Source organism: Camarhynchus parvulus, chromosome 1, assembly GCF_901933205.1.
Source record: "Camarhynchus parvulus chromosome 1, STF_HiC, whole genome shotgun sequence".
Taxonomy (NCBI): domain Eukaryota; kingdom Metazoa; phylum Chordata; class Aves; order Passeriformes; family Thraupidae; genus Camarhynchus; species Camarhynchus parvulus.
In genome coordinates, this window is record NC_044571.1 from 112,288,989 (window position 1) to 112,433,167 (window position 144,179).

The following is a 144,179-nucleotide window of genomic DNA, read 5'->3' on the forward strand; positions in this document are numbered from 1 at the left end:
ACAGGAGAGCAGTTTTGTAGGTTTTTATAGAAATATATTTTGCAATAAGCACTGCTTCAGGCAATGCTTTTTTCTGATAAAAATCAATTTATTTTGGCAATCAGCAGACCCCACCACTGTGCCTACTCAAAACAGAGACAATAGTTATTTAAGTGTATGAATACAAACCCTCAGTGTTAAATTCAGCTCTCCTTCTGTTGTTCACCATGGAAGTAAATTAATCTGAATGTCTGAAATATCCCATTGGTCTGTTATGAAGTCATTTATGGCTTTTAAAAATGGGAAGCAGGACTTAAGTATTGTGTTCCATTTTGTAGCATTTAATTTTACTCTGTTTCTCTGACTTCCACAAAGCCAAGAATACTGGAGGACTTAATCCATAGTGCTTATTAAATAGAATGCACTAAACGGTACAAAAATAGGTATTAGCCAAGAAATTTCTGTCTCCATTTCCAGCTGTCCTGTCAAGATATGTACTATTCTGTTACTGCTACACAAAAATCTGACCTCAGCTTCATCCCTGACTGCAGCACAGCTTCAGGAGATGCATGGACACACACAGGCACTGTCCTAAATTCTGCCTCAGGATCTCCTAATCTTGTGCTGAGCTCTGAGCCTGCCTGCTGACTGACACAGGTGAGTTCTCTGAAACAGCAAGGAGCAAGGCTGCTTGTGAGGCTGGGAAACCAGGCATATGATACTTCCAGAGAAGTGTCTTAATAATGGAAAATAGTGCACTTTATTTTTTTCATAGGATTTCATGTCATCATTAAATTAATTTTATCAAAATAGGATGCAGCTTTTCTATAAACTTGTGGCAGGGGAGGATATTTTATTTAGAAGTCAGAACTTGTGGGTCAATCTGCATAGCAGAGGGATATGAGAAAATATATTTAAAAACATGCTCAGTTTTTATATCTAAAAACATCCTCAGTGTGGATCCATTTTTAGGTTAATTCCACTCAGCAGATGCCCTTCCTAAACTACTTTCAAATGACTGCATTGCTTAAGTTCAATTTCAATAACTACTAAATAGGGCTTTTTGCAGTGACATGCATGAACTAAACTCCCCATTACCGTCATCTGGAACAGTTTTCTATGGATTCACTCTTTTGCATGGTCTTGAAAGGTCTCCATGAAAAGAGGCTGCTTGATTTCTGTGTGGAAATCTGACATTTAGAGTCTGAGGCAAATGAGCTGTAAAGAGCACGGGTCAAGTAACATCAGTGGGTTTTAAGTACCCTCCTGTTTATTGGAAGCATGACACTGATTAGAAGCATGAAGCAGTGATGCTAATTTATATTTCTGCTTGCACACAACTGGTTTGGGAGTGGCAATCTTCAAAAATTTATAAAGAACCAGAGAAAGTGGCCAGTTAGAGCATTTACCTTAGCGTCACACCATTATTGAAAGCATTGGCAACACTCCCTACCAGATTCTCCCCCTCACCCCTGTAAAACAAGGCACAATAAAGAGTTTGAAAGGCAGGGACAAGTTTTAGGCACCCCACCTGTAACCCAGCTTGGTCCTTCCCCACTCTGTAACTTGTGTCAGTGGCTGCCAATCCCAGCTGCCTGCCAGGAGCTGAGGATGCCTGTGTCTGTACAGCTCCAGGGGGTGTCAGTCATTATTGGCACCATCTGCTCACTTCAGTGACAGCATTTCCAATCTCCTCTCCTGCAAGGTAAATGGCTCCAGAGGAATCCCAGCAGCTCTGCTGCAGGAAAGAAATTTTGCCCACATGAAATGAGATTTTTTTTTTCTCTTTGCTTCCTTCCTTACACTTTGTGCAAATATGCCAAGTTCCCATGCACTTGAAGGTAAAATAACTTCCTGAGAAAACAAAACAGAAGGGTCCATTAATTTTTGGTACAAAGTCTGTGTGTCTCACTTCCCATAATAAAACATGTCATGCTTGCTGGAATAAAAATACATATTGCATATGCAACTTTCCACTATGAGGACAATTATGCTTTCTTCATGATAAATAACAAGTCAAATTTCATGGAAATGAAACTTGAACACAATATGTGGCCAATATTTTGTGTGTTACTTATCAGCTGATAGAGCTTATAAGGAAATACGTCAGCAGTTTCTAAGGAGGAAAGGGGAAAGCATAAGGGATTATCCACTTATGATACATGGTAATAAACTAATGTTGGGTGTTACTAATTATTGTATGATACAAGAGCAATAATTGCCTTCACTGCTTTGAATAATTTACCAGCTCTCTATAATTTATAGCTCAAACTTTATGAAACTCTTAATGTTAGAAAAAAGACTGAAACTGTAAGCGCAGAAAACTTCTCCAGTGGTTCCTCTGTTACACTAAAAACATTCATATGAGCATGCAGAAATATGTTTGCCAAAATAAGATGAAGTTCTTCATTTACTCTGCAGTCTTGAGTTTTATTTCTTCACATAACTCTAAAAGGCAGAAATTTCATCTGTAAGCTGACTATTGGTTAATGAGTGCACATCCTTTATTCCCTTTTTTCTTTATAGTAGTGTCACTGAAATGTCTCCAAAAAACAACTGGAACTTGCAAAGTTCTGGATAATAAACATGCCCTGTTTGGGTGAGCCAGAAGGATGATCTATCTTTTAAATTGCAGTGCAAAACAAAGATGTACAAGATTAGATAGACATTGAAAGCATTTTGAATATGGTAGCACACAGGTTCAGACACGATCATTTTGTTCATACCAAAGTATTGTTCCAAATGATGTTGGGAAAGCAAATTACTTCAACCACTTACCATGGATCAGAAAAAATCAGAAAAAAAGTTACAGTGACATTTGTGTCTCACATATGCATTTCATTTTCATTTCAGTTTGCTTTTGAAAGAAGTTAGAAAGATAAGTAGAAAAGGCACCTTTCGGAAAATGTTTCCTGCCGTAAAAACCAGTGCCCGCTATTAAATATTAATGTATAGAACACACTAAAAGAACAATTAGGTATCTATAGTGCTTTAAAAATGTTCCCCCATACTTTCAGAAATGAGGTAATATTGAAAAATTAACAGAACACAAAGTAATATTGAAACAAAATAAAGACAAATAGATTTCCAGATTAATTCCATGAATGGTACTGGCATTCTGTCACAGTGAGAAACATGGTGAGAACTCTATAAAAAAGCTGGAAATATTGCAAGTGGATGTAAACTGACTTTTTCAGCTACAAGAGTAAAATAAATAGTTCAGAATAATTACTGTTCTTTGTTCCTCCAAAGAGTGCATGAGAAATCATAATTTACAGGAGTCTAAGTAAATTTGGAGTGAACAAAAGTAATGCTACAAATTATGAGGTGAAATTTCCACTTTCCTACTGTGGCTCTGTCCCTGACACAGGCAATAGTTTTTGTCAAGTCATTTATGTTTCCTTGGGCTAGACACTTGTTTTTGATGCCAATGGAAATGACATTTGTTTATTCCATAGAAGTTGCCTAGTAAAGGGATCTGTACATCCAGGAAAATTTTAAAATGCTGCAACAAGGAATGGTTAAGATATTGAGCTGTGACTCTGGGAAACTCATTTTTAAACCTATCTTTATCTCTTTAGGCCACTTTGGTCATTTCACCTCTTTGGTCTTTATTTTTTCCTACAATTTAGCTCCAAAATAAGGGGGATGGGGTTTGCCACCTTCAAAAGCTTTCCAGCCATTGCTAAAACCATAAGAGAAGGAAAGAGTTCAAGAAAACCTTGTGATGACTGCTGCATGCAGGCAGTACTTTAATATTGGTAATTTAGAACGATTTTCATGTAAAATGGGGCTCTAGGAGTGCCTCTTGCTGGGCTGTTCTGCAACAGAAAGGGGGAATTTCTTTCCTCCCTTTCTTCCCCTTCCCCTCTAGGCTGAACGGTGAAAATTAGCCAATATTAGCCAGTTAGCCAAAATTAGCCCATATTAGCAAGACTTTTTCAGTCCAGCATTTAAACCAATGCAGGTCACATTAAGAGAGCACTCCCACGATCTGCTGGATCAGCTAGGGTGGAACCAAAAGGAAAGAAATTGGGCAAAATTCCTCATTAAGAGAGGGCTGGTGCTGCTTTGTCAGCAGACACTGGGGCAGGATGCATGACCATGACCTCAGCTAGATGGAATTGGGACAAAAAGCCTGCACTGATCCTTAAAATTCTTCAATCCAGGGCACCATCATTTTTCAGGGCAGCCTGATAGAAGTAGATTTAATACTGTAAAGCTGTGAGTTCATTTTATATTTCTTTATTGTCTCCTATTAAAGGCATCTGGCCTGTGCTTGACACAGGGATGGAATTAAATGTATGCATTCAGAGCAGGATATGCCACTTCCCTAATCAAGGTTGGGAAAGGATTACCTCAGAAAGAACATCTTCCAGTGGCTGGCTTGTCAAACACAAGTTTTTGCAGCAAATAGAGAGAAAATTCCTTTTTTTTTCTGTTATAGGTCTCAATTTATCTCTTTCTCTTGCAGTATTAGTGCTGTTTTTCATTCTTGCTAAAGTATTTTATGTCACTAAGACAAAATTTGCCACCTTTCTCCAAACAACTCCTCAAATTGGATGCCATCCTCACCTTACAAGCATTGTAAAAATTATTAGGTAGTTTGTAACATCCAAATAACTTACACTCCCAACAGAGATGTATCCTTTAATATTTTGAATTCTTGTGTCAGGTTAAATGTGATAGGAATGCAAGGGTGAACTTTCATGTTTTTAACAACTTGAAAAAATTGAAAGCACATTTCAGTCATTATCCTGATTTAAAAATGGGCAAACAACATAAAATGCTCTGTTTCATAAGAAAAAGAGTAGCAAAGTTGGTAATCTGAGGAAAGCTTCCTTGTTGTTAATGAAGTATTGGATATTATTATATATACATGTATTCTTATTGGATATAACTTTATATATTCATGTATTATTCATGCAAATATTAATGTATTATTATTGGATATCATTATATATACTGGATTATTTTTCTAAGTATTTTTTAAAAACACAAATGAAATTAATGTTTCCTAAGGGAAAGAATAGCAAAATTGATAATCTGTGGAAAGAGTTCTTTCTTGCTTTTCGTGTTGTTTACTGGGTTATTTATCCCCATCACTTTTTTCAACACAAGCATCAATAAACAAGTTATATGGCACAGTAAGAATTTATGACCTGCAATTCACTCAGTCAATACCATTAGGTCTAAGTGATGTGAGTAAGCCTGATAGTCATCACTGTAGCAGAGTGATATGATTTTTTTTTTTAATGCAAGCATTTTTGGAGTTTTTCAAGCAAAAATCCCAGAAACTCCCTGCAGCAGCCACTAAACTCACTTGTACAGAAGACCCAGCACAGTCTGAACAGGAGTTCCATGGGGAAAAAAAAAAAAACAAGAAACCAGCTCTCAGTCAAAACCAGAGACAAAACTGATTTTTTTTTTATCTTTTCTTTCTGTGGAAATAGCAAAATGCAGCTGTTCTGTCAACACTCATAAAGAACATATCTATTGTATATGCAATGAAAAAAGGTAGCCAAGAATATTGAGGAAATCTCCAAATCCAAAGGATTAAACAGTGCATTTCTTAAAGAAAATACCAGTATATTTTTTCCCAGTAAAGTTCTCCACTGCAAGTTAAAACAGGGACTGAACAGAGCCATTGTACATTACATTATTGTACTACAATTGCCATACTAATAACCTCGTTCAACCACTACATATTAATTTTTATATATGTAAATTAGAAACATTAAATAGCAGTTTATTCTGCATTAAAATCGCAGTTGTTTATACACTTGCCTAATTTTCCTTCCTGAAAACGGGTGGTCAGCAATTAATTTCCTGTTTACCACATCCATTTTTGCAACTGTAATTTCTCTCCAAAGAGTAATGCCAGGACTGAGACACTGGACACCAGAGCTGCAAGGTTTTATGTTCTCCAGTATTAGCCTGCTGGACAGCATATAATTTGCTAATTTTACAAAATTTAGCAGTTTTTCCTGTTTTAATTTTATTTTTTAAATGATAATTTTATATTGCGGGTGGATCCCTCCTGCACACTGTGTGCTGTGCAGTACAGCCACATCTGTTGATTTTATTTTTCACCAAAACTGCCACATCATAACAACTCAGCTGAAATGAATGGAACTGATTAAGCAAGAGGGACCTGTGAGTCAGGCAATCAGAGATTTGTGAAGTTGTGAAGGTCCATCAGCCCATCCTCTTGATCTTCCTGCCAGAGCCAGGCTTTTCCATGCAACGCATCTGCTTTTGGTCGCTGGGCTTCAAATGGTGCTAAAATGGAACAGTTTTGTATTAGCCCAGTTACTACAGGCACATTTCAGCATGGACATCACCAAGTTCCATTAGGAGGTTACAGAGCTGCTTCTTGTCTTACTTCCAGCCTCCCAGAGCATTGAGTTTGATGCTTTCTGGGACATACAAACCAGCATCTCATTGCTACAAAATCCAAAAAAATTAAAGAATCACAACTCTATACCTTCAGTCAAAAATTAGGGATGGAAAAAGAAATGAGCTTTGGATAGCAAAAATAGGGATAGGAATTGCTAACAATAGAAAAGTCCCTGAGAGGAGAAAAGGATAGCTTGATTCTTCAGAAGAGACTTGCAGAGAGGAAGGAGCTGAAGCCTTCAAGCCATCAAATTTCTTTAGAAATTAAGTGAGTTTATGGATTTCTCAGTTTCAGCTCTGCTGAGTTCTGCCCAGCAGATTGAAAATTTTCTTTAGTTTTGAATTTATAACAGAACCTAAGCAGATTTCACTGATCCTGATTCCCCAAATTTTTTGTGGATTTCTGATTATGTTGCAGAATGAGTGCAGCTCTGAGGAGTGACATGAAGTGACACCACCTGAGTAGAAAAGGGACTGTACTTCAGACTTCAGCAACTCCAAAAGGAGAATTGCAGATTTAAGTAATTCTCATATCCTGAGTGTACTATCTTTACAATTTTGGGTCATTTTAAGTCTCACAGATTCTTAAAAAAAAAAGCTCAATTTCTGATATACTTGAAAATATTACTAACAAAGTATACCAAGTAAGAGCCTGATAAAATATTGTGTGCAATGTTCATTGTAGGAGAAGGAATGTTTTTTACAGAAAATCAGATTGTTATTTTCCTGGTTCTTCCTGAACATTTTTTCTGGTTTGTGGGATTTCTTTGCAAGGATATAATACTCTACCTATTGCCTGCTTGCTGCTGGGGCTGGGGGAAACCTAAGAGATGAGGGAGAAATACAAATTTGTGCTGAACAACTTTACTATGCTACTTAACCTTGTCATAAATCCTTTAATAACTACCAGCTGCTCTGTTGTTACACCCTTCTGAGGTTAGCTGGTTAAATCTCCCTCCTGCCTTAAAACTTCTTGGTAAAAGCAGCTTTTTTTTTCTTGCAAAATCCATCCTAAGGCTGAACAGGAAATAGCCAAGGGATTGTGCCCCAAAATCCTGCTCATCTCCAGGCATGGATGCCCCTCCCTGTTCCCATGAATGGGGAAAGGCACGTGGAATTCAGCATAAAAATCATTTAACCTGATGTTTACAGGTTCAAAGGGAAAATAAAAGCCAGGCAAATCCTTTGGTGTATTTCAGAATGTTGTGGAGCATATATAGAAGTCATTCCAGGAATGATGTGGCAACAACTCATAGTTCAGATTATTCTGTCTTCTAAAATTCTCAGATCCTTGTGAGGACCTCTGCTGGCATTTTTTAATTTTAAAAAAAATGTTTCCAGTTCAACGAGCTGAGAACATTTTTTGAAACACATTTCTGTGAAAGCAAATGGAGGGCTTCACATATTTAGCTGGGAAAAAAATATCCCCATGTTTAAAAAAAAAATAAACTTAATTCATGCTATGCAGAGAGCATAGGGAGAGGGAGGCAAGTCCTGATCTTTGAATGTTTAAGGTTGAGGGTATTGAATTATTCTATTTATTTTGAGCTTACTCATGGTCCTATGTCCTGCAGACCTCAGGAATGATGAGGCTAAAATGCCAAGAGGGGTGTCACTGCATAAAAGCTGCTGAATTTATGCAAGTGAGCTTCCTCAGCTTACATGTGACCTCTTCTGACTTCACCTTAGCTGCAAAAGAAGCTGCTAAATTAAGCTTGCAGAAAAACTCAGAAAGGTCATAAACTGTTCTTGCAAACAGCCAAAGTTGTGTGGTCAGTGCTGGCAAAGAAAGTTGGTGCTTTTTTTGTAAACTTTTCTTCTCTGACTGTCATTTTCACTTTGAATATTTTTCCCCTTCGAGGAATTCCTCCAGGATTTTTCCTTCTGTCTTGTCTCACCACAGTGACTCAGCTGGGAAAATAATGCAGCCTGCAGTTTAGCCAGTGTGCTTTTATCAAGAGGCTTTTTTGGGAAGAAAAGAAGATTTAAAGTGAAATTCCTTAGTTTAGCAAAGATTAGGGCCTTCTGGTACTTCACATGCGCCGAGATGGATTATTAACCTTTGGGGAAAGGTAGCACAGTGTTCGCATTAACTTCCCACAGCGTTTGAGGTTTTTTTCCCAAGTGCACATTTGGGAGCCATTGGAATGATAATAATGAAGAGCTCACTTATTCCTTCAACTCCTTGTTTTATTGCCTTAATCTCTGCAGAGTGAATCCAGCACAAACCATTCCCAGCAACTACTATTATTATTATTACTATTATTATTATTATCATCATCATCATTATCATATTTATTGCTGTGTTAATGTTCACCTGAATTTTTAATAAAAGCTTCAGCACCTCTCAGATGGTGTTTATGTACTTTGATCTCCATGTGGACTAAATTTAAGCAGAGGAACAGAGTAGTAGGCTGTTGTTTGGGGTGTTCTGTTTGTTTTTCTGTTTGTTTATTTGTCTTTGTTTTCAATGAACTGATTTCTTCTCTTGGGGAAGATCAAGCATTCTTCAGAACCAAAATTCTCCCAAAGTGGAAGCCTCTGGGCTGAAAATAATGAAGTTTCTGGGAGACACTGCACATGCAAAGGTGTAATATTGATGTGGAAATTGCAATGTGGGATCTATTTCTGAGGAAAGCTTTGCTAAGGAAACATTTAACATTAATATAATAATGTTTGTTTAATATGTCAATTATATTTAAACAAAATAATTTCTTTGACATCAGAGAAATGTATCAGCATAATTTTAAAACTAATAAATCCTTCGTTTCTCTATCTGTTACTCATTACCTTTTCTAGAATTTAAATAAAATCATTGAGGTAGTATTGGCTGGCCAGATTTTTGAACCAGTAAAGCAGAGGTTTCTAATGTGAGTAGGTTAAACTGTTTGAAGAGTTAAAACCAGCTTTTTCCAGTCATATCCTCTTGGCACACAGATTTGCTTTGAAGGTAAATTTTTTTCCCCTATGTCAGTTCATTAAAGTAAACCAGTTCAGAGAGTAATTTAAAGCGGAGAATTTTCTGAGGTATTGAGAAATTGGCAGAACTGTTTTCCTCAAAAGGTATGGCTCTAAATGAGGAGTGAGAGCTAGCAGTCCCATAATCCAGGATAATTTGGACCCTGGAAATATAACTCATTAATTAAAAATAGCACTTTTAGAATAAGCTGCTGGTTTTTTCCTTTTTATTTTTTTCCAGCAATATCTTGTCTGCAAAAAAAATGTCAGACACTTGTTAAACTGTAAGCTTTAATTGCAAATTTAGATTTCTATTTTTAGGCCTTCCTGATTAAAGTCAAAGTCTCAGATAAAGTTTGATGCAAATCACAAGTGGAAAGGAATAATTTAGTAAATAAATGGAAGTTAGAATTTACTAATATACGGCTACTCTGAATAAATTGTATATTATTATATATTATCTGAAAAAATGACATACTTTATCACATATAATAATAGGGCAGTCACCTATAAAAAAAAGAGAGGGGTTTTTTGTGTGTGTTTGCTGATCCTCTTTTGTACAGTTTAATCTTGTTTCAAGTCAATTTAAGGTTAAAATTTGCATCCAAACTATTTCCATTTTTGACAGCAGTGTAAACAAAACCAAATTGCATCTTGCTAGTCACTCAGGGGGAACAAAAAAAACCAAAAAGGAAATATATAACAGGCTTTGGTACACTAAACAGCATTTTTGAGGGAGAAAAATAAAGGTAGCAGAGATCCTCCAAGGTGACTCTGCCTGTGAAGAGGTGGCAAGCTGTTATTTCCTCGGTGTCACGGCTGGGCTGCCTGCTGAGGGACTCCTGGTGATGAGCAGGGGCTCTCTGACAGGAGCCTGACCAGCCCTCACTTGAAAAAGGTGCTGGGAGGAAGATTATCAAAGCATGATGCCTTTATGAAGTATGGCATTTAAAGCACGTCCCCGAAACCCCTTCCCTCGTGTCCTTTCAAGAGGAAATCAGAGCTCAGGGGAACAAAGAGGGATGTCACAGTGCCTTTCCTGGCAGGTAATGGAGCACAGATGAAAAGTCTTTCACAGGGTGTGTTCAGGAGGATAAAGTCAGAGACTGTGCTGGGTTCTAAACACAGAGCTGTCAATGCCCCCATTAGTCAGAGCTATCAGGACGTGTTTATACCCACACTGGGGAAACTCCAGCCAGGGGCTGAGTGTGAAAATCCTTGAACAATTTCAGGCACTGAGTACCCCACCCTGAGCCAGGTGTGTGGTATTTGGTCAAAGGACAAAGGAGGAATTGAGAATCTGACTCCATGTTCTTAGAAGGCTAATTTATTATTATTATATTATATTATATTATATTATATTATATTATATTATATTATATTATATTATATTATATTATATTATATTATATTATATTATATTATATTATATTATATTATATTATATTATGCCATACCAAAACTATACTAAAGAATAGAAAAAGGATACTTACAGAAGGCTTAACAAGATACTCATGAAAACTTGAGACTCCTTCCAGAATCTGACACAGTTGGACAGTGATTGGTCATTAAGTGTAAAACAATTCACATGTTGGATAAACAATCTCCAAACCACATTCCAAAGCAGCAAAACACAGGAGAAACAAATTCTATAATTACAGTTTTCATTTTTCTCTGAGGCTTCTCAGTTTCCCAAGAGAGGAAATCCTGGCGAAGAGATTTTTCCAGAAAATGTGATGGTGACATAGGCGCTCTCCAGGCACAGAGGGCTGGCTGTGTGCAGGTTCTGACTCATCCCCTGGAACACCTCACACCTTGGCAGATTTCCAGGGGGTTTTTCTCTTCAGGACCCTGGCAAATGCTGAGCTGCTGCCACACAGACTGTCCCGTTCCTCATCAGCAGCCTCGTTTGCCCCATTGGCAAATGTCTTAGGTTGCAAGATGTGGCTGGGGTGTGTATTCTACCACCATCTGTTAGAGGTGGGGCAGTTATCTGCTGGGCAGTTTTTATCTCTTCCACAGCCAATCCTTCCTCCAGGAGATCTCTTCTGTTCATGGGCCATTAATTATTGATTATCTTCTGTTCATGGCCACTGAGTGTCCCTGCAGGGCTGATCCAATTCCATCATCCCATGGGGAGATGCTGCGCCCAGGGGAGGAGCCAAGCATTCCTACCTGGATCCAATCTGAGCCTGGAACAGCACAGCAGCCTTTGCCCACTGCATTGCCAGAGGAGCAGCTTTCTGCTGCCCTGCATTGCCAGAGGGAGCCCAGGCCCATCTGCAGCAGCCCTGGAGCTGCAGAGGAAAACTCCCCCCTTGTGCAGGATCCCTGCTCCAGCAGCAGCACAGCTGGCACTGCAGGAGGGCTGAGCCCCCATGGGATGGGGCTGTGCCACCCCCTGACACACAGGGGGCAGGGCCTGCTCTCACTCTGGCAGTGGTTTGTTTTCTTTTTTGTACTATTGCTTTTGTGTTTTTAATTTTCCTTGTAGAGAACTGTTATTGCTATTCCCATATCTTTGCCTGAGAGCCCCTTAATTTAAAAAATTAATTTAAAATTGTAATAATTTGGAGGGAGGGGGTTGACATTTTCCATTTCAGGGCAGGTTCCTGCTTTTCTTAGCAGACACATGGCTTTTCAAACCAAGGCAGCAAGAAAGTGGCACCAAGTGTCTGCTTTTTGAAATAGGACTGTTCTATAATGACTTTTACAGACCTAAATTCAGCAGTAAACTGAGAAGGAGAAATCCAGTTAGTGGATTTCCTTTCAAAGACTGAGAGAAAATTGCCTTTTTTTTTCTTTTCCTCTTTTGGCATTGTGTCTAAAATAAACATTCATTAAAACTTACTCTGTCCAAAACCCAGCTACAGTGATTTAGCAGCATGCCTCAGGAACAGTGCAGCAATGAAGTGCAAAGAATCATATCACTATGGCAGAATAAAAACTGAAAATTATTAAGCCTTTTCAAAGACCCCAGGTTATCAGTTGTTAAAAAAGAAAATGAAAAATCTGATGCCACATGTAATGCTGGGAAAAAATGGCATTTTTTTCACTAGCAACCAGGATACTTGATAAGAGCATGATCCAATTCCTGGCACTGTCGTGCACAGTCACAGTTCTAGTTTAAGCGCTTCATATAAAACTACATTCTGGGTTTTACCTGAATGTAGTTCGGGTAAAAGGAACCACTTTTTCCTCATCTATAAAAGTAATGATTTAGGTTTCCTGACCCATGCTAAAGAAATTACTGTTAATTATTAATTATTTAGGATATAATTATGCTAGAATGTCAATATAACATTAAAACACCTAGCTAATAAGATAATTTAATACACAACAGAAGGAAATTTGAAAGTTTAAACCTGACTAGAAATTACTTCTCTGTTGTTACGTACAAAAACTACACTTTTCACAACAGTAAAAGGATCTGAGACTTTCCCTTTCTAGAATAGTCAAAGGCAAGGAGCTCCAGAGCCTTCATAAACATTGGTGAAGAATTCATGACTTAGTCATTACCTGGCCGTATTTCTGAGCCATGGAAAGCTTTAATCTTTCCAGTCTTCCACTCTCCTAACTTTGAATCCTGCTTTGAATCCTTGAAAGTTTGGGGCACTGTTTAAAATATGAGTATCAGTGTTTAATGATAACAATCCATCATCTGCTAGTCAGCTTCAGCTGGAATGCTGTTGAGATCTGCCTGGCAATAATGGATTTTTGAGACAATCAATAGCTTAGATACAAACACTTCAGGATGCAAGAACAAAGTGCCTGTGAGAAAGGGCAGCTAAACAAAATTCAAGAGGAAAATTTTAAATTTTCTGTGAAAACGAATAGAACTTTAAGAGAAAGCCAGCAGAGATGTTAATTCAGCAGCAGCAGAGGAGCAGCCTGTTCTGAGAAGCAGAGGGGACTGACACATCCCCATTTGATTGGCACCTGCCTGGCTGGCAAAGCCCCATCAGGCATTTCATCAGGAGGTGAGGAGCATATTAATGTTCACCCTGGCAAATCATTATTCATAGTTAGCTGCTGGGTGCATTAGCAAGTTTAAAAGAGCTTTGCACTCCTCATTTGTGCACACACTGCCTGCAGAAACTGTTTTACTGTATAAACTGCTGGACTTACTGTGGCACAGTAAGGGGAGTTGTTTCCCTGCACACACACACTTATGATGCCACCTGCCTGGCAGCAGACATGAAACCAGTTAATAATTTCACATCCATCCTTAAATTAAGGTTGAGTGAAAACCACTAATGACCTTTCTCACGTCTGCTGAAGGTTCAGTTTCGCTGAGTTTGTGACCTTAGGAAAGAGTAAAAGAAAATCTGCTGACTTGTGCAAAAAGCATAGTTTGAAATATATACTGATTGTTTAATAAATAAGGAGTCTACAGCATGGGTCCTGGGGCAAAGATATTTATGGGTAGCTTAACTTCAAGCCCCTTTATAATTCCTTCATTGGTAAGTTATACATCCTTCTTTACCACAGCAATATTCAATTTTAACCTTGGATACTTACCTTGGATATATGCTATGTAAGAAACTTTTTCCATATGTGCTAATAATCAGAGTGGATATTAACTTAAAGACTCTGAAGAAAAGCCTTTGCTGAGGAGAAACAGAGTCTACATGATAAATAAAGAATTTATTTAAGGCATGGGACCTCTGCAGTTCCAATGGCACAGGATGTAACCAAGCCCAAATATTCCAAAATACACAAGAAGCAAGGCTGCAGAACATGAGTGGCAGGCTGACATTAACAGCATCCTGCAGTGATGACAGCAGAAAATCCATGGATTTAAATCCTGGCTGTCTCAGAGCCTGGTCAGTCCTTTCTCTGTCAGCCATAAATTTCAGGCCAGTGCTCATATATCAGCTAAATCATTTGAATGGTCCTTCACTGTATCATTCCCCAGCTGTTGACTGGATGCATCCATCAATGAGGTGAGCAGCTTTTGCTGCAGCTGGAGTAAAATCTATTTTTCAGTTTGAAAAGGAAGTCAGTGGCAAGGTTACCTAATGTAGTAACAATCTTTCTATTTAACCTTTCATGCCAAAACACCTTGATGTAAGTGATAGTCACCCATTTAGGACACAGAAACAACATTTAGGCTGCTTGCCACTTCAGGAATTGTGAATATCAGTGTTGAATAGTCTTGAACTGTACCTGCTTTGGAAAACTCAGTATCTGACCTCCTTGTATTGCAAGTTATTAATTTAAATCAACAGCAATGAACATATTTATTCAAGTGTATTGCAATTTGCTACAGCCAGTTTGTAAACAGAGGTTAAAAATTAACAACTTCAGCCTTGTGTTTGTAATCCTGGGAAATGTATGGACTGGAAAAGATAACCTTAGGCTTGAACTTCCTGAACAGACATGCAAATACCATCGTATAACTGAATTCCTCCTGGTTTCTATGCATCATTTTTGCTTCTCCCATTTTTTAAAAGCTCCTTTAAATCATTAGCCAACACCAAAATTGCACAGAAAGAAAACTGCAGCTATCTCCATCTGCATGTGGATTAGCAGGTAGAAAAGAAAACAAATCCATTTTCCATACAGGAGCTGTAAATCCTGGCACCTGATGGAACTGCACTAATTAACAAAGAACTAAAGCTAGGTATTTTTTGGCATTCCTACTTCACTGATAATTTTATGGCAAGCAAGTTAGGAAAGCACCAGATGAGAGAGAGAGATGAAAGTCATTTACATCAACTAGCTTGGCTAGAGCTGAGCCCAAATGGCATTAAATGACATATATTTTCATTCTGAAATAATATTGGTTTGATATGGGGAAGAAAAAAAAAACACCTTTGGTAAAATCTTAAATTTACAGTATTTTTATGAAGAAAAAAAATCTTAATCCCTGATCAGCTGTTTGCAAACCCACTGAAACTTGTCAAGGGACTTATGTTTTGAAATAATGCTTTTGGCTACAAATACATAACAATATTTTGTGTGTTCTGTACTTACAAAGAGACTTCATTTCCCCTATGCCTTGATAAGATCAAAAGCAGAATTTTCAAACCTGTGAATGCATCTGGTATCCATTAGTAGTCCAAACATTGCTTTTCCAGTTTCACACTGATGAGAATTTGTTAAGTTATGGAAGAAAAAGTTGCAGTTGTGTTTAAATAAGCCCTTGGGCAACTGATTGTGCTCTTGAAGTTATCTCATTCTCCAAGAAAATTCATCAGCTTTGGACAGTGTTATCATTTAACCTCTTCTGCAATGTGCATGCATTCAAAAACAACAGTTTTGCCATACAGTCTCCACTATTTGCACACTGATAGACAATTTGCTGGCAATCTGCTGCTCCTGACTGGATCTTGATAAATTGGAACTTTTTTGGTCAGTGAAAGATGGTTTTAATTTCCCAAGTCCAGGACAAAACAAATAATCTGCCAATAAGTTATTCTTAAAACCCACAAGAGTCACTCTGAAGGTTAAACAGACCACTCCACATAATGGGTGGCTTTTCTTTTTGCATCACATTCACTTTACTGAGCATCAAAACCTTTACATCAATTAACATGCTCCACTTCCTATTAGATGCCATTCTATCAAACTGAAATTGTCCTTGGCAATTTTCCTGTTTAATTTAACAGATCCTGCTCTAAAAATCTGTCTCCTAAATCCTACATCTCACTTGTAGAGCCTGCAGCCCACACCACCCTGTGCAGCCTTGTCAAGATGCTGACAGGTGAACCAGGTTTCAAAGAGTAAAAGAAATGCTGCCTACATTTCAGCTGGAAATCTCCAGGAAGACTTGTTGCCCTTTGTTGTGCACATTTACAGAATTGATTCTGGCAGTTCCCCATCATTTCCTCAGCTCCAAGGGGAGAACCAAGCCTTGCACTGCCTGCCCAGTGTGAGCAGCAGCACCTGACACAGGAGTGTGTTCGCACTGTATAGAGGAAAGCAAATTATTACAAACTCATTACCAAACCCACCCACACCATGGGCAAAAAGTGTTTTATTTCTTCTTCAGGGACTCTATCAGATATATGGTGAATCTGAAGGCTGATGGACTTTCTTAATATGCTTCAACTCATTCTCTTTAATGATCCCATTTCCTCCAAGTTTTTAGAAAAGTTGACCATGGGAAAAAAACCTAATTCAAAACAACTTTGCCATGAATTAGATCTCTGAATTGAGCTGGGGTTAAATGGTAAACTGATTTTCAGCTAACTGCTTCTCATGTAGTTCATTTTTTTGAATGCATGCTGCAAATCTGCTTGCTCACACTGCTGTTTCCAAGGCTGGAGTGACTATTAAGTTTTGTAATTAGTGGAATGTAATTATTTCCCGTAATGGGCTGTAAATTCACATTATGCCATAAATCATTCTTATGTACACTTAAGGATTCATTACTCTTCTTAGCAACTGAATATTTACTAAGCACAGAAACGTTCAGCTGGAGTGCCTTGTAGGTTATTGGGAAAGCATTAGTTGTTCCCAAATGAACCCTCTTTGGTGAGGGAAAGTGGTTGGCAGCAGGAAAATTGTGGTTCTACCACCGAGGTTAGAAATAAGACCTGCAAACCTGATTCATCAGGGCACTAAAAAAATATTTGCATATCAGTTCCACTGGGATCATTTACTGTCCTCATTAAGGCTATTAAGTGCTTTCTTAAATCATCTTCTGAAATAATAGTCAAGGAGAAGGAGAGAGAGCTGCTGTTACCACTAAAGATTTGCCAGCCAGGATAGGAGTAAGAGAGCAGCAGAATCAATGGAACTGCTAAACCCAAGCCAGAACAGCCCTAAGCCTTGCCTGTGCCTTATCAATTTTGTACTTTGGGAGGGTGAAAAAAAAAACTTGAAGAGGTTGGTGGGTATTCTCAATAGAGACAAGGAGTAAAGTTTATTATAATACTGTACTGAGCTGAAGACTCTGCACTAATGTGGCCTTTAATATTGGATCTTCCTTGGAGATATGCTGTTTGTCACCTTTTAGTCAGTTAAAGAAAGCAGAAGCTCAGAGCATCTTTGAGCACTGCCATCAAGAGCTGAGAATGCAGGAAAAGGGAATTTGTTCAACAGAGAAAAAAAATAAAGATTCAGCACAAAGTTTGTAATCTGTGTTGTCAGAATTCAGATTCTTTCATATATTAACCTAATATTCATATAGCATGCATGTACATATGTGCCTCCACCATCCTAATATGGTTCATGGGAGGTAAACCAGTCCAGAGATACTTGACTCTTCAGCAAAATGAAGTTTTATGTATAAAAAGGCAAGCATCACCATTTGCAAGATGGATGACTTCAGTAAAAAAGCCTTCCTTGCATTTTTCCTGTACTACTTTTGTTGTAACCTTTCCCCTCTCCAAATTTGATCTTTTCCCACTTCTCTCCTCTTCTTATTCACCCTCGGTAATGAAAGTAAAACTTTCAGAAGGGTCAGAATCCCTTTCCTTGTTGCTGGCACCATTAAACCCTCCTTTACTCTGGTCCTGTTGCATCAGGACTGGCACAGACAGGACATATTCACAAGACATACATAAGATACATGACCCTAATTTAAAAAAAAAAAGGATAAATAAGCTGAAACAGGAAAAAAGAAATCCCCATCTGCACCTGAACCATTCACAATCAGTGTTGTCCAGATGTCTAAGATGTGCAGGCTGCAAAAATACCCTAATGCCCTTCAAACCCAACACAGGGTGTTAATGATTGATTTAACGGCAAAAAAAACCCAAAAAGAAAAAAAAGGCTAATCCAACAGACATCAGCAATGAACTACATGCCAATAAAGGGAATCTGAGAATGAGCTTAACAGATTTTCTGCTGAAGCTACTGCAGTGTAAACCTTGAAGGCATCAGTTTGTGGCCAGCAAAGATCAGCTCTGTGCTCTCTGTGCTCGTCTCAGCCCGATCCTTTGCATGTGATTAACAAAGGTGAAGGGAAGCAGCTCCAGGCAAGTGTCACAATGGTAGATGGATGGTTTTAGACACTCTTTGCCTATGCTGTGACCAAACTCCAGATCCTACTGCTGTCCATGGATTTAGTGTGTCCCCACTGGGCGCTGTCAGATCCCATCAGCTTTGTTCCTGTGACTCACAGAAATTTCTGTCCAAACACACAAATGGGTTTTGCTCCCCAGAGGCTCCCCTGGTGCAGCTGAATAACCCAACACATTTATTCCAGCTCAAGAAAGGGCAAATATGGCTGTGCTAGAGCAGGGCAAAACCCAAAATTAAACAGTCAGAATGCTCTCCCAACTCGGGGTACACAGCACAAAAAGCACCAAAAGCACACACTTGTCAGGTTTCAGAGAAGACTGCCTCGAAGTTCTGAGCTCTAAAAAGGAATTAGTCAGTGAAAGGCCACTTTTTGGGTTTTTTTCCATATTCTTCAGCAGTGGTGGGACAACAGTGCATGGTTTCTGAATACAGGAGCAGAGAGCTTCAAGCTTTCCAAGAGCAGACCTTGGCATCACTCTGATGATGAGCAAGCATGTTAAAGGACATGCACAGCTCTGTCCTGGCAAGGCTGCTCCAGAACTTTCTCCCTGTGGTTTTAAGGACAAGCTGCTGTGAGTTGCTGAAAGTTCCTCTTTCTATCACTGCTTTGAGTCTGGTTTTAGCCTTGCTACCTCTTCCAGCCAAGGCTGTAACTATTAAAAACTCCCCGTCAGCCCTATTAGGACACAAGAATTCACCAAGAAGCCCTTACAACCTTCACAATGTCTTTTTGACCAGTAGCAGGACCATCTTCTTGTTGTCTTCATACACAGAAGGAAGAACCTGGAACAGAGCCAGGAAGTTGAAAATAAATACCTTTTTAATTTTTTTTTTCTATATTTGCTGGCTTTCAAAAGGGGCAAAGAAGAAATTAAATGCAGCAAAAAAATTGCTTTTCAGAAGCTGAATATGTATTTTTTTCTACTAAATATGAAAAGCAGGTTTATTTATCCCTTCCTCTGTCTACTTTATAACTCTCTAAAATACCATTAAAATATAAGGTACTTCTGAGATTCTGATGTTCAATAAAAGGGTCAATAAGAAGTTGTTATGGTAACAAACTCTTTTTCCTTAATTGCTTATCTGCTTACAATGCAGACCTTTCTCAAGGACTTCCATTTCTATAAAATGTTTTGCAGCAGAGTACAAAGTTTTACAATATTGGTAATTATATCTAATTTTTAGATGAATGAAACAATATTTCTTCCCTATGCAGAGTCCATTCAGAAAGATTTGTATACAGGGTCATGAAATTGCCCACATACCAGATTCCAACAAGAAAATTAACACTGTCCCACATAAAACCAGGAGAGTGTCCTAATAAAAAAAGCTCTTTCAATTTCAATATCTTTCTGTTACATGCAATTTTTTATCCCACAAAAGCTTTCAAAGATATAATGACTAATTTTCATTCTTTTAATCTTTTTTCCTCTTGCATTCTGTCCTGGAAAATTTCTCACTTTGGACTTCACTTCATATCATTCTCTCCCTGCTTTTACTTTTCATTGCTCATCTATTTCTTGGCATTCCTCCACTCTCCAAGGTATATCTAATGATAATTTAGGTCCACAAGCCAAATTGTAAAACAGCTTCTGAAGGCAACACCTGAGCAAACATCTTTTGTGGGACAAGGTAAGGGCATATCAATGAGCCTTTTATAAAAATATCATTATTTCTTGAATGATAAAACCTACATAGCTCCAAAACCATTTCTGCAAAACCTCACAAAATTAAATATATTGGAGGTAAGATGAACCTCTGAGTTGGTCTGTCTTACAGTTCAAATCTCTTGTGTGCCTAAGACTTAACTTCATATCTAACTATTAGCCAAGTAAAAAGCCTCACAGAAAACCCATCCAAATAAGTAATTAATGAGTCAATCATGCCAAAAATTTGCTCAAGACTGCTGAAGGCAGAGGTTAACTCAATGGAATACACCCTTGAAAGAAATTCAGTTTAGAAAGAGAAATTACTCTACAGCCCATCACAAGGATATAAAGAGTCTTTTGCATCACAGCCTAGAGACTCAGATTTCTTTTTAATGGAATTAATTACCAATCACCTCCTTTTGACTACATTTATATTCCCATATAATAAGCAGGGCTATGCCAAAGAGGTGGCTTTGTATTCATTATTTTTTAGCAATTGATTTTCCCAATTATCACAGATTATCACAGAGTATTCCCTTCCGAGCTGGAAGGGACCCAAAATGTTCATCAAGTCCAACTCCTAAGCATATGGCAGGAAAAAGCCTTAGGGTGGCCAAATTTTAGCTTTTCAAAGAGTCTAAGTAAATTTTAAATATTAAATATTAAGAGGAAATCAACAGTCAGTTGTTAGTCAGTCTTAGCCTAAGCTGTACATTTCACAATGAATGAAAAGCGGGAAGCACAGAGGAGAAAACTTTATGTAGCAAAAGATGACAAATTAGTACAGCTCTGTCTCAAATTCACATTTAGTACAAGATAAAATGAACAGGTTCAAAGGCAAGCCATAAATCAAGCTTATGAAAGGAGAGTGAGGAATTCACACACAGATGAAATCTGCTGACATCAAAGTCAGTGGGGATCACTCAACAAGCTCAAAATAAATAAGAGTAAATGAGAAACAAACAAAAGTTACTGTTAGGAACAAATACCCAAGAAAACAGTGGGTGGGAACACAGCCTCTAACTTGATATAAAAACAATTCTGTCTGAGATGAAAACCAGAGAAATATTTACAAAAGTGTGACAGGACTGTGGAACATATTCAGAAATCTCACAAAGCTCCTAATTCAGGGCAATGATTTTAACCATTTATATTTGGTATATAAATATTTGATATTTGGAATATATGTTTTACATTTATATTTGGTAAGATTGTGGCTAATGCTCTCACATGCTTTGAGGTGTCCTTAATTAGCCAAATAGAGATAAAGGTTGTGACTCTCCTCTATAAAACATATTTAAAACATTTTAATGAAAACAGAGCAGAAGGAACATGCTCCTGACTTTCTCTTGGAATGGGGGAAAAAAATCTTTTGCAAAATTCAAGTATAATACTGGTTTAAGCCATTAGAAGTTGAAACAATTTTGATAAAATATATGATGGACTTTGTCTTATTTAAAAGTGTTCACAGAGTGCTCCAGTCTCTCCTCCTTGGGCTTTCAGATAAGGAATTGCTGGGAATGCAAACACTGTGATCACTGGGGTATTCTGCAAATCTGTCTTGAATTTAATCCCAGAAAAGTCTAGGGAGTCTCACTAGAACAGGTAGCACTTTTAAATAAACCAAAAGCATGTCTTGCCTAAATTTTTGTTCTAGAGCTGTTCATTAAAGGGTTGAAATAAAGGTGAAGTTCCTTTCCTACTAAAGAAATCTGCAAGTGTTTTATTATTAAGTATAAACATTAGAGACAATATTTTTAGCTCCCACAGCAAATAGGGATGTGGCTTCAATCCCACTATTTCTACCTGATTTCTGTATTTCCAATTCCAGTGAAGTGAAAAGTTTTGTAAGAGTAGGTGAAATATTAGCAGAAGGGACCATTTACCGGAAGGATTTCGACACTTATTTCAAGAGAGGACTCTGGCCCCTTGGAGTCTTATTTAGCACATTGTAATTATTTTGATGAAGATTATGGATTTTCAGTATTTAATTATTGTAGATTAGAATAAAAATTACAGGTTTCCTCCATGGGTATGTTTTCTTGAGGGTTGTAGGAGAACATTTCAGTTGCTATCAAAAGGTAGCAAGAATGAGGTAGCGAAACCAAGATTACATAGCAACTCAGAGAGAAAATATTACTGAGTTTAATAGCTGAAATAGCTAAAAAAAGCCAGTCTGATCTAGGTACAATTGTTAAAATGCCTTTATTCAGATTCTCATGAACTGACTGATTTAAAACAACTGTGGGAAGCTCTGAGTGAAATTAGAGAAAAAAATGTCTGTCAGACCAAAAATATCTTATATCTGAGGTGTTGTCACAGAGAAATCAAATTCTGTAGCTCATAATGTAAATGCATCTAGACAAGACTATTATCTCTAAAATTACAAATCTGGCATCACAATTCTTTTAATGAGTAAATAAAAAAAAACCTCCAGAAAACAATATTAATGAATGTTCAAATGACTTTCAGTATTAGTTTACTAGTGCCATATAAATAAATTTGATGGAAAGCATTTCTGATGGGACAGATATACGTATGTCCTTAATCTTCAATAGAAATTGGACAAGTCTGTCAAAGCAGAAAGAAAAGTGTAAATACTGTGTGCTGGTTTTTTAATAACCAACCTCATTTTAATAATAATTGAGCCTGTGCCTGAAGATCAAAACAGAGTTTGATGGGTTCTGGGGTTTGTTTCTTTTGTTTCCCTTTATGAAATGCAGACAACCTGAAGAGAGAGTCTGGACTAAATTTGTAACACAAAATGCCTTTTTGATCTGTAATGCTGCAGAAAATTCTCAAGAACAAGAAGAAAAGCAGATACAGATGTCAAAGGTGAGGAATGAGCAATCTCAAGCTGTCATTGACTTTCAAATCCAGGCCACAATCATCTTGATATTCCCACCTCTCTGTATTGGTTTGGCTATGAGATTCTTCACAGCTTTATTCATTCTGTGCTCCTTGATTTTATTCTGGTGGTTGATGCTTCAGTTAAAAAAGGGCCAATATATAAAACCTCTCTTAAGAGTGGAGCACATTCACAGAGGGATGTGAAGGAGCACTTGGATAGAATTTTTCCAGTATGGCTTTTCCATGAAGAAAAGAGGCAAAATTCTTGAGTAATAAAACCAGTTAAATTGTAAAGCCTTTCTAAAGTGATTTTGAACAAGAGGAAATCATAGGTTTTTACAGAGATGGAGGAAAAAGTAAAGTATCACCAGAGAACAACTGGTGATGAATTACTGATTTCAATGGAGTAAAAATGATCAATTGAGGACGAGACTGAAACCCTCCCAAAGTCCTGAAAATTGAAACAGTGAACCTTGGCTGAACCTGCCCATCCAAATTAAAACAAGGATGGTTTCTGGTTGAACCCAGCCAAGACATCCACTCTCATCTCAGTGATCCCCTCACGGTGCAGAGCAAACCCAGCACTTCACAAGCAGCTGCTCCTGTTCAAGTTGTTCTTTGCAAAGGCACATTTCTCTCAGATGTGTCACATGCAGCAGCTCAATTAAGTTTTCTGGTGGGCTCAGCAGCTGCAGAGAGGGACAGGTTTCCAGGAGCATGTCATTCCCATTCAGACTATAAAATAAGTGACTTGACACTCAAATTGAGCTTTTGCTCGTGCTAAAAGATTTGCAAGCCTTGCAGCACTAGTGGATTTATAAAAATTTGCAATTATGGCTACAGGAATAAAAATATTATTTTTTTCCAAGTTTTGCAGCATGTGGGAATAGGATCCTATTTAGCTCTACATGGTCCACATGAAAACATCTGTATTTGAATACTTCATCCTTATTTTGCTATATAGAGAACATAAATACCCCTTTCTCATTGGGGAGAAATCAGTGCTTATAACACATGATTCATCTTACCTTGAAGCAGAAAATGATCAGGAAAATCATGTTCTTAAAATGTTTGTTTCTGCCCATTCATTATAGAGGAAGTCTACAGGAAAAAGACCATGGTATTATATATGTATATATATATGCATATGTATATGTATGTATGTATATATATATATGTGTGTATATATATATAAACTCATACACTGTAGCTGAACTCATCTTCAGTGGTTTAATAAAGTGATTTAAAAAGTGATTTAATGATTTCTTCCCTCTATTTGACACACCTCATTTTAAAGTGATTCTGTTACATTCAAAGGCATAAATAAGACATTAATCCAGAAACATTTTTTCTCTAAATTTCAGTACTTGGAATATGGGCTTAGGGTTAGGGCTTTTTTATCTTGTTGAAGAAAACAAAAACCAGAATCATAGTTGTCCTGTACATTCAATGACAACATAATTATATTTTCTGAAAAATATTTTCCAGAAAATATTTTCCATTATTATTGTTCCTAAATTGGGAACCATAGTTAGAAGAAACCTAAACATGGACACACAAGAGGACATAAATAAGGACCAGGATCTGGGGGAAAAATTGATTTCTCTGATGGTCCCACAGGACTAACAGGAGCAAAGAGACAACTTCAATGCACCAAGGGGGAGACAGTTACAGCCTGACATCAGCTGCACAGGAAAAAGACCTTTTAAAAAACTGCATAGAAGACTAAATCTGATTTTATTTAAAGCCTGTTCACAATGGGCCTGAGGTGCCTGGTACTGGACTCACAGCCCCTTATGCTTGCCCATATTCTAATGAGTAGGGCAGATAAAAAACCCTGTGAGCAGGTGTGGTTGTTTCAGGGGTGTATTGATATTTTTTGCTCAGTTTGTGTCTGCCAGTTGCTGAAATATTGCACAACCAGTAAATACTGCATCATCAGACATATCTCATGTATTTAGAGTGTGTAGGGTACAAAAAATGCCAGCGCTTGGAGCACAGTGATGTTTTCAGAGGTGCCCTTGGTCTCCAAGCTGGCATCCCTCTTAAACTCACTTTTCTCTGTGTTTTATTCACACGTTGCTTTTTCTGTACTCTTGAGAACAAACAAATTCCAACGAGTGTTTTAGGCAGGTGAGTGCTTATCAGCCTTTACAATACCTGATTTGTAAAACATTAAACCAGAGCTGCCTTTTTACCCGCAGCTGGCTCAGATGGATGAGATAAATCCCATCCCTGGTGTTTTTTAATGCCCATGATGGGCCTCATCTGCCTTTCCCCACACAAACCAGCTCTGAAAGGTGAGAGGCACCTGGAGACAGCACTCAGAACAGCAATACACCCATGGGGAAAAGCTGAGATTGATTTTTTTTCATCTGGACCAGGGGTTTAGCATTTACACTGTTTTGCTTGTATTGCAACCCTATACATGCACAGGATATTTACAGTGATTATAATGGACATTTCTCATCTCTGTTTGCAGGACATGCTGATGGCTGTTTATTTTTCTGGAGACTCAGCTGTTATTTTCCCCTCCTATGGAATGACAATGATGCTATTTTAAGGAAAAGCTGATCCTGGTAGTGAAAAGATTCATTTCACTGAGGCCCACAATACATTCCTGCTCTCAGCACACTGACTTGCTAACTCCAGGCTTTTGGAAGACAGAACATTTCTTGCAAAGGATTTGGGGCAAGGTTGATGGGAAAATTCTGCCAGCAAGACAAAACCTTGTCCTATCATCTGCTCCCCCCTTGAGCACCACCTCTCCCCAAACCTGAAAGCCTGATAAATTCTGAAATTTAGGGTAGCACAGCTCGCAACTATTTTACCTCTTAACTCCTCAGCTCACTCCCAGTATTTTCCAAATATTTGTATTTCCCTTCCAGAGGACACATTTAAAGACATGAATATGTTTTACAGCTGCACAAATTAAATGCTGCTACTGAAGTCTGGGACAGCTGGATCTAGTCTTTTGCTTTCTAGGTTAGGGAACCATATTTTATTTATTCAGCTGAACATACCAGCAGGTACCACAGGGGTAGAGACATCAATTTCAGTCCTTCTTATTGAACCTCCAAGGAAAACTTGTACTCTATCAATCAAGCAGGAGGCCAGGCTGTGTGTAAGCGCTGAAGGTGCTGATCTCAGCCTGATACTCTTTTCAATCCATTGCTGGCTGTAAATAGGATTCTGCTACAGGTAGAGCAGAGCTATGGAGCACAGAAGATCTGCCCTGCTGAGCTTTTGTGCGACTTCATTTTCAAAGAGAAAACCAATTGATTGTAGGAGGCAGAGGAGTGTAACTCTCAGTCTCTCCCACTGAACTGCCTCAGATTGAGAAAACTTCCTTTCCTTTTTTTCATGTGGATGAGGGAATGCAAAAATATTGTGTGTATGTGCACCTGACCACAGACACAAATCTCAGTGCACCAGAACCTTTTTGGGTGGAAGAACAGGGGCTGCACCTTTAAAAGAAGATGCTGTCTGAGCTGAGAATCCACTGGCAGTGACATATCCGCAGAAGACAGTAAATCTATAATGTGTTTAACAAGTTGTATGTTTTCCCACAGGTCCTGAGCACAGCTCCTGGTTCCACCAGAGCAATCACTCTGCCAAACATCCCCCTACCTCCCAAGTCATGCTTAAATCAATGGCTTTTGGAGAAAATGCAGCAGAATGATGTATAGCTGAGGATAATAATATCTGGGGGAAAGATACAAACCAGTAAACTGTTTCATCTCCTGCCGCTGAAAGAGTGGCCTTGATTGAAAGCTTTTTTTTTCTTATAATAATTTAACACAGCTTCAGCTGCAGCCTTCTGGACTTTGCTGTTTTGACTCTGACTGGACACCAGGTGCCCACAAAAGCTGCACCATCACTCCCATCCTCTGCTGGACAGGTGACAGAAGATATAGTAAAAGGCTCATCTGTCCAGGTAAGGACAGGGAGAGATCACTCACCAGTTACTGTCACTGGCAAAACTCAGCTTGGGGAGATAAATTTAATTTGTTAAAAATCACATCAGAATAAGCTAATGAGAAATAAAACTCATTAACTCATTAATAAAACTTTTTCGTAGGCTGTGCAAATGCACAGCTGTTCTTCTTTCCTGAGGTTTCGTAGAGACGGTGGGTCTTTACCTACAGCAGAATTTTGAATTGTCAAATTTTTAGGAGATTATCTTCTCCCATGAAATGCTAAACTTTTCTCTTTTTAGCACTAGGATAAAGCTTTAGTTTGTTCTGATATCCTGTCAGCTGTTTTACACTGTTTCATTTACATGTCTACTCATGGAGCCGCAGAGACAATTTGCGGTGTACAGTTCAAACTTTTCTATCCCCAGTGAACAATCAAATCCTCATTGGTGCTAGTGGCATTTAGGGAATTCAGGTCATGTTGGGAAAATGCCTGGCTTGAGCCAAAATAAAGCAAGAATTTGAACATGAAATTTCTATACCTTTTCACCTCTGTGAGTGTTAGAGGTGGACTGAGGAGCTTTCAGCTTCTAAGAGCTGTTTTAGTTATTGTACTTTGTAGAAATTAACTCATATCAAAAATTGCTGCACCAAAACCTCATGGACCTACTTAAAAATTTGGTGATACTTACCCCATAAATATACAAGCTTTAATATTTTTTGGAGCAGGTTGCTTTCTTTACAGTAGGTAAAAAAACCCCACCAATATTCACATAGATTGGTAGATTTTCTCATGCTTAACAATTGCATCAAATTCCGAGCTCACCATTATCTTCTCCCTTCTCCCTTGCCCCTTATTTGACAATTTTTTTTTTATCAAAGCTTTGAGATTTCTCATCCTTTGTCAAATTTGGCTTAAAATCACTGGCAAGGTCAAAAGTTTATTGCAACAGGAGACAAACAATATGACCATAACATAAAACATAAATCTTACCTTTAAAGAACAGAAGGGAAATCATAAAATTTAAAAATAAAAAGAAAATTCTTTTCTGTTCTTATGTGAACTGTTCTTGTGGGGAAAAAAGCTCTACCTTGATCTATTCATTCTGTATTGTTTTCCTTACTGGTGACAGTTCTGCTAAACTTTGATTTTCCACCTTTTTTAAAAGTACTTGAATTATTATAGAAAGAGTAGAAATTAGAAAATTCATTTAATTGGTATCTAGTCTGTTCTATTTTGGATGGACTACCTTGAAAAAAAATCTTTTCCTTGTCTGAGTAACAGGAAAAGTCAGTTTTTCCATATTTTTCTAGACAATAATAAAATCACCACTCAGTCAAATTTACCACTAGGCTGCTGTTATTTCTTTTAAATATCTGAAAATCTCTTTTGCTCAGACTAAGGCTTTGCTTCATGTCCCCAGTAGCAAGAGGAACACATGATAGATATTTTTGGGGAGGGAATGGAAGGAGGGAGGAACAGAAGGCAAGAAGGGAGGGAGTGTGTTGCTTTGTTGGGTTTTTGTCTCCTTTTTTCCAGTTGAACTATTTTCATCTATCCTTCACTTTCTAACTGGGATGGATCCAGCAACATTCGTTCTGTGCCAGTATTCTAAGACAACTTTTCTTATCTGGCACTATTTTTTTTTTTAATTTCTTTACATAGATTATTTCCTTGTTTATTTATTTATTTACAGCTGACCTATACCAGCATTCACCTGAACACGCTGATCAACGTAAGCTGCTCTCTGTAATTAGGCTTTTTTTTTTTAATTAAAACAAATTAAGAGCAGTTATTTACATGAAATCAGCTTTGCAACTAAGAAACCTTTACGGGTATTTACATGATTGCCTGCTGCACATTTGCTTTGGTAATTATACACATGTTAGCCCTTAATGGAATGAAAAGGGCACAGAGACCCAATGTTTTTAATCTACTGTCATTTACACCCCAAAGTTGCCAAATTGGTTCTCAGCTAAAGACAGTTTTTCAGTGGAATAGTGAGCACTGCTTTTGTTGATCTAATCTTGAAGCTACACTTGTACTCCTGTTTATTTTCAAGATAGGAACAGAAAACAAAATGGAAGAACAAAAAAAAAAAAAAAGGAAGGGGTGAATAAAATAGAAATGGAACAAAAATATTATACTAACTCAATAGTAACTGAACCTCCTTTGCTAAGAGAATGCATCTATATCATGACAAACAAAAAAAGAAGAGGACACCTGCAGTTCAGCATAAGCCTTTTTGAAGTGAGTGAATTCTCTGACAGAACAATAGACTCTGCCACAGAATAAAGGAGCTTTTTGAGGAATCAGTTCTACTCATAGGCCAGCTTGAACCTTCTTTTTTTTTTTTTTTTTTCAGTAAAATCACTTTAAAAGGGCCCTGCACAGCAAAACTAGAACGCCTGAAAAGGAATGATTGCTGGGTTTATGTGTTGAAGAAATGTAGGAAAGTAATTAGGGGGAAAAAAATGTCAGCTTGTTACACTTCAGCTGAGAGGAGAATGTGGTGTTGATACCCAACTACTGCATTATTTGTATCCACTCTGCCATCCTAAAAACCTCTCCTTAGTTACCCTGAGGGGAGTGAATTCAGCATTTCCTCCCTCTCTGTTGAAATACATGAATCCATGTATCAAGAGTCACTTGAGCAGCAGGACAGCAATTTATTTACATGAGAGGCACATAACCAGTGCCTGGAGGCACCTTCACCAATGTTTAAAAAATAGACTGACTGCACAAAACAAACTGCATTTGACACTAAATAGTTCTACATATCAATACAACACTATAAAATATATATTACATATGTATACACATTAAATACAATACAATACAAATAGTTCTACAAAGTTTAAAAAAATAAAAGCCCCAGATAAAAAAAAACCTAAAACCACACACCCACCCACCCAGCCAAATGTCATAGAGATTTGCAACAGGATTTAATCATTGACATTCTTGCATTTCAGTGATGCAAGGCATGGCACAGCCTCAGAAAGCCTGCTTGGGAATTTGTGACATTTTTGAAGCAACCATTAGCCCTGGTGGACTTGGATTGGGCTTGGTTGTCAGTTTCCACAATGAAGAAATATGCCTGTCTTTGGAAATTAAAAAAAGAAATATGGTGCTTGGTTGGGAGGGACTTTGAAGCCCGTCCAGTGCCACCCCTGCCATGGGCAGGGACACCTCCCATTATCCCAGGCTGCCCCAAGACCCATCCAGCCTGGCCTTGGACACTGCAAGGGCAGCCACAGCCAGTGCCTCCCCACCCTCACAGTAAAAACATCCTCCTAATATTTAATCTAAACCTTCTTTCAATTTGAAAGCATTGCCCCTTGTCCTGTCACTCCAGGCCCTTGCCAGTAATTCTTGTCCATATTTTTGGAAGGTTCCCTTCAGGTACTGGAAGGGCTCAATAAGGAGAGAGAGAGGTGGGGAGAAGAGAGGGCAGAGAGGAGGGAGGGAGATGAGGAAAGGGAGAAAGGAGGGTGCTGTGTGCATGTGTTTTGCTCAACAGCAGATAAAAATACACTGTTTACACCCTCTTCCATCTATATGTGCCAAAACTGATCATAATGTAAAAGCAGTTAGTGATTTTTTTTTACTATGCTTTTTCAAAGATAAAATAAATAGAATTTTCAAGTATTTCCAACTAGCTCTCATTCTAGGCAGCCATGAAATTGTCTATATGACCACCCTCAATTAACAGATTTTTTAGATACACAGCCTGCGAATTATCTGTATAAAAAGTGAAGTTCCATCCTATGCTTTAAAGATAGTTCAGGTCACTGCAGAGGGTAGCCTGCATCTGAGCCTTTGTGGAATTCTGGGTTTTGGGACTGAATTTTTAGCAAAGGTATGGAAAAAGGTTTTAGAACACTTGTAGACTTTCTTAGACAGGTTATGTCTATGGCAGTCAGCCAAAATTTGGCCGCTATCTGAAGAAAACCACAGAGAAAAATATTCATGTGGTAAAAATGTGGTAGAGGGGTCTGAAAACTTGCTCGGTTTGACACCTGTCCTAGGCCTCCTTTGGAAGCTGAGTCTGTTATGTTCACTTGGAACTTAGGGCTTATTGAGGAGCAGACCTGATTTAATTTCAGAAATCCCTTTGGAGACACCAAACATCTTGCACAGATACCAAATATCTCAAAGCAGCCACCCATTCCTGCCAAATCCGAGTCTTCCAACCCTCCCTGCTCAAGTGGTGAAGGCCATCAATCAATAACATCATAAAAGTCATGATTACATTTCATAGATACATAAAATATGAGTTGTTTACAGCAGCCTGCTTGTCAAGGAATTAAAAGTCAGAGGAGGTTCATAAAACTGAAGGTAGAAGAAGCAGTGCAGATCTGAAACATTCCATAAACATCCATCTGGCTCCCTGAGAACAAATCTTGGCCAGGAAGGATGCAGAGGAAGAGATGCAGAGGAATAAATGGCTCAGTTTATCTGGGATTGTCAGTTTATTTCAGAACTGTCCCTGCAGCAGCACTGTGGGTCAGAGCACAAGTCACACGTCCATGGGCAGAACAGCACGTGCACCAATCTCTCCACCTTAAAGATTTGTCTGTTTAATATCATGGAAAGAATCACTGCCAGGCCTCTTCCAGAACAAGGAAATTCTCACAGGAAATAGCAGTAAATGGTATCTGTGGCATAGGAAAGCAGAAGAAATATTAAATCTGTGAGAAAGCCCAGTGGAGGATAAATGAACTGTGGAACCACTGGGTCTCTGCCAGAGCCAGGTGCTATCTTACAGGCTGTGGAAAGATCTCTCAGTTTTATGCTTGCCTGGGAATTAACCCACCATATTCATGAAAAGCTTGTTTGCTAATCAATCAACTGAATAAATAGGTTTGATTGCCAGGGTTTTCCCACCTTGGCCCTCCTACCCCATCAAAAATCTGGAATCAAGAAACTCTTTTCAGGGGTTTCAATTTCTAACTATAATCTAAAGTGCATTGCTGTTATTTCATGCAGTATAAGATTTTGTCACACTTCTGTATGAACCTGGCATGGCAGAGAAGACATAAAAATAACAGAGGAAAACTCAGAAGGACATATTTTAAATAAAGCTTCCACATATTATTTTGCTTTTCCTTTCTAATAACCTGCATAAAAATAAGGTTGCCTAGAGACTGCACTCAATGTGCAATCATTGTACAGTATTAGACTCTGACAATTAACTTTGAGGATTATTAATGTTACAAAATATACAGGTTTAAGTGCTGACTGTACAGAAAAACAGGGTAAGCCACTATGATAGTGCCATATCCTCTTTTGCATATTATAATTTTTAAAGAAAAAGCATTGCAGGAAAGAGGGAGAGAAAAGCCAGCTGAATGAACAGAGCTTGATTTGGGCAATGATATAAAATCCACTCACTCATTCCAGGTGTTCAGTGCACAGTTGGCAAGGCCTAAATCACCACATCTTGTGATTCAGCAGGTCTCAGAACAAAACATTCTGATTACACTGTGCTGCTGTTTAGAACTCTCCAGAGAATTTTGGGAATGGGCCTTCTCTGTGCATATTAAGGCAAAATGTGTTTAAAAGACTCATTCAACAGGAGGACTCCTCCATGGATGAGGGGAAGGCATCTCTGAGAGATACTTATTTTTTTGAATATTTCAAAATGAACCCTGGTGCCATCAAGAAAAAGAAAAAATGCTCTTAGTACTTGCTCCTTGGTAATGTTCTGGCTTTACTTTTAGGGTGTCAGAGAAGCTCTAAAATTCACAAATTTGGATACTGTCAAGTGTCAAAGATCTCCTCCTCCTCCATCTAAAAGTGTCATCCCATCAACTTTGGCTTAAATGCAGTCCTGCACTGCAGCACTTCACTCCCTGAAGTTTGTCAGCCACTGAAAGAGCTGCAGCTCCTAGGCAGGGACACCTGAGGATGTTGATAAAATAGGAGGATAAACAATTTAATGAACAAATAATTAACATGTAATTAAAGCTTTATTAAGCCAGACTTGCATTAGATGTGTATGCTGTGACTCTTAGTGCTTTTCTGAGATCTTACAGGCCTGACTCTCTCATTTTTTTGCATTCTGTGTGTAAATCTTTGCCATGAAAAAGTTAAAAATTAATTGCTACTACTAGAGTAGCGTCTTTTGAACTATTGTAAATTAATGCACATATCAAACCCCTAACCCATTCTTTTTCAAATTATCATGAAATATTACTATTGTTAACTACATTTATTCCTATTTGCAAAATCTCCTTTCCTGCAGAACAAATTGTTTCAGAGCTCAGCCACGTATAAATTAGTTATAACAGTATTGCAGAGAACTAGCTACATCTGCTGCAAAAATTAGGTTCCACAAGACCTAAATTGCTGTTTCTGCATATCCGCAAGTAATTAAAAATGATTCATAGAGGCTGTGAAAACACAAGAACCTCCCATAAATATTGTGGACATCAGAAAGGGGAGAGGCAGGTTTGGTGAAGTGCAGGAGATCTGATGCTGATCTTTCACAATGAAATGATGGAGAGAAGGTCCTGACAAGTCACAGCTTCTCTGCCTCCATGGGAAAGAGAGAAAACTCTTCTGCTCCTCACTGTAATTCTTCTCCTTGTTCATTGTCACCAGCCTGGTTTTCTAATAGAGCCAGTGTGTTACTACATTTATTCCAGAGACTCCATTATTTAATAAATGCCCTCCAGAATGCGACAAGTACTGGCAGTGGGTGAACTCATATTTCAAGTGCAGAGAAAAGTTTTACAAATTAGTCCTGACTGGTTTACAAAACACAGCTTGGTGAATTAAAGTCACTGAAAAAATATTACATTTTGAAGAGGTGAGACATCTATGGCAAAATTCATAAATTAATTTCCTCCAGACTACAAAACTTACAAAAAGATCATCTCAAGATCCCTATTTAACCCCCTCCTTTTAGAGAGAATCCAAAATATCCTGTGCCATACATGTAATTTTTGATCAGATAGGGAAAAGACTATGTGGGGTTTAGTAGGCACTGCTGCTAATTTCTGAAATTAAAAGCACAGGGTAAGGAAATAAGTGCAACTGAACATTTTAACATCTACATCCTTTTTGTCATTTACTGGGGATCTTGACTAGTCTTGCTACAGGCCATGCTGTAAAAAACCCTATTTAAAATGGGGAGGGGGAGGAGAATAACAGAATAAAATAATAAGAATGATTTTTTTTAAGAAAAGGGGGGGAAGGAAGTAAGCTTTATGGTATTTTTCAAGTTTTAATTGTGTGAAAAGCTTTAATATTTTGCCATTTTTAGAACTGTTGGTTAAAAGTAGGCAGCCCCTGGCATCACTTTTTCAGAGAGCCATTAACCCCACCCCATACAAAGAAATACATCTTTAATTTGCACTTTTAAAATTTCAAAATATAAAGTTGTTGTAGTTCACCTGGTTTGTTAAACACCTTCTTTAAGGTCACCTTTCATCCTGCTTTCCGCCCTGCTTCTTTCCCCACAAAGAAAACCTGAATTTTATATGAATATACAGAATGTTTGTCTCACAGCTCTTTTTTAAATAAAACTACTGAAATTCAAATATATTAGGTAAACCTGAATGTGAATCTCAGCGGGCTTTTTGAAGGTCTCTCACCACATTGGTTCTTATAGAAACCAATCTGCCTTGGGATAATAAGGCAAGCCTGCTTATACATTAATAAGTGCTCAAGAAAAAGGAAAAGAAAGCTATGGGTGATACAGTCCCTCAAGTGCAGCTTTGTCATTATTTTATCACTGTGGCCTGTGCTGGAATTGGAGTAGGGAAATGAAATCATCTACTTATTGGAGAGGGCTAGAGAAGATCTGAGATGCCTTTGATCATAATTGACTACAGGGTTTCCTTTTCAATGTTTGAAAATATGACAAAGCAGTGTTTTTTTGAAGGCTGTGAATGTGATGTTTTGGATTTTGAAGTTAGGAGGGGTTTTTTACATCATTTGTTGTGCTGTGTGATTTGCTGTTTTTTTTTTTCTGTGGAATTACTGAGGTAACAAATAAACTTCTTCAGGTTGGTATTAGAATCCCATATTATAATATGGAATTTTTGTTTTTCTTATGTGGCTTAGAAACAGGATCCCTTTTACCTTGGAGCCTATAAAAGCATTGCTGTCAACACCTGAAACTCCATTTATTTCTCCAAATAAATGACAAATGTCTCTGCAGAGAGGTGACAAACCTCTCCTCTGACTGAGTTTCAGGCACCATGCTCAACAATGCAGTCTTAACCCAATTCTTATAATTAATCACTAACAACTCATTTCCTTTGATTATATTTGTTTCTTTTGCCCAACACACCCAGAAGAGAGAGCCGGGACTACTTTGGTCAGTCTGTAATGAGCACAAGCTAATCCCCATTTAATAGCATGCAACTAATGACATCTAAATGACCTTTGCTCCTTCACACCCCTGACTTTATTACATTTTTGGAATAATGACCCTCTCAATCAAACCTGTCCTCATAAGAAGATTTCAGCAGCATGAGCACAGACCAAGGAGTGGAAGCAGCTGTGACACAAGCACGAGCTGCTGTGACTGTGCCCACAGCAGGGCACACTGAGCTACTGCCTTAACCTAACACAGCACCTCTGTCAAGCCTTGATTTGCAAGAGTCCTGCAGTCCTCAGACACCTGAGCAATTTATGTCCTTCATTCTCTGAGATGAACTAACCTGTAAACTCAATTAACACCAAGGATAACTCAGTGATTTCTTCCCTGTCTAGTCACTGGACAGTAGCTGAGATGAGTTGCCATCCTGGGGAATATCAGAGCTAAAAGGAGTACTCCAGTACTGGTTAAAAAAAATAAACACAGTAGGTAAATTTTTTTAAGGTGTAAGAATCTCAAAATCTTTTTCCAAAAATAATTTCTAATGTAGATCAACCTTGTCCTATTGGAGCTACACTTAATTTCATACTCTTGGCTGTAATTGTCTCTCTGCCCCAAGAATTACATAGAATAAATCTACATCTTGCTGGGAACTGTAGTGGTGCAGAGTGACATCCCACATTTCAAATAAAGCTTTGGGAAGACAGGTCTAATTTTGTCTTATCTACCATAGTTGTCCAGCATGATGATTTTTAATAGTTTTTTTTTTTTTTGGAAGATCTAAAGGTGAGTTACCTACTTATTAAAAGCATTTTTATATCCCCAAATCCTTCAGAGCCCTTAAACCCACACATCCCCGAGGCAAACTTTATTAAGTTCACAGACTTCTGATGTCCAGCAACAACTCTATAAATCTGCAAGGCTCTAACACCTCCCAATACCTCCTTTAAAGTTCTCAGAGCCCTGAGGCAGCCCTTCCCATCACAGCATGGCCAGAAGGCATCAAGACAAGCAGGAGCAGGTGGAAAATGGACACAGGAAAACTTCAGTGCACCAGAACAGGGAGAGGGGGGCAGACAGAAAAGAGTCCTGGAGTTTGCAGGTGCTCCAAGCATCCCTGTGCTGACGAGGAGAGATGTAACCTGTGACAAGGACACAAAACAGATTCTCTGATGCTCATCCTGGCACAAACTTGGTGTGGTTTTTCCTACACCTCTGCAAGACAGGAAGGGCTCACCCATCCTTCTTGTTACAACCAGGAAAATTACTGTAAGGTGAAAGGATGGAATTCAACCCAAAACATCACAACAATTAGGAAAATGGGGATGGACTTAAAAATGTGATGCTGCTGCAGTTAGTGAGGAGGCCAAACACACGGAAGAGGAGAAAATACCAAATGTCCTGTGTAATCAACCCAATCAGAGCACAGAGAGGGAAGGGTTTCTCCTGCCTCTCCTCAGTGGCAGCAGCTTTCAAACATTTATATTTAAGGATGTTGGAAGAGATGAAAGCTGAATACAACAAACAAAAGTTGCTAAGATCTATTTATCAGCTGCTAAAATATATTTCTAGTTAGTTTTCAGCTCTTTGAGGGAACCACAAGCAAGCACGCAAGCACTGAAATCAGCCAAAAATCAGTATTTCTGATTACAGCTGAATTAGTGCAAACTGCTCCAAAATTATTTTGCTATTTCCCATCAAATTAAAACTGAAACTGGAAAATTGACCACACGAAAACAGAAAATTGGTTGTTCTGCCTGTCGCTTCATCTTCAGGGCTGGATAAATGCTCTTGTTGTCTCTTTATAGTAGATGAAAATGGAACATTTAAAAGAGAGAGACATAGAGTTTATAAAAGAAACTCTGTCTGGATTTTCTTCATCAGGTAGAAAGAACATCCTTGATTACTAAAATGACATCATTGCATCACCCATTCTGTGATTCTGCAAATAACTCATTTTCTCTCCTTGTGTTTGACAGTTGTGACAGAAGGTCTACCAATGTAGAGTTCCTCAGCCACAAGAAATTTTTTCTTCATCACTAGCAGGAAGTAATGACAGCTGGGAAATAATTTACCAGAAATTCCATGAGACTTCCAGGCCAAAAATGTAGGGAACACACAAAAAACATCCTACCAGAAACTCCAACATCCTGATTAAAATATGTCTTTACAAATATACACATTTATTATGCCATGTACTTGGCCAGGGAGAAAGCTTGATAGAAACAAATAGAGCTATTACTTTTTTTTTTTTTCTGCAAGAGCAGGTTTAAAAGGAGGTAAAGGAGGACATAGCTCCTTCAGAACAGAAATCCAGGACTCAACAAGGAGAAAAAGGCAGGTCAGACCTCACTTGTGGTGTCTTTTCAGGATATGAAACAAAGCAGCAGTTCATGTCACTTCAGAGGAAGCAAATGCCATAATATAACACAGACACAATTGATGGGCTGACATAAATAAAATAAATCCATCAACAGATAAGGTTTGTTTGACATTGAGTCTGGGGACCTGTGTCTGATGGCTCTGGTCTAACCAGATGATGGAAATTTTATGAACTTGGACAGCAGAGGTTTTGACTTTGTGGGTGAAACTGTGCAGCAGAAATGGTTTCATTTGATTCAATTCATTGGAGTATCGATTTTCAGGGTTGATGATTTATTAAAGTAACATTTGGTACAGTTGGATCTTCCAGTAATGATGATGCTGTTAGTGACACTGAAAATAAATCACTATAAATCTTTAAAAGAATACAAGTGTTTAGCCAAGAAATTGGGTGTCCTGGATTTGGAGAAGTTTGGGAATTCCTGCTAAATCATATAGTGACCTTTTTTTTTCCCTGTGGAACTATTCTCCTTTTTGACAACACTGGACAAAGGACAAGTTTATTTAAACATACCAGGGAGTTTAAGGCCTCATTTTTTACCTAAATAGTCAATTGAACATGCAAAGTATGACGTACACATTTAATTTAACTTCTTCACTACTAAACAATCCTGTGTGAAAATCAGGCAACTGAACAACTGACCACTGGTGCAAATGCTTACCTATCTTGTGTGGAATATAATTCAATAGTTTAGAAAATCCCTGGGCACACAAAAGACAGTTTTGTGTCCTTAAGTAATCTCTTGTGTGTCCACCTGGCCTCCCAATTATTTACCCCTGAAGAGGCTGCAGCTTCACAGACCTGGAGGATTTCCCTTCCCTGTCACTTTTTCACAGTTTTACCTGCTGACAGTAATTTTCAACACTCACCTTTGTAATTAAGGCTGCACTCAGAAGCAGGCAAGTCCTCCCATGGGGAAATGAGTAAAACCAAGATCATCAACACTCCCCACAGCAATAATGCTGCTGCTCATCAGGCTGCTGCTGCACTGCTACTCCACAGTCACTGTTAGACTGCCTGAGATGGGATCTCCAACAGAATGAAGTCCATTCTCTGTGGGAAACAAAGGTACAATAAATGCTCAGTAGCACTGCACATTGTGAAAATGCATTTCTACAATGCTGAATTACAGGAAGTTAAGAACTTCACAAATGGATCATGACTTTTTTTTTTATTTGCTAAGGAAAACTAGTTTATCTTGCTTTGTAATAAACTTTATTTCCAAACCCTTAATATTTTTGTGTGTGAGGGAATAACCTTCCAACTCAGAATATTCACAAACTGACTTCACAGAATATTCACATACTGATTTCACGTGACTATCAGCCTCCTTTATACCCTTGGTAAGCACAATACACTACAAGAAATTCTGCCTATTGACATTGCAACCCAGGTGTTCCTAAATAAAATTCTCTCAAATATTCTGTCTGTGGTCAGACAGACCTGTAAATGAACTGCAAACTGAGAATTAACTTGTTACATTTAGCCATAGCCTTGACAAGAGGTGTAAAGAACCATCTTCTCTGAAGGACCCCAAATTCCCTGCTCCATTGCTCTGTGGTTGTGCTCAAGAGGTGATCAATTAGCTAAAGCTTATTTAAATATTCTCCATAGGGTCTCTACACTGGGTTAGACCAGAGATTGCAATGAAGGGGAGGGATCAGCAGCCTTGTACTTCTCTTCTATATTTTCTGTCTGATGAGTCAGGGATTGATATTGCAGGATGTTAAACAACTTTGTAGAATTATACATGAAGTCCTCCTTCTTAAAAGGCAGAGGCAGCTCAGAATGAAAGAGATGTAAAAAAAAAAAAAAAAAAAAAAAAAACCAGTGAGTGCCAACAACTTTTCCCCATTCCTTTCTGAGTTCATTCTGGATTGGTCCTCTCAGACTGTCATTCACACAATCCCCCTTGCTTACTCAGTAAAGAAAAAAAGAAGAAAAAGAAAGAAAAAAGAAAGAAAAGTGAAGATGGCAACTATATATCTGCAGAAAACCCATTGGGTCAGCAGTTATTTGCTGTTTGGGGATTTGAAGGTTTTGATAACTCTTCAAGGCCGCATCTGTAAAAATGCCCCTTTTAAATTTTTGTATTATGTAGTTATCTTGGGGCTAAAATTCTGTGCTTGGCTGATAATAATATATTAGGTTCTCAATAAATTCACAAGGAAAATACCAAATTTACTTTAAAAAATAAAAAAAGTGAGGAAGAACTAGCAGAGATGCCAAATCTATAAATGAAGCTTGCTTCTAGGTATAAAAAAGCTGGCCATGAATTATGTTTGTCTTAAGCCCTGGTAGCTTTGTCATGAGTTTTATAGCAGAATAACTACAAATGGATCTTCTCTGCTAAAGGCTGTGAGCATCATCATCATTATGGATTTTATTTTATTTTATATTTTATTTTATTTTATTTTATTTTATTTTATTTTATTTTATTTTATTTTATTTTTTATATTTTATTTTACCATTATGGATTTTATTTTATTTTTCCCTACAGATTTACCCCTTCCATGTGCAGTGCACCTGATGATAGCAAGGTGAAGCCTTCACTGATATTTCAAGTGGGGTCCTTCTCTTGTTTCTGACCTGTGTGTAAACCTCTGTGACCCCAAACCCGACACTCACTTATTTAAGATGAATTTTCCTTGGTAGTGGCTTGATTGAAGCTCCTGTTAGACTAAAGGCTGACCCATAACTATGAAGGAGCCCTAAGAATGGGGAGAGATCATTTCTCCCCTTGGCACAGGCATCGTTGGCGTCATGAGGAATTACAGCAGAAGAACAAGAGCAAGACAGAAACACATAAACTGATTAAAAGCAGAAGTGATTATTTTTAGTAATTAAACATTTCTTAACTGAAATTACATTAAATGCAAAAGCAGCATGAAAGGTCAGGAGAGATTTTCAAAGGAGTGCTCCAGAGGAAGGGAAAGGGAAAAGCAATTAAATACAAAGATAGAAGGTTATGATGCATAGAAGATTATTACAAACAAGAGGCTGCCAGCAACCAACTGCATTGTTTTGAATGTTTAATTAATAACATAATATTTTTCATTAACCACTGCCACTGGGGACGATAGATTGGGAAAAAACATGCAGGAAACACAACAGACCCATTTCCTACTTGTGTGCATTTACATATATGTCAAAATCTGAAAATTAATTTTGTTTGTCTTCAGAATGATAGGATCAGAAGGAATAGTGGTTATTAATGACACTGTTCAAGCCATGTTTTCTTTAAAAAAGCCACCAAATTTGCCCACACAAATGTTTGGGTGGGCTATAGGATGCACTTTTTTCTTTGCTTTGATTTGTTGTGGATAATACTCAAAGGTAGAAAAGGCAGATGAGGGAAGGAAGCAACACCCTTATAAGGAAAATACTAAATTAAATAACCACATTTATTAAAAATGTGGTTACTTTTTTTCTTATGCAGGTTGGACTATTGCCTGTTTTTATTTTTGGGGGCATATCTAGTGAAGTAAATGCTTGTAAAAAGTGATGATATACATGTCTGGTTGGCTTTTTTGTATGTAAGGAGTAAAAACTGTGCTTGAAAAGTATATACTGATATATGGATATTTTTGAATTTCTTAAAAGATGGATATTTTTTGATATTTGTTTTCTATAATTGCAGGGTCTTAAGTTTCATGCATTGACAGCTCCTGTAATACAGGAGGTTGAACAAGCTGACAGGGCAAGCATTTATGATTGCTTTTGCTTGATCTTCAGACCTATGAAACATTTGTGTGAGTGCTTGTGTATTTTGATTAACAAATGCATGACTTAGTTTCTGTTTGTTTAAAGATGTTTCATAAAGTACTTTTAATGGTTATTATTCATTTATTTGCTTTTGTATTGCTTTTTACTAAGAATCTTGGAAGTGAAGAATGTGATGTAATATGTGATATAAAGTATTTGGGTTTTTTTGTTTGTAAAGAACTTAAAAATTCCAATTCTGAGACAGAGTTGGTTAGAGCCTGTTTTTAATAGTGCCTTTTAATTGTGGGTTCAATCCCTGTATGGGCATAAGAGGGCATAACACACATAAGAGGTGGGTTTGATTATGTTGGTGGGGTCCCTTCCAGCTCAGAATATTCTCAAACAGGTGACAGTGAGTTCATGTGAATAACACCTTCCTTTATACCCCTGACAAGAATTGAGATTGAAGGTGTTTGTTTTTCTCTTCTAAGAGGAAAACATTCAGCACAGCACAGATGGAAAAGGAGCTGGGTGAAGGGCCAGTGTGTAAGATTTGGCCTCTCTCCCTGTGCTCCCTGCTCATGAATGTTTTGCTGTGCCAAAACTTTCCCCTTCTGCCTTCAGCATCAGCCCAGAGCAAAGCTGAGCTGCTCAGAGCTCTGACACCACCTGTGATTAAAGCAAGGCCTTGATCAAAAGCAGTTTTTAGACTCCCAGCTCACTGCTCTGTGCAATGCAGTGACTTTGTCACACTGTACAAATCAAAAGCCCCACTGGATGTTGTAAATAAAAACACTTTAAACAACAACAACAATAAGGAAGAAAAGGATCTTTGATCAGGCTGCAGTTAATTGATTAAAATGTCCATCTCATTGTCCTTTCATGTCTAAGCTACAGTAAACAACATGAGAGAGCAGAACTCAGCTTGCAGTAGTAGAAAGGAGGCCATGAAGGAAAGCCTGGCAAGTAAACAAAGATTAAAAAGAAAGGGAAAAAATAGATTATACAGAATAAATACAGAAACCTGCTGTGCTCATGCCCAGAAGCTTAACCCAATTCTCCAGCTATGCCACTGAAAGGCAGGGGAATTAAAAATCATCAGCAAATCATGGGCTCATATTTGCATTTATTTTCCTTACTGTAACCATATGAAACCTTTCCTACCAAATCCACAATGTGATTTGTGCAAAACTAACCTCGTATAATGCTTCCAATATGAAATGGATTACATACTGGGGAAGGATATTGACTTTCATTCTAGGGAAATCTGAAAAAAATTCTTGTCTTTGCTTAACAAATAAACCAGGTTTCCCACTCTGATGAAAGTGGAATTGCTATAGTTGCAATTTCTCTCTCATCTGAGAGCTATCAGGATGGTACCCAAGTTCCAGATATTCTCAAAGACACTCAGATATTTAAACATCAGCAGGGGCCAGTGAAACCCTTGAGGATGCTCACAAGTAATCAGTTTACAGGCTGATTTTTCTGTTCAGTAGAAGAGTCACACAATCCCTCCTCCTCCTCTCAGCCAACTCAGCACACTGGTGCTTCAACTTCTTTGAATCCTTTCTCTGGAGAGCCAAGGCTCCCTCTGTGATTCAAATAGAAAACCTAGAGACACCTGTCTCACCAAAGCCCATCATTTTTAGTTATCTCTTTCAGCCTTTCTATTCAGAAGGGATCACAACTTTATTAAACAATTATGTTCAATGCTGGGCATGACATTTGCAAATGGAGAAAATAAAGTGAAACAATATTCTAGAGTTTGCATTTTTACTTTTGCCTAAAGAACATCAGTGAGATCCCTTAAAAGCATAAGATACTCAAATAAAATGTTTAAAACTTGAATTTTATATGTCAAGGCACACAAATCAATACACGCTGACAGACAAAGCAATTGGGAGGTGAAGCAAGTGAATTGTGCCTGTCACATTACGCCTTGGTTGAGTTTTATTAAAGAATAGAAAAAAATTACTCCAGAGATCCTGTTTTATCTTGCTGAGCTAAAAACTCATGAATACAGTGGTTTTAAACAAAAATAATGATATTTTTTCCTAAAATCAGTTGAATTGCTGTCACTTATATCTTTAACCACTTCTGCGGTGACTGATGCTTTACAGGCCAGACACCCACCCCCAGTGCCAAGCTTGATCTCTCTTTTTTTCTCATTTAACAGCCCAAATGCACATCCCCAGTCACGTGGATTTGGGGATTATTGCCTCTTGCTTGCTGTGCTTGATGTGTGAGCTGTGTATGAGCAACTGGCTCCCTTCTCTGAAAAACATGAAAACATCACTCTGCAAACACTCAGAGCTGCCCAATATCCCACCTGAGTCACACTGGGCTTAAAATATAAAGCACTGATCCTGCCAGCACTTATTGTTGCTTGGGAAAAAGTGACTACCATGAATAAAAGCCCCAGAGAAATCTACCCAGGATGTCACCACTCCTAGCACTAAATTAAACTATTAAGCAGTATTGGTGTAAAGATTGCACATTCAGATATTTAACAGGTGCAAAATCTTCTGACAGAATATGACAATTTGCCTGAAGTATTGCACAATTTCCATTTTTTCTCTGTAACAGTGCAAACAACTCCTCCGCCTTGGAAAGGCAAACAAACAGCTGGGTACAACATATTTACCAACAGACCACTAAAAGCACTTTTGTTCAAATAAATAAAATTGCAGCAGCAAACCTCGAGATAATATGGACTATTATGGAGTTTTTATGGATCCATTAGCTTGAATAGCTGCTGAATTTTTGAATAGAATAACAGATTTGCATATATTGCCTCGAATTTGCACCTTGTAAGGTCTGTTTCCTAATTTTGAATGATGAAGGCAGCAATGTAATACCAGAGTGTGCCTGAATAGTGCATTATATGAACTGTAATACTTTTTATTCTCTCTAATTTATTAAAATGTGCCATACTTCAAACAGCAGGGGCTTTTTCAATCATCTCATTGAAGTGTCAAAGATGCTTAGTACAAACATTTCTAAGATATTAGTTATTAGACTGTTCATGCATTTTACTTTAGCAAATAGTGAAATCACACATTTCAATTTAATTTTAATGTTCAATTCACACAGAACATTTTTACATAGTTTTCAAATCTACTAAAATTAGTCAGGCATAATCTTCTGGTTGGAAAAAACAAGGTTACAAAACTTAATTCTCACAAGTAATGGGAGTAACTTCAGTTAAATGAAATCACTGCAGAATCATTTTCATTTAATTTTTTAAAATGCAAAAAATGCACAGCACTCCTCTCCTCTTACAGCACAAGAAAGTGTAAAGGAGGGTAGGTTCTCACCTAAGTGCTGTCCAGCACTGATAAAAATTCTGAACTTCTGGGGATGAAAATGAAGACAAGGCAGCTTTTCCAAAATTTCAAATAGGACCTCCTCTTAATTCCTTGTTCTGTGGGGCCTTCTTGAATACAAACAATCTAGAATATTTTTATCAATATAAATGGGTGTTTCCTTTACTGCAGAAGAATAGTTTTTTAAACTACCAAGCTATGTATATAAATAACCAGGGAGAAAAACAAGACAAAAAAAAAGAAAAAAAACCTGAGACAAACACAAGTAAATTGCCAGCTAATCTTTAAAGATTTCACTTTAGCTAAATTACTGTTACTGATCTTAATTATCCAAATGGCTCCATTAAACAAATGAGATGTCTGAGAACCACACAGGAATATATGTTCAGATTTTTCTCCCTAAATTGTTTGATTAATATGCTGCAAAACTAATTAATCTTCAGGGAATGCATAAGAGTTGTGCCTCATATTGCACAGGTTATCTGTTGTTAACTAGTAATACACCCAAAAGAACTTTTAATCTAAAGGGTGCATTCATTATCCATATGTTTTCTATTTAATATTACATTTTAGGACTGTCTAAATACTGGTGATCTTTCTCTTAAACACAACTATTTATAGCATAAATTTGAAGATTCCAAAATACACCAGAGAAGTGTAGACAGACTTGCAAAGTTCTACTTCAGGAAAATTTGTAATGTTGTCAGAAAGTACAGAGCTGAAAACTGCAACACTCGGGTTGTGGGAATGGAATTGTCCAAACAGCAAAATTTCTTTATGATTTTTTTAACCCCTAAAGCAAAGACATTCCTACCTTTGGACACACTGTAAACCCTGGGGATGACACCGAAGAGGAAAATTCTTTCCTCTTTCTCGATGAGTTGAGCAGACAGCCTGCATATGAAAAAACAGGAAACAGAGCTTTAAAAACCAGAAATATTACAAAACTGAATGGAATCGTCTTAGAATGTCCTGGGTTGGAAGAGACCTTAAAGAACATCCAGTTCCAACCCCTCTGCCATGGGCAAGGATGCCTTCCACTAGATCAGGTTGAAAAAGGAAGTCTGTGATAAACTGTGAGAAAAAACAGTGCAAAGTAGCTTTAATATTCTCTACTATAATGAAACTTTGTAAGATTGACATAAATTGAATTTACTTATTGTAATCATCAACTTTAATACATATGTTACATGTGATAATATTTATATCAAATTGTATCATCACTCCACTACTTAGGGAAAAATTTGCTTGCTGGCCCTTCAGTGCAAGGAGGTGCAAGGATTAATTAGCCCTGTGAAAATGCACATTCTGCTAACTCTGCTTTTAAATCAGGGAAGTTCCTCATGGACTCTTGCTACACTTCATGTGAAAGTGAAATATGTGCTGAGCTTAAGGGCTAAAGATTTAGAAACTCTGTATTTCCAAAAGGAGGTCTATTAAGAAAAAAAGATCTTTCTTCAAAGATGCATTGAGCTGAACTGTATGTGAAATACTTGAAGAAATAAAGCAGAGTAAGAAATTATATCATCTAGGTGTATTATCTAGGTGTTCCAGTTACTGATGAAATTTAAAGCATATTTTTGGCTAGCAGCGAATTACAGACTGCCACATTCAAAAGCTTACATGCAATTTGTCATACTCCTGTCTGAGGAATGTTTTAAATGCCTGTGTGTGAAAATAGTGATAAAAACAGCAGATGGGATCAGAGCACTGGTTTACTGATCCAACTAAACACACTTATGGGAGAAAAACATCAGAAACCATGCTAATAAAAAAATTATTTTCTGTAATTACAGAATAAGACCTGACATTATGCAATGTTCCCCTGTCTTTTGGTACTTTGAGAGGATTTACTACTCCATTTTGTTTTCTCTCTAATCTACCTTTGCCTGCTAAAAAAACCCAAATGAACCAAAAAATCAGTTTAATGCCTTATGTTTTTCTTTAAAAAAAAATTAGACTTCAATTTTCTCTCTTTTAGAGCTTTGTGTGGCTACTGGAACATACTATCAAGATAACAGGTAAAGATTTTTCTTTTGTAAAACACACATTTGCAATTACAGAAATTAATCCCAGAGCTTATCAATTAGATTTGTGTGCACATACAGAAACTCATTTTCAAGCAAAATATTTGCTTTTATTTTTTTTTTCCAGTTTTCATCATTATAAGAGTTCCCAGATGATAAGGAAAAGCTGTTGTAATAACAAAGCAGAGAAGCAGAATATATTAAAAGCAGGAGATGTTTCTTTTGATGGTAAATTTCTTTTTTACATTAATATCTATGCTTTTGCTCAGGTCTCTTGGCCTGTTCAGCCTGGAGAGGAGGAGACTGAGGGGAGACCTCATCACAGTGAGGGGAAGAGGAGGGGCAGGCACTGACCTCTGCTCTCTGCTGAACACGATTTTGGATATTTTATCTTTTCAACTAGGATTACCCAATGCTTCAGTGAAGAATTAAGAGACGAATCAGTAAAAGAGTTAACAAATACAAGAAGAGAAAAATGCTAGAAAGATGAAGGGGAAAAATCAAAAAGTTAAGTGAAGCAGCACTTCAAGTGGAAAGGTTGAAAAACCAGACATCTCTGATGTAATTGGAAGCCTGAAAATCATTGAAGTTACTTTGTCAATGACGAAAATAGAAGCAAAGCTGCCTCTTGTAAAGAGGACCAGCATGCATGGAAGTAGACAGAGCCTCATCCTACAAAAATCCTTTAAATGTGGCATGGAACAGGGGGTGCTGGGAAGGAGGAAGATAAAATGCTCACAATGAGACCTATTCAGGACTAAAATGGGCAGAGGAGGAAACTGTAGGGAGGAAAGGAGGGTTGTAGTCTAGACTGGGCATAAAAGAGAGAAAATTAGGGATAAGGGGATAAAGAGAGATATGAGAAGGCCAAAAAGGGGAGGGGAATTCAGAGTATAAGAGGGGTGTTTCTAAACATGTCTAGATGTCTAAATTGAGACATTTCAAAAGGAAAAAGCAATGCTGAAGTTGAACTAGGAGAAAGGAAGCAAAGTTTTCTATGGAGCAGTTAAAATTGCATTCTTATGTTCACTGTAGATCCAGTTCTCCATCAGCTGAGTGCATGATCAAGCTGAGGTGGGAGCTTTGAGAAAAATCATGGAATGTGTGCAAACAAAGTTTGTGGGTTTCAGGTCTTACAGCTCCATCTAATCATTTTCATTCTTGTTTTGAAAAAGGGGTTCTTAATTTTTTCAGACAAGTAATAGGTTTAAAAAAACCAATAAATAAAATGGACAATTGGAAATCCTCTCTCATTCTGACCTTGGAATTCCTAGGAATGATCAAGGAATGAAAAAATAACTTGAGCTGAAGTCATAGAGGAACAAACTAGGGACATGAGGGGGAAAAAATTAAATTAAAAGTAGAAGCCAAACTAAAGTTAGCATCTGTCATCCAGCAAATCTTTGGCTTTGTCAGACTCTGTAATTTTCATTCCACAGAGGTCGACAGGAGAAAAATGGCACCTGACTGAGGTGAAATGCTTAGTTCTGAGAACATCTCCTGAAAATAATACAGACTTCCATTAGTTTCATGCTGCACCACAAATATTTTAGTGCTTTTTCATGGAAAGCTTCACTTTGATAACCCTGGCTGCTGCTGGCCAGAATGGTGTGCAAAAAAAATCTCCCTCCCCAGAGGAAAAAACTGGGAAGAAATTTTAATGTTGTGTGGATGTGAATATACTGACCTTGTTTTGAAACTTCCTCAAGAAATAAGGCGGTATCTGCCAGTAAAAGAGGTGTTTCATGATCGGAAATATTTTTTTTTTTTGTTTGCTAAAAAGTAAGAAAAGGTATCTGGGAGAAATCTCTGCCCAGATAATTTTGTGCTGGGTAGGAAATACCAATACAATAACACTGACCCCTGTGGTATTAAGCTGTTCTCCAGAGAGGCAGATCTGTGACAATGACACGATGAATATATATATGATAGTGGCACTTTAACCCATCAGAATGAATACAGAATAACCTATTTATATGTCTAGTGCCTAAGTATTTGTCAGCAGAACAACAAAAGAGCTGTTCTGTCTCCAAAAAAGTGCTCTCAAAGTTTTGTGATCTCAGCCCATAAAGACTGCTCTATAAGCTGATTAACACAGTTTGATTTGGATTTATGAACTCACCAAAGAGAAAATCTCTTGAAGGAAGTTGTTTTAAAAACTGTCCTTCCAGAACAGATTCATTTTAATGAAGAGACTGAAGAGAAGAGAGACCAAGAGCAAAATTGGCTCTCATCAGGGTACAGTTTCCCATTCGGTGTGATTCTGTGATTTCACAGAAGGGAGAGATGGAGAGTGAGAAAGATGTTGGGATGGAGAACAAAGCCATTTTCCAGCTGTGATCCCTGCTGGATTGACACGTTAAATGGAAATTAATGAAACATGTTGCTTCCACCAAAGCACTTTTTCCAGTGCTATCACCTAGTGTGAGTAGCACCTCAATTTTTTAAAAAACTTGGGTTTTTTAAATGTTACCTAATTACCACAAAATTTACTTGCCAAAACACCTAAACCTAGGTAAGGTGAAGGTGATAGCTAATTTGGGAGATGTTTAGGCAGACAGATGATGCACCATGAGTGCATTGAACTGTGTGGAATCCTCCATCCAACCAGCCACACGTAACAGATATCACAGAAGATATCCAGGAGCAAATAAATAATTAGAACCTGAACCCACCAGTTCTATGGGGCTCTGAACTATCCTTGGAGGATGAAATTTTGTTTGATGGAAATCTGCAGGCTGGCTGGAAAGAGCCTGGCAGACTTCAAGGCAGACGAAATAGCATTGTTGCTCTCTATTTCTCAAGTGATTGAGGTGATTGTAGATCAAAACTTGTTTCACTGACTTCAGGGCAGTGTCTGTGAACTGGCACTGGGCTTTGTTTCAGGGGCCTGCAGGAAAAGCTAAATAATTTACTCAAAATCCCAGCTTCTCTCTTTCATTTGTATTTTTCTCTCTCAGTTTCTGCTGGTAGCAATACCCTTGCTCCTGGCTAACTGTGCTGTGTATCACCAAATTCACACCATCTATGACAGAAAATGTAGCTCTTCTCTTTTCCCAGACTGACCATAAGGCTGGTGCTTTTTTTTCTTACCTGTCATTAAAAGCAACTGTAAAAAAACAACCAGCTAAAAAAAACCACCAAAAAACTCAACGTCTTTAACTTTGCAATTACATCTTACACATAGCTGGAAATGACAGCCTATTTTGTAAAGTAAAATCTCTCAAAACACAGGCATATAATTTACCCTTGGAAAAGTCAAATTCTGCTCAATATAAATCAGAAAAGCAAAAAAAAAAAAGCAGAATATAAAACTTGATCTCCTACTTTGTGAGCGATAGTGGAACATATTTTCAGAGTGTTTAAGGGGAAATTTGTGCTTTGCTTCACTAGAGCTACAAATATTGGATCAGTTTCAAGACTGAGCTAGCAACAAAAACTGATTAAGATATATCTGAAAGAGTTTATGAAATAGTAATGTGAGAAAAATTACAGCAGAGACAAAAGGAGAACACATGCAGGAACTGGAGCTATTGTTTTAAAAGAAAAGTGAAGAAATAAGCTTTTAACTTTCCAAAGGGTTGAAAATGAGAAGTAGTTATTGTGTATGACAGGGGAAAAAAAAGAAAATTTATGAAGATAGAAAGGTGAACCACAGCTGCAATTAGCAGAGAAATTTCAGTTAATTCACATACTTCAGATGCAAGGAAAAGTTTCTTTCCTCACTTAGAGCTGTGATCTTTATTAGTGGTTTTTTGGTGAAGTGTGCAACTTTTACCTGTATTGTGGGGTGATTTTTCCACACCCTGGCAAACAAGTGCTGCAGGACACAGCAGGTGATGCAAACCCGAGACCTGTGTACCCCATGAGATCTGTGGAGAATGCTGACAGCAGGGAAAGGGGCAGACAGCACAAGTAATACTTGTTGGAAGAACTGAAGGAAACAAATTCAGGTGGGTTTTGATCACATTAAAAAAAAAAAAAAAAGAAACAATAACCCAGAAATTAATCGATCAAATGAGTTCTCCACTCCTTATGGAGTTCTGGAGTTCTGCTGCAGTGTCACAGATCCTCGAATGAGCCAAATAATTCACTTGCAGACAAAAATTAATGGGAATAAAAGAGAAGCTTGTCTCCCTGCCTTGTGTGCCCATTGAACATTGATCTTTAACCTGCAACAAGCAAAACCTATCAAAGCTCCTGCAATTTTTCCTGCAGCAATCTCTGGGGGAATGAAGGGTCAATGCATTATGGTGTCGTGTCCTGGCAGTCCCAAGCCCTGCTCAGAGATGGATGATATTGAACCCACACCCCAGAAAGGCAACCAGGCAGCTCCCAACAGCTTCCTCCTAAAGAATTATCATTTCAGGCACTTGCATGCTCCCTCCATGGAAAATAGGTGGTTTTTCGTTACCACTCTTTCATTGTAGGGACACCCAAGGTGGATGGGAATTTTGACAGAGCTGCAATTCAGTCTTTTGTTACTTAGGTGCTGAATACTCAGCTGAAGGGAAGTTGCTGTTAGACCCATTAAGAGAAAAATGCACATACATGGACAGCACACAAAATTTAACAAGTTATTTATGTGTATATATATCAATATAGTAATTACTGTTCTGTGATATGCAACCCACACATTCCCTGATCTCATATTCCTTTTCCATGGTATCCTGCTGTATCTGGTTTAGATTCTCACCTTTAATTGAAAAGATGGATTGTTACACTTTTCTGTCATTTACAAAAGATCCAGATCCAGCAGGTACAAATATGTCCCAATAAATATAATATCATACCTAAAAGACTCTTCAATTTTATAGGATAAATGTACTAGAAGTGAAATTAATTTTTTTTTTTTGCAAATGCATCCCAAAGAAGTTCTAGTCTTAAGTCAATACATGACAAATTTTACATGGCACCATAGCATTTATTTGGAAAAAAACCTTTGAAAATAGGAAGATGATGAATGTTTTTCTTGTCTGTTTTGACAAATTAAAGTGCAGATATTTGAATTGGTGAGTATCTTGCTCTCACTTAACATTTTCAAGCCTACAGATGATCAAACTATAATTGAAAACATGAAACAATAAAACAAACTTTATCCAACTTTTTACTTAATTTTGTCAAAGCCTGACTGTATTCTTGTTCCTTTTGTTTGGTGAAAGGATCCTGCAAGCCTACTAAAGAAATGCCCACTTCTATGACCCTGTCCAAGCAGATGAAATCTCTACCAAACAGTTACAAAATCAATGTTGTTCCTTGTAAAGTTTTTCCAGCAGAGCAGATAAAGAATTTATGAGTACCTCAGCAATTAAGGTTATAAGGTGCACTATGATTTCATCTAATTCTTCTGTCCTGAATGGATTTTTCCCTGCTATTTGCAGTTCCCACACAGTCTTTTGATTAATTTCTGTCATGAAACCTACAGCTGTGATGGTTCTGCAAACAGAACCCTGACTGCTGTACTTACACACTTTGCACATATTTCCTCAGTAAAAATCCTCTCAAGTAAAAAAAAAAAAAAAGAATGATGAATGAATTCTGAAGTTCCTACAGGTTCACTGTGTTCCTTTATTTTCCCTGAAGCTAAGCTTCTAAGTGATTTTGTCCTCAGTATTTTCTTTATTCAATCTTTTTAAAGATACTTATTATGTCTCACATTTTATAGATCTGCAGGCTTATTTCAAGGAGGTGGTCCTTTTTTTAAAAGGCACATATATTCTGAGCTTCTTGTTGTGTAATTCTCTTATGAAATGTAAAAGTATTAATCAGCATAATTTTGTGCAGTTCCTCAAAATGATAAGAATCTGCTGAGAACTCTTAAAACACTGAAAATCTATGTGTCCTGTGCTCCTAAAAAGTCAGCTCTGCGCGACCTGGGAGGCAAAAATTTCCAAGGATCATTTACCTGAAATCTCCTAGCTTCATTTGCAAGGTGCTATTCTGCACCTGTGAAGATACAGGTTGCTCTCTGCATTATTCTTGTGTGAGTCTCTCCTGGGGGATGAATTCCTGTTCTGGGTTGTGTTTTAGAATCGTTCTGCAAGCTTCACTTTGGCAGAGGTGTGTTAGGGATGATGTTAGTGAGCTCAATGCTTCCCTAATTTCTACTAGGGAGGCAAAAATCTGCCTGTTCTACACACACAGAAAACCAAAATCCTCCTCTGGCTGGGACTCATGTTGTCACTTCAAGAGGCCTGAGATATTTACAGGATGCTGAGGGAAAGACCCTCTTGAGCATGATGATGTGCAAAGAGAATCAATGAAAGGACACGGTAGCATAAACACTTACTCCTCTTTCTCCTATTGCTCCACATCCACTTCCTCCCCATCAATGTTTTCCTGCAAAAGATTTATCCAGAGTGACTGAGGAGTGTCTTCACTGTCACCTCCCATTGCTATAGAAAGAGCCCAGATGACCAGCTTAGGTCAGAACATTTTCAAGGATGCTAAAGTCAGTGATATTAATTAACAAAATAATGTAATATTCCTATCTCATATTCCTCCTCCTACAGCAAGCAAATTCAGAGGTCAGAATTCATCTTTTGCAAAATGCTGCAGAGTGAGGTAAGTCCTTCCTGATGAGACTTTCAGCAAAATGTGGAAGTGCAGGTGAGGCACACAGGGCTGCAGGCCTGGAAAGGAGGAATTTATAGTTCTGGAAAGGAGGAATTTGCAGTTCTGGAAAGAAGGAATTTGAAGCTCTAAGCTTCCCTGCATCATGTAACCAGATCATGCAGACACCTACTAAAGCAGGGGTGTAAAAGAAGGATGTAAACCATAATTACAGGCAAGAGTCAATCAGCTTTGAAGAAATGCTGGGACATGAATTACAGTTGGCCAGAAATTGTGAGTTAAGCCTCTTTCAACCACAGCCATTAACAAGGTGTAAAAGGCCTGCTGAAAAAATCAATACATAACTGTAGCATTTATCAAGTTCATATAGATTTGTGTTGTTCCTGCCTAATTTGGATGGCCTTACCAAGGAGATGTTCACAAGTAGGGTATCAAAACAGCACCAGGGAGGCAATTTTCTCATTTTGTTTCATCCTCTTGGTGTTCTATTGAGGAATAAGATCTGATGTTAACTTCAGATTGTTTGAAAAGAGATTGTTATTGATCACAGACCCACAGCTGTGCATGTCAGAGTGCTGTGTAAGACTTTCCATATATGAATCTTCTGTGTGGCTTTTCCTCTTCTATTTAATTCTTTGTGCCAATGCTTTATCACTTTTTCCAATTACACACACACACACAAAACCTAATCTAAAGTATAAGGGGAAATAACATTTTGAATATGCATTGGAGTTTGTTTACATTCTGCTTTTATCTTGAGAGCACTGGTTTTGCTGATGGGAAAACAAAAAGCCAACAGAAGAGCTATGAAATTAAATAAAAACCTGAACTAAAGTCTCCGAGGGGCAGCCTGAGATCAAATTTGCTTAAATTGCAATCCACCATAAATTAAAAAAAACAAAGAAACAAAAAAAAAATCCTTAAAAACTTTTTTTAGTGCCTACAATGCTTGCAAAGTCAAATTTTACAGCAGTCATCTTGCATGAGATGTGATTTTACAGCAGTCATCATGGCAGTGAGAATTCTCTTACTGAAAGGCTCCACAAAATACAAAGCAATCTGTGACCCAAATATTGTTTTACTGTGCAATACTGACATTCTTCACGCAGGATGAAAGATTAAATGGAAAAGGAATTTAATTTTCTGAAGGTTCCTCCATCACCTCACAAACTCTCAGCTTCTTCTCCCTGCTTTCTGCTCTGAATATTTTGAAAGATAGAAAACAGAGAACCAGAAAAATATTGTAGTAGTGCAAGGAGGCAGAATTAAGACATCATTTCCAAGGAACATAAAGAATAATGTGACTAAAAGTTGCAGTTTTTTTTTCTTTTAGTGACTTGGAAAAAAAGCAAAAGCACTGTACACAACAAAAAAAGAGTCGACAATGAGCACATTTTCAGGATGGGGTTTGCACAGAACCTCAGAGATGCTGAAGTTGTGTGGCAGACACATTTACTGATGTAGGAATTCCAGCTAATGATCTGCCTCCCAGGGCTTGTTAAAATTATCTTCCTTGCTCTTGTTATACTCACTTGAGTAGTCATTTTGTATTTTTTCCCTCCTGTTTGGAGTTAAAAAGCCCTACTTAGCCAAATAGGTCTTTATAGAAGCTGCTCTGCCATGTAATCAAAGCATCTTACAAAATGCTGCTCTTCTAGAAACATCCAATTAGCTCCATTTGCAAAATTTCCTTTCTACACCCTTCACCAAAAACCTAAAAGCAAGTGGTTAAAGGAGAAACAATGAACCTCAGGCTGGGTGCACTGCTGGTGGTAATCATTGTTTAATTAATCCAGAGGCAATTTAATTCAAAAACAGGCTTAAATAGATATTAGGAATAAATTAATCCTTTAACTGATTTGGCAGATATTATGTAACATCAAAGTATAATTGTGGAAGAGTTTTTTTTTATATTTTAACATTGAAATATTTTTAATAAACAGGGGTAGATTAGGGGTATGGATGGATGTATGCCCATGTGCACATTCTCCTTTAGAACAGGTTCTAGTGCAAGGTGGACTCCAAAATTCAGTGCATCACCAGGAATGCTGAAGATGCAATTTAGATCTTCAGCAAGTTGCATTGTTGCTTGTGACCCTCCCTGGGAAACTGAATTCACTGTACAGTCCCCCTTGTAGGGGGGACTTCAAACCCCTTCAATTTCTTCAAGCCAAGCAAAACACCCTCTGGAATTTGTGAAAACAGCTGAGGATTGCTCAAATTCCACAGGAAACCCTAATTCCAATTTACTCAGGGCTGATAAGGCCCAGCCCAGTCTGTGTGTGCCCATGAGAGCTGCAGGTGCACAGAGCAGCACCAGTGTGAAGTTTGTCATGAGAATATTTTTTTATTAGCCTGGCTTTGCATGGAAGCACCATTCTGCCTCACCACCTCCACCATCCCCTCACAAAAAATGTTCTGGAGCAGCAGCAGAGCTACTAATCTGAATGAGAAAAAGATTTCAGATCTACCAGTAGGGCACAAATGAGGCTTTCTGGCTCCCTTCTGTTCTGCTGTGATGCAGAAAATTCAGTGGCTTTTGTTTCCGCTTTGTTTGAATGTGCTGCAGTGCATTTTGATGCAAATGACTGAGCTAAAAATGAGTACAACTAGACCCATCTTGTCTATCTCTACTTCTATTTCTTTTTGTCAGATGGGCATTAAAAGCTATCTTCACATCCCTCACTTCCCCAGTGAACCACACAACTACTCAAAATATCATCCCTTGTAGTCACCGTGGCTGGTTTGGATAGGAGATGTTTCCTCTCCCACTTCTCTCAATTCACAAAGGTTTTTAATTAATCTCTTCAATTCAGTTCACATGAGAATAAAGCTATTACAATGGCTAAGGTTAAAATTACGTTTGTTTTAAAAACAAGAGACTACCCTACTTCTCAGAGTCTTATTTTGAGGGATTCAGAGTTCTGAGTTTCTGAAATAAACACTCCCTCCTTTTCCTCTCTGTCCTCTTTTTTTGTTGAAAAAGTGAGGTAAAATATTGGTATCTTTTGGATACAAGAAAAAATAAAAGCTAAAAGAACCAGGATTAAACTAAAAGCTATGTAATGCTATTAGAACTGAATCAAACCAAAGTAGCAAACATTTTCAGACTTTTAAAACTTTAATTGCTTTTTAATAATTGAAATTATGTGGTTATCATCTCTGATTATGAATACTGTTTCTAAACATAAATCCAATTTCAAGATAAGCACAACATTTACCGAGCTGTTATCTGTTCCTGATCATCTCCTCTTTACTTTTCCTCTTTCTGCCAAATAGACCAGACCTTGTGTTGCCACTGTGAGAAAAGAGCTTCATGGAAACACAGCTTTTGCATTCTGCATTATTTGGTTAACACAATTTTAGCATCAGCCCACTCTTTATATGTTTATATTCTGTAAGGTCCAGGGACCTGATATGATTTTTATAAAATATCACTCAGACCTCAGGGAAAAAATCAGACATAAACAAAAGCCTATAAACACTAAATACCTTGCAGATGATTGTGTAATAATAAACAAACAAACAAACAAACAAATAAATAAATAAAATATATATATATCATTCTGCTCAGCCTGGCTCATCTAGAGCACTATATTTCTGTGAGACTGTTGACTGGCAAGGCACACACTGAATTTGGAAGAGCTGGCTGAGCACTCCAGGCAGCAGAATGTTATAAAAGACACATTATGCTCAGTTGCTGAGAATAGACCAAGATACAGAATCATTTTGGCTTTTGATACCCTGAGATCTCAGCAACAAACCAACTGCACAGACAAAATCAGCTCCACAAACTTCTGCTCTCCAGCTCTCCGGGTTTTATGAGGGGTGCAAAGTGACAGGGCCAGCAGGCCACCCCCATGGGCCAGGACATGACCAGGGGCCACAAATGGGCTCCACCCAGGGCCAAAGGCTGAGCTCCTGCTCCCAGGATGCCAGGCAGGGGATGATGAGGTGATGGCACAGGGCTCCTGTGCCTGCTGTAGGCTCAGAGTTTGTCTGCATTTAATCTTTTAGGTTCTTTTCAGCTATCATTTTAAATACATATTTATTTATTTATTTATTTATTTATTTATTTATCTATTATGTATATTTATATTCAAAATAAATATAATATGATATGATATAATATAATATAATACAATATAATATAGTAATATATTATTATATATTATAAAATAGTATATTATATCATATTATATATATTAAATATATTATATTATACATTATTATACATATTATTATATAACATTATATTTTATTATGTATTATATATTATAGTATATATTATTATATCATATTTAATTAACATATATAATGTATTATATATGCATTGCTATAGATATATCTTTATATATATTTATCTATTATATATATATTTAAATAGATATAATTTAATTACCTATGTATGTATTTATATATAAATATATATATAGGTTTGTAGATTAATATATGCATCTATACCCCCTGTACTATAAATACAGGAATTTCTTGTAATCTCCCACTCAGAAAGGCAGTGATTCCTGTCTCAGGGTGAATGCCATCAGCCTCCTTGGCTCTCAGCAGGCTGGAGCTGAGCCAAGAGGATTTTTTCCAAGCGACTGACATGCTGCCCAGGCTGCAGAGACACCCTGGTTCCTCCTCTGTGTCAGGTCACGAGGAGAAGTGTGGCAGCAGCCACTGTAATTTGGAGGTGAGTAGGAGACTCAACAGAGGCCAAATTACATTCCAAAACAGCTTAATAATACACAAGAGTTCAAGAAAACACAGACAAAAATCTGTAACAAAATTCCCTTTGGAAAATGCAGGGAAGGCTATTGCTGGTGTTTATTTTATACATTGTTAAGGCCTTTATAAAGAGAAGGTTAAAAAAAATCATAATGCTGGCAAGGTTATTTGGGGTAATGCAGACAGTGCAAACTTTTTCCATTTAACTTCCTCACACTGAAGTCAGTACTTCTCAGCTTGTGTTTTTACAGCTCAAACCAGCCCTGGGTTTATTGCTCCCAGAACTAAACTCTCAGTACTTCATACACAGGGACAGAGGTTACTGTATCTTCCACTGGGTGAAAAAAAACTCACCCCAAAAAAATTAATGATAATTGTCATTTTTAAGGATGAAATGTGCTGGAACAACCATTTAATTTCTAGAGAGAAGCATCTAAAAGCCACCATCACTCCCAGTTCCCTTTAGACAGGTTACTTCCCTGTAAAACAACACAACCCCTCAAGGCACATCTGCTCTTGCTCTACAGCAAAACCAACCCAATCACAAAGCCATTTGCAACCAAAAGTATCCATGAGATTACTGAATTTATCAATTCTTACACTGCAGTTTAGCACTGTTGTCTCTGATCTCATCACACCTCCAGCAGGCACAAAATGACATTTTCTCTTCAAATGTGTCCAGAGCTCCATGAAGAAAGGGGATCAGGTTTTCAGCTGGGAAAATGGAACCCATGTTCAAGCAGAAAAGCAATATAAAAATCAGTCAGGCTCCAGAGAATACTGAAGCTGAAGAATAAATTGGTTTCACTGTACACCAGTGATCAGTAGCTGACACTTTATTTATGGAAGGCTCAGAAATTTCCTTTTTAACAACAACAGAAAAAATATGACTTATAAAGTTCAAACAGCCACAAAGTCTCAGTGACAAATTAAGCCTTGATAATTATTTTACCCACTTCTCCTCAGTGCTGTGATAGTCTGGCACAGACTATGGACTAAGGGTAAATTCTTCATACAGCAGAAATCCCACCATGGATGTCACATCTCAGATCCCACTCAGCACTACAGTAAACTTCAGTACTTGCATTTAAAAGGAGAAAAAAAGAAAAAAAATAAGCCCCAAATGCTGCTGGCTTCAAACAGAGCTTGTCATTGTCTGTAGAGGTGCTCTGTTTGTCAGCACTTCTCATTTTTGATGCCACTACTGAGCCTGCAAGAAATAATTTCTCTGGTTGAAACACTGAACAGTGGAGAAGCTTCAGGAGAGGAGCACAAACCTTACATCACATCCATTTTGCCTGCATTTTAAAGCAAACCTGCCAAGGAAAATTATTTTCAAGGTAAGAGCCTAAGTTAACAAATAAATATGTTATTTCATTAATGCTCCAGTAAAAAAGACAAATTAAATATAAATTCTACATTTTATCAGAAATACTGACTGCCTTCTGCTAAGGTGAAATCTGTCTTTCCTCAGATCCATGCTCTATAATGCCATTAGGACTTTTTCCTGCAATATGCACTAACGAAAAAAAGAAATAAGAAATACTTTGTGAAAAATTCTACCTTTAAATTTCTGATCTTGTCTCTGCTATTATCAAAAAATTATTTCTTCTCCAGAGGAGAGACTTATGATTCACCCTCCAAGCACTCCCATTTTGTCAAAAACAATCCTCGGTAATTTAACAGCAGCTACCAGAACTACCTTTGCAGAGCAGCTGGATGTCTGTGGGCCTACAGAATTCCTTCCCAAACAAAATTCCCCAGGCAAACCACTCCCTGCACAGAGGGGTCCTCAGGTCACCAGTCAAACCCGAAAATGTCAATTATTGCACTTGTTACAGTGAAAGACAAACTGCTTTAATATAATTCGAACTCTAATTCCTTTCATAACTTAAATTAGGATAAGGTAACTGATTATATTCTTAAGATTTTAACAAACTTGAAAGAAAAAAAAACTGTTTAGGTAGTGATGATCAAAATGACTGTAAATAGTACCACTACTCCAAATGAAAAAATAAATATTTTGAAGATAACTTCAATACTTGAAAATATTTCAAATTCATGTGAGAAGCAAATGAAATGTCTGTCCATGGACCAATATAAATGTCCTGTGAACAAAGGTCCATTTAGTCAGGTGGATTCCTGCATTTAACTGAGACATGGTTGAAATCACTAGACCTTGTTAAATGTAAATGTGTCTTTACTAACTTTTTTCCCAACTTCAATTTCCACTTAAAAAAAAAATCAGAATGATTTCAGTAAAATCTGAAAAATGTAGGAGGGTATGTGAGAAGATCAGACAAACTGCCTTCTGAACTTAAAGTATTCTACTTCATGATATCTAATTTTTTGTGTTTCCAAAAAAGCAAGATTTCAGATGTCTCTGAAAGACTCCCTTAATCCTCCCACTGACTCTATTTCTGCTTTCTGAGAGAAATGTTCCTCCTTACACTGAGCTCCTCTCATCCCAGGAAGTGACAGAGCCACATCTCACCCAGCTCCAGGTCCTTCATGAATATTAAAACAAAAGAGATTGTGGGAAGGTAAGCAGAATATTGGAAAGGACATTTGAGGAAATCCTCTTAAGAATTACTGAAAATACCTTGGAAGAAGAAGAATGAAACTAGGTCATATCTTCCCCATTCTTTATTCCTTATATTTCAGATAAAACATTTATTTTAAATAGTTTAATAAAGAAAACAGAGAGAAGAGCCAAGGAGAACCTGTAATTTCTGAGGAAATATAGTTTCCTAAGCCCTTGAGAGGATTTGTTTCTTAAGGCAATGGAAGGAGTTAGGATGAAGGAGAGAAAGGATATCTGAAGAAGAGAAATAAAGTTTTAAAGACAGATGACTTAACTTACATTCTGACAGATAAGGGACTTCCTTACTGCAATCAGAATTAATTTTATCCATTTTACTCAACTTACCTGGAGTAAAGCAGTCCTGTAAATAATCAGATAAATTTTCCTTTTTATCAATTTTTTATGTTAAGAATCTATTTACCCTTCACTTAGTATCTTGGTCTTTGCTAGAAAAGGGGAAAACAATACAAAAGCAAACCAGCCAAACAAATCCCAGACAAATTTATATTTACACCAAAATAATTTATATAAATTTTTGAATAAAACAAAATTTATACATAAATGAAAATGTCAAACTAGCTTGCTTTGCTTTTTTGGCAGTTGAGAGTTTTGATGCAAGAAATAGATGATTAGGAAAGATGTATAAGCTGAAAAATTTACATGGCTTTTACATAAGATAATTTTAAAAAAACAAAAACAAACAACCAAAAAAATCCCTATCCTTTTATCAGTACCAAAAACCATTTCAGACCCACTTTGTGACATTCTGCAGAGATAGTTGCAAGAAAAATCTATTCACAAATCAGGGGAATACAATCAGCCCCCACCACAGTGCAAGTTTCTTAAAGGCTTGGTTCTTTCTATTTTCTTTACAATACTCTGTGTATTTTAACAGTTTAAACTACACTACACTCTTACTGTAAATTTATGTGTACAAGCACGAAAGCTGGGACTTTCTTATCTCCTCTCTAAGGGAATCTCATTTTCCTTTTATTTGAGAGAACGCTCAAGATTCACGGCTTGAGCACAAGAGCAGCTTCCCTGCAGGCAGCATGGAATCGACCCCCAGAAATTCCTCTCGTTTGAAACCCCTGCCATACCAAAAAAAAAAAAGAGGAAAAACAATGACCAACCACTTCAACTGCACCACAGGGTCAGAGATGAGCATTATTGAGCAGAAGAAGAAGGAGAGCAGGATGTTTTCTCTTCCTGGTAACTTGTGCGGGGCTGCAGTTTGGATTTGTGGTGTTTTAGTAATTGCTCACACAGCAACGAGGCTTTTTCTGTTTCTCATGCCATCCTGCCAGCACAGCTGATCCCAAATGACCTCAGGGATAACCCAGACCTTTCTGAGCAATGAAAGCTGGAGGAAGAAGGAAGAGATGATGTTCAGAGCTTGGTAATCTTGATCCCAACAGCCCATTCCATGTGAGGGCACCCTGCTCTCCTGGGGATGGCTGAACCATGGGAAGATGAAGGAATTCCTTTGCTTTGCTTTATCTATTAGGCTGCCCTGATCCCAACTCACAAATTCTCTCCCTTTTACCCTTGGAGTTCTCTACCCCGTCCCAGTGGGGAGGAACAAATGGCTGAGGGGAGCTGAGCTGACCTCCAGGAATAAATCACAGCATGTTCTGTAGCCCAGAACTCAACTGAGTGCATGAGTGGATCCAGAGAAAGCCACAGCTTCCCACCCCATGGGATTCAGCAGGCAAGCTGCCAGACCATATTAACACCTCCTAACGGCTCAGCTCAGATGAGCTCAGATGAGTTTACACACACTCTGGAAGCCAGAGCCAAAACAAGCTTGGCTGACCTCAAAAGGAGGTGCTCAGACCACAGTGAATCATATTCATGAGGCTTGGTTGGCCCAGAACAAAACAGCACCAGTGAACCACAACTGTGTGTGAATGACAAATCAATTTGTTGGGAGCTACTCTGAAATAAGATATTTCCCTCCAGAGAAAGGTCACACCTTCAGAAACCTCTCCTTTGCTTCAGCAGTTACCAGGCAAATAATGAGGAGTAACATCCCCCATCATCTCTGAGGGAAAACAAAGGACTTGGGATAAAAAATTTGTAGGTGGACCTTGGAACCCCAAAATTGAGAGCCCTTGGAAAGCAGCAGACTGTCCTACCCAATTAGCACAAAAACAAGTAGCGCTCTTCCAGGAAATGGAGAGCATAAATTTATGATCAATATTGTTTGGGATGAATAATTTACCCAGCTCTAATTATAAGTATGGGGCTCTGGAACATGATTGATGAAGAGCATCCTATAAGACTCTAATAACAGCTAAAAGGAAGAAAATATCAGGCATATTTAGTGCTAAATTACACATTAATAAAAGCCACTATTGTATAGGTACTTTCCCATCTATTTGTTTAGGAGTTCTACAGTGTACTTTATGCACATGGAACTGGAACACTGCCTAGTGATAAAATGTACTGGAAATGGGAAATTCAGGTACTTTCTGGGGAGGTCACCTGTTTTTCCTGAAGCCTGGGCCCCATCTGTGGTAGAATTCCCTGTCTTCCTGATGTAGAAAATAAATTTTTTCATAAATAAAAGATTCAGAAAGAGGGAATCCTACAAGCAAAATTAAGCACCAAGGATTGTTGTCAAACCCGTAGTAATACAGAGCAACTAAAGGGCTAAAATTAAAAAAAAAAAATCAGCATTACTGTCCTTTCATATTTCAAAACTGTAAACAGCCATTAAGAAAAGGCTGTACCAAAGTGGATTTTCTCCTCCTTTCTACTCCTGTGGCTTCTGTGGGTAGATCAGTGGAGAGTGCTGATTTTGGATGCCACAGAAAATCATTGTACCACCAGAAGTTCTAGGTTAAGATGTAAGATGGGCCACAAGTCACAAAACCAACACAGAAAAATCCCCTTTTTTTCATACTACTTCTTTCCTAATATTAATAGTGGTTTTTCACTAATAAGATTCTCTTTATTTAATAACTTCTTGTAATAAATTTTAGTAACACTGGAACACAAAGAACCCCTACATTCTGCTTATGGGCTGATATTTTACTTTTCCCACTTCTGCATTACAGGTGCACTGTGCCTGCTTTTTTGTGGGGGACGGATTTGCAGTTTTAGAAGTGCAGAGCTCAGATATCTTATTTTCTGATTTAACTGTGACTAATTGCAATGCAGAACAGATGCAGCAATACAGCTTTGGATAGCAGCTTCACAAATACCACATATGGTTTTTTACACTTTTAATTAGCACTTCCTTCCAGAATATATGTGACGAGATTATTTGAAATTGTGGAAGTCTCACAAGACCCTGCACTATTATTCCATGCAAATCCCTTCTAACGTGCTCTCCATCTCCAAGGTGTAGAAAATACCTCAGAATGCACTATTAATGTGCAAAATGCCATAAAAAATACTCTCCATTGCCATTTGCCTGAGGATGAGATAGGCAGAGCAGCTCATTGGGCAGTTTGTCTGGGCTTTCTTCATTTCAAGTCTTCTGCAAATTTCCCCTGTTTTATTGCTGCAGGAGGAGCACTGCACAGATCACAGCACATGTAGGGCTCCCAGGTGCTGGATTTGGTAAGTGTGTGCCAGCCTGCATCCAAACTTTTTTAGGTATATCTAAATCTCTCCACCATGCCAAGGTACTCCATCCATTTGTAATAAACCTTTGTGGTTATACTTCTGCCTTCAGACTGACACTTGGAACATTCCTGTGGCCTCCCACTCAGTTTGGGAATTAAAACTCAATGTAGAAGTAATTTCATTGCAACTTTATCTAATTATTTTCTCCTGACTATCTTGGACATTGTCACTTATCTTGCTCCCAGCTCGGTGGCAGCATTAACATTTACATTTTTCTCTGAGGGTGAGTTCACATATGTTCTTTCCTGAACTGTTTCAGAACTTGACAAAGTCTTGATAAGCAACCAAATGCCATTTGGGATGGAACACAGTGAGCCAAAATACAATTCTGTTGGAAATATGATGACTTTTTCTTTCAGATTGAAAGGAGCTAAGTTTCTTTTCTGCAGTATCCCAGGAAAAGGATGATAATATTCATATCTAGAATTGTTTAACCAAATCCCTCTTCACACACCAGCAGCCAATCCATAGTTGGAGTCATCCAAAACTCTTCTTCTTGCTGAACACAGCCCTTAAACCCAACTGTTGATTTCACTTATATTCATGTTATTATACAAAACTACCACTCACAGATGCTACCAGATAAAATTGCAGACAAACAGAAACAGATGAGCGTGTAGATAAATGCATAACACACATTTAGATATGGGGAAGAAGGAGCAAAAATAAAACACAACACAAGCTGTGATCGTCACCGTGGAACTCACCTGAAAAATGGTGATATCAAAAAACTCTCCTGGGGAACATCTTGTCTGAGATCTGCTATGGAAACTGCGGTATGGCTGTGCCATCAGGGTTCTGATCTTCTCCAAAAGCAGAGATGTGACAGGCACTGCCACCCCCTGCCACTTGTTGACAGGTTTGGGATTTATGCTGATAGGGAAAATGCAAATATTGAGAAGTTTCATCATTTGTTTTCCTCAAAAATAAAGTTATGTAAAATAACTGCTTGCTGCTTGGTTTTTTCCTGTCACTTCTCTTCAGCAGCAGTACAAATAACCTAAATTTTACAGCTTTGTTCTGGGGGCCTGTTTTCCCTCTGACAAACACAGCAGATGCAATTTTGAGGTGGTTATGTGACCTTATGAACAACAATCACACAACAAAGGCAACTTGTTAAACCAGCTTAATAAGGGAAATACAAGCAAGGTTAGTTCAGTTTAATATCATATTTTACACCTTGCCCAAAGAAGTCATAGAAGCCCCGTATAAGGCAGCAAAGGCTTCATTTCTGGACCAAGAGCTCTCAACTTTTCCCCTTTCAGCTAAATCCTACTCATCATGTCCACAAGTGTAGAAGGCAGGATGGATGAATTGACTTCAGACCTGGGTACCTGGTATCAGAATTTGGCTGTGCATTTTGGTGAATGAGATCTAAAGGATAATTGCCCCATGTGCTAATTGCCTTCATCAAAGCTGCATGAAGCAGTTCTTTCAACCACAGAGAGTAGAGCCATTTAAATATTTCTTTTAGTCAATGGTTTTCTTTGTAGACACGCTGGCATGAAGTGTGTGTGAGCTAAGAGACAGCAGTTTTTTTTAATAAAATGCTTTTATCAACATAGGCAATGAATATAAGGTGCTAGAAAGTCAGAACTATCCTACTTTCACACAGAGGTAGCTGAGCCATTGGCTTCCCGAGTTTCTGGCAATTTTGCTCCTCCAACTTATAAAAAATTGCTCTGAATGCTCTTCAAATAGCTTACTAGCTTCTGCTTTTGCTTAAAAAGATAATTAAACCAGGATAGCCCAAAGTGAAGTCACTCTACAAACCCAGGAGCACCTGAACTATTACCACATGCTGAGCAGTAGACACAGAGCCCCTTTATTTGTAGCAGCTCATAATGAATGGATTATGGAATGGATTACAGTCCAAGCACTCTGTGACCTCTGAATGGTCTGTAAATGCCCAAATTAGAAATCTCCATAAATCAATCAGCTGTGTTTGAAATGGTATTGTTGCTCCTGCTATTGCTCATGTCAGAGGAGGGTTGGGGCTGTCACCAAGTCACTGGAAAAGCCACCAGTGCTGCAAGGATTTGGTGTCACACTGCACCAGATGACTGTGGTGGTAAACAAAACAGCTTCAGAATAATCCAGCAGGATAAAATTCAAATAAATCATCAGGCATTCCAATTTACCAGCCCTAAAGCATTTTTCAGGGCAGCGTTCAAAACACTCCCTTTCCATCCCCAGCATTTTCCGTTTACAACCTGTTGAAATAACAATGTCTACAATTACAGGGTCATTTGTTATGCATGATATAATAGACTGCAAATATAAAAAGGCATTATCATTACTTTTGTCCTTTGTTCTTCCAGGCCAGAATATTGCATAGTTCTTTACTTTGACATTTATTGCTTTTAGATTGGTAATAGAATGGTTTGTGTTGCTCATTATCTTGAATGATGATAATATTAGAGTTTGGGGAGCCTGCCTTCCCTGTTAAGTAAAGGCTTCATATAATTTACCAAAGGTTATTACTGGACAATTACCCACAATACAGTTCAAGTCTAATAAACGTTAGCCACATTCACTCTTAAATACCACATCTGGAGTGTGGTTCCTAGGAAACTGCAGAGAATGATTTAAGGCATTTATGTGTCTGGAAGGAGGAGAGGAGTTTGTCGGTGCATATGCATCTACATGGCTTTTTATGGGTTTTTGGTGTTCACTAATTGATATGTGGGTTTGGTGTTTATTACTGGGTGTCCTCAGGGAAGGGAATTAATTTAAAGATATACCTAGCTGGGACTCTGAGACTAGAATGGAAGGGACAAAGGGATAAAGTATAACCTCAGTTTTCACCCTTACTATTGGGAATAATGGAATAATTTCATGTTTAAATTCCTAAAAATTACATCAGGTTTTAGCCTGAGCCTTTACATAAGTTTTTATACAACAGCCTAAAGTATTAAATTTATCGGTCAGCAAGGCATGAAATTCAGAGCCTGGTTTTATCCTTCTATCCCTTTTATCACTGACCATGGTCAGCATCCCCAGACCAGCAGAAAAACCCTGGTCTGGACACACTTCCTCATCTGCAGCCAAGTGTGGCTCCATTCCTGGGGGTTTTCCACCTGGAAATTTTCTGGGCTGGGGATCCTTGACAATCCCCTCCATGTCTAAGATTCTCAGATGTCTACATGAGTACAACACTCTGTACACATGTATGCAAACAACATTTTTTTCCCTGTCCCTTTTCGGTTTGCTACTCCAGTTTGCCTGCAGCCATTTATGTTCAATTTATGTTTATCAGTTCATTTCTCTAGCAGCTGCGCTTTCAATGAAATGTTTTTATTTGGTGCCAAGTAATAGTAGCTGGAGTTATTTGCCCTATGAATCTTGGTAGATTAGTTTTTGTAATTTACATACATATCCAATTGCTACCAATTTTCACTGACAGTTTTCTCTTTGGACTTTGTTTCTTTTCTATTTTTGAACTGTAGCAGTTTCAGACGTACAGCTCTCTGCAAACTTTATGATATGCCCTGCATTATTATAGTTATCTAGTAATGCAAAAGTGAGAGAAAACCTTTAACTCAAAATGTTAAAACAGTCTGCAGAAAATGAAGTTAATGTTTCATGAAATAAATGTCATAATACAAAAAGACTTATTTTAATGGAAATTTGCTCAAAGCTTGGGATGTTTCTTTTCTGGCTGACACCAGCTACTATTCTTCACATGAATCACAAAGCCCAGAGTGATTAGGTCAGCTGGTTCCTCCACAGGGCAATAAATAACTGTGCAACTCCCCAGATGTGCAGCTGTGATGGCGTGAGATGAACCCATGGGTGTGAGTGACACACCTGCAGTGGGTTTGCTGCAGAGGGAGCACACTGATGCCTGGGATTCCTGATGCTGTATGAGCCAGAGAAGCCCTAAAACCAGGATAATGCTCTCCCATGCTGTGCTAGAAGGGCTGGAACGGATGTTCAGGGGGAGCAAAGAGAAGCACACAATTGCTGGTATTTCATCACTTGGTATTGCAGTGGGTGGGCAGGTGCTGCCAGGAGGGGCACACCTGCAACTTTGCTCAGCCTGGGAACAACACAGGCATCTCCCAGGGTAAGGGGAGGCTTTCCAGGAGCTGCTGTGGGATTTCAGTGAGTACAGAAGCTGCACAGACCCATTCAGCCCCTGGACACAGCAAACTTCCCGTCTTGTGCAATTGGATGTGATGCCTAAAGGTTTCATCTTTTACACATTTTTCAGAGCTCTGTAGACTATTAATATGTGGTTATACAGCTCCTGGTATTTTTCCTACCTTTTCTCTTAGATTTTAGAGTAATGAGCTAACATTCTAACAGATTCCTGAAATACCATTTAGTCTTATTTTCAAAAAGACATCCTACAGCAAGAACATTTTGTTTTCCAGACCAAGGAGAAGCAACAAGAAATGGGGCAAAGAAGCCCTGGACCAACTCCAGTGGGGCAGTATCTGGGGGAAAAATTACCTAACCAACTGCTCTTCTAATTGGACAATATTTGTTAGATATGATAATTTGTTAAACTTACAAAAATTGTAGAAATCCAGCACCGAGTGTGCCCATAGCCCATAACTGTGGATTCATCTGGGAGCTCCCAACAAAGAACTGCTTTTTTATCTTACCATTTTAACATTCTTGCAAGGTTTTTTTATCTTTTGATATCAGACAGCAGATGCATAACAAAATCTCAATGTGTTTGGTGTGGGGCTCAGCTTGGTGAGTGCAGCTCATGATGCCTGACAGGAGGGGACCTGCAAAAAGAAGTTTTTGTTAAAATTTGGAAAGCAGCAGGTGTTGGGGACCTGGAGAAGGCACTGAAAATTACCTCAGAGTGTCCCCCCCAGATCTGCAATAACACAGAGGGAATTCCTGAGGATTTTCAACAAAGCCTGAGCAACTTAGAGATACAACTTAAATCAATGTGCTTGTTACTTCCACCTGCTTTCAAGACTTCAACTTAATTTTTAAAAGCACAGTGGCAGCATGCATAATGAACAGGTCCAGACTTTCAACTTCCTCTGGGCTAGAAACTGGGAGTGAATTCCACTGCACAGTGAAGATACAAGGTAGCAGACAGTTTTCCTATATGAGAAAAGAAATTAATTCCTCCAGGTCTGTGTATCTTGACAAAAAAAAAAAAAAAGTATGAAACTTTTTCTGTGTTGTCATCTCTCAGTAAATGAAAATAAAAAATTCAGAACAACTTGTGATCAAATCTTAGCAATAAAGAAAAAAAAGCAGCTACATTTTGATGAACCGTGTCGTGTTCAAAAAAACAAGAGGAATCTTCTGATGTGGAGTTTTACAATATAGCATGTTCCAAAGAGACTTTTTTTTACCTTTCAGTATTGAAACAGGATACTCAGAAAGCTGGGGAGACTGCTCAGAATCTTATAACTGAGCTGCACATAGGGTAGAATTCAGCCAGGAGAGAGAGCAGTAACTCAGCAGCCAAGCTCCAGTCACTAGAGAGGACTCTAAATCAAGCAAGGGCAAGTACTATTGATGCTGCTTCCCCCAGATGGACACTGGTGATGAATGCATTCCAAATGCCAATAATCTCAACCTTTGTTCAGTGTGCTACAAGCTTTGCATTGCATTGTTGGCAAACACCTTGCTGCTCTCTGCTATTGGGTGCCTGCCCATCTGGGCTTGCAAGCATTTCTTTGTTTTCCTTTTGCACTGGCTGTTCTTATTTCCCCAGTGCCCAGGCAAACGTGGCAAACTTCTCAAATTAAAGTGACCTTGATGCCTAAATACATTTTCTTGGTCTTGTTCAGCTCTTTTTAAATTAAACTTCTACTGGTAGGTATGTTCATGTCAGTTTTTATTAGTTCATTTTCACATAGCAGCTCCCAAAACATGGAGAAATTCTCTTTGATCTGTTTGTGCCATTTAAACTTCCACATTCGCTGATCAAATCTTTTAAAGGTTTCACCAGCACTGTGCACCTCAGCTGCAGGAGTTTCTTGCTTTGGATACCAAATTGGAGTTTTGAATTTATCCTTCTATCCCTGCAAACACAATTTCTAGTGCCATTCTTGTCCTTAGATCATGAATACCATGGTTTAGAACAGCAGAGAAATCAGTTCAGTTCCTCTCTTTTCCTGGGAGAGCCTGAACCTACACTTCTGCCAGGACACAGAATGGAACTAACCTGTTACAGCTGCCCTGATTTTAGTGCTGTCCTTTCCAGCTACAAACAACAGAAAATTCCAATTCTCTCTGGTTGAATTAATTACATTCCTTTTTTAAAAAGCGGCATAACAAATTCAATCATTCAGGCTTTTCTGATACACAGCACCAGCCACGACGCTTGAAACAACATTGAGCACCATAATAAATCACACTTTTAATAACACACAATAAACCTTTGCCACTACAAACAGATCACAGCAGCAGCTTCAATTTGCCATGCAATAAATACATTTCTATTTAACAGACACCCCTCTCCTGCCTACAAACCCTGCAGGAGCACAGCTGCAAAGGAGCACCTGCTCTGCTGACTGCAGGAGCCCAGTTTTCTTGTGGGAAGGAGCTTGACAGACATGCTTGGAATTTAGGCAGCGCAATTTTGCTTCTCATGGTTGGTTTAAAATTACATTAAAGTTACATTAAAGCAATGAAGGGTTATTGATCACTATCAAAATAAAATATCTAGTTGCATATAAGGAATTGAGTAAGCAGGGGTGTGAGCAGAAAATTATAGTGTTCACATATGGGGAAGTGATATTCTAATGTGTCCCGGCATAACAGGGCTTGAACAGAATCTTACAACTGGAAAGAAGTTTGAGTTCCCAAGGGAAATGATTCAAAGTTTGGCTTAAAAGAAAAATATTTTCATTTCCTGAGGAAAAAATGTCTTATCTGGAAGATTTTTTGAATTCTAAGGAGCAAAAACCACATTTATCACCTGGGGAATTTTACTATAATATGTCTGTTTTATTGTCATATGTAATATGTTTTCTGATATTGGTCTTGTTAGAGAAGCAATAACATGTAAAGAAAGTAAACTTATTTTTTGTGTGCGTGGTGGTCTTTTATTGTGCCATCTTTACCTGCTCAGAAAGCTAAACCATTGTGTTCAGTCAAGTAAATGGTCCAGGCAGAGCCATTCAGGTCCCTCTCCTGAGCAGACAGAGCCTCTCAGGGCTGCTGTTGTTGGAATGCATGAAATAGAAGCCTCTCTGAGTCTCTCAGAGAGAGAAAGGAATGCAGGGATTGAATTAGAACTTTTAGAGAAACTAAAATACATTAAGACACACAGACATGTAAGTTTTAGTTTTAAGTAAGTAAAAATGTATTTCTTAAGTGCCTTAAGAGACTGTGTTACTTAGTAAAAGCCCTAAAGCCTAGTTTAAAGTTCATTAGTGTTACCTTTCACAAAATTAACTTAGTTCCAGAGACACTGAGAACACAGTAGAACATTGCTTACATTTCTAGATAGAATAGATAGAACCATTTGCATGAATAGACAGAACTTTACATAGATTTTGAGTAAAAACTGACAGTACTTTCACACACTAGAATCAAGCTCAAATAGGTTCAGAAAAAATGTTTTAGAATCATGGGTTTGGCTAATTAGATGATTTATTAATAAAATCCCCCTGTGCAAGAAGATGATGAAGATGAAGATGAAGAAGGATGAAGAATAAGGAAGAAGAAGGAAGAAGGAAGAAGGAAGTGAGGAAGGTGAAGAAGAAGGTGAAGAAGGTGAAGAAGAAGGTGAAGAAGGTGAAGAAGGTGAAGAAGAGAAGAAGAAGAAGAAGAAGAAGAAGAAGAAGAAGAAGAAGAAGAAGAAGAAGAAGAAGAAGAAGAAGAAAAGAAGAAGAAGAAGAAGAAGAAGAGGAAGAAGAAGGTGAAGAAGGTGAAGAAGAAGGTGTAGGAGCTGCTGCTGCTGCTGGGAACATTGGGACACTATGCCAGACAGCTTTTAGCACAGTCTTTAATACTCTGAACTCTTCACCTTGGAGGCTGATGAATTCCTGCAATAAACAACTTTACAGCTTAAACCACTGCTCTTGTCTCTTTGAAGACCCACACAAAACTCGACAGCTGTGATGCCAGCAGGGCTGTGCACTCACCTGGCACAGGATCTGTCTAGAAGATGTCTCCTGAATGACTCCCCCTGCCTGAGGGTTTCAGCTTGGGCTGCCAGGATTGCCACCAGGAAGAAATTGGCTTTTCTGTGCCTGTTGTGTCACCCTAAATTACAGCCTAATTGCTCTGCCCAAAGAAGTTCAGATGAGTCGTTCAAGACTGCTCATTTCCTGTCACTACCAATGTGGGAAGAGGTGAGAAAATCAAGGGTAGAGCTGCACCTACTGTAGATGCCTGAAGTAATGTGAAATTTATTCTGCCAGATAGTTATTGACTCAAAGGATCAATGACACTAAGACAAAAAGCTGTTATTTTTATTTGCTGGATTAGGTTTTGATTCTAACTCTGTCCTTGTTAATATTCAAGGAAGTATAATCTGTGTCAAAATTAATGGGAAATGAATCGCTGCATTATAACAAGAGAAGTAGGAACACAGACCCAGTTGTCTAGAAATTTGATTTGTGCTGTATACTGAATGGAGTCCAGGCGGCTGCAGTACCTCATGTGAAGGATAAAAGTGAATGTTTTAGAGACCTTTTTATGTTTAAAATAGGCAGCATCATAACAAATGCAGCTCCCACAAATTTCTTTTTCAATCTAGTGTAAACACATTCTGAAACCTGGCTTTTAATTCAATATAAAACAAAGAAACAGAAGACCTAAGTGTGAATCATGTTTCTTCAGAACATTCCCTTCAGTTTTATTCAAAATTCCACTCAAAATCCTATTGTTTTACAACCCTGACCAGTTATTTTGGACAGGTAAGTCCAGAAACCTTGGCACTGCTTCAGGAAGACATAACTGGGTGAGTCCTCCTACAATTCTGAGTTGTTAGAAAAGGGAAATGCACCTGGAAGGACATATATTTTAATAAGCAAATTAGAAAGTAGGGTCTAGAAGATTAATTATTCTTTCTCTTTGTGTTTTAATTGATCTTACTGCATCTCTCAGCATTAACTCAGCTTCTCCCTCAGCCATCCATGGTTCTCTAGAAGACACAGAGAAATTCCCCACATTCCTTCCTTGGTTTTGAGACAAGAAGAAGGTGGTCATGGCAGTGTTGCATAAACTCCTGTACGTGTTTTTATTTCCATAAGTGAAACATAAAGGGGCACACCTCAGTGAAAGTACTCCTATAGGGTAAATATAACTGAGTTATAGCCCAAAAATAAATCCAAAAGCAACACTACTTGTAACAGACATGGTGGGGCTAATGAGTTTCTAAGTTCAGAAAGGAGTGTTCTGCCCTGACCTGGAGGATTTTGTTGTTAGAAGAAAGGAAAACTGCTACCACTAAAATAAAAAAAAAAAGAATAAAAAAAAAATCCACCAACAAACCAACCTCCTCTTAACCAATTTTTCAGTAAAAGAAGCTTTTATATCTAAACATCATTACACAAGTAAATTCTTACTTTTCCTCTTCACACACCCTCTCACTCATGCATGTTTCTCTGTATTACAGGTATGAATTTCATACAACTAAAAGAAAAAATAAAAATTGACAGATAATGCATGCACCACATGGAAAAGCAAACAGCAGTACCAGAAAACATTAAAGCTTCATTTACTCATGTCTGCCATATAGATATTGTAGCAACTTCCTGGATACTCTCCTTACCAAAAAAATACTGTATGCAGGACTAGAGCTACTGAAAGCAAATATCTTGTTCATGTGCAGTGGAAATTTCTGAAAATTATTTTCTTTACCATGTCACTCTCTCTTCCATGTTTTCCTTCAGTTGATGGCTTGCAAACAAGAATTTCATTTGTTTCTGACTTTTAAATGCAAAACCAGGTATTTTGTGCTTGAGGTGTAGAAACAAATCAAGCCCATTCACTTCATCTGGGCAATAATAATTTCATTTCTTGAGTTACTACACCCAAATTTAGCAGCCTATTCTTTTAGGTGATCCATCAACCCAGAAATGGCAATCCTGCATCCAGGATCTCTTTGCATATAATTTCCTTTGTCATCCCTTTGATCCCTCACTGGATATGTTATTTGTCATTCTTTGTACTAAATAATGAGTAGCTTACAAATACATCTGCTGCAAAATAGATAAAAAGCTCACTGCACCCAAAGGTGTGGTCAAACCCTCCCCATCAGAAGCACCTGGCCAATTTTATACTCTTCACTCCCTCTCTTCAAGAACAAATTCACTTTTCTTATTTACCAGCAAGGAACTCTGACTGGTGGCACAAAACATGCATGACATGAATGAAACTTCCCAATTTGCAATGACCTTTACATCAAAAGAAAGGCAGAGTGGTTTTCCCAGGAGCTGGAGTGTACTTGCAGTTCCCATTTCAAAGTCACTTCATCATCTTTGAAGAGAAAGTCCTTTAAGTCCAGGAGTAATGCACATTTTCATATTGCTTTGGGATTTGCTGTGCAAATCCCACGCAGTGCAGTGCTCGTGGTTCAGATCAGGACTCACTTGGACAATGCAAATCTAATATGCCATCCCAAATTGTTCTGTGTTCACATTTCCTTCTGTGCATACCTGAAATTTAAATTACCTATATAACTCTTCCCAGACAGGTTTTAATTATTCACTGGTTTAAATTATTCATATTTAGCAGAGTCCCTGCCTAACACCCACTGATTTTTTTAATAAAGTAATTTTACAAATACTATGGGCCTGTAAAGTTAGAAAAGCCCTTCTACATTCCCAAATCCTATATTCCACTGCTATTAGCAAACATTCATCTACGTTGCAGTCCCCATTTTCACGTAACTTCCCCTACAAAATTTTCTTTCAAGGATTAAAATTCTATTTTGTCTTGTGAGGCTGAAAGAGAGCCATGCCCATGAGCATCTCAGATGTAGTTAGCTAGCCAGAACCTCATTGCCTCAGTAATTTGGTGTTTTAGGAGACTTTGGGATGCTGACAGAGCTGAGCCATCTGCTTCCTAACCACTGAGGCTTCTCCAGGGGCAGCTGTAAGGGCCTGTCCTGCAGGCACACCTCCTGTGCTGACCTCTCTCAAGCTGCTCGTTCATTAGTTTTAAACTGCCTGGTAGCTTGCATAGTTTTTCTTAGACTGTATAAAACAAATTTCAAAGCATTATCTAGGCAAAAAAAAAAAAATTAAAAAATTATCTCTTTTTCAATTCCATGCTGAAATTCAAGTTACTGCAAGCCATGTGGCTGCTCTTCTCCTGCTCCAGGGATCACTAAAACAGGGTGCCAGGAGAAGTGGATCAATGAGCATTGACTGTCTGGAGGGAAAACAGGAGGTGACATCCCAGGAAAGGTTTAACTCCAGCACTGCTTCCTACTGTGGCAGAATCCAACATTTTATCTGGGCACAGAGATGTATCCTCACAGAACTTCCATACAGGCCCTGTCACCTTCATGCTCCATGCAGGAGACTGAAGGACAGATTTTTATAAGGTATTTAGATGGTAAATTTTTTGTTGCTTGCTCTTAATTCCCTCCACATCTCTGCTCCTCATCAATCCAGCAGCCCAGCGCCTGGGTCACTCTCCTGAAATCAGAAATAGAGCTGTCCTCTCTCAGATTCCCTCTAACAGCCCAGATGAGCTCAACAACCACTCCAACTTTTCCCACTCAACTCCAGCCAGTGCCTGAAACCTCAGCCTGCCCTCCCCTCCCTGTTGCCACAGATCCAATTCTCCTGAGCAACAAAAAAGCCAAGTGAATGCTAAATAAATGAAGTAATTAAAGCAAGATAAATGAAACAGGAAGGTTTAATGCCCTTTGTCCTGGACAGTCTGGAATGAGGTCTGACTTCTTCAGGGGAGTGACTGTTATTTAAAATCCAGGCAGGCTTTTTACCTTGGCTGAAGGGGGAATGAATCACTGTTGATGTGTTCATGCAGTTAACACCAAGTAACACCAAGGTCCACGGTGGAGTGTGTGACTGACTATGTTTGTATCCAACAACAACTTCACATTTGAATTTTTTGGTGGGTAGATTTTGATAAAATGGTGATGGAGTGGCTCCAGCTTCTCACAGCCACTGAAACAGGAAAAGCCAACAAGAGACTCCTCACTGAAATTAAATTTTAACAGCGATGTTTGTTGTGCCAGGAAAAACAAAAGCAATATGAAATAGTTTTATATTAGGTGTCATATTAATATAATATCAATACCCAAGCTCAGCTGTCTGGTCTCAGAATAACAGGGTCCTCCTGCATTGGATCTACTTTAGAGAAATCAAAACTGTCAGGACAGACAAGCCCAAAGCAAATTCTGGGTAATTCTATTAAAGGAAAGACTCCTCTGGCTGTGCTGTCTCACAGCTCTGGGTCCCCTAAAGACAGAAGATGGCACAACAGACTATGGTAAATGGACAAATATCAACTACCAAAACCAGCATCCAACTCCTAGAGCAACTTATCAGATAATTACAGCAACATAGGCCTTAAAATTTCATCCACATCCAGATTACCTGCTCAAACAGAGGTGCAACTGTGTGAAATTACCTCTTTTCCTTCCCTTGCTCATCCTCTAGTCCAAGCAAGCAAGACCTCCTAAATTCTTGCCTCAGGGCAACTACATCTCTTCAATAAGTTTCCCAGGGTTTTTTTTTGCTTGTTTGTTCTGTTTTGCTTTCTTGTTTGGTTTGTTTTGCTTTTTGGGATTTTTGGGTTGTTTTTTTTCGTGTGTGCGTGTGTGTGCGTTTTGTTTGTTTTGTGGGTTTTTTTTTTTTTGTGGATGAGGTTTTTTTGACAGAGGGAGAAGCAGTTTTAAAAACCAATAATTTATTAACAGAAATGTTTATATATATATATATATTTATTTATAGAAGTGTCTCTATTCCTTCCAACATTTCCCATACAACATTTGTCCCAAAACACCCAGGAGCCATAATGATGGATGTATAAGAGAGATGCCCTGGGCACAGCATTTGGCCCTTTGCAAACATCCCTTCCCAGGACCCTTTGTTTAGCTGCCAGTGGCAGAGCCTGAAGTCTGAAATCTGGACTGAGGCAGGACTTGGCAGGCTCCAGGTGGGAACACAACCACTGCCTGCCAAAGGAGCGCCCTGACAGAGTCTGCTGTTACCCTTTCTCTCTGCTGGTGGGCAGCAGCAGCCCAAATGAATGAACTGCCTTTGTTCCTCATAAAAGAAGGCAGCACAAATGGCTCAAGCTGTTCTAATGATCTTACCCTGCTCTGCACTCCTGTAGGGGCTTGGTTTGTGCTCAGCTTTTTGTCCTCCTGGATAAGACTGTGGGTGTTTGTGCACATGTGCTCAACACTTTTTAAGAGAACAAAGACCTAGCACAGAAGCAATTATTCAAAGGCTTTCTATTGGTTTTGATGTCAGGCTTTTGTAGCAATTGTACAACTTTTTTTTCCTTTACCCACATATTTAAATTCAGAAAAATGTCATTGCAGCGTCTTTGGTAAGTTCTTTGGCAAAATGCTTGGGTGAAAGCAGTTTTTATTTGCTCAACAAGGTCAACAGTGCCTGTCACCAGGATGAGTTATGGGAGTTCCTTGACTTGCTGGGAGATGCCCCAAAGAATAATCTGTTCCTGAGAATAATCTGTTCCTGTTCCTGTTTGAGTTTGGTGTTTAATGTGACTGAGGTGTTAATGAGTTTTTAATTCAGTACAAGCAGTACTGCTTTTACTGGAAGGCTGATTTTAAGCCATCAGAATTTTAAAAAATGTTCCTGCTTCTCTCTTCTCCTGCCTGCTTCTCCTTTCCAGTGATACCCAGCTGAAGAGGGTGCCCTACATGGAAAAATGACTACAAAACTCAGGACTAAATTCCCCCAGTTGAAACGAACTTCAGAATGTTCCTGTGAACCTGAGCAACAGAAAATAAATACTCCATTACAGGCAGTAGATCACCTGCTGCTTTGTATACATACTGCTAATCCAGTGAAATTGGATCAAAATATTTTCCAAGAAGTTCACTGTGAGGGACTTCATCAGTTCCAGCTCTTGTAGCTGAACTGCAGCTTTTGGAAAACATAACCACAGGTACTCAAGTGCTCCAGTCTGATCCAGTACCAAACCACAGACATTTGGAGTTAAAAAACAAAATAAGGAAGTTCACAGAAGAAAAAAAGTGGTTTTCATTAGCCAAAGTGACCACTAGGAAGTGTATAAGAAGGACTTCAATAAATACAAGAGAAACAGGCACGAGGAACAGCAGCCAGCGGATGAGTGCATGGTTTCAAATAATGTTCAATTTGTCCGAGGCTGTGAAACCTTGATCAGTACCAGCCAAAAACAAAGTGGTTTCCCTTTTAAAGCCAAACTGTGCACTGGGCAGCCTTAGATCAAGGCCATGGCACTGGTCCCTCTGCAGCACAGCTGGCAGGTGTGGATAGCATTCAACCTCCAAGACTCCCAGCCAAAGGCGTGGCAATGCTGTCACAGAAAGGATTTATGTTCCACGCCAGTCAGGGGATGGTTTTCAGTGGCAACCAAAAGCAAATGTGTACCAGAGCCAAACAGCTACCTTCTTTCATCCTGGCAGCAATCCCTCTTATCTGCAGGCCTGTGTCTTTGTTAGGTTCCTTTTCTCTGTGTGCAGCAGGAATCTCATCTGTTGTACCCAGAGAGCTGCGAGTTCTGTTCTGCCCTCGGCAGCCAAGGTACCAAACCTCCCCTGTGGCTCCTTTTGTCTTCTCCCATTCCCAGGCAGCCACAGCATTCTGGGATCCATCCAGGATGGATGAGTGACTCTCTGGGTTTAGATTTCACTTTTGTATTATCTTCTCTCCTTTGGGAGCACAAGCTGCAGAGCATTTACCGAAGACAAAACTATTATCAAGTCCAAACTGGCTGCCTTTATTTCTGACCATTTATTCTGGGGCTGTATTTTTAGCTCATTTTGTTCTCCTCAAGTCAAACAGTTGTTCTCATTTATAATTCCTGTAACCAGGCTCTCTTTTTTCCCAGCTGACTGCTCACACACACTGCCATCGCTCCAGACCTGTCAGTCACTAAATTATTTTCCAGGACATCCAAAAGCATAAATGGCCACAGATTCCATTGCTGTGCATAACTCCCAAACTGCTGACTTTCAAACACCTAGATTGCAATCAGCAGAGAAATCCAACATCTTTAAGTAGCCACTAGTTCAGCAAGGACAACTGCAATCAAGCATTTCACAAATAACTGGGGAATTGGAAGCTCTTGTATGTAACAGAGTTTAATTCAGTCCACTCATAAATCAACATTATAGGCAGGGGGGCAAATCAGACTAATTTGAAATATTTAGTATTATAACACTGGCACACAAACACTGATTTTTGTGTACCCCATCTTTCTTTTATGAGTGTTTCAGCAAGCAAATTTTGCATCATTTTCTGCTTGTTCTGGTGCTTTCTACCTTAAGCAGCATCACTGGATACAAGGGGACCCCTCACAGCTGGCAAATTACACATTACCCTTCAAACACAAGCAAAAGGACAGGATCCTTTTCCACAGCTCCCTCCCATGTCACCTGCTATGAACTTCACACTCCAATTGTAAATACCATTGTCTTAATTTGCTGCTGGTCAGGCACAGAGATCTCATGAACTGATCTTGAGAAATGAAATAGCTTTCAAGGCAAGAGAGAAACAGTTTTCTCCAGAAGATACACTCAGAACTCATCTCAACACATGTCTAACCCAAAGGTTTTAAGTGGCATAGAAATGAAGGCATGGAACAAGCACCAGTCTTAGTGCTTTGATATTAATCAATTTAGTTTTTGTGTATTCAATTAACCATAAGTGTTGATGAGAGCAAAATGATAATTCTGCAGCACAGTAAATAAAATGCAATTAAAAACACCAGTGTAGCAACACACCTGGGAGTTAGATTTGTGCAAGAATGCAATTCAGTAACAGATTGGGGACACATGTCTCAGAAAGATTAATGTAATATCTGCAAAAATAGTGGCAGATTTCTTTAATTATGGCATAAGCTTAATCAAGTTGCAAAAATGTCAAAAATATCTGATTCAGCAGCTTCTTCTTCATGACAATATAATACAACTGTGTCCCAAACAAAATAAATTTCCTCCTTGGTGGATCTACATGTGGAGGAAAAGCTTTTTGTTATTCTCTATCAATACATGATTTTAAGTCCAAACTTTGTGCACTGGTGCACTTGTGCGCACTGCAGAGCACTTAGAGAATTCCTATAAAAATGAAGTGAAGCTCTGTTGGCAAATAACACCACTCACCTCTCCAGCAATAGCAGTTTGCACATGTGTACCACACAGTGAAGGAATATTAAATAGACCTGTTGTGTCTGATAACAAATGAGGTTGTAAGCTAAACATATGGCCTGGAAGATTTAGAAATTTCTGTCTCTAAAAGTAGAATTAATGGGGCTTTTAGAGAGTCATTCAAAGAAAGATTCCTTACTGGCTCATTTAGTGTCAAACTACCGCCCAGCCCCAAATAAAAACCTTCCCAACCTTCCCAAGGTCAGTTTTCTCATGGATATGAATAAAATTAGCAGTATCATATATTAGACAGGTAGTCCTTTTCTTCCTGTATTTCTTTTGCCTTGCAGGGGACCACTATATATATATATATTTTTAATATCTATTTTATATTTATATATATATGCATATATATGTATATAATATATATGTACATATATATGTATGTATACATAAATACACATATAATATATATGTGTATGTATATATATATACACTGTATATATATACTGTGTGTGTATATATATATATATATATATATATACAAATAATATATTGTACAGATCCTGAAAAAGGTATGACTCGTAGAATATATTGGTATGCCTGATTAGAAGGTGTATGTTAAACAAAAACAAAAATCCAAAACTACAGAGCACTATTAAGGTTGATTTGCTAAAATAAATATGATCTAGAGTAGTAGCAGAGAACAGATTTAATATGATTTTGGAATTAAGCAGCCATTGATAAAAAGAAATTAGGAGCTTCCTGCCCCACACAACTCAGATGCTCAGGGAGAACTTCGGGCAAGCCCTGGGCACCCCAGTGCTGCTTTGAGAGACTCTGGTGTAGCAGGTGTAAGACACTACCTTGAATTCTGTGTCCTGGACAGGACACCAGAAGTAGGTGAAAAAAAAGCTGAACATAAGCCCAGAGTCCAATGAAAAAGAGCTTGAAAACACAATTCAGGAGAAAACTGCAAATAAAGAGAACTGGCTTATAATAATTTAGATCATAACACAGCTGTTTACCAGTAAAGCAGTGAAAAAGCAAAGGGTTTCAATGAATTAAGATCGATGATATAAAATAAAAACAAGGAAAAACTCCACAAGATCAGCATTTGAGACACAGAAGCCTGTCAGTAGAAATGGAGAAGACCCCCTCAAGAAACTGTCTTTATAAGAAGAGCTCCACAAAGCCCCTGTGACCAAAGGGTGCATGGCAGAAAACAATCTGGTGCTGTGGGGGGCTGAGATGGATGACCTCTCATATTCTGCTACGCTCCCAAACTGACAACCACAAGGGTTGCAGCTGCAAGTCAAAATTCTGGCACCTTCAGGGACAGGTTGAAACACAAAGTCACAAACACAGACACAACAAACACCTGGCCAAACTTTTACCAGGGGTGGTTGGAAGAAAACAGGGGTGTGACAATTATTTCTGTTCACTGGGAGAAGTGGAGTTTTCAAGGGAGAGAGATGATTCATTTCTTGCATCATCTCCCCGGGCCATTGGTGGATATGAAAAATTCCTCTAGACTGGACTTTCACCTGCTGTTGGAGATGTCATTGTCCCAAAGGAATACCCAGGCTGAGCAATTGGGTCACACCCAAGAGACTGAAGAGAAAAATTTTTGTGTGTCTGCTTCAAATAAAAACGCAAGTTAATGTTATCTGGTTTTTAACTTAGAGAGCAGGAGGAGTATTAAATAGTGAGGACCATTACAGGATGTGTAACTCCAGGGGCCTCCCATCTCCCCAGGAAAGGTTGTGATCTTCCCAAATCTAGACAGAGAAGAGCCCCAGGGACAAATTAAATATCTGCCCTGTTTTCTCAAAGAAAAATACAATTTTCTATACATAAGTAGTATTTTAAATGCATCTATTTATCACCTGGTACTGTGGAAACCCCAGCGTCTCACATCCAGAGCTTACACTCAAAGATGTTCACCATGAAAAAAAAAAAAAGATGTCATTTGGCTAAACTGCAAAGAATATCAATTAAAAAAATAAAATTGCTGAATGCAAAATATCTGATACAAAAATATTAAAATGCATTTCCCTCCACGAATATTCATTCAATCGCAGAAGCAGAGAAAACAGAGCCACAAGGGAAATCATCAGGTCAGTTAGTATGTTCTTCTTCTTCAAGGCAAAAATCAACTATTCCAAAAACAGAACCTGTAAATTAGCCTTCAGCTTAATATGCAGTTGCCTTTCACGATTTTTCATGCTGTGCTGCCAAAAAATTAAAAAAAAAGAGGACCAGAGCTGATGAAATCCACATTTCAAACCAACAACAAACAAAATATTTTTATCTTGAGACTGGTATGCAAAACCCTTCAAATTACTGTAATGAAATGCGAGGGGTGTACAAAAAATGAGGAATCCCCATCTAATGAAAGAAATGAACGCTGTGAAATGAGTGATTTGTTGGATGCTGAGAGCACAAGCAGCCATGAATCCTTTTCAGAAGCAGTCAGGAAAGCTTACACTGGCTCATAAATCTAAAGCTGGGAGGGAAGAAACAGAGGCAGAAATAAAGTAAAGCAGCTGAAAGGAATGTGAACCTCAGTCATACACATTTTAGTTTAGGTGCTCTCACTTCTCCTATATTTCTCTTTAGCCAGGTAAATTCCAGTACACAGGTGTGGGTTTGTACACATCTCACATCCTGGCACTGACCTATGGAAAATGTACACTCAGAAATAACTTCTCTCATTGATTACAGAACTGCTTTTCATGTTCTGTATTCCTAGGCAGCAAAACTAGCAGACCATCCAGCAAATATGAAGATAAAGATGTTATTTGAAAGTAATAATAGATGCAGACTCTTTTTCCAATTATATACATGAGGAAACAATTTAATCAGTTCTTCCAAACACACTTTCATAAGAATAATGTCCTTTATAACTTTGGCATTTTGTTGCTAGTACCTCTGGGCATTTATTATTTTTTGGACTAATGGCAGTCAGAAGGCCTGCATATAAACATTTAAATTTACCTGTGTGATATTTATTGGGAAGAACTATACAAAATACATGGAACTTTGGTGGTTTTACCCTATTATGAAATACAAATGTGCAGAAATCCAGGTAACTACTGGTTACATATCTATGCCTTAACTATAACGGCAAAAGTGAAAACTGAATTTTTAGCTGAAATAATAAATAATTATATTAAGATCTTATCAATCTTTACTTCTAACATTCAACAAATACAAAATTCAGTGAAAGCTGGTTTCAGTGTGAGACTACCTTGATGTAAAAAGAAAAGCCTCCAAGGATTAAAAAAATGTTTGAATTGAATAAACCCAAAATGGAAAGAAGGAAAGGGATATGAATGCTCAAAGAACACGCCGAATAAGAGTAAATTATGCAAGCATGAAGAAAAGTATGCCACTCTGCTCACTTTCTTTGTCTCATTAGAGACCTGGGGAGAATTTTGGAGATGCTAAGAGAAAGCTGTTGGCCTGAGGTCCAGTGAGCTGTACAAAAATCACAATTGTTCACTGGCTGAGTTTAATGTTCATGGAGGATGCTGGACATGCAGCACTCCAGATGAAAAGTTCTTTATTCAGCTCATGGCCAAAATTACAGGAACTGCCAGGGGCCTGTTTGCCATGCATCAGGCCACTTCCATCTCCTTGGTTTAGTGGATCGCATGCTGGAGAGGAAAAAGCTCTTTGATGGCAGTTGTCACTCAAGAATATCTGAATTATCTCTTCTAAAGACAATTTTTCATCTTTGTGGAGCAATGTAATTGCCTTTACTAACCCCCATTGCTACACTAGAACAATTTCAGCTGCTCAGAAATGGGACCTTTGAGACTGATGTTTCATGACATAGGAGCTATGTAAAAAGACTACTTTTAAACCTTAATTAGATTTAATTAAGACTAATTTGTCCTGGCTACTCATTGCTGTCTCTGTTCAGCACTTTTTCACCCCCTGAGATTCTCTGTAACAACCTGTTTTAATCAGGCTCACTTAAAAAAATAAAAAAACAGGCTGAAAAACAACTTTTTAGGCAGGATTTTTTTTGTTCTGACCAAAGATCATTTTTTAACATGTTCAACAGGACAGAAGTTAACTCAGTTGACAGAGGGCACTCTACTTCCTAGAGACCAGAATATGCTGCCAGGGGAAGAAAACAACTTACACTAAAACCACAAAAAACCAAATTCTGCAATGTGGAGTTACAACCCAAGATTCTCCCTCTCATTAAATCAGTGTCTTTCCAAGCTTACTGAAAGTAAATTCCCATGCTCTGAGAAACCATGGAAAGAGATTAGCTGCTTTCAGGCATGAGCTGGAAGCTGCAGAGTGTGTCTCCAGGTCCTTGCCTCCACAGCAGGTGATTTCAGATGCAAGGCCATCTGTATAGAACAACTTCCCCAAAGCCTGCAGGTCACTTCCCAGCAAGAAACTTGGCCTCCAAAGTTTCCCCTTTCTTTTTCTCAAGGCCTTTCCCAACACTACCTCTAACCCAGCTCATGTTGAATCAGAACTGGAAAAAAAAGCGAAAAAAACTAACATGAAACAAAACAAAATAAATAAAAAGTCTCCCACATTTTATGTGTCAGCTACAGCAACTACTGATACTGCTCCTAAGAGCAATCCCTCCTTCTTGAGAAAAGAGCTGAAGTAAAAGCAGCAGCAGCCTAGAGCAATGTGCCTGCTCCCTGGCCTCCCCACTGCAGCAACACCAGAAATGTTTGGCTTTTTCCAAAGCAGCAATTCAATCCCATTTGCCCCTTTCTTCTGTACATTTTTTAAGCTACTCTCCTCTGTTTTGAGGCACTCAGCTCCCTCCTGCAGCTGGGAAAACAGCCACAGACTTTTCTCCGAAATGAAATAGTCAGCTTGTTTCCATTTGTTCAGATGCTGGTTTTGAACCAATTTGCTTTTGTCTCCTCTTACTTTTGTAAACTTGACATTTGTCTGCCTTTCCTGGGCACATTCAGTGTCCTTGATGATGGATTCAGACCTGGGCAGGGCACAAGCTCCAGGCCTGGAAAAGCCTCTGTCCCTTTTCCCCAGCATTTGTGTATCCAAGGTCCAATCTGAATCCCCAAATGCGGGACTGCTCTTTTTAATCTCAAAAAGTATGAATATCTTATTGACTGATAGAATTATGACATCAGCAATAGCCCAGCCAGACATAACAAAGGCAGAAAATGAATTTTCTTGGCTGTCCTGGTGTTGAAGGTTCTGTACAAACCCCTCCATGCTTTGACAAAACCACAGTCCCCAGCTCCATCATAACTCTAAATGTGACCCCTTAGTGACATTGCACTCATTTTTTGGCAGCTGGCAGTGGAATTTTTGTTGTGTCCATTAGATGTAAAGATCAGATAAATTTTGGAGAGTGCACACAACAAACACTATAAGCAGTCACTCTGAAGCTAAGGGGACCCTCAGACACTCACAGGTTATTTTACAGCTAGAAAAATTGAGCATCCTCCTCAATCTGAGATAAATATTCAAAGAGTAACTCACCACACCTTGGCAGCAACATCAGCACTGTTGTTGAACATTAGCCCAAGTTGTTTTCTTCTTCTCTTTTCATTCTTCTGCTCTGTCATAAGCAAACATGCTTTAGGATTAATAAAATCTCCATTTCACTTCATCATGATCTCATTCCTTGCATTAAAAGGGTGAATAAGATATTTAAGAAAAAAACCCAAAAACAATGAAAAGGGTGCATTAATTCAATGGAGATTGAACTTGTTTTGCTATGACATGTTTTCAAATAAAATAATTGCGAAAAATCACACTCTTATGCAAATTAAGATGTTGACTCACTAACCAAAAGCCTCATAAACTCTGAGCACCTTAAAATTCAGAACAGCAGGACAGTATTTTTCTATTAAAAAATAGAAATATATATAAAATTCCTGCCTCCTACTGGCCCACTTTTATTTTTTAGAAGTGTGTGAACGCATGTATATTTTAATATATCTGTAGGCTACCCTTTTCTTCTTCCAATGCTTTCTGTCTTTGCTCTTTTTGAGTGAGAGGTGACAGAAATCCATTACTTCTATCCTACACTACATGGCACTCATGGGTAGCCCAGAGTATCTGGGGAAACTCCTTTATTAGTGATAGTGCAGGATCACACACAAAAAAAAAACCTTCTGGAAAATCATGTGGAGCACAAGGACATTGGGAGAAGGGAATTCCCCCTCTCTGTGGAGGGAGATGCCCCCATGACACAGATTTCCACATCCAGAACCCTGAAATTGTTCAAATGTTAGCCTGGCTTCACCACAGTAGAGAAATAAGGGACAGCAGCAGAGACCACAAATTTATGGCAATTCCTGTGTAATCCTGGCATGTTCCAGTGACACCTGTGACCCCAGGACTGACCCCCAAAAATGCCTTACAAGGCCAACTCTTCTTTTACTCCTGATAACTGGAAGATTTCAGAGGCTCAGGTATCCAAATTATATTAATATATTCATGCTACATCCTTTCATTTGGGGAAGCTCAGGCTGTTTGAACAAATATTTAATTAAGCCTCATATGGCACAGCAGGGAAAATATTTTTAATGATATCCTGCGGTCAAAATCAAAATTTCCTGTCAGTTCCCTCAGAGTGGTGCCTGAATTTAATCCCGGTTTTTTTCACACAGATAGAAGGGCTGTGTTTAGCAGCACTTGGCAAACCCTGACCTCTCTTAGTTATTCCTCACAATGCTGGGACAGCTTTGGGTTGAAAGTGGCAGGTGTTGGAGAGAAGACAGCAACCCCCTGAGCAAAAGGGTTCAGGATGGGAAAATGCATGAATTTATCTCCTCTAGATAAAAGACCATTGGCATCTATAATTTTTCTGAAGACATGGTCTGAGATCTACAAGAAGCAGAGAGATGACTTTAATTTTACCTATATTCAAAGGTTTAAATTTCTTTTTAAGGGTTTATAGGCTTTATCTATATTAAAAGGTCTATTAAAGGCACCAAGAATTCATCAGTGTCAAAATACACAAGAGTTTAATATTAGAAGCTGAAGGTAATTGCTGAGAAGTTTCCTTTATGCGTCTGTTCTGGCAAATTTTCCATTGCTCAGAGATTTCAGCCAGCCTGTGGTTAGAGAAGTTAAGCTTTTCTTGCAGGACAAACCAGGTGTGGGAGACTTTACTTGTAAACTGAACTGAATAAGGAGATTCTCATCCTGGCCTTTCTCTTTTACAACTATTTCTCATCCTCAGAGTCATTGCTTCATTTGCAGATTGATGTAAACCAGAGTATTTTCAGCATCTCCCTTAGAGGGACAGGAAGAATGTGCTGGGAATTGATCACCAGCTCCTCAGATCTTGCAGGAAACTAAGATGTGTCCTGATGGAAGGGAAATCAAGACATTGACGTAACCAAAGTAAAAAACTGGTTTGGACTTACCACATTAGCAAGATATAGTCCTAATTGCTGTTTCAACAATGTTGCTGGAAAAAGGAAAGGAGAATTATGCTTATCAGATAGGAATTAACAAAGAAATAATGTCAGGGCCCAATTTACTACAAATTATAAAAATTTATTTTCACCAAGTTCAAATGGCTCCTTTCTTTTCAGCTGTCAGTGAGACCAAATTTTATAATATCTCCAGTAAAATAAACTAGAATTCCTTCTTTTTAAATAGATGAAAATTTTCAAATCGATGAATTTTTAAAAATGAATGAATTTTTAAATTAAATGAATGAACTTTTAAAATTTTTAAATAGATGAAAAGTTGGAAACATTTCTTCATACATACTGACATTTGATATTACTTTCAAAAAGTTTAAAGCATAAGCAACATTTCTTAGACCACATTTTATAGATATCTCCAGTAAAATAAACTAGAATTTCTTCTTTTTAAATAAATTAAAATGTTCCAGGAAGTTAGGAAACTTTTTTTCATACATACTGACATTTGACATTACTTTCAAAGAGCTTAAAGCATAAGGAACATTTCTTAGCAGGTAGCCACAAGTTAAAAAGGAAAAAAAAATATTCTAATGAAAAGAGAATTAGTTCAAGACTAAGAAAGCATCTATTCCCAAAATTAATAAATTGCATAAAAATATAATTTGACATCCTACATAATGTCTCTGAGTATTTCTTTGACACAGATACATTCATCAAATTATAGCAGCCTTTAGATTTTTATTTCATCAAGAAGTAGGAGGAAAACGTCACCTTTGAACATGACAAATGTCACTATGAGCAAAAATGGACAATGACTGATCGCTCAATAACCAGAGATCCTTCTCCTGCTTCCTTCCCATCAGCTGTACTGCAACAGCAGAAGCAAATATTGAGCTGGCCAGGAAAAGAGATGGATTGTGATGTGTGCGTGTCTAATGCACTAAAAAGGTGCTCTGGAGACAGATTCAGAGAAGCGCAGGTACAGGCAGGCTTAAGAGATTTGGCTTTGCAAACACGGGCTGCAAGACAGCCACACTTTTATTAAACACAAGGAAGGGATGATGAATACAAGCCTGGGACACCGCAAAGACATTTTCCCTGCACTCCTGTGCATGTACCTGCTGTGTAATTGTCAAATATCAATGTTGAGTCCCAAAGGCCATTCCCAGAGTGCCTGGAGACACCAAAGCATCAACAGCCATTCAGAAAAACCAACATGGCACAGCAGATTGCTTACATCAATTCCAGATCCATTGGTACTTATAATATCTACATATGCACCTAATCCCATACCAGTTTTAGCCAATATGTCAAAAAATATATTTTAGCCAATGTGTCAACAAAAATTTAAAGGCAAATGAAAAATAAAATTTTCATTTAATCCTTCAGAGATTTTTGTTAGTTTTTTCTTATTTCTTTGTGGTTTAATTTTGGGGTTTTTTTCTTAAAAATATCCCAAATAATTTATAGTCATAGAAGACCAGTTTAGAAGGAAGAACAAAAGCAAACAAAATTTCAGCAGTTGCTTTTGTCTCTGCCTCTTAATTTCCTTTCTATTAAAAACCTGAAAGTAGAACTGAATCAGAACAACATTCTAAACTTACATAGCCAGAATTTTCAGACTTTTCTAGGCATCACTCTGTCCACAATTAACCAAATTAATCCCAATTTCAAGGAGCTTTTAAGAGCACTGAGGAGTAGTTGATTTATCTTGTTGCTCCCTCTGCTATTTATTAACCTTGTTGTTTCACTCTTCTGCAGTTTACTAGCAGTAAACAAATCCCACGTGAGACCCAATAAAATACTTCTTTTGTAATGTTAATGTTGCTGTCTTTAAAAATCTTCCTTTCAAGGTACAGCCTTAGCTCTGCGCTGGCTTTGATTTACGAGTGGGTGACCTGGGCCTAACCCTGTCAGCTTTGGTTCTGAAACAGTCCTGAGGATTTCAGGCCTCTGATCTGGCAAATTCCTGGGAGGAAAGAAAAAATTTAACTGAGGAAGGCTCTCTCTGACAAATGATAAAGCCCTCTTCTTTTCAGGTTACACTAGAGATGGGGTTATGGTCAGAATTAATTGAGAGAGACAAAGGGACAACAAAAAAAAAGTCACATGGAGAGGGAAAAAAAGAGAATACAGAGTTTATGGGAAAATTATTGAGTAGGAAAGAAGGAGGGGTTGAAGGGAAGCAATCAATTCCCATTTGTAAGGTAGGGAGCCCAGCAAACTAATTAGCATTAGAGCCAGATCAATTTTCTTACACAAAGTATTTTATGAGATTGTTACATGGCAGCGTGCTAATTAAAACTGATCAGCCTAATTAGAGCAGCATTAATAACGTGGCAGCAGCACCCCTCAGTCCATGATGTGCTCTGCAGATAAAGATCCTGAGAGCCATCCCAGGCAGCCCATGTTTCACACAACATTTTTGTTGTGAGCAGCCTGCTCTCCTTTCTGTTGTGGGGGAACAGGAAGAAAAATGGCAAATTAGACAAATTATCACAAAAGGGAGAGACAAATTGAGAGCTGAAAACAACAGTGTGTGAGCCAGCTAATTAGTGAGAAACAATTATAAAGCACAGGCCTGATTGTCACGTGCCCTGAACCCTGGGAAATAATTTACTGGGAGATCACCCTAGCAGTGCTTCAGCCAGGCTCTGCTTTATATTGAATAAAAAGCTTCATACAATGCAAGGCAGCAAAGAAAAACCTGCCCAGCTCAGCAAATTCCAGACCTGGGAGTCTACAAATCCCGATCAGTCTCCAGTTTCCCAGGCTTCCCTCAAGGACTGAGTGGACAACCAGGATTTCACCAGTTTGGCCATGAGAAGTTGTCCAGATTGGAGTTTTGAGGACCTCTTTCTTTATAAGAATTTTTTTTTGGAATACAAATAATCATGAAAAGATGCCTTTTATCTTTCCCCTAGGAAAGCACCATGTAGCATAAACAATCCTGATTTTATAATTCCAGAAAATGAATGAAATTTCATTAAAAGTATGATTATAACTTGACTGAATAATGAGAAATGGATAAATGAAGAACCTTCTGCAAGAGTTTGGCAGAAGACAAGTCATTAAATAACTTTATAAACAAAATGCTATTTAAGTATGCAAAAAGAAGCCAAACTATTATTAAACAAGTTGGAAATTAAGACTTATTCAGAATTAAGTAGAATATTCCCCATGGTATTTTGGAGTCTGTTTTCCATTTAGGCTTTATCTGCTGGGAATTTGCCATGAAAACTGAGAAATTCACATGCACTGAAAAATCAGGATATTTAGGGTTTAAAGTAGTAGCTGCTGCAGGTCAAGATATTGTAAATTTTATATTAATGAGAAAGATAGGTATTGCAACAAGATAGGCAGCTAGACAATAATAAAACAAAACAAAACAACCTTTAGAAAGTAAAAATTTGAGGGGTTTTTTAGTTCTGGTGCAAGATTTCCAGTCTATAACAGTTCTGGTTGTAAATGCTGCCCATATTTTGTTCCTCACTGTACAAAACAAACCCAAGCACAAAAATTATTTGGTATTCTGCTTCCAAAAGCTTCTGCCTTGAAACCCCCTGTCCTGGCTGCTGCTGTCTCCCACAGCAGCTGCTACAAAACAGGTACTTCATGCACATTCTCTGCAAAGGAGATGCACTTCCAAAATGTCTCCAACTATATCAGAATTTTTCACCCCTGTGGGAAAATTCTCACAAGCAAAGCAAAGTAGTTTCAAGATAACTACTGCAAAAAAAAAAAATTATTGATGGATCAGAATTCAAGTAGGAATTTATTTAGGGAATTTCTTTTGCCATGACGGTCAACTTCTCTGACTAGAGAAGTGCTTATACAGAATTCCCACCCAGAGAAAAAGGAGAAAAGAGGAAAATGGAAAAACCCATGAGGAACCTGCAATAAATGACAGTATCATGTTTACAATTTTAGTTGTCTATCATACATTAATATGTACTCAATGCTTTTACATAAATTTTGTATAGAATTTCCCAAATCTAAACACATTCTTGGTACAAAAGCATAGTAGCACAGAAGTAAAATACATACTTGATTTTCAGTTTCACAAATTAGAATTATTAAGCTTCACATTAATTACATAAAAGTTCATGCAAAGAAAAGTATTTCTGACATGGGGAAGGCAAATCTGCCACTAAATTATAATCTGACATATATAATGAGTCTGAAGAAACCAGGACAACTCATGGACCTTTGCTGAGGCAGCCATATGTCTCAGCTTTGTGCTCTTCCACAGTGCACAGCCTCTGCCAGGTATCAGTATTCTTTAAAAAGAAATCTTTAAAAAAAATCTTTAAAAATTATTTTAAGCATTTCCATTATTTTACACAAACTATCTCAGAAATGTGGGAATATTTTACCAACAGTAATTTGACAATATATGATTAACTAATGACCTGGAAAATTGAAGAATCATTTATTACTAAGCAATTAAAAAAAAACAAACAAACAAACAAAAAAAAAAAGTAAAAGCCAAATGTTACAGAGAAATGAACTCTTCTTGCCCTCATACTCATATCTGAGCTGTTTTCTAGAACTTTCTGATGAGTTGCACAGCTGAGTGCACATTATGGAGCTGAAGCTCATGCTTGAGCTCCTTGTCCCTAAGATCCTGCAGCACTGGCTCCATTCTCCTGGCTCACAATGAACACAAATCTTTAGCTTTTGTGGGATTTGGAAACTGTAGCTCAAAACCCATCTGTGAGGAGCTTCAGAACCTCTGCTGAGCCCCAGATCCAACCTGTTATTTAAAGGTATTTTTTCCTCAAACAAGCAGCTCTGCTGGCAGCCTGGGTTTGCAGCTCTCCTGTTTGGAAGCACATAATATTTGACACAAACTGATTCAAGGACTGCAGAGGTTGCAAAAACTGTTAAGTGTTAACAAACACTTTAACTTTTAAACTTAACACTTTTAAGTGTTAAGTTTAAAAATCATAATACAGCTGAGAAAACTGAAACTTTGAGCTTTGCAGCAGAAATGCTGTTTGTAGTTTTGGGCAGCATTGTGAACCCTTAAATCTGTCCAGGTTTTTTGTAATGCTTTCAAAAGGCAGCTGCTTTCCCCTTCAGCAGTACCCTGAAGTGGATTAAAATACCACAGGAAGGGCATTAATAAAACAGAGATGCATCAAAGGGATAAAAATAAGAAAATGCTGAGGGGTCTGAAATTGTAGGAACTATAATCATGTTTACAATCTTTTATTTAGTTTTGTTTAAATACACCACTAATGGATGTTAAAGATAGTGGTCCACATCCTCAGCTTGGGAAAAAAAAATCAATAAAGTTTAAATAGATCTGGATCAGTTGTGGTTCTGCCCTTCTATCCTGGTATTTACATTTCTGGCTGTTTATTTGTCTTCAGACTGCTTCTTGAAGACTTTATGTTTTGCAAACTGTGAGAAAACCATGATCTTTGGAGACAATTTCTGATGCAATTTCTGCTGAAAATGTAATCCCCCTTTCATGGAATCTCATTTTGACTGGACCTGCTCACATGTCCTTATTGCTCAAAAAGAAACTTGAAGTTCACCCATTCCATTGTAGGCTGTGGGCAACTTGAGCATAAACCACAATAGAAAACCCTACATCAGGGTATTTATTTCTCTGAAAAAGTGACTCCTCAACCCCAAATTTTTGTAAGGATAGACTGGTTTTGGTGGAACAGATTTCTTTTTTTATATATATTTTGGCAGTCTTGGTATAAACGCTTTGTGAAAGAGGGTGTTTGCAATATTTTGCCTTAAATATGTAAGATTTCAAGAAGGAAGAAAGCATTTCTGTATTGTTAGAATAAATGTTTCAATTCATGCATTCCTGCTCTACTGCCCTATCCAAAAGTGCACTGGAAAGCATTAATGTGATTTAATCCAATTACAACATATTTACAATAGTAATTTATCCTGTAAGTGGGAAAAATTTGTGCCTGACCATAGGAAAAAAATCTTCCAGCTATGGAAAAAATCAATTTTTATAACCCTAGTTAACTCTATAGTTGGAAACACAGCATATTCTGTCTGTTATAGCATTGCCAAAACCAAAGCTGGTGCTGCGTGCCCTAAACAAATTGGCCAACAAATAAATTTCTTTCAGAACATAGAAGGGAGAATAAAGAAGCCCCCATAGAGTAAAGCATTATTTCCTGAGCTGCTGCACCAGAACCTTGAAAATCACTCCTAATTACAGCATCAGCAAAGCTCCAGACAACTTTCAGGTCCAATTTTCAAGGGAAAATCGTGTGGAGGGACACAAGGAGAAGTTCCTTGTTCAAGGTGACAACAGCACCACTGGGAACAGAGCCCTGGCTTCCCTCACACCACGTCATGCACCACACAATTAGTATGCTGTGCACAGCTCCACTCCACACAATGAAAGAGATTTTAAAAGAGACATCTGAAATAGCTCAAGAATGCACAAATCATGAATCAGAACAACTTTCAAATGTATGGCTATACTGCTTGCTTGCCTGGAATCATCCCAACCACAGCTGGAATGATTTCACAAAGGCTATTTTGACTGTGAACACTTTATGACTTTGGGGGTCATAGGAGCATTTAAGTGTTGAGAAGTCTACAGATCAAACTGCAAACCAGGATCTGAGTAATGAGTCTTCATTCTAGATGCCATCAATGCCAGAAGTCTGTTAATCCTGACTCTATATTCAGATCCCCTGGATCATTCTCAGACTCCAGTGCATCTAAACACACCTGATTTCTCTTTCCAGATGGCGTAAGATGTGTAACTAACTCCTCCACAAAAACATCTCACAGGACTGAGCAGGCCCACCAACACCACCTTCAGTGATACTTAGAAATAACTGCAAAGGGTGAAAGAGAGACATTTTATGATTTATCCTCCATCTCCCCCCTTGAACAAAGAGAGGGAGACATGAGGTGGGTGACGTCTCAGTGTTTGTTTTCAAAGTTACCTTGGGTTGGATGATCTCTGATGATCCCCTCAAGGAAGAAAGCAAAGTGTGTCCTGAGGAATGGAATAGGCCTGGCTCTGCATGCTTGGATCTACAGGCAGCTGCACAATGGGAGAGGAAATTAAGAAGCAATCAGCCATAAAATCCTTTCTTTTTTTGCCATCCGTCTGAGCTGAGAGGCCTTGGGGGTGAACCTGCAGAGAACACAATGCTGTGAGGAATTCATGCTGTCTGCAGCAAACAGAGGAGCTCAGTCTGTCCCTAGACTGTGGCCAAGCATCTTCTCCCTGAGAGTTTTTGGATGTGTTTTTGGTATGAGTGCTGCCCAAGGCCAGCCAGCCCCTCAATTCCTTTGCACAGAGATCACAGTGGCTGGGCAGAACATGAGGCTGAAGGAGGACTCCAAAACAAAGCCCAAATTTCTGTTCCTCTCCTCACAACAAGGGACAGATGGTCTCCAAGGTCCCAGGGGACACTGATTCACAAAGCTGCAGAAAGGGAATGGGGAGGGATTTTGGCCAGGCCACGAGGCACAAAGGCAGCTTATTATTAGTAAATATTTAGAATAGAATCTTGACAAGGTAAAGGCCTTGTTGAGACTCTAAAGGGGAGAAACTATGCCTCAGGTTTTAGCTTTTATATTTTTCAGATTCTGTGCTGCTTTAGTGTGTGGGTCTGAGCTTCATATTATGGGATGCTGAGCTCTCTGCACAGAGTAGAGGGACAAACCAATTCCTGCTCCAGCTGGGGACCAAGGACAAAAGATCCAAATCTCAGGCCCAAGAGCACAAACAACGTGGGCTGAAGAGAGAGCAACAAGAAGGACGGGACTTCATAACCTAAAGCTGGAATTGGACAATGAGCTCCAAGATGCAAATGGAGCAGAATTTTAAAAAGAGAAAGATCCCTGTGCCCAGTCCGGCATTTTGTGACCATTTTTGGTCATCTTGGGTGTAGCCCTGGCTGGGCTCTTTTGCTGCCCAAGGAGTATCCATTGAGACCTTTTAATAAATGCCTGCTTTATTCTTTAGCTCTGCCCAGTCTCTGTTCTAGGTCAGCCTTCTCAAGGCATCACTGCACTTGGGGCCAGCTGTGAGGCACGAGGAGGTGTTGAGCTAAGCAGGTCCCAAATTCTCCCTTGGACAGAGAGATAAGTTACATCTTGGTAGAGTTCCATTTCTACCATGAATTTGGGGTTCTCCACTGTGGGCAAGCACACTCAAAGGTCTCCCAAAACAGCCTGCCTCCCTGACTTTATATCAAGAAATCAGAATCCTGGAGAACATACTTCTCAAAAAATATTTATGTGACAGCATGGAACACAACCACCCCATTTTCCCAGTGCAGACAGTCATATTCCTAAGCTTTCCTTTACTGCTCACTAAAAGTGCTCTTTAAAAATACCTAGGTTTTTTGTTTTCTTTAAATAATTATGTCTAGTGCTGAAACCTGAGAATATTTCATTTTGAAAGTGACACTTCCACCCCAAAAGATTAAAACAGCCGAAGCTCTGCTTTCCTTCCTTTCCATGCATCTTTGATTTCATTTTTACTGCTCAATACAAGAATATTTTAAATATTTATGTAGCATTTTGTTCTTGAGATTGGGATGGGGTTTTTACCAGCTATTCACTGAAATAACAGGTAGAAAGATTCAAAAAGTGGAAGAATAGTAAGAAATAAAAAGAAAAGAATACATGAATACACCCCAGGCACCTCCTCCAGATACCATTTCTGCAGCATTACAGGAAAATAAAAATAGAAATGAACACATGAAAGAAACTGTGAAGAGGTTTTGTCAAAAATCTGCTATACATAAATTTAAAAAGCTGGCAATAAATATACAGTGAGAAAAAAAATTGTAACCAGGTATAGGATGTACTTGGCAACTTGTTTAGGAAAGCACAACTTAGTGATGTAGCAATACATCAACTTCACCCCAAAAAACAAGCAAGAGAACACTCAGAGGATGAGCCTGTGAGGAATCTCAGTATATAATAGTAATAATTTTAATATAAACAGTAATAGTTTTATGAATATTATGTGCCCCATTGGTGTGATATTTATGTTTTTGCTTTACAATTCCAAGATGTTAATTCAGGCAGGAAAACTGGCAATGGCTTTGTACAGCACCATTTACCAAACTTTAAAGGACAACACAGGCGGGTTTTTGCAAGGAAATTACACCTCAGGCTATTCTGAACTGCAGCATCTGCTTGTAAACACAGATAATGGAGTGCAGGAGAGAAAACATGTAACATTTGGTGGATAAAAGCACAATTTCTAAGAAATGAGAGAAAAATGTTGTAAGGAGTTCCAGGAGCTCACTGAGTTCCCCACAGCTATCAGGAACTTGGGACTCCAGGAAGAAGTGAACCCTAATGCTAATAAAGCAAGTGATTACCCTAAAAGGTACAAATGTGCATTTTCTAATATTCAGAATATTTCATTTTAACACCTCCTCTTTGTTTCCTTTGTTGAATCTCAATGGCATTGTGTTCTTAATCAATGGCTGCAGTTGCCAAATGAAAGAAAAATGGTTATAAAGATTAATTAAAGCACTTTACTCCTGGTTTCCAAATCATGATCACCAGAGGGACCTGGGCTAAGGGCACACTGACCACAGGATTATGTCCTGCAGAAAATGGTCAGGTCCCCATCTCTACCTACTTCTGACTTCTGCAAATCTTTTTCTGTCTATATATTTGGAATGTTAAAGTAGCAACATTTTAGCAAAAGATATTTTCCAAGCTTCTTATAACACTAAAATTTATGTCAAGAAAACAATGAGATGCAAAAAAAGATACATATGCATGTGTGTGTCTGCACAAAAGAAGGAAAAAAATTACAGAAGGCAATGAAAATGTAAATAGAATTAGGACAGACTCATATATAGGATTAGAAATCTAAATCCCACTCATGCTCCCAAAAATATGCCCTGCTTAAATATAAGGCTGGTAGACAAAAGAATTAAAAAATAAGAAAACAAGGCCTGTGTAAAATATCTGCCCCTATATTCAGTCATACTTTTTATTCTGCGCTGCTGCAACTTCTGGTATCACATCAGAAAACCTGAACAAATCCACAAGACACTGCCTGGAGAAAGAAAGGCTTTCTGAACAAACAGACAAATATATTTGTGTGACACAAAGGAGTTTATAAAAGGTGTGAAAACTTGAATATTTTGTGTTTCCCTGAAGGTGAGAAGGCTTTTACTTTTCGTCTCCAAGAAGACTTCACAGAATCTGACATTAATTTTCTGTGATTATGAACCCTGGCTGGGGCGGGAGAAACTCTCCACAGGAAAGGTCTTTGATCCAAGTTAGTCGCCATGGAGCACATAAATGAGAATGCTTTCCAAAGTGGGATACCTCTGTTGCTTATAAACAAATGATCCTATGAGGTTATACCCATATTTACTACCATTTCTTAAATGCTTGCCCTCTTCTAAACTTAAAAAAAATACCATAAAATTAAGGGCTGCATGTAATTTATGCAGTATTTGAAAAGAAGTTATAATCCGTTATCAAATTGTCCAAAACCAGTTTGATATAATAGTGCTAAATCTTTGGTAGGGTTGGAATTTTCACAAGTTCTTGCATGATGGGATAGACATTTTCTAAGACTGCCTTTCCATATATATATCTTATATTTGTGTGAATGCAACAACAAAAAAAAGTTTCTGTGTGCTTTGCTATTGATTTAGAGCACTTTCCCTGATGAACTGCATCAATTCACATTGGTGTCAGCAGAAAATAATCTTTACTAACTTTGATAGTGTTGGAGGTGCAACCTGCAATGGTACAATAATAGTCAAAATACAACTGCAAAAATCACACTCACTTAAGGGACAGCTCAGTTTTCATCAGCTTTCTTCTCACAACAGACTGAAGTTTCCCACTCTGAAATCCTTCATTCTTTCCTCATTATCCTGCACTATGAAATCATTCCTTCCTCTTGCATCAGAAGAATGACCGGCTGCAAACACCACTGCTTGTCAGAGGAAAAGAGCTTTAAAACTTCAGAACAATTTGGAATAATTTTCACCATCAACACTTTTGGAAGAATTTTTAAAATAATCAAAAGTTCTCTGTCTCTTCCATTTCGTTTAACAAGGAAAACATAGAGCCAACATTTGCTGGGTCAGATTTTTCTATTCACATCTCAAAAGCTGCAAATGACACATTATCTACTTTCTCATCTTATTTGTAAAGTGGGAGGAAAAAAAATATATTTTATTGAGCTGGATGCTCGGTGCTCTCTCACTAACACAGCACTAAGCATCCTTTTTCTATTGCTGGAGCAGAGCTTTAAATTAAACCCCAAATCCCTTTTGTCAGGTGGGGCATGGCCAGTGCAGCCACCCCTCAGGCAGGGGTGACAGTTTGGCACTCTGGCTCTGTCACCAGGCATTAGTGGCTAATGCATCACTGCTGGTAGGGCACAGCTCCTGTGCACCAACCAATTCAAGCTTTCTCCCTCCCTCTTCCCATCAAGGCTTTTATTGGTATTGGTTCCACTAATAAAAATTCCTTTCTAAATCCAATCAACAGCTGTTTTAGTAGGCTAGAAACAGAAAATCAAAGATTTGAAGGCTTGTTTTTAGTTCAAAAAAATAATTCACGGAGTCTGGGGAAGATATTCTCTCTGACCTGTGAGGAAACAAAAAGCAGCTCTGGATATTTGATTTATACAGGTGCAAGGAAATTCAAAGTGTGCAAATAATTTGCAATCTACCCCCTTCAAATGCAGGAAATTGAAGGGCATCAGAGACAGCTGAGGGGTTTGGGGACTATTCTGGGATTTGAATCCATCAGTTTCCACACTTTACAAAATTCAGCAGTGGATATACATCATTTCAACTTCAATTGTCCATGAGCGTATACCCCCTCTCTTAACCTGCTCCTAAAAGAGGATTTTTTTTCTACAGGTTAAGAGTGCATGCATTAAAAACTGCCCCAGCTCAGTTTGTGATCAAGCTGGTGTAAATCTTAAGCCTTTACCAAGTTACATTCACTGCAGGAAAGCAAAAATATCTTATCCTTGGGTTTCACTGGATTTTCTGGGTTAGCCCTAATCTGGGGCGCCCCAAAGGGCTCAGGGCCGTATTAGGCTCCAAACCTTTCCCAGCTCTGCTGGCAAAAAAGAGTCCTCAGGTCTCTCAGCAATAGCAACAGCAATTTCATGGGCACACAGGAGAAATAATTCATCCCTTCCAGGCTGAAAATGAAAGGTGTGTTTTAAGAGACATGAAAACTTTACAAGATCACTCGTAGCAAGTGATCTGAGCAAGAAAAAATTTGGCTGAAATGAGACAGGAGCTTCAATGGAGTGCTAGACACAGAATGAGGGACAGAGGGAACCATGGACTGAGCTCCAAAATACAAGAGCTTTACATCAAATGTTGAGAAGACGTGGAAGAGGAGGAAGAAATGTTCCAACATTTGGATTTCTTACATGATTACCTTATCAAAACCTGTAATTCAGCCTTTTAGAAAGTTTGAATTTTGGGTTGAAAAAATTATTAAACCAAAGTATTTCTAAAACAAGTGAATAGAACAGACATCAGTATTTTATTTTGCCATCTTGACCTAAGAGTTCTGGTTAATGTTAGAAAAGAGAGTGATGCTGCTGTTTCAGAATTTCCCAATTGGTTCATTCTTCCATGGATTAGGCAGTTGCAAAGATAAAAGTCCATACTGAAAAATCAGAAACTTTCAAACTACTGGGTATTTGAGTTAACTACACAATAAACAGATTCATTAGTCTATGTCAAAACTTTTTTTTTAAGGAAGTATGTTAGAAAAAATTAGATGAAAATATCAGAAAATTTATTAAAATGCCTTTTTTGAAGATATAAAATTGCAGAATAAAACACGGTTGTTCTTTTGGCAGTCACTTACAATCACATTTATTGTCTGGACTAATCAAAATTGTTAGTTGTATTTTTGAAAAAAGAGTATTTAATTTTTGTTGGAAGAAATAAATTGCATAATTTGAGTGATCCATTTGTTGCCTTTCTTTTTTTCCCTTATCTTTAAGAGAAAAATAAAAAGAGAGAAAACAAAGGAAAGTTTCCCATTTTTGTAAAAAAAAGGGTTAACTAAGAAGAGAACAACTTTATTGCATTTTGGATTCCTCAAAACTGTGTTGTGCCAGTGCTCTGCACACATAATTCAGCCATACACACACTTTGTAACTACAGACTCTGAAAGAACTTCCACTCTGAGTTATCCACCTGATGCAGCAAACCACAGCAAATGGCTCCATTATTAGCTGGTTTTAACATAGAAAACGATCACCTTAATGCATCACCAGAATCCTTTCTAGAAAATTGGGTTATTCTGGTTTTAGGACTATGCAAGAACCAGGCCTTCTTGTTTGAAAGCAACTAAATCAAGCAAGTAGTAATCACAGTGTGTGTGGGATAAACATTAAAGTAGAGGAGTGAACATACAATAGGCTAATTTGAACTATAATTTGTTATTTTTCAGTAGTATGCCATTGCTAATGGAAAAGGAGAAATATCGGAGAAAAGTGCTCCTGTCTTAGAAACACAAAAATACAGGTGAAGACAGAGAAAAAAAATATTATTTATGTTTTGATTTACAATCTAACTATGAACATTTTGTATTAATGGTTCAAGATATTAGAGAAAAAATTTGGGGTTGTAGGTTATAGAAACTCATAGTTCCCTGTATTATGTGCATAATTTGTGTGCATGCAAATACACCCGGTTAGAGATAGATGTTTCTAAAATTAGCAAAATATTTATACCACACAACTAACTGGAGTTACCCCACCTTAGACAAGCAGGGCAGCTTCTGTGAACATCATTACTTGAAAGATAAAGAAGCTATAATAGTGCCTACACTGTCATTGTCTAGATAACTACTGAATAATCGCTCCGAACCAAGGCAATTAGCATTTCTTTTATCTCGTATGTATGATAATAAGAGTCATTCTACTTGTAATAAGGCATTTGATTAATATGGGTGGCTGGTAATTTCAGATTATTAATTCCCTTAACCATAAAGAGACACCCATGTACTTGCAAAATTTGATGTAAATTGAAGCTGATATAAATTATCTAACACTAATTGAAATTTACAAAAACCATTAAGCTCCCCAAATATGAAAATAAATCATACTTGGCAAACCTGTGGACTTATTTGCTGCTTCTATAATTCAGACGACTCTGTGAAAATTATTCAAACTTTTGGCCTTAAAACAATTAATTTAAAGGAAATGGAAATAGTTCTAGTTGGGCTTGGCTGATCAGTGCTCGGGAGTGACCTCCCTGATGCAGCACATGCTGCCACTCAAAATTCCACAGGTTTTAATGAGAAATAGATAAGTCTCTGTAGAGATGAGGAATGTTGAAAGAAGCTTGGAAAAAAACATTTTGAAAAGCTGTAGATGTACACAGATGATTACATGGTATCATTGAGCCAGAGAAAATTCCGACATAGAAGATTTTCAATTATACAAAAAAAACACATGGTCACACTTATACAAATTAATTCATTTATCTCCAAAAATATCAAAATGGCAATTGCTTAGGAAGACTGTGATAATCCAATGAGAATACATAGCAAACTGGGTTTTATTTATTTAACTCTCACATTAATTTTAATCCTACCAGAGTGATGTCTTGTACTTAAAATCTGAAAAAAAAAACCCAAAACCTCCTACCAAAAGTTCTGGATTTCAATTTTCCTCTTACAGGCAGCAGACACTAAGTCAGGATCTGAAGTATAACTTTGGACATGATTAACCCTAATTTTAGTTCATTACAGGAGTTCTGAGTAGAATTTGTGTGGCAGAAGTGGTGATTAATAATGCACAACTCTAATAAATCTCATGACTTGGAGTGACATGGTTAATTTTTTAAGAGCATCTGACAAGAGCAACAGAAAAATAAATATAAAAATGTGGGAGGAACATCTGACAGTGGAAGAGGCATTTAATCCTAAATAACTATGACACCTGCTGCTTTCCACTGTTTGAAGTATTTATGTTGTCATTGCTGAAGAACAGCCATCAGGTGTAACAGACTAGAAAATACATTTATGTTTATGAAACTAATTTATATTTGCAGAACCTTTTGTGAGATGAAAAGGCCCCTTTGGTCTTTCTGCTTAGAATTCTGCTTTCAGCAACACTTTAAACCAAGGTGTCCTGGTGCAAGAAAAATAAAGTGAAATAGTTTGCAAATTGTCCTTACTTGCTTTCAGAAGCAAGCTAAAAAATCATGTTTAAAAGGACTTGAATAGAAGGGACAGGGAGGAAATATAGGAATGCTTTGTTTAAAAATGGCATATTTATGTACAAAAGAGCTGTTAACTGCTGGGGCTCTACTCAGAGATGCATCTCAGCCTTCAGCAAGTGTTGGATAGATTCATATGGGAAACATAGGTATTATTCAGGCTAACTGAATTTTAATAACTGCTGGGGGAGAGATATTATTTTAACTGCAGGAAAAAAAAAGAAAATTATCTTGGTCACTGAGTGCAGCTAGGGATGATGCAGCAGCCTGTGTGGTTTCCCTCCTGCTCACACACCTACAATGTCTTTCCATTCAGTACCCTTACTTTTACTGAGATTAATAATTTTTTTAAAAATAATATTGTGGAAGAAGAAAAAGTAAAAACACTTCTTCCAAACAATTCAAGTCTTGTTGATCAGATTTCCAGAGAACAACTCTTCTTTTCCACACAGCACAAAATCACTGCTTAAAGATACTGACTTGCTTGTGCTGCTTGTTTGAGGCATGTGATGCTGCTCTGGCAAGGCAGTCTTTATTGATGAGTATTGCCAAGGGTAATCTATCAAACATAATCAAATGGAGATCTCAGGCTGTATCTAGGGGGTATTTTTGTGAAACTCTTTCCATACACAACAGAAAGAGAGGCTTGTCAGAAAGGATTAGCTCCAGTGCCCAGGCTCCCTGTACCTGTCCCTCAGAATTCAAAGTACAAAGTGAAAACAGCAAATCTGCTGTTTTTAACTTACAGGGAAAACTAAAGCAACTTTTATAAACATCCCTCAAAGATTCACAGTGCCATGTGCCCTTCCTCCTGCAACTCCACTGACACTGGGAAAGCACTACAAGGGATCAATCTGGCCAGGATCCTCCTTCAAACCTTGATAATCAGCTGGATTGGCAAAACATTTCTAAATGTGAATGGGATATGTCTAAATTTCACCTGCTTTCCTTAAAACTATTTCCATACATTCTAAGTAAAATAACTCTTAATTGAAAAAGAGTAGTTTACCAATAAACACAAATATTAAAAATATTAATAGAATGCACATGTGTATGACAGGAGAAAATACCGTACATAAATTCAAGTTTAAGGTATTTTTTTACCTAATGAAATAACAGCTCACAAAGATAAGAGAATTTAAAAATAATTAGCCAGCACATATTGAATTTTACCATTCTTAAACTGCTAAAAGACAGAAGTGCAATTGTGAGAAACTCTTAAGTTGCTGAGCAGAATTAGTCCCTAAATGTATTCTATAAAAAACAACTTAAAAAGAGTTCCCATCAGTTTATAATTTCTTCTACTTGCAGAAGAAAACCGAATTTTTTTACCCTCAGTTCTGGCATTCTGAAAATAATCCCACAGAATGAATCAGCACAGTAACTGGCGTGTGAGCAATCTCAGCAGAAACAGGCTGTGCAGGTACATTCATTTCCAACATATAACTTCTTCCATTCCACAAGCTGAAGAACTGATGCACAGTTATTTTACCAGCTGCCATCCTGATCATGTGCTTATTTAGAGAGAGACTGGAGTTTGAGGATATTATTATTATGCTTGAGTATAATAATAATTATTATTATTATAATTATTATAATTATTATATTATTAAAATTATTTTAATTATGATGTTATTAATTATTAATTGTTATTAATTATAATTAATTATAATTATTTAATGATTATATTATTAAAAATATTGTATATTATTATATTATTAAAATGTTATAGTTATCATTATAATAATAATTATTATTATTATTATGCTTGAGTTTGAGAAGGTTAAGAGTGGAGTCACAGCCCTGAAGATGAAATAAACCTGCTATGCCCAGAGCCCCTGTGTCCTGCTCTCCAATCTCTGTCTGGATGATGCTGCCCTGCAGGATGACCCCAGCCCAGGGACTGAACCTGGCACTTCCCTGTGCTGATGGCCTGCAGTCCATCCCTTTTCTCCTCTGAATATCAGCCTGCCCTCTCCAGCACTCCAAATTTATGCCCCGCCATGAATTCATACGTTGGATTTTCTGTGAATGTGTCTCTAGCTGATGATGGAGACTTCACATGGAATTGGCATCAGCATCCACCTCTGAGAGCTGACACCAGTGATCAGTTGTGCCACTGATCACAACCTCTGAAGCGTCCAGACAGTTTCCATCCACTTTCTCATCCTCTTGTCAAGTCCACATCTCACCAAATGTGGGAAAGCTGCCAAAGACCCTGCCAAAGGCAAGAGAAACAACACACATTGTTCTCCTCGTGTCAGCACAACACTCATCTCATTAGAGAGGAAATGAGGCTGGTCAGGCAAGACATGTCCTTGGTAAATCTGGGCTGGCTTGTCCCAAATGCCTTTTCCTTTGTGTTTCTGGAAAAGGTTATTCCACTACTTACTGACAATAAAGACTCTTCCCTGACAGAGGATTATGTGTTTTCCCTCTATGAAAAAGTACAATTTTGATGGGGACACAAATCATTATATCAAATTACTTATTTTAGCAAAGTTGTTTCAGCCATATAAGAGCATGAGATTCCTTCCACTTTTAAATTGTACCAGGTAAGTAGTACTGCAAAGAAACACCCTCTGATCAGCTGCAGAAAAACCTCTGTACAGATTTATATTAAGCCCAAAAATCAGCACAAGTCTATTCAACATGGTTGAGAGAAGAATTGAGTTATGGAGCTTAAGGCTTGAGGCTATCAACTGAAACTGAGCTTTAATTAAAATGGATTTGATAATGCACAGTAGAGTTTGGGATGGCTTCAAAAACCATTTCAGAAAGCTGATGTGATTTGCCAGCTTTAAAGGGAAGTAAGAGTTTTATATGGATACCAGAGTTTGTAAATGATGCTTAAAATTACACAGATGAATTCTGGGTTAACCAAAAGAGAGAATATCTTCTAAACAAGAGGCTGCTAACAGCATACCTTTGGTACACAAAAATTTGCTTGTACCAGTTTTTTGGGGGCTGTTGGCCAATACCACTGAGCTGTCAGAGGCTGGAGGGTGATTTCCTTCCCTGCAGGAGCAGCTGGAATTGCCTTCCTTCCACTGGGGCTCCAGGCAGAGCCTGCAGGTGTGGGGCTTGCAGTGCTCCAGGTAAGGTGATGTGAGCAATAGCCAGTGCTAGAATTCTACTTGAAGAGGAAAGCCTTAATGCTGGGGCTTAGAGATTGTTTATTTTTGCTATTTGGAGTATTTTGATAATCTGGCTTTCTTACACCTAAGGATCACACAATCACAGAGAGCCTTTTTGGTTAGACAGAGGCAGGAAATGAATAAATAGGAACTGTTATAGAAAGACAAATTATCCTGCTCACTTCAAAGCTGAGAAAGTATCTTTCTCAATTTCTTAACTTCTCAACACAAACAAGAATATATTGGCTGTGGAATGTTGATTTTTTTTTCTTTACAGTCCCCCTTAAGACAGGAGAAAATCTAGAGATTGTACACGTAAAAGGATTTCCTTGCTATAACCTTTTCTTAAGCTTTCAGCAGCTATCAGTTTTCTAGATTCAATCCAAATGATTTTGAGAGGAACAGCTCTATTAAGAGGAACTGTCCAATTTCCAAGCTGTCTCTCATATATATAGATACATACACATGTATAAAAAAATTATAAGACCAACTGTGATCTGATGCAAGAGTCTGGCTCACATATTCAATCTGATGGCAGACTCAGCTAAAAGTTCCAGGAAAGCAAGCAGGAAGAAATAAAAAATTCAGAATTTAACTGACCTTCCCTGTGCAGGTCAGTAGTTGTGGTACTATTACAAGGTACCTAATACTAAATTTCAAAGACACACAAACCACAATCTCACACAAATCTTGCACTCTTAATCCATAACTGCTCTCTCTCTCAGCCAGGTTTTTAAGTCATTCTAGAAGCACAACTGTGCCTCTCACTCATCCAGTTCCTCACAAGTTACACACACAAAACTGAGGATAAATAATCACTGTCAGAGACATTGGCTATAAAAAAGTTCTGTGTAAGTTTTTCCTCAACCAAAATAATGCCAGAAGTCATTGTAAGTTTGTTGCCATGGAAGGCACAGCCTTCTCCACACCCATTTTTTCAGTATCCCTAATTCCCAATAAGCACAGCTTTTTAAATGTAAACCGCTAATTACATTTTTAATGTAAGATGATAATTACCTCCCAACAGGATGCTGCAGTAAAATGTGCTTTCAGGGTACTCACAAAACTTTTGATCACCCCCCAAACAGTCTCCATCACCTGACAGTGCCGTCACCTCAAAAAACAACATTTACACAATTAACCCTTGGAGCCACCTAATCTCTCATTCATGCAATGCAGATGGACCTCACACTATCAATTTAATAAACTGCATTCAGCTGGAGGCTAGGGCTGCAGGCTTGGCAGGTCATTGAATTTCCTCAAGCTGAAGTTCTGGAAGATGTGGAAGAAGGAAGTTGCTGCCTTCATTCTGTGTTAATGAAGATTTTTGTCATTGAAGAGAGACCTCTCTGCCCTAGGACAAAATCTGCATGTTTTATAACTTTTTAAAAACTTTGTGTGTGAAATCCTGGCTCGTTCACAGTCTGTGGAAAAATTCCAATAATGCTGAATCAATGCTAAGTTGTGCACTCTTCCCTTGAAGTTACTGTAGAGTTTAACAAAAGCTGTGGACGTGCATGAGCAGACCGTCAAATTTTTCCCCTCACACTTCACAGAGGTTACTGCTATAAATATCTAGCAATCAATGATTTAAAAAAAAAACAGAAACAAAAACCAACTAAACAAAAGCCATAAAAAACCCACCACCAAGAAAAGAAAAGTAATCCAGAGGCTATATTTTATATATTCTTGTTAAATTTATCAAACCACTTCACCATCAATAAATTATCACTCATTATTAATCACAGCTATTCCAGTCACCAATCTCAAAATCCCCTGGGTTTTAAACATATCTGCTTTTTATGGCCTCAATTACAAAAGTAGTGGTTACCTTCTATTTAAACAATAAAGTTGCAGCAATTTTGTGACCTTTTTGTCTTAGCAGAAGCAAATGCATTTACAGGGATTAAGCAGACAGCATTTTGTGTGCTATCCTTCCTATTAGGTCCCAATGCCAGCCAAACATTTATCTAGACAATGAAATCAGCCATTCAGTCCAATCTGATAGCATCATTCACATTCTAGCTGAAGGCTACAGTGCTCATAACTCAATTTATTGCTCACAGAAGTTAAAGAAATTGTTGAGTAGAATAAAATTGAAAAAAAAAGAACCATAAACATTAAAAAAAAAAAACAAACACAAAACCAAAAACCTCACCCCCCTCACAAGGAATATGATTAAATTAGGAAAGTATTTAGATGATAATTGTTTGGCTCATTCTGAAGATCAGACAGACACTTTCTAATGACAGAAAAAAACCCCACCCTGTCTGCAGGATTTGGTAGAATATTTAGTATAAATTAATATCTCTTTGATTTTGTTTTCAAAGACATGGATATTATCAATTTACAAGCTGATATGCAAGGAACAGATTTGTTATAAAAATTAACAGGGAAAAAATCCACTATATATATGTATATGTTACAGAGAGGAGAGATTACAGAGCCCTTTTCTGCTGTTAAGTAAAAGCCTTTATGGAATGAAACAAGATAAGTGAGGATTCACACAGGGAGGGGAGAATTGTTTTAAGACCTGCACAGAGCAGGAGTAATACATCTGCTATTCCCTGGCAGCATTGGCATGGTGAAAGAAAATTGAGGATTGTGTGGAACTCCCAATACAGGGCATGCAGAGGGCTGGAAAGATCAAGATAAAATTCCATACAGACAGCCATAAAAATTGGCCCTCTTTATCTCTGAAGTGTTTTTCCACAGAAAATGTGAACAGGTAAGTTTCGACTCCCACAGCTTCCTCTCTAGTGAGGAGCTGCTGTGTTTTTCTCCACCTTTTACTTACAAATTCAAATGATAAAATGTTATCCTAAATCAGACTCTTCCCAGGCTCTGTGCCCACAGAATTCACAACTGGATCACTTTTCCCCTAGATTTATAGGGATCAATACCCATGCACAAGTCAGAATCAGGACATGAACTCTTTAAAACAGGAACCTCTGAAAATTTGCTTTCCTGCCGGGGTATCTGGGACTAATATTTGGTATAATCAGAAGAGTATTCTGGCATATATTAAATTCTCAGAGTCATTATGAAAATCTGAGAAAGTACATGGATTTAATCAGTAAAATTTTTTTCAGAGAGAGCTGCTGTGTGAATCTTTGCCCTAAATGTTCTACAAGGCATAAGCAAGAAAGGACAAACCATGACCTGCAGGATTTGTATCATAATCACCTCCAATAAAGTAGATTTACCTGTGAAGACTGAATTAAACCTAAAGAGTATTAAGGAATATAGAAATGTTAATTTCTTGTTTTTATTAAAAAACAGATACAACAAAAAAAGGCAAAAAAAGAGTTGCCATAATGCTATCATTATCCTCTAAACTGAAGAATCTGATTGGATTCTGAGCTCACCATATTAATGAGAAGTGCCCCCACAGGAGGCAATAAAAATAAAATTATATACATATATATAAAAAATCAATGGAAGGAAGGTCAGATTGAGACTCTCCTCATTTGCTGTGTTACTTGGTGTTACTTGGTCCACGCTCGTGGCATTGAGGATTGATCATCACTGAGCTGTGACATTCTGTGCCTCACTGAAAACCTGTGCTGAATGAACCCTGGGAGGTTGACAGCTTAATATCTAGCAGCAGCTGGAGAAAAGTCAGGCCATATTTTTCATTTCCAATAATCAAAGGGCCATCCACACTGTTATGAATCACTGGATTTGTTTTCCTTCACCTGAGAACCTGGCAGAGCCACAGCACCAAAGTCTTTGCCACATTGTGGGGAGGGAAAGGTGATTTTTTTGTTTGTTTTGAGAGGGTTTGGAGTTGGTTTGAGTCTTGGATGGAGGTTTTTTTTACTGTTGTTGTTGTTTTTGTATTTACAGGGATACCTACTTTACAAAGTTCAGAGAGAGAAGAAAGCAGCAATAAATGTGGGAGACAAAAGTGGGCAACAGGTTTCTGGTCTTCTCCTTCCTTCCCTCCCCTTCAGCCTCAATTGTCTTGTGCATTTAATTCCACAGCACATGTCCCTGCATTGTATTGACTCCTCACCTAAAAATCAAGCTTGACTTTCAGTCATCAACCTTGCCAAGGGTAAGAGTGAAACAAAATTAATTTTGTACAGGGACTCAGGTCATCTCTCCCATTGCAGTAATGGGAAATGACAGCTCAATTTCTGCATCCTGCTTTGTCTCCTTGCACTAAGCAGCTCAGTCCACACAAACTGCCACCACTGAAGCTGGAGAAAGACAATTTTCTTTTCCAGATCATCCTTTCTGACAGTGCTGCTGTTAATACCTATAAAATATCTTCTAGTAAATCCTGGCTTTGGAATGTAATTCGTTTATTGTCAATAACGTGGCTGCAAGTCAACAACATTAAACAGAGCCCCGAAGAAACAGCAGAGCTCTACCAAAGAGGATTCCTGTTACATACAAGAAACGGGAAGGATTTCTTACTATTTGTCAATCCCAACCTGGCTATTCTTCTTTAACCAAAGCATAAAGTTGTATGAATATGGAAAAAAATCCACTACAACCCAATCAATGTGCAAACCCAGGGCTCCCTCAGCAGGTGAATACACCTGCAGTAGTTTCAAACTCCCATATCAGGCTTTACATTTTTTTAGGATTTTTTGGGCAAGCAACAATGAAGTCATGGATCAGTACAGCACCCTGGTATTCCAACTGAAACATTTTCTTTGCAGCACATTTCTGTATAATAATAATTAAAAAAAAAATTAAATTTTGTCTGGAGCTCACTTATCAGACTGAGAGTTGTCCAGATATCTAATAATGGAATCAGATATCTAATAATGGAATCAGAAAGGTCAATTACCTCTCCTGAGATCACTCTTCATGGGGACAAAACAAGAGTTCTTTAACCCACCCTCAGCAGGAAGTAGAGAGTTTGATTTCTTTATTTATTTATTGTACTTCAGGGCTGACTGCTTTGAGTCACTTGTGGGTAAATTATTATAAATCCCATTTGTTTTGCTTTGCCAGGGAAAGTAGTAAATGCTGGGGTAGCTGTGCACTGACACTCGGGAGTGGAACAGGTTTAAAAATCTTATCAGCAGACCCAGAGTTTGAATGTGGCCCAAGAGATGCACAATCCAAAGGTTCTGCCTAAAAAAAGAGCAGATCATTGACTGATCTGGGCTTCACTCATTCCAAAAATGGAATTTTCCTGTCCTGATCTTCCCTCTAAGGATAGGTGCATTACTGAAGATCAGCCATCCAAACGAGTCAGATACAGATTAGCAAATGACCATTTGGATGTTTATATAACAATATCAGAGCCTTGAATCAGCAGTGCTGGTGGTTTTATCTTCATGAACAGTACACTTTTTTTTCTTCTAAACTCATGCATAATCCCAGTCAGATTTTTTTAATTACTCAACAGATGAAATCAGAAGAGCTAAATGACCACAATGGGTTTCTTTCCTACCTTCGTTCCATGAAAAATATCAATTTTTTCTCCTAGCAGAAAATAAGTTTAAAAAAGCCTAAAGTCACAGATATTCATTTAAAAAACCACCAAAACCAAACAAACAAAACTCCAAAGAAACCAAACCAAACAAACAAAAAAAATCAAACAAAAGCCAAATCCCATATCTATGAGAGGACAACAGTAGCTAAATCTTGTGTACTTGAAAGTACAAGGAATCATGAGGACAAACCAAAAAACAAATTCTGGATTCTTTATCCTTTACTGTAATTATTCAACTGCTCTGTTTTCAAGATAATCATTCCTACCAATCCAGTCATAATATTTCACTCTCTCTTGCTTAAAAAAAAATCTCAAATAAGTATTCTCTTTTGTGTTTGTAATAAAAGATCCAGCAATCGTAATTTTAACTTTAATATCTTTGACCAGATTATTTAGCACGTGAAAGTTCACTGTACTCTTTAAATATTTGGCCTGAGTGAGAAGACCAAATGCTTGGTGCTTTTTTTTTAAATTTTATTTATTTTTTATTTTAGTTTGTGACAGAAAGTCCTAGGATTGATTGGGGATTAATAATCATGACATCAAGTTGACTGTAATGCACTCCTTTTCTAGAGATGTCATCTTTATTGCCTCAAGTGAGCTGCATCAAATTGAAAGTCCAAAAAAAAATGATGTGCCAAGGATTCCTGTGGGTGCCATTCGTCACCCACCCTTTTCCAAGGCTCTGACATGCAATTAAAACAGCATCATATAAATAGATGGGGCAAGTTGGAGAATATTTTAATTCCTCAGAGAAGGGCAACTTGGACAATTCAGTAAATTACTTTTTATTACCTTTCTGGTTTGTCTTTGTGTGGGGGACTCTACTGAAGGAAAACACAAATTTGTGAAGTTTGGTGATGCTCTCACTTTGCTTTTTGACATCTGAAGAAAAATAAGTAGATTTTTCTGAAACTCTAATTTATGTTGTTCTACTGCATGTAATAAATAAAGTTATTTATTTTGATGCCAAAATTTAGACTTAGAATGTCAGACTTGATTTTCAATTCACCTTTACTTTGCTTGAATAACTATAATAAAGTCTACACTAAGCTCCATGGAAAGTTCCAGACTTTCCAAAGAAGGTTAAAAATTTTTCAAAACTTATCACAATTTGAAATTATAACAATAATTATAATATGAAGATATAGTAACATAACTATTACACATGTAATGAACTATTACATATGTAATATTACATATAGTAATATGAAGATAAAGGCTTCCTTGTCTTCAAATTTAAAATAATCTAATTTTGTTCTGGGCCATACATTGCCTCTTATTCAAAGCTGAGTTTTGCAAGGTCAAATGGGAGAAAAAACCAAATTATTCCATATACAGTGTTCAGTGCAACACTTTCCTTTCTAATGGTGGGTGATTTGCTTGTTATTAAAGCAGAATTTTTAATATAATTTTTGGATTAAATTTGCAGCACAAGTTTAAGTTAAAACAGATTCTCCCATTCTCTGCATTGAACTTATAGTGTGCACTTCCCAAGAAAGAGAAAGACCATTTAAGGTTATTAAATCAGCGCTTATAAGATATAAATTGTAGATTCTGCATGCTAAAGCTTAATGGCTGTTTTCAAATATTTTTTTAAATATATATATAAAAATTAGAACTTCTTAAGCACACAGGCAATGATACAGCAAATAATTGAGCTAAATAGATGCATTATTTATGTGATAAAGCTTTCCACCACTGCAGCAAACTCAAAGAAAATTCAGCATTTTAGCTCAAGAGAGCCAAACCACAGCACATTTTCTCACTCATCAGTCTGGCTGGAAACTTTCAGAGATTCCTTAAATTAGCAAAACTTCCGAAATCCTCAGCCAAGAGGCCTATTTTTAATTTTACCAGAGCTAAATGCAGACACCTCACCCAGAGGAGATTGATGCTTAGGGCCAGGCGTGGGGCAGAGAGGGAACAAAGCTCCCTGCAGCCCCTCCCAATCACAAAGACAGAGAGAGGGCATCCCTAAAAAGGGCTAAATGCAAAAAAACTGAGTGGAAATGCTGTGGTTCAGCTGAAAATCCCCTGCTTAATGATAAAAGTCCATTTTTATCATCATTAAGCTGCCACTTGAACATTATGTGCTGGCTTCCTTGATAGAAGGAACACTTCTGTTCAGCAAACTGGGTTTCTAGGGGAAGTGAACAACCTTTTAAATTTGTTTTTATGTTTAAATTGCTGGATAATGCCCACCAGAAAGCCTTAAAAAAGCAAAAGGGCCAGGCTAAACATATACATCAGTCATGACAACCTCATAGGCATTTTTAACATCTATGAATAATTAATTCTGATTTTTCTGCATGGGCCAACATTGAATCCACATCAAGAGATGTGAAACTGAGTGGAAATTTATATGCCTATTTTTTTCCAATTTTTGTGGACAAACCCCCACAAAACAGCTCACCCCATTAAAAATAAGAAATCCCAAATCTTTCAGACTTTGTGTGTTTTACCACTGAAAGCAAACATGATTACAATGACTATCTTTTATTTATTAGGCTGGGGGAAACTTAAGAACAGTAGCAAAGTATGTGTTTGATCTACAGGCATTTGGAGACAACTGAAAATGGGCATTTTGGGAAATGACCAACATGCCAGCTACAAGGAATAAATTAAAGAATGACTAGTAGGGAATGAGATTAAACAAAAAGAGCACACAAACAAAATCAATATAGACATGATTAGAGAGTAGGGGTTTGTTTTCCCCCCAGTGTAAAATTTACAATTACAAGACCACACTATTTTTAATAAAACCTACAAAACAAGCAGGCTGAAGTCTTGATGGATTACAGACCAGCACCAGTGTGTCAAACAAAGACCACTTATTCCCAACAGCTTGCTTTGGCAGTAGCCAAAAAGGCTAAAACACTTAAGAAAAAGGCAAGGTATGTATTGGTATTTCATGGAAATACCCCTCCACCAATCTGTGGTCAGGTACTTTTCACTGATATTGAAGGATTTCTCTGTTAGGAATTTGTCCAGCCTCTCCTTAAATTCATGTGAAATCTTAGCACCAAAACCAGCTTGATGCAAAATGTTCCACAGATCAAATAAACACTTTCAGTGATTATTTTCCATTGTGCCCTGGTGTTTTTCAGCTTCTTCAGGTGAATCAGTTTCTCAGCAGGAGAAAAGGACTAGCAAGACACAGTAGTTAACTGCTTGAATTAATAGAGACTAGATCTTATATTTTAAAAATAATAATTAAAAAGTATATCCTCTACACTAAGCCTTGCTTTCAAAGAATACAGGCACCTTCTCAAAAATATTTTAGGACAATAAGAGATAAGAAATACTTGGAAAACTTGGCAGCTCTGGCTGTCCTGTCGGCTGTTCTCGTTTCAGGATTGCTAGGACACTGCCCACACTGATCACAGACAGGGCATTAAAGGATCAGCCTACACCAGGCAGTAAGAAATCACAGTCTGTGATGCATTGCCTATCAAAGTCAAACTGTTTCATCACACCTGGAAATTCAGTGGAAGCCCGCATGTTGTAGCCACCAGAAATGTGCCTCACATTCATACTTATCACTCACAGCTGTTAATTAAAATTTCACTGTTTTCACTATGTCATCCTATCCCAACACCAGTTTCTGTCTCCTTCATGACAGCATTTGAGCAACGCTGCTTTTCCAACCAAAAGCAGAAGAAGAATCACAAAGCCATTTAGAGAATTCCTGCCTCCCCTGAAGCAATAATGTAAAAATCAGCTCCTTTGGCCCCTGTGATAAATCTGTGTCTGCTGTGCAAATCTTTGGAGGCTAATTTCAAAGTTAAGTTTTAAGTCAGAAGTACTCGAGATGGAGGAACAAACAAAACCACTCAAATCACCTTTCAACCCATCACAACTAATCAACAAACACCAAAGCAGAAGCTGTCAATCACAACACATTGTCAATAATCACTCTGAGAGGCCCAAAAGCATCATTAAATTACACACCTGAAATAATTTCCTCTATATCTGTATTCAAATATAGACTTGTCATGATTTGATGCAATTTGTTGATGTAGTTCTGTCACCACATGAGTGGGTGGTGGAGACAGAAGTGTGAATGTTTTACTGAACCTGAGAGGAATGCAATTTTGACTTTTGTTGGCAAAATTCATCAAGGGAAAAAGTTCAGAATCCTGGATCTTTGAAATGAGAACTTTTAAAATAAGGAGACCATATTTTAGTAAGTTTCTGAATGGTTTCAAGGTAGAATTCTTTATCAAAACCTTATCAGAAATAGCCAGGAACTGTGGGGAAACCAAACAATGAAAATTATTTGGTAGATTTCTGAGTTAGTCCAAACCTCTGCTTACTTCTCTTCCCCCTCAAATTCCCACAGGTACTTTGAAGTGTCATTTTCATCCTGACTAAAATGCTGACATCCTTACAGTAAAAAAATCTCAATTTTTTTCTGTTTATTAATTAAAATCAGTTACCATTTGGTTTACAAAATCAGGGTCCCTGTCTCACTCTGTGATGCACATCTCTTGCTTTCAACACCTCATTTCTCAATTAAATTGGAGGTTTGCTGGCAATGATGAATATTTGGAGACATGGTTGTTGGTATCCACAGAAATCTAAAGTATTAGAGAAAACCAACCAACCAACCAAACAAACAAAAACACTAAAGAGGAAGAAACTGTACTGGAATAATCCACCTGAAATTTTAAATTTATATATCCACAATAGTGAATGCTAGAGCAAAATATCTAGGTCAGTAATGATTAATTCATATCACAGATTGAAGTCAGAGACACAAGTGGTATTATAAACTTGTATTTATAGTATCAAATACAAGCAACAATATCAGGGAAAAACATTGCACCCCTGAGCATCCCACAGTTAGTCCCACACTGCCTCACAGGAAAGCTCTCTGCTTATCAGGATTGCATTTCAAACTCAGTTTATCCCAAAGCCAAAGACCTGATTTTATCTCAGCTAACAAGAAACATTATCAGTGATCATAATATTATCAGCCCTCTAAAAAATGAGCCACTTGTCTCTGGGTGACCTCCTGCAGGAGTGAATGCTGCAGGCAGAAGCTTCCCAGAGATGATGACTTCCCTGTTTGGAACCTAATTTGAGCCAATGTCAATGTCTATGTTGATCTTAGCAACCACCTCACCTTAAATATAAAATATTTCTTGGTAGTTCACTTCATCAGCTGAGAAACAGCACACTCTAATGAAATAAATAGGGCTCAGTAAACTGTTTTTATCCTACAGTCAAGCTGTCTGAAGGAGATAGTTATGTTTTAAATCATAATCCTAAATGTATCTGCGATAATGTCACAGAAGGCAGCAGGGGGGAGGGAACCAATTTTACACTATGGTAGAAAGAAAAAAAAGTAAAATACAAATTTGAAATATTTAGGCCATGGAATACAACCTGAAATTAATGCAGCAAGGGATACCAAAACCAATCTCCAGGTTCAAACAGGTTTCTGAATGCTTCAGTACCAGTTGGACCAGTGAAGCAGACCATTGGAACACCCCAGGATGGAACAGGAAATGAAATTGCAGGTAAAGCTAAGCTGCCAAAACTATCAAATAAGTATTTCCTAACTACTGACTTAGACCTGGCTCATCCAAATTAATTAGCAAACTGCTTGCTTTTTCAGATTTAAGAACCCTTCAAACTGAAAGGTGATAGCAAATGCATCCTTGAAGACCAACTCCCATTAAACATGCTGCAGCTATTCAGACAGAGTGGAATGATTACATTTACCTGGAGGTGGGTGCACTGAAAGATGAGATTTACAATTGTGGAGCAGTATTAGTCCAATTATTTGTTATGTCCTCAAAATCAACCTGGTAAAGAAATGTCATTTATGCAGTGTATTACTAAAATAATTTATTTCCTTAAATTTAATTTATTTTAGAAAAATTCAAAATTAGGAAACACAATTTTACCATTCTGTATCTCCAACAAAGTATCTACAGAGAATTTTTTCTGTACTTGTAGTTTCCCTTTGTTTTCTCTAAACACGAAAATTTAGAAGTTGTAATAGCGAATGTATTTTACTGCTAGTTAAAGTCCAGATGTTCCTTACTAAGCTGACAATGGCCTTGGAAATGTTCTGGACTTTTTTGAGCTGGGACATCCTTTGCCTGATTAGATCCAATAATTACTTAGCAATCAGGAAACTTGTACTCTAGCTCCATTTGGATTTGGTTTACAATAACAACAAGCAGCAAATGTTCTGTGTGGACTCTAGAAGAAAATGGAATGTGGAAGAAAATACCTGCTGTGAATCAACATTTCTGATGTTTATGAGTAGTTTCTGCAGTTATTAACTTAAGAAATAAAAATATTTTCTCAAATTCCTCAGTGTTGAAGAATTCCCAGTGTCGGGGTATTTTTTCCCCCATTAACACCTACAAATAATTTTCTTTACATATTCCTTTGACTCCTAATGATGAGATGGAAGATGTTTTCTCAGGTTCCTTCATTTTTATTAGATACTATCAGATAGAAAAATAAAATTATTTAGAAAAACAAATAGGCAGCTGGCTACAAATTAAATCATTTTAATTTTGCAGCACAACAGCATTCAGAAATTTGACCACAAATCCACTGCTGAAGCATTTGATGTCCATGTTTGCTTGCCTTTAGTCACCTTCCCTCACTGACAACAAGACAGAGCTAAAAAAGTTCCTTCTGAAGCCTTTGTTCCAATAGTCAGTTTTTCACAACAGCATTTGTACTTTAACACCTGAACATCTTTGTTAGGATAACTTTATTTTTATATCTGTTATTTTAAGCTACCTTTCTGACACCACCAAATTGCATTCCTTCTGTTCTGATACTATGACGTGCCCTAAACCTCAGCTTCTAAGATATCCAAGATAAGATTCAGATTAAAACACACTCTCAAAGAATACTGACAGAAGTACATGGTTTTGTATTTAAATACACTCTTGTACAAGAGTAGAATACATGAAAAAGTGAATTTATACCTAACCTCAAAACCTCCACCCCTGACTTGTGACTTTCGTGATTTTATATTTTTGTATGACTTCAATATGAAAAAAATCCATTCATAAATAAAAGTTTTCATCCTTGTCATGGAGGAAAGCAAGAAATGGAGCCTATCTAAGCATTCAAAGGTAAGGCAGAAACTGAGATTTTCCCAAGTGTTCCCACAGGTTACATCAGGGTAGGCACAAGATGTGGAGAGGTTGGAGGAGGGGTGGCACCAGCACATTGATTTTCAGCCTGGAAATAGAGCTCCCAGCAATTTTTCCAGGGATCATTTGGAGCAGCATGGCATCTCTCTTCTGGAGAGAAGATCACTCAGGCAAGTCATTCTCACTTTGTGCACATAAACCCATCCTGACACTGGTTCTGTAATTCCAAGGAAAAATTACAGTGAAAAAAACAACACAAACAACAAAACCACCAACAAATGAACAAACCAACAGAAGGAAAATAACATGACCCTAAAGTCTACTTTAATGACCTGAAAAAAACAGTCTGCAAGGCTTGCAGAACCTCAAACTCCATGAGAGTGAAACCACTGCTGCAATGTATGAGCTTAATTTATGATGCACTCTGTGGCCTGCATCCTAATTAAACAGCAGCTTCCTGTAATGCCAGGGGAGAACAAAGCACAGCAGGTGATTTTGGGTCAGCGGCCCACGTTTAAATGTGTGCCTGCCCAGCTTTTGCAGACACACAGGTTTCACAGCAGCTTCTGCCTCTGCAGAGCCTCTCTTCAGGTCTTTAACATGGTGTAAGCAGCTTTGTGTAGATCAATCCTTGATTTTATTTTTTATCCTTCCTGTGGACAAAAGGCAGCTTTTATCAGTCCAAAACCTCAGAATTCAGAGTGCTCCAGGTCAAAAGAAAAATTCAAGTATTTTGTACTTCATATACAGAATTTTTTCCACCTCCAGGGCTCCCTGCTTATGTGCAGGCATAGGATAGAGACCTGAGAATTCCCACCTTAATGGAAATTCTCACTTTATAGGAATAGTGAGAATTCCCACCCTAATGGAAAGCTTTCTCCCAGAGGGAAACATTGAGCAGCATGCATCTTTCACCTTTCAATGCTGGTGCATTTTGAAAGGAATTTATGCACTTCTCATAAGGTTAGCAAGGAAGACATTTATACCCAGCACTGAATCTGAATTAATGCTTATACACATGATGCCTTGTAAAGGCTGACCTAGAACAGAGGTTAAATTGAGTTAAATAATAAAGCCAGGATTTATTAAAAGGATCTCCTCCATGGATCCACCTTGGGCAGCACAAGAGCCCAGCCAGGGCTGCACCCAAGATGAACCAAAATGGCCCCAAAATGCACGAGCGCTCCCGGGGTCTCTCCCTGGGATCAGTTCTGCTCCATTTGCACCTTGCAGTTCATTGTCCCATTCCAGCTTTAGCCCCTGCAGTCCCACCCTGCTTGTTCTTCTCTCTCCAGCCCACGGTGTTTGTGCTCTTGGGGCTGAGATTTGGATCATTTGTCCTTGGTGCCCAGCTGGAGCAGGAATTGTTTTGTCTCCCTACTCTGTGCACAGAGCTCACCATCCCCTCATATGAAGCCCAGAACTACACCCTAAAGCAGCACAGAATGTGAGAAATACAAAAGCTAAAACCTGAGGCATCAGACACACTCATAATCTACTCCTTTAAGCTAAAATTGCTCATATTTTTTTATGAGTACTTCAAAGTATTCTTTGCAAGGAGCATTCCTTAACAGAAGCCCAAGAACATTTGTGATGACATTATTCCTACTGTCTCTAGAGCAAAAACAAATGCATTTGTGCAAAACCACATTTGCAGCTGTTCCAAGAGGAATTAAAAATCAGCTTATAATGCAAGAAATACATTAATCTTAGCTGAAGCATTAATTTGCTTTCAAAATATAAATGTCACACCTCTGGGCATGGCACATTTTAGTGTAAGAAAAAGGAGTAACAATCTACAGACACAGGGCTACAGAAACTCTGATGTGACTGGTACTTTAGAGCATCATTATTATCTGTAAGATAGAAACTATCACTGACTCCTGCTTGGTGGATCAGTCTCAGAAGAGGAGCAATGGATGGGGATATTTTAGAATATTAAAAAGCACCAGCTGAGCTTCCCCTTGTGCTTAATGGACAGAGTAAAAGTAGCAGTGTCAGCAATCAAAGAAAGAAAACTGTGCAAAACCAGTATTTTTAAAGGAAAAAAATAAAAAGGGCCTGCTCTTAGATTCCTGGAAAAGTTACTACTCTTCTCTGTGGAAGTGTTATTGCATGCTCACACTTTGCTGCCCCAGCAGCCCATTTCAAACCCACAGCCTATCTCAAAGAAACTAAACAGAAAATACACTTTTTCCTCATGCCCTGGGGCAGGGTAGGGGCTGTGCAGGGAGAGGCTGCCTGCAGTACTCACCTCACTCTTGCTATGCCAACAAAATGCACTCCCTGAAATCATGGGGTATGCAGTGGGTGAAAGGAATGTGTAAAATAATTGCATTCAGAGTCCATTTCAGACAAAAGCAGTTTGATTGTTTGTCATCATAAGGCTGTGCCATGTACTGATTCAACAGAAAATTTGTCAAGCCTTTAGTCCCTCAATGGCAACTTGCACACTGTTTTCCACCTCCTGGGCGGATTGGAATTTTTTCCTTTTAAAGTGGTGAGATGTACCTGGTTGATACGTGGCACTTCCCATTCCCTGCTGGAACTCTCCCTCATTTCTCCAAGGGAGGGTTTCCCAAGTCCAAAACTGCAAATAAACTGAGAGAAGCAGGGACAGGCTTGCAAAGATAGGCCTTCCCTCTTATTATTCCCTTATTATGAAAAAAATATGACATATATCCAAAGGAAAAACTAACAAAATGTGAATGGACCGTTAAAAGTTTGCAAATCATGTATCAGACATGGCTGATGAACTGCTCTTATCAAGTAGCACACAAATAATTGGATTAAATGATACACTGTTCACTGTGGACATGGAAAGCCACTCAGCCTCTGGATTTGCCCATCTAAACAGAAATACCTGGAAATGGAGGGGAAACAGCAAATAATCATCACGTAGAGAAATACCTGTGGCAAAGGCCAGACAAAAATTCAACTCCAAGCTTTTCTCTGACATGCTCAATATTTAATTACCTCCTCTACATAACTGAGTTTCATGCTCCCAGCTGAAAAAAAAGGACATTTGTATGGTTTTTTTTAATGAAAATTTTCCCTCATTTCTGTGAGACTGGGTTGCAACACACTATTGGAGATCAGGTCACACGGAGCCACTGGCACTTGAAATTCAATTAAAGGCTAAAACTATCATAGAAACAGTGATGAAGCATAAAATAGTTTCAGGAAATAGAGCTGTAGCCCTTTCCATAGCTGAGGTTAAAAGAAAACAAGCAATTAAGAACTGGAAAGGATATTCTGCAAAGGCTTCTGCAACCTGAAGTATTATTCTGGTGCATATTAAAGAGGAGACCCTGAGCCACCGACTGGAACCAAGGTTCAACTCTGAGACTTCAGAGCAACAGCTCCAATTATTTGTGCTTTCCACAGGTAATTACTGACAGCCCTGCCACATCCCAAAGGGTTAATTAATTACCATAGTTTAAGAGCATACTACTCATTCTAGGTGTCTTTGATCTCGCAGGATTTACTTCAAAACAGACATGCTTGAGCTGTTCATCAGCAACACAAACACTTGATTCCATTCACTTTGATAAGAGCTGAACATTGCATACAAAATCTGAACCTGAGCTGCTCAGATGAAAGGGATCTGTGTGTGTGAAGATATCGTACAGCCTGTGATGCTCCTGCTGCTAAAAGCTCCAATTGAAATATTTGCTTCCGAAGGAAAAAAAACCCAAACAATGCTGAAAATGTAAAAGCAACTTTCACAACACCACATAATCTTTGATAAAGCACCTGACAGCTTACAAAGTGCATTGCTGGCAGATATTGGAGGAGATGATAGATATCAATTCCTTCCTTTCTCAGAGATCTGTGATATTTGAATTTTACCTGTGTCCTCCTTCTCGCCAACACAGCGGCAAAGGAAAGTCAGCAACTGTGTCTTAGTCCTTGCAGAGCCCTTGGGACAGTGACCCTGGGTAAGCCTGACCCTAAATCAGTCCCAGAACAACAGGAAGGTCAGAAACCCAGCAGAAATCCCAAACAGGATTACCAGACTAATATTCACTATTGTCACTAGGAACACCAGTGAGAAGAGGTGATCATCAGAGAGATGGAGAGAATTTGTTGGTATTTTCACTACCATTTGACCCGGGCACCAAAACAAGAAGTGTTTCGTGAGATGAAGCTGCAGGTGTGATGAACAGAGGGTGGGGAGAGCACTGCACAGAGCAGGCAGGATGATCACAAGGACTGGAACAGAATTATTTTTTCTTCCATAACAACAAAAGGTCATGATGTTACCACAAGCTTCAGCAAAACAGCAGGAGATCATCAAATGGAACAAACTCAGGTTGAGAAGCCACAAAGCAGCATTTCACAGCTCTTCCAGCAGTGTCCTAACTGTTGCAGTTATGGCAGTTGACAAAATTTCATTTGTCTGTCTCGTGGTTATCTCACAGACAGGAAAAGAAATCCACCATTCACAATTCACTGGTGAACCTCACCTACAGCACTGCCTGGAGTTCCAGTCACTCATGTTCACAAAAGGAACCAGAAATGTGCAAAGAAACAGAACTGAAAGGAGGTTTAATCTATCACTTAACCTAAGAATGAGAAAGTGAAAAGGGAAGTTTGAATCTGCTGTGATCATACAGGTGTTAAAGTAAATATCACTAGACAAGCAAACAGAAAGGAAAATAAGAAATAAATTTTCAATTAATTATCTTGGGGCATTTCTGACCCTAGAACAAACCACCAGGATTACACCAGCACTTGAAGACAACTTCTACTTCTTAGAACAACAATATTCTGATATGTATTTCTGATTGAAACAGTGGGGGCAAAATACTTGTAACATGACAATTAATTCAGTGGCAAAGGTGATTGTGCTGATGGAGCACGCAGAGAGCAAAGTACAGTGATGGGCACCCCAGGAAGTTTTGTGAATTTTTATAAAATTAGGGCACACTACTGGAAAAAAAAAATCCCCCAAACCAGTCAACCTCAGGATCCCCCTGATGAGATTTTTTCTCCCCCCAGTAATACCTGGAGTGTTTATTCTTCAGCTTTTTAAACAACCCACTGTCTAACAACAACACGGAGTCTTTCTTTTCTTCCAGACAAAGAAGAAAAGATTATCCATGGCATTGCACTTACCATTACAGTGCTGAAGCGTTGCTCATTCTCTTGTAGCTCTTACATAAATGCTAAAAATTCTAAGGGATCTTCGACATTCCAAGGTGCACCAGCACCCTGCCACATGGCCTGACAGCACCTTGCATGAGCTATTACCTCAAAGTCATTTTCAGTTTTCTCCCACTCGAGTTCAATCCCATTAATTCATAGTCATGAACTTATTTTGAAGCCAAATGTGTATTGCATTCCACTTGTAGACATGCAATTCCTTCTTTCGCTTTCTTTGAGGCCCCTTAAACAACAGATCTAAATCAGTTCTGAATTTTGCCTGCTGTTCAGAAGTGACCTCAATTTTTGATTTTGTGGCATCAGCAACTTCAATTAGTTTGTTTCCCACATCTAGGTCATTGATGTTGGCTGGGAACAGACAGGGCCAGAGCACTGAGCTCCATGGAACTCTCGCTGCCAGCCAAATTTGACTTCTCCATTTTCTCCTGGAAAACTGGGATTTACTCAATTTTTTTCAACTGTCTTCAAAGTCCCAACTTTGCACTGAAATGACAACGAAAGCTGTCTCCTCTTTGAGCTGCTCCATGTTCCCATCATCACTGGCACATCAGACATTTTCTTCTGTTCCCTTTTGACACCATTTTTCCACTCCCCACACCCCCAATCAACTGAGTTTCTGCAGGTACAAAGTTTAGGAGCAGCCTCATGAATTCCACTTCTGCTTAGTGCATTACCTCCCATGTAAAATCATGGCTAAAGAAGCACTAAGCTCTAAATTTATTTTGGGTTCATTTCAAATAAATCCTTTGCTAAAGCATTGATTCCTTAGTAACCTTTAAGTTGGTCAATTCAAGGAAGTCCTTTATAAATTGAAGTTCCAGAGTGAAATAGAGGTGTCACACAAACTACAGGAAAGATACTGAGGAATCCCAAATTGCTAGCTCAAGATAGATCTCAAAAAAAAAAAAAGAAAAATTAAGGCACTAAAATGTTTCTTTTATGAAAAAAATATTAGGAGTTTGTGCAGCAAATCTAGATAAACTTAGCTGCAAGATGTTCATTGATGTTCATTGATTACCCACAATTGATGAATTATAGACTCCAACACTGCTACATCACTCTCCATTATAAAAAACAAACAAAAAAACCCAAAAACATTGTAAATTTGGGCTATTTCTACCATCTCTTTATCAACATAAGAAGAAAAAAAATTTAATACAGCCTTTGCAAAACAATGACCATTCAACTTTTCCAGTAAATTGACCTTGCAGACAGAGTACCTGTAATAGTGTTTCCCAGAGATTTTCCTAACTTTTAAACAAGGTTAATAGCTGGAGATAAACTTGGAAATTCTATTTCTGGTTTATCAACTTCTAATTAAAAAATAGAGGGAGAGAAAACTTTATGCAAGGCTTCATATCAATGCAGTCATGGAAAAGACATGTTTGAAGCTATCATGCAAAAGTCACATCAGGGGCATCTTTGTTCCCATCAAAAAGTGAAACAAAAGGAAAACAGACTGACAAAGATGAAAAAAAAATCAATAAAACCCAGCTGAAACTCAGATGTAATTAATCCCATTTTCATCGCTTTCTGTGTGTCTTTAAATGACCATGTCAGTTGAAGAAGAGAAGGGGAAAATAAATCTGAAACTCACCAAGTTTGAGGACAAAGAGATTGATTTTGATTTAAACACCCTGCAGAATGCATGACTTTCTAAAACTGGGATTGCCATGAGCCAGGTATTTATTTCCCACTTAAAAAAAAAAGTGGCAATAAGTACTTTGGACAAGTCTTTTATGTTTTCTAACTCCTGCACTCACCATGATCACCTGGATTCTATCTCAAGTTGACTATTCCAAGCACAATTTTCTGAAACACACTGTTAATTTGAGAGGGCTGCAATTTTAGAAGGATCTAGAAATTCTGCAAATTCCTTCAGTGTGCAGTGCACTAAGCTTACAGATTTGTGAACCACAGGCAGGCATTTTGCTGAGTTCAGCTAAACAAAGCAGCAAAACAGGACACCTGCATGCTCAGACTCTGGTCACTGCTCAGAGAATTTCATTTATTCCTAGCACTAGAGCCAAAGCTGCTCACTCCCCAGTGAAAACAGCTCCTTCCTAGCAGTAGATGTTGTTGATACTGTTGTTAAAGCTGTGGTCTTCAGATGATTCCCCCTGTTTCCACGAGGTTTTCCATATGCTTTCCTTTGCAGCTAGCTCATCTGGCAGTGTGCTGCTTGTTGGCAGCCTGCAGTAATGTGCGGGGAAAGGGAAGGACTGGGACAAATCACAAAAATACTTCCAAGCAGGATGAATGCAGGAGGGCAGAGCAAAAAGATGAGAATGTGGGGAAATAGGGAACGGTGGAAAATGCAAACCTTGTTAGCCATGACTGAAACACTCCACAGCCAGAAGAAACTCCACAGCCAAAAGCAAGCAGCAGCTTGGCTCAGGAATTAAAACACCCCTGCAGGCTTGGGCAGTGCCCCTCTCTTGCATTAGACAATGCAAGAACTTTTTTAAGTGTAGGTGGCACCACGACACAGTTGGGACATCCCAGGGAATGTGCATCCCTGGCAAACTGCACAGACAGCCCAAGTGCATGCTGGGCAATCAAAACTCTTGGGCATATTATATTTACATTTTTTATTCTAGTTATTCATTATCACCAACATTCTTAAAGCTTCTTTTGCAATGTTTTCAGCTCCTTAATTAATTTACACATGAAATTAAAAAATGCAACATTGTGTGCTTTGATGCCACCCACATAAAAGGTCAGTTGAACCCATTCCCTTTCCATAAATGAAATATTTCTGCATATTACATGTAGCTCAAAGAGCACATTCATTCTTATCACTAGATAGGCCAATGAAGGACTTTGGTCCAGTTTATTCCTTTTGCAGTTTTAGTCTCTGAACACTTTTGGAATAGGACATCTTATAAATATATTTCCATGCAAATCTAAGCCCTCTTCAACTTAAAACAGCAAAGTTCACTGCATCCCAGAAGGATTTTTGTTTATCAAGAGATTGTTTGTCTCTACAAGCCACAGCAGTGGGCACTGACATTTGAAAGTCATGACATAAGTGTTTGGCTTCCTTGCCATGCAGAACCACTGGCCAGTGATTTAACGAACACAAGAATTAAAATATCTTATTATCTCAATAATTAAGACATTTTATTCTATAATCTCAAGAATTAAGATATTGCATTATCTCAACATGCCCCCCCAAAAAACCCAAAACCCACAAAAAGCCCACAAAACAAACAACCCAAACCCCCAAAACAAACCCAAATCACCAAAACCAAAATACCCTAAAAACCCCAAAGACTTTTCAGAAGGATTTTAAAGGAACCCTTCAAGGTACAGAGAGAAATATAAATACCGCCAGGAAACATCTCACACAGTTAAAAGTGTTACTGAACAAACAATTTTACACTGGTAAAACTTTTCTCTTATCATTACTTCGACTGAATTAGGACTGATTAATATAGAAAATAATTCCTTTACTGTATCATTCCTGCCATCACTGATGGTTTTCATACCCAAATACAGATTTATGTACCATCACACCAGCATGGACTGTTTGCCCTCGGACATTTCAGAAGAGCTTGCATGAAACCTCCTACCTTCAGAATAGTGGCCTGTGCTTCTGTTTTGCCCATCCTACAATCAGAGATGATTCTTTGTGCATTCAGAGAAGATCTCTTGTAATCCACTCTCAGAAGGAAAATCAATCCCCTTTTGATTGGAATCTAAAAATTCCTTTTACCCATTTTTGTTGGAATAAAAAAAACCCAGACAATCAATGAGCAAACAAAAATACTTTTCAATTTTTTAAGTGGCTCAAGACACACATCTCTCCCAGCTAAATTCTGCACAAGAATGAGAAAGAGCTCCATGTAAGGGGGTTGATCTCAAAAGCCCAAGTCACTGGGATTTTTTTTTAGTGACACAAATGAGAGAGAGAAATCAAGGCCAGGGAGCACAGCAGGGCAGCCAGCTGGCCACGGGGCACTGACTGCAAGCCCTGTGCCCTTTTGGAAAGAGTGTGTTCCACCCTGAGGCTAAATGGGCTGGCACAGATGATGGACACTGAACAGAACACTTCCAACTCAGGTGTTCAGTGAAAGCCCCACAAAATTCAGTATTTTTCTTTGTTCTCATGTAAGAATCTCTGTTTCAGCATGAAAATGTTTTCAGCCCTCAAAGCTTGAAAAATCAGAAGACATGACAGTAACAAATCTGAGGCTCACCACTGGCATTGTGATTTTCAAATCTTTAAGAAAAACATCACTAAAATTTAGCAAACGTTTGATTTCATCTGCTAAAGACAGGAAAGCATAGAAGTAGAACTATGTATTACTCTCAGTGGATAACATTTATGGCAGTCACTTAGATTCAGATGGAAAAAATCAGAAAATTTATTTTGATCAACAAGAAGTTGCACTATTCTTCACTTGGGAATATATTTATTGTGCTAATTTTATACCTGCTGTGAATGCCTAAACACTTCTCCAAATTTTAGGCTAATTCTGACTTAATGAAGAATTGATTTGAGTACACAAAGGAGTATCCCTATGAAAACATAAAACAGAATCATTCCTCCCACAGCCCTGAAGAGACTTTGTAATTTAAGTCAAGCCTAAAACAAACTTACAGCCTTTAACTAAATGGGGCCATAATTTTAGTTTATATCAGCAGTGCCAGACTGCACACAAAACTTAGAGTAAAAAAGTTTAAACCAGTGTGCAAAAAGCCTCACAGCAAACTCAGCTTTCCAAAATTCCCCAGTGGGGAGGTTGGAGACATTTTTGTGAATAATTTTGTTCATTCTAAAATGCGGTTTAAAGTTTAAAAAAAATCTCAATGCAAGGTCAAGAGTTGGACTTTGATGATCCTTGTCTGTCCCTTCCAACTTGGCACATTCTATGACTTTAGGAAATTTAATTGAAAGATGAGAGCAAAATGGGGAAAAAAGTGGATTTGTTTGCAGACACCTACTGTTCCTATCCTGTGCAAGTTTTCCTATCACTAAAAGCTCAATAGTCTAGTTTATTTTTCAAAATCTAGCATCCTCTGGTTGTTTTGGGGATGTTCACTGTATAAAACTGTAAACAGAGCCATCAAAAAGCACTGAGCATCTTGGAGTCCCATCACTGTAAAAATGCACAGATCAAAATGAAAGTGACTGCTGCAAGGAAAAAAAAACTGGTCAGCTCATCTGACTGAAATCAGATCTGGATCCAAGGGGGTAATCGATTTATTAACAACATTTAATTAAGTGAGAAGCAGAGAATTATACATTAAGAATCCATCTGGAGATGGCACTTTCTGTTTCAGCGAGGGCTTGGTGCTGTTTGGAAGGGAAGGACTCCCAGGTATCCCTGGCAAGAGAAGCACTCAGCCATGCTCACAAGTTCCCTTTTATCCTCCCCTTGGCAACCCATGCTCTTCCAGAGTCAGCCTCTACATCCCCTACCTCAACCAGGCTGTAAATTCCCTCCTACTTAAAAAGCAGGTGTAATGCCAATAATTCCCAGCAGCAGCAAGCTCACAAATCCCTCTGGCTCTGCCCTGCCACTACCAAACACCTGTGGCTCAAAGGCAAGCTCTGCAAGGCATGCTTAGCATCCCAAAGAAATCCCAGCCTGGCTGGCAGCACATCCTAAACAGCCTCTCCTCTGAATGACCTGGACAGAAGATGCTCTGCCAAGTGAATTTTTAAGGTTTCACAGAGATGCAGTTAGCTCATTTCACTTGGGAAGGCTTTACAGACCAAAGATCTTAACCTGTGTCTGTAAACACCAGACAAAGGGGCCAGGAGTCAAAAATCCAGCCAAGCTGTTTCCAAGTTCATGGATGCAATGCAGAAGTACTGACCTTAAAGCTAACAGCTGATAAAATTTGATGTCTTCGGCAGATTTCAAACAACAACAGTGATTATGCACAACAAATCCCATCTCAAACAAAAATAAATCAAGTGCTTGAAGCAGGGCTGTTGTCTGACTGACTGTTCCCTCTGCCAAGAGATATAAGGAAAGGATGTTCTGCTGCTGGCACTCCTCCAGCCCGAGCAGGCTGAGTGTCCTTCCATCACACAGCCCTGCAGGGATCAAACCAAACAGTGTCAGCGTGTCACGTCTCCCTCCAGCTCACTTCCACCCCTATGAAACAAATTACTGCTACAAGATGACGAACATCTGAGGTGAAGTATTGAAATTAGCAGCTACTCTGTGTGTGTGTAAAATAAAAAAATACAACATTGGGAATAAAAGAAAAGAGGGCACTGAAAGAAAGGTGCCCATCACACTCTGAAGTAAGAATAAAAAATAAACCCAAGAATGCAACAGTTCTCTGAAAATCTGAAAATGAGATGCCAGTGGGGTCTGCAAAACTCAGAATAAGGTCACAATCTGAAGTACAGTGATCACATTGCACATGCCACATAAAAGCCCTCCTTTTTAACATCAGTCTTAATTCTTAGCACTCTTGGAAACATTATTGTTTTATACAGCTGAGACATGTACCTACACATTTCCCATCTGCACATATCAGATCTAGCACTGATTTTATAGGGTTTGAGTTTATTTCCTTTTATGTAGAGAAACTTGGTATCTTTGAACTACTGAGTTACCCTCAGAAAAAGAAGGCATTATTTACAAATGAGGCACAAATCCATCAATCTAAGGGTGCAGAACTTCCGTGTGCACATCTCAGAAAGCATCCACAGGCAGAAAAGAGGGGAAAAAATAAAATCTAGAAGGAAAGGAAAGGGGAGAGGAAGTAGGAAGGGGAAAGGGGAGAGGGGAGAGGTAGTTTACATGGTTTCTCTGAAAACACCTGCAGGGCACTGAAATGATCTTGTTTTCACATAGAAACAGAGCAGTCACTATACTGAAATGGATTTTTGAGCAAAAATTAGCCTGAGAGTTATAACTGCAGTGCTGCAACTCCAGCCACTTCAAAGCAAGCACAGATTTACAGCAGCTCTCAATCCACTCCACCTCTCCTTTTTTGTAACTTTTGTAAGAGGTTAATTCAGCAAAATTAAACTGATCTCTCTCACACTTCCCCTCCAAGGCTGATTCCACGAAATCATTTAATGATGCACATTATGTGAGGCACAACTGATTAACCCAGGCCTCTTCTTAAAGGTGTTTAGAGAGGCAGCCTGAAATCTTGTTAATATTAGGGCCTTCTTTGCTCCTGTTATTTAACTTTTTTTTTTTAATGTAGGGGCACTTAAAAAAGTCAGGCCTGAATGAGGTCACCGTTAAACAAAGACTAAAATATGCTGCTTCCTCCTGTTGAGCACAACAACTGTTGTCAAACACTCCAGAAAACATTTATATGGAGACATTTCTCCCAAACACTCTTTTTAGAAAAATTGAGATTGAGAGGCAACAAAAAACTCTGTTTAAAGTGCTTATAAAAGGTTAAATATGTTTTGATTGATTGCATTTAATATGTGCACCAAATGAACTGGTTTTGGCATTTCCTCTCTCTTCTGTATGTGTCATTGTTTTATTACAGAGTTTAACCAAAAACACATTCTATATCAACAACCTGAATCAGAGTTTGTATCTAAATTCAAAGGTCCATGCTCCCAAGAATGAATACATTGGTCAGCCTTCAAGCCACATGCCTGGGTACATTTGAGCAAGGGAGTACTTTCATGGGAAATAATACACACCTGTCTTTATTCTTCCTTATTTTATTTTGAATATTGAATACACTTTTGCACAGAGCATTTTTTTCTCTTTTGAAGAGTTAGAGTCATCAGTTAATGACACAAGATCCAGCAGATTTTCTAAGCAGTAGTAAAAAGCTCTTTATTGATTAATAATTAAACTTAAATTATAACATTGTCATACTGAGTTACTGGCACTGCTCTCTTACAACTTGACCAGTTAAGCAGAGGAAGCCAGGTTTCAAAGAGAACACACTTAACTTTTGAAGCATTTCCCAGTTTCAAAAAGTTTTATCGACAAACTGAATCCTGGTCTGAAGCACCCATTATTCATCCATCACGCCTCCCCTCAGCCCTGCTATAGAAATACAATTTTAAATAAGTCTTGCTAGCAATTAAAAAGAAAAAAAAATAAGAATCCTTGGGGAGGAAGGTCCTGAGAGGTGGAAGTCTATCAAACTGTTGTGCCACCTGCTGTTGTACTGCTGCCCTTCTGCAACATTCCCTGAGCTGCACTCCACAGAGACTGAACTGAGTTCAAACCCGCATTAAGTTCCATTCCTCAAGTGCCACAGGCACACAGAGGAGTGCAGGAGGTGAAAGCAGAAGCACTGAGGGAAAGGTCATAAATGACACAGAACATTTGCAGGCACCACAGACCAAGGGAGATTTTACCCAGCCTTTCAAGCAAACATTTCCCACAAAGTTTATTCTGTTTCAACATCACTGTAATTGCTTGTTGCAGTTGTGAACTGTCCAAATATTGCCAGAAAAAGCAATTTAAAGAATAAAGCTTTATCTCTCATTTGACATCCATCAATTAATTCCTTCCATAATTGATCTCCTTCTTTTAATCAAGGCTGACTGCATAAATTTACTTCTATTTTCCATTAGCAAAAAGTGATTTATAGGATAATTCAGTCTGGATATCTCTAGTTCAATCTCCCACTGAGGCCAAGGGCAGCCATATGGTCAGATCAGGTTGTGTAGAGCTTTAATAATTTTCATCTTGAAATATTCCAGAGCTGGAGACCACAGAACTGCTCTGGGCACCTGCTCTTTGCCCTCACGGGGAAAAATTTTTTCCTTATATCCTGTCTGAACCCCTTGTTTCAAGCTGAACCCATCTCTGCACCATGCAGTACTGTGAATTGTTGTTCAGTCTTCCCTAAAATCTCCATAAATGTACCCCAAATCCATCCCTCCCCTTTGCTTAACAAGCCCAGCAGGAGAATTCCTCCAGGCCTTTTAGCGTCTGCCTGCTGAACCCACTCCAGGAGCTGAGCTACACTGAGTTACACTGCTGCACCAAGTGGGAATAAAGCATTTCAAGTCGAGAGACACCCTTGAGTTTAGAGAGATTGGAAGCACTTTGGAGATTTAACAGACAAAAAAAAAAGGGGAAGGGGGGAAAGGGGGGGGGGGAATGGGGGAGATGGGGGGGAAGGAAAATTTAAATTTTCACCCCCTGCTCGTTCTGTGTGAGCTATTTATCATATTTAGTGACCAGATCTCAGAGGTGGCACATGGCAATGTATTTCTCATTGTCAGGGCTGTGGCTGCCTCATGTGAGATGAATGGAGAGCAGGAGGGTGCAGAGGAAGGGAGAGGGCAGCACTATCAGTGACAGGCACCGTGGCTAAGGGACAAACCTGCTGCTGATTCCTGGCAGGATTACAGAGCAGTGTTATTGTACTCACTGACCCACCCCAGTGCACTCTGAATATTGTGCTCCACATTTCTTCTGTTATCTGAAATAAGGCTTCCAAGCATTAATGTTAGAAAGACCAGCAACTTCTCAGCAAAACCAGAAATAAATCTGAAAAGCTGTTCTGGACTCAGAACCCTTTTTTTTTTCCCTCTCAACAATTTTGTCAGAAGAATCCTAAAGCTGAGTGTCTGTAACAGAAGATGATCCACCTGCCCTAAACATGGGGGAGAGAGGGAAGGGAGCTCTCCCTTTCAGGCCCCAGGAGTCAAAATGAGCAAACTGTTTTTACTTGGGCCAGTCAACCATTAGTCTCATATGAAAACCTTGAGTAATCCTGAATTTCTGGCAATAAATAAAAAACATTTTACAAGAAGACTCTTTGGGTGCAACTGGGTATAAATACAATTGAAACTTGTTCTAAATCCTTTAAAAATGAGATAACTGGTTCAGTGCAAGTGTTTTGTTTAATCACAGAGCTCAGACTTTGATATGAAGAGTGCTGGAAAAGGTGAAACAGAGGGGAAATGAATATAAGGATGCTATTTCTTAGCTCTCATGAAGTAAATCTGAACAACTTTTCTGAGCTTTCCTTGTCTTTTTATAATGAGTGAGAAAGCACCCTCAGCACTTCTCAGCTGTAGTTTAGGCACACCCTATGGTAGGATATTTTACTTTGTGTTTGATAAATATGAAACCATGCAGAGAAGAGAATTAGTATGTTTGTAATGTTTCACCTGACATTAAAAAGCCAACCAAACAAACATCAAAAAAAAAACCCCAGATAAAACCCCAAAACTAAAACAACAAGCACAAGTTAGCTAATGTCACCTGGAGCAGGACAAATATGCAGTATTTTGGTAAGTCTTAGATGCTATTTTTTTATTGGCATTAAAAAAATTTAAAAAGCAAGTAAAGGCAACAGAGTTTCCTAGATAGAAGAAATGAAAACAAACCCTTTTCTTTGCAAGCCTTGCACACCTCAGATTAACAAAAGAGTTAATTCAAGTCAGTGTGATTCAGGGTTGGATTTGTCTCTGTCCTTTAAAATACAAATAACAAGCCACACTGACAGGCTGCATTTCTAGGAATTTTACTGAAGTTAAAAGCAACATGCCTAAGGAGAATGGACAGAAAAGTGGAGTCAACCACACCTTTTGAAATGCATTTTCAACTACAAATACAGAAAGGGAGAGAAAAATTCCTTTTCCTTCAGAGAACAGCATCTCTGAACAACACAGACACGAAGCAGGCAGTTGTCTGCCTGCCTGCTGTCATTGTGGAGATGGATTTGCTGCAGATGGCACCTTCTCTGGCTGGTGGGTGCCAAGAACCCACGAAACACATTGTGCTGTGGGAGGGGTTCTAAGGGCTGTCCTGTTTTCTGTGCCTGTTAGCCAAGCCAGGGCGGCAGAACTCCTCGCTCGAGAGCTCTGTGCACCTTATTCCTTGGGTTTTAAGTTTTTCTGTTCTGTTTTGGCGTGCAGCTTTTAGCTTTGCACAGGGTAGTGAAGACAGAACAATCCTATTCTAGCTGGAGATCAAGGACAATCTCTTCAAACTTCAGGCCCAAAGTATAAACAACTGAAAAGAGGAGGGTGGTCAAGCAAGCAAGGAGGATGAAACTTCATCATTTGAAGCTGTTTATTGGACAGTTGGCTCCTGTATGAAAATGGACTAAAACTTATAAAAATGTGAGATCTCATGACCAAGCCCTCTTTTGTTTCCATCTTGGAGCCATCTGGGCAGAGCCACAACTCTGGCTCTGGTACTGCCAAGGTATGGCTTTGAAGGCTCTTCAATAAAAATCCACTTTATTTTCCTTAACTCCATCCAGCCTCTGTTGCAGCTCTTTAAGGCATCAACCCATGAGCTACCACATCATGCTTTAAAATACCACCAGAACGCAAGGAAACATGAGACTGGATTTGTGACTACCTCACATCACCACAATACTCACTAATAGTTGTAAGGAAATAATAAATTTGGTCTGGAAGTGTTATTTAATGTGCTTATTTCCCAAAGAGGAATAAAATGGAAATCTTACAGATTCATTCAGCCTCTCCCACTAAGTTATGGGCTGTATCTAGAAAGAAGTATATGTCAAAGAAAAAAAAGGAACGGAAAAAGAAAGAAGAAGGGAAAAGAAAGAAGAAGGGAAAAGGGCCAAACAAAAAAACCCCACAGGGTGAATTTCCTCCTCCTTTATTATCACTTACACCTCTCACAGCACATATATCCTGGATGGCCCAGTAATTTGGTATACCACTATAAATTAGATAGCATTTACTACAGGGAGGGGAAAAGGCAGAGGAGAAGGGAGCACTCAGATATAGAAAAAGCCATCCATTTTAATAATAAAGGCAATTATTCCAAATTTTCTTGGAACAACAACATACACCACCTTCTGTTCAGGTACTCTATTGACTTACGTGCTACTTAACAGTAACTGCAAATACTTTGCTTAGTGAAGTATGCTCCAGCAGCACCTGATATTTCTGCATTTATCTTATTCACATTTTATTAAGATGATTGCCTAATCTGCCTCTTGAATAATGGCAGCACATCACAACCGACACAGAAGACCAGGCTTTGAAATGACAAAGCTCTGGGATATTTGTTAGCTTTAATTTACTTTCCTCCACCTAAAGACAATTTAAGGATAGTTCAAGGTAGGTAGGAACTTACGAAATATCTAAAAATTGGTTGGAAATTCCTAGTTTTCTAGCCAGAAATGATAAATTACTTTTAATTGAACATATGCCTACAGCAGATTCAACTTTTTGGATGTTCTTGAATATTTTGTTTCAAGGGTAACTTGTTAATAATGGAAAGCAAACAAAAAAAAAAAAAAAAAAAAACAAAACAAAACAAAAAAAACCCAACAAAATCAAGAAAACTCCAGAACAGTCAACAGAAGTTTTATACTTGTCAACAGTAGAGCAGGGATTTGAGGATGGTATAATCTCCACATCAATTACCTCTGTGTTTTTTAAAAGAAAAATATGAATGGTTATCCCAACATCAGCACCCTCTAATATCAGGACTGAGTCACCCTCTGGACACAACTCACAGGGTCACTTGGATTAAAGCACTGGCAAGAAATGCACACAAAGCCCACTGAAAGAAATCTCCTTCAAGGGATCTCACTGGCTTTGGGATCACACTGTAAACTTCTCATTTCAATTAAGACAGCACATGCAGGAAGCAAAGCAGCCTGATGTCTTACCGCCAAGCTCACACTCCAACAGGCACTGGGACAGATTTGAAAATTTACTTCCACACCACGTCCTGTACAACCAAGAGAGAGCAAAGAGTGTTGATCTTCGCCAGCTTGGGCCTGATTTCAGCTGATGGCCCAGGGCTGACAGACTCTGCATCATTAACACATTCCATGGTGCACAGAGCTGGTTACATGTGTCACTAAATTATTCCAATTTGATGAAGACTCTTTCTCACCCCCTGCTGGTGTCGATTCTTTCAACTGTGCAGAATGAATTCTGTTGACTGCTTATGAAAGGTAATATATAAAGCAACAGAAGATTAAAAAAATTGTGCTGGCACAGACTCTCAGATCCCTGCATGGTGCTTTTCAGCCACAAATCCTATCAGCATTAATCAAAGGAAGAAGATGGGCTTTCTCACGCCTCTGCTCTGGGAGACAGAACCTGCTCTAAATCTGAGAATTGGAACCTCACCGAGTGGGGAGGGTGAAGGAGGATGGGTGAAGACCTCCCTCGTTCCCCAGAGCACTGAAGATTGCCGAGTTTGTTCCCTGCAAAGCCCTGCACGCCACCAAGCAGCATCAGCAAGGTGGGAAGAGCAACGAAATCCCAGCAGAGGAGCTGAGCTGCCACAGCCCATTACCTCCTGAATCAAGCCCAAATTCCATTGAATAATTACAGCAGCACCGAGGGGCTGTGCGCTGCGCTGCTGTGTTACAGCTCTGCTCCATAAAACTTTACAATGTATAAGGAAAAAATTAAATGCTTCTGCAGGCAGGAGCATTTCTCTTCTGTGCGTGCAGCAGGCACAGCCTGCCTTGGCTGAGGCTTGAAATGGACGCGCCACAAATTTCCAGGAAACTGGCCAAAATCTGATACAATGGATCTCCTGAACAGGCACCCAGCAAAAGGCTTGCTTGTGAGTATTTGCAGCTGATGTTACAATCACCTGGCTATCATGGAGCTGCTGTTTATGCAGATTCTTTATACTGGAAATAGTTCCATGCGCTTATCAGCAGATGAGCCAGAAAGAAAATCCCTGCTCACTGGCATGTATTTTGAATAAATAAACTCAAAACAACAATTAAAAATTAATATTCCAGCCAAAGCTGCATATCTGGAAAACTAGACATTATATCTAATTGAGAAAAAAAAAATCACAAAGTCTAAATGCCTGCCTTACGACACTTTATATATTTTCCAAAAAATACACTTTTGTTCAAATAGTAACATTGATTTTCAGAGCTAAAGCAAACAGTATTTCCCAAATACTGATTCTGGTAAATTTGGGTGTGCTTTTGTGCTGTGACATAATCACAGATCATCCTCTTTATTTGCACCACGTCTTGGAAATACATGAGGAAAATTAGAAGCAAACACTTTTATCTGTTGACTGACGGTATTGAACAGCGGTGTTTGCTACCTAACATGCAAAATTTAAAATTAGCTGTGTGATTATTCTGCTTTCTAAATAAGTACACTGTATCAAAATACATAGATTTGCTCATGGTTCTTTCCTCTGGAGGATATTTTTGAAAGAACAAGCATGGTTAAATAACATTTCATCCCTACCCCTGCTGTGGTATTTATGCTTTCCTACCCCTGGGCAGCAATGCTGGGCCAGCTTTGTAAAATGAACTCCAGTATATACACATATTTTTGCTCATCACAGCAAATCCCAAACCAGATTTCCTGCTGGTATAAGTGGGCTTAACCTAACATTTTTCCCTCATTTACATCAGCAGGTAATTTGGGGCTGTGGCATGCACTAAAAATACAAATGTACACTCAGAAACTGATTTCTGGAAGCGTTCCCGCTGAGCACATTTACCAAATGTTGGGATTCCACTGGAATTTCTGAAATCAGTGAGATTTAAGCAGCTGCTTTAATCAAATGATCCTTTGAAAACAAGAAATGGATCGGAAAGTTTTGCTGAACAGGATACTATTACTACTACCAATAATAATAATATAGTGGTTTTACACTAGTAAGAAATAGTGATATTCAGCAATTAATTTTCTGTTGTTGTATCTAAATAGATGTAAAACTTGAGCTGGGCAATGAGAAATCATACTGCTGAAAATTGAACAAGCATCTGCTCTTGTATCTATCCTGTTGCTGGTTGTAATACCCATTTAATATGCATTTAACAGCTGAATTATTGCCATCAAATGCTTCCTAAGTGCCACAAAACTCACTGGGAACAGACAGATCAGTTCTCACTTCACCCAGATACACTGCTCAGCCTACCTACAACTAAACTGACCTCTTAGAGTTACCTGCACTAAACTATCATTGATACTGGCATTCTATACTTGATGCTCTGTTTCCTATATAATTGTAGATATTGGTCAGCTGGCACTGAGCCTTCCAGGAGGATGAGGAACAACTGAAAGAGGTTCAGAGAGCCACAAAAAGAAACATTGTTTGAGAGGATGAGGATAGGTTAATTGAATTGATTTTGCTTTCCAAAGAAGAAGCTGGGGGCAGAGATGATCATAGAAACTTTGTGTTCCCGTTACCTGATCTCACAGCAGGGCCCTCTTCAGTCTAAAACACAAAAGGATGAACCATGTCCAAGGCTTTGAGCTCAAACCAGATAAATGCAGATGAGCAATAAGACCCAAATCTCAAGTTGCAAACCCAATCAATCACAACAAATTACTGTTTAAAGCATCTTCTCTTTCTTTGCAAATCCTTGAATCAATATCGAGGGGGGGCTTTAGGTTTTAAGTTCTGTTCTCTTTTGTTGTACCATTGGTTTGGAGTTTTTTGGTGGTTTTTTTACTTTTTTTTTTGTTTCTCTTTAAAGATCACCTAATTTAGCTACAGTTCCTGGGCTCAAAGCAGTCTATGAGAGTTCTGTGACTTCACGCGGTGAATATACAAAAAGTTGGTTTGGGGAAACTTAAAATCTATAAACCCACCAACCCACTGTGTGTATATTTTGTGTGGTGGCAGACTCCCAAGCAAGATCAGAGCCACACCTGGGAACTCACAGCACCTTTGGAAAAAAAATCCTAAACAAAACCTCCAGAGATAAATCAGGCTTCATGTTGAAGGTAGAAAGATGCACAAAGAGGAGACACAGCTTTGACCAAGGTGAATCCCAGCTTTCCCAAAGACAGGCAAAAGTCTGTCCCAAAATATGAATCAATCCAGTGTTAACACTGGTGTCATATTCACTTTTATTTTGTCAAACTGATTAGACAACCTTAGGTTGTGGTTGGAGGAATCAATGCTGTGCAAGGACAACAGAACCTTCTACATGCCTTCCCTTGATGGTCTGGACAATTTAAAATACAAAACAGGAAAACCAAACCAAACAAAAAAAAACCCCACACCTGGTAACAGAGTTCTACCATTTCTGAGCTTCAGTTTGGAAAACCCACATCTTTACCAAAGGGATCAATTGAAAACATAAAACATTGCTTCAGCAAGTACCTTTTTACCTATAATCCCAAACTGTCATAAAAGTATTATTATCTCCAGCCTTCTGCAAAGGCTGATTCTGCAAAATCAGGTATTTCTATGAAATGTCTTTGGAAAAGCCCCACTGCATTGGTGTGTCAAAGGACAGTAGATCCATTGCTTTTTAGGCCAATATCCCATGTGTTGTAACTCTTGAGTCATGAGCAGAAATTAATGATTTATTTCTCTTCTAAAGCATTTATTTTCACAGTCAAGGAAATAAGATTTGTCCTGCCAAGATGTTGATAGCGTGGAATAAATATATTTATATGCTTTTGTAATTATATTTATAGTATACCTGAGGGATTCCAACTCTGCAAATAAATCCTGTAATTTTCCACACTATGCAAATAAACAATTCCATAGGGGGAATAAATGGTGTGTCCCACTACAGAATGCTTTTCCTTAAAGGTATCAGCATGGATACAACATTGCCCTGTCAGACAGCACTGGGCAAGTTCCACCAAACTGTGGCAAATTGTGGCTTCCTGGCTGCCATGGCCTTGGGGAAGAGGGAAAGAAGAAGAAATGGAGAGACAGCTGAGGAACCCTGCAGCTCATTCTGCCCATTTTCCTCCTCTTCACAGTGCCAATCCATCCCAGCTCCTGAGGGAACAAGAGCAGCATCACATCTGTGGTTAAACAGAGGAGGGACAGACAAGGCTGTTTGCCTCCCCTCCAGTTTTGGGGCAAGCAAGTCTTGTTGATTTTCTGCCATGCACTATTAATCTTAACAAATTCAGCAAGGCAACTGTCCATTTAAACATATGTAACTGTGAGAAGAATTAATCCTGAGTTTAATTCCATTCCCTTCCTTTGGTGGCATCACTTCAATAGCAGCCAGGCGTCCTGCATGAATTAATTGCATTTATCCTCACAGCAACCTTGTGGAGAGGCAAACACCATTATCCCTGTTTGACAAGTGGGGATCTGAAGCACACAGAAACTGAATGACCTGCTCAAGGTCACAGAGAAATCTGTTGCAGCATAAGCACTAAATCCCGGATTTGCTGAGTCCTTTGACAGCACAATCCACTAGAACTACCTGCTACTGGTGCTGGCAATTCTTCCTGAAAGTACAAATAGTATTTGCCTTTTAATTGCAACAAACTCTTCCTTCGTGCTGAAAAGATATTGGGAAAATTGCACAAATCAAAAATACACTAGGAAAAATAATCTGACCTGAAGTATTCCACACAGGACTACAGATACAAACAAAATGAGAAATCTTTTCTACTTCATAGAGGCAGTGTTTTCTTCTTCCAAAATATAAACTTCTTGCTGGCAGCAGTGCAGCACAAAGAGATAAAACATGGCATGCCTTACATACTGGGAAAAAAAAGGATTTCCTCTCTTTCCTTTTTCTCTTTACACACATTTCATCTTCCCTCTCCTTGTTTCTCCCCTTCCTTTCATGAAGGAAGATAAGTCCTGGCAGTGAAGTCACTGACACCTGTTTCCCAGTTAATTGCTAGTAAAGGCATTTTTACCATTTCCCCAAGGATGGTGCAGCTTGGACTGAAAATATTTCAAATATTTCACGTTCAAACAGGTAAGCCCAGCTCTACAGCTGCTGAGACAAGTTTTTCTCTGAGCTAACCTGTCTTCAGAAGGAGCTCTCTTTACAAAGTAGCATGGGCTCAAGAGAGGATTCTGGGGAGCCACACAATTTAAAGGAAAATAATGTGAATAGCAAAGAAGGTAATTGAAAAGGTAACCAGGTATGTGTGGCAGGGAAGGCAAACATACAGAGGTGAGCTAAGTTAATTTACTGAAAGGTCAGAATAGAATCAGTCTTTTGCTCTCCTTGTGCAAGCAGAAGGGGAGCAGATACCAGGAGAAACGTGCATTGCTATGCAAATAATTTGCTTTATAACTACCACAAAGAATAGGCAGCTTGTACAAAAATGTCAAAGGGAGCATGGAGAGCAAAGGAGAGGTTTGGATTAGTGAATAACTGAGAAGATGGGGACCAAATGCCACTTTGCCACTGCCCCTTCAGCTGTTCTGGAGACATTGTTTCCCTCCCATCCTTCCATCTCCCTCCTTGTAAAATTCAGCCCAACTGTTAGCAATGGAATTACAACAAAATAATGATGGCATGGCTGTGGTGCACATCAATTTCTGCCAGCAAAAAAGCTAAATATTACTACCTAAAAAGGAATATCTCTAGGCATCTCACATTTCACTCTAATGACACAGAAAAAATGAAAAATCTGTTGAAAAATAAAAAAAACAAACCAGTGACTTCCCCTTCAATGCTGCATGATCAGTGCAATTTTACAAACCTCCCCTTCCAGCCCTTCAGATCTCAGATCCCTCACATAAATAGGGCCCAGAAATGCTGTGATTTTACATGGACTAGGATGAGTGACTTCATTGACATTTTCTGTGCACTACTAGCCCTTCTAAAACCAGTTGAAGCAGAGGTAACGTCAGCAATGACTGTGGCTTTTAAATGTTCAAAATTCCAAAAGTTTGCCATTGGAGTTATGGAATTTGAGCTGGGAGATTTATGAATTCTCTTAAAAATCAAACAAAACCAAAACAACAACAACAACAAAAAAAATCAAACAAAAACTCACAACAAAAAACCAAAACAAACAACCAAACAAAAACAAACAAAAAACCAACAAAAAACCTCAGCCTGCTTTGCTATCCCCCTTTTGTGAATGGCTTTGAAATAGCTCATGGAATTGAGGAATCCATAAATAACAGATTTTAAAGTTAAGAAACCTGACAACACACACACACTCCTCCACCCAGTGTCTAGATTTGCTTTATTAGAAGACTGAAGCAAATAATCTTTTCCAAGGGAGCAGCTACAAATTAAACTTGCAATTTTGAAGAAGGATTAAATTCCCCAGAGGAAGAATATAAAGCTCCCCAGTGCATGGGACATCCCTGTTAGCTCATTTTATACCACATATTTCCATTAGCTGGCACTGTGCAGTTGCTCCCTCTCTCCATATGCTCCCTGAACTGCAGATTTCTGCACTTTTGGAAGGTGAGCAATTCAGATTTGGCAAATCTCTCCCCTGATGTGACATCTTTGGTGTCAACTCTTCTGCACTGCCTTGGCCAGCAGAGTCCAGCAGGATCCCACCCTGCTGCTTCATTACACCCTGGGATGGGATTTTTACCCTAAATTGTGCAGCAGCCAGGTTACGCCAAGGTGAGAATCCCTCAGTTGTTATTGAATTCATCTTGGTGCTGACCTTTAATCCTCTCTTGGTGCAGAACACACTTTTTATGCTCACTGAGCTTTTCTTTTCAATCTAGAGGTGAAACTTTATTGTGGAGGTTGTCTCTGCGCTTCAGTTTTTGTGAAAAGAAAACGTAACATTTACTTTTTATATTGGAGAAACATCCTGGGAAAGGGCTGACATGCTCTTTAAATATGAAATTCTTTTTGCCCCAAATTGCTGTTGCTGCTCTCCAATATCCACTCATTTTCTTATGGGGTTTCTTTCCAGGTTCTGCAGGAATGATAACTGAACTGTGCTTGCAAAAATTAAAAAGAAAAACCACAAAACTCATGTTTTGTTGTTTTTTGTTGGCTGGAGGCAGATGGGGGGGGACATAGCATATTGTATCCCTTCAAAGACTAGAGAGTCTTTTATCCATTTCTGTGTAATGCAGCTTTCTGGCTGTGTGGCACAGGATGCAGGATTAGCACCAACAAGAAAACCTAAGAGCACACTGGCAGCCTCAGAAAGAAATGCTGCTTTGTAAGTCTGGTACCAAAGAAACAAAAGAAGTTTTCCAAACCTCTTCTATATCACATGGTGCTTGGAAACTTCTGAAGGGAGAGACTGGCACATCACTCCTCCAGGGTCATTGATATTTCCTCATGGAAGTACCAGGGAAGCAGCCTCCAGACTTTATTCCTTCAATTCTGCTTTTCCCTTCACTAATTCCAGGCAAAACTGAAGCCACAGCTTCTCTTCATGATGAGAATGCCCTAAAACACCCCAAAATTAAGGGAAAGGAAGGAGACTTCTACCAGGTTACTTTCAATTATTTCACCTAGATTTTTTTATGTTGAAGCAGAGATTTTTGTTCCTCTTCACTGCTATCATTGCTTTGATGTAAATGTCCATCATGTGCTCCATAGAGAACCTTCTCTATTCTCCAACATGCAAAAAATCACCCAAAAGAGCAGAAAAGAAGGCCTAAAAGCAACTAAGAAAATAGAAGAATCTGGCTGGCACCTTATTAATGCCTCTTTCAAGTAAGCAAGTGCTTGTCTCAATAAATCTCATCTGTCCTGGAGCACAGTATTTTTCAGCCTTATTATTTCCAATACTTTGCCTGCCATTTCTGAATGGCTCAGAAACAAAATCTTGTCCTTGAGAAGCAAG